The sequence below is a fragment of the Lethenteron reissneri genome, chromosome 14 (genome assembly GCF_015708825.2).
Source record: "Lethenteron reissneri isolate LAM-NWPU_2019-01 chromosome 14, ASM1570882v1, whole genome shotgun sequence".
NCBI classification, from domain to species: Eukaryota; Metazoa; Chordata; class Hyperoartia; order Petromyzontiformes; family Petromyzontidae; genus Lethenteron; species Lethenteron reissneri.
The window spans coordinates 5330841-5475019 of NC_083792.1; the positions used below are offsets into that span (position 1 = coordinate 5330841).

Sequence of the window (144179 nt, forward strand, 5' to 3'; positions counted from 1 at the left end):
ACCTAAGAGTGCATTCACCATGGAGATGGAGCAATGGAATCAGCCTATGTGCAGGTGATGAATTGAGTTTGCATCATAGGACTATGAAGGATGGCGATGGTTTGGATCAGCCTTCATCAATGGATTGAGCAAGCCTTCTGTTGATTATGATTATATGGTATATTACAACCCAAGCCTAGCTCGTATGTGAAGTAAATATTCATTTCTATAAAACGTTGTTGAAATTCTATAAAAGGATACTTTTAGTAGAGATTTTTGATGTGAACAAAGTGTTTAAACCTTTTTGAGCTTCAAGTTGACCGAGTGCCAAATTCCGGAAGGCTGACTCCAGGACACAATCTTGAATTGCAGGCAGGTGCGGCCTAAAATAGTTGGGCTCTCTATGTTGATCTCCATGGGACTTGGCACAAACAGTGGAAGCTGGATTATAAATTAGGAATTACAAACTCGTTGCCAACAACTTCGTTTTTAACTTGAAAACAACACATTTAACAAAAATACCTGCTCAAGTGCAAATGCGTGCATTTTAGTCTCTGTAGGAAGGAACATATGCAGTGATTTGTATTGATTATTTTCCCACGTCCATGGCTCAAGCTCACCCCATCTCATGGGATCCCTCTTCTTTCCTCGACAGTGTTCGTTCGGTGTCACTGTCGCGAATTGCAGGCTAACGCCACGCCCATAACGAATAATCGTCCTGTTGGTCTATAGAGGTGAAGTAACACACCAATGTAACACACCAGCATGCCACTGTACCTGAAGAAGGACGTTTATCATCGCCAGATTGCGAGAGATTGTGACAGCTTGGAGAGGCATTCATCCAGCAGTGAATTGACCATAGCTGAAGATGATTCTGCTCCGTTTCGAGGATTTTCCAATACAGTGGGATTGAATATTGCACTGAACATTGCACGTGGTTCATCGTAACAACATACATTTCACCTTCAGCTTTTCGTCCAGTTCACCTTCACAAAGGCAAGCGAGCTATTATCGCGTGACTGTGAACACGACCCCCAAATAAGTGTTATTCTCCGACTAAAGTGCCAGCTTTGCTTTGGAGATATCAGCTACTTGTGCATGAAAGGGAGGGTTGCGTAACTGTGCACCTGTGCGAATCCGACTCTTTTGTTCGTTCACGATATCCCCGCCGTCCCCCTTCAGTTCTCAGGACGCGTCACTCAGCTGGGAAAAAAGCTGAACGCAAGGCGTGCGCGCAAAACAAACCCGACGAGTCTTTTTGCGGCCACAATTCAGAAATATTGCGACAAAATGTACTAGATTTGCGCCTCTGTTTCTTAAACCGGTGTAGCGTACGTTGCTTGTTGGAGGGGAATGTAAAAAATGCGTGCGATCATCGCTTGCGTGTTTGTTTATATGCTGGTGGGGGCTGTCATCACCTGTGCGCAGTTATGCCGTAAAAAAAAAAGGTTCAAGCGAAACTGTGCGGCCGTAAACGTTTGCAAAAGAATACATTGGATAGGAATAATAATATAATAATGAAACGGGAGCATGGTCCAGGCCAAGCGTTGTCGGCGCACGATGACGCCGTGTATTTTTAGCCGTAGCGAGGTACGCGCCGCGCTCAAGAGAAAGCCGGCGTGGAAAGTGTCCTCTGGTGCCGCGGCAGCAGCTGTGTGTGTCTGTAAAGTCTAGGCAGCTGCCCGTAGGCAGTTCCATCATTTGCCCGTCCTTGTAAGGACATCGAAGATTGAAATATTGTTCCTCTTGGGTTTCTACGTGGCGTGGTCGAGCACCGCGCGCGCTCCGCAAAGATTTGCGAGTGTCACCGCTTCAAGTGTCCCTTCACCTCGATTTGAAGCTTTCGTGACTGCAGGGAATCCATAATCTTTGGCTCTTTCGGTAAAGTCACATAGGTAGAAGATAAAATAAATCACGATGTTTCGGGCGCAACACAAGCAAGCGTCCATCATCATCAGGTGCATGCTTTCCCACCTGATGATGGACGCTTTTTTTGCGCCCGAAACGTCGTGATTTATTTTCTACCTACGTGACTTTACCGAAAGAACCAAAGAGTATGTCCCTTCCACCATTTCCGTGCGCGCGTGAGTGTCCAGGCACGTGGCCGAGTTGACTCCGGTGGATTTGCTCGCTGCATCGTGGGCCAAAGCACCACCACACGCGTAAAGCATCCCGAACAATGACCCCGTGAGCTCAGCCCCCCCCCCCCCCCCCCCCTCGAGCGAGAATGACCGCATGCGCAAAGTATTTTAAATAAAATAGATTTGAATTGGCTTTCAAGCACCCGAGTGGCATTGTTGGCCCGAATTAGCCTGTTCACTGCAGTCTTCTGCTCGTGTGTTTTTTTTTTTGGAGTTGCGGAGTCGATGCGTAAATTTGATGGATACCCAGACAGTGAATGGGCGGTGGACAGGCGTGCAAATGCATAAGCCATGGTGATATTGACGTTCGGTTACCTCGATGAACGCACCCGTAATCTTAAATTAGTCGCTTGCTGTAGGTTACCCACTGTAAGGGCCGGCTAATGTGGACAATTTGGTCATGAGGCTGAGGCATCCTCGGCGTGGCTGTTTCGCCGTTGTACCCAGCATGAGCGATCAAATTACAAGCGCAAGATTCAATTTCTCCTCCGTCATTCCTCTGACGTCACAGTGAGAGTTGCTGACCGCGGTATTCCGAGGCATCGCGTGCACCGATCGTCACAATGCCAGTGGCTGAGAAACCGCGTGTGCCATCGTAAACAAGTGCATGCAAAGTGGCGTTTATACCCTGCGGGGGATCTGTCGTGTAGCGGGTTAGCGTGCTGTGCTTCGAAACTGGCAATCTGAGTTTGATTCCCGCTCACGGCCAACACCAGTGACGATTAGCTTAAACGGTCCTGGGCCTCCCCTGGGTCAGCTCAACTTCAAATGAGTACCTGGTGCGGTGTGTAAACATCGCCACTGGGGGAGACAAAGACCGTCGGGCGTGGTGCTGGCCACCCACCTCCTCGTGTGCCGTGCCGGCCTTTATAGGTGCTCGCTAATAGCATTTGCCCCAACAGTCTGTTAAGGTTATACGGGGGGTATTTGTCGTACCCTACAGAACGCTAAAGTGAACCCGCGCGTTATGCCCATTCTCGGATCCAGTGCGACTGGTATTGGCCAAAACACCGCAATGCTGAAAATGTACCTACAAAGTACTCAAATGGGATTACACACAGCACACTATCACCCCTCTACTGCAAAAAAAACTCGTCCGGAACCTTCTGAAGAAGAGTTGAGACTCGGTGAGGCGTTCCTGGGTAAACAAGTGCAGCAATCATGACAATTGACTGGGACTCAATCCTGGGTCACACTCCCTTCTCATCTCACCGTACCATCCCTCATATGCTATCCTCCCCAGCAATCGAGGCCTCCTGTCCAAGCCTTCAGTTCAACCTCACTTAATGGGAGTTCACTCCTCGACTGCTGTTCCCGTTCTGTCGCGTCTCTTTCCTCCAAACCATCCGCATTGATGAGACCCTATGCCTGTCAAAGTCCAGGCTCAATACTTCCCCCTCTTCCTATTATCTTCTGCATACTTCACTTACTTGTCTCATATCTTGTGGCGTGGTCACCTGTAGTTGCTCTATAAACCTTTATTGTCTTGTTGTAACTGGCCAAGTGGCTCAGCAGTAGAGCGAGCGGCTCGTAGTTGGAAGGTTGAGAGTTCTAAATCCTGGTTGAGGGTTGACTCATCCCACCATTTCTACTTGTTCGATACAATGAGTAGCACTCTGTGGGGAAGTCAGCAGTGGTGGTTATATTGATCGACTCGCCCCCGCCATAGGAATGTGAAATTGGTGCCACTGGCTCAGGACTATCAACAGATGAACACCACCTCGAAGCTCATTGAGCAACACATCACTTTTATTGTATTGTATATCGGTATTATCGAAGCTAATTTTACTAGTTTGTATTTATCATGATGAAAATGTGGTGCTTTAAAAGATATTGCTCACTTGGTATATCTAATTAAAGACATCTCACTATCTCCAGGTAACTTGCTTGTCAGCTTCGATGTAGTTTCTTTGTTTACCAAAGTTACTGTGCCTGACACCATTGCAATCATTGAAGATTTGGTCCAACAAGGACTGAATGCTGATGTACTGGCCCTGGTGATACACTGCCTCACCAACACTTACTTCACCTGGAATGGTACATTCTACATACAAGTTGAAGGTACCCCAATGGGTTCTCCCTTATCTCCAGTGGTAGTCAATGTTTTCATAGAAAATTTTGAGACAGATGCCATCCAGACATCCATCCTACGTCCTTCTTGTGGAAGAGATACGTAGATGACACGTTCGTCATCTGGCCACATGGCCTGCCAGCTCTGAACCAATTCTTCAACCACATCAAGTCCATACACCCAGCCATCAAATTCACCATGGAGGTGGAAAAGGATGGAAAGTTACCATTCTCGGATGATTTAATCGAAAAGAGACCAAATGGCTCATTGGGACACTCAGTCTACAGGAAAGCCACCCACACGGATGCCTATCTAAAACCTGACTCCCACCACCATCCAGCCCAGACAAATTCCCTCATAAAAAACTCTACACCATAGGGCTCGTTGCATTTCCGACCATTACCACCTAGTCAGTGAACTAGAGCACGTACACCAAGCCCTCAAGATGAATGGATATTCGGATAGCACAATCCGTAAAGCTGTCACCTTCCTGCCTCAGCAGTCCGCCTGCTGTTTGTTTCACCTGAAGACGATTGCTTGTGTTGCGATTGAAACGTCGTGATTTTTTTTGGTTTATTTTTCTATCTACGTGACTTTACCGAAAGACCCAAAGAGTATAGATATTGCAAGTTTGGCACGTAGCATTCTTCATCTGTTGTCCAGTTGTTGCGTAAGCAGTGTGTGATATACGAACTTACTCCTTGTTAAATTATAAATTAATACTTGTACCGCGACACACACAGCATCATTGGAACCTAGGTACAAGGACTTTTTCACTATGGTCTGTGACCTTAAGGAGAAGCCTCTGTCAAGGATTCCGTATATATACGCACTTGCTGTGACTTTGTGTTTTGGTGATAGGGTTACATCAATGTGAGGGCGCGCCCCAGAATAGAGTTGACATTTTCATTGGTATTGGACTGTTGGGGGACAGAAGGTTTCTTACTACACACTGTTACTAACACGACCCGCAGGTTATTCATTTCGTTACTGTGGAGCCAGGTACAGTTCACTTGTGAAACCAGTGACACGGGCTGGAATTTATTAGCCCCAGGCATTTCAGTTGGTGGCATGGCTACAGCAGGGGGCATGGAACAGAAAGGAATGGCTGTAAGCTGTTCTGAATGAAAACTATCCTGCATGGTGTCCCACTTCTATTATTTTTATTCCGTCATCATATTCTAACCGTACATTATACACTGGCTTACTACATAGAGTCGATGCTAGACGATCGTGGAGTTGTCTATTCTTGTTATTGTTATTACATTGAACCAATCGTGCTCAGTTGGGAAGGTCATACGCTGGTAACTTAATGCTGGCTAGCATTGGCACCATGGCTCGAACATGCTAAATATATCTGCCAGGTCCATAACTTCCACTGGCTTTCTCCTCCATGCGAGGAGACAGGTAAACGAGCACGAGGCTGAGTCACGGGGCGTCCCGTAAATACATCGGACTGCTGTGATGAGGGCTTGCCTGGCGGAGTGGGGAGGATGGTGTCGGGGCGGCCGGAGATTGAGTGGATGAGGGGATTGGGTTTTTGCCTTCCCCGTCAGTTGTGCCGCACATGCAAATGAGCAGGCCCCAACCTGTGGTGACATCGATTTGCCGGGATTGCGTAAGACCTATCGGCTGAGACCGTTGAATGCTCGCGCTTGTCCGGTGGCCTCATTTTGCAATTTCAGGTTTAAACTCAACACGTTGTACCAGAAAGCAGCCTACGTGATATATAATGTGCGTGTCTGAAATTTCGAAGCAGTCCTCTCAGGGTATTGGTTGCAGTGCCTTCACAAATGTAATTCTCCGTGGTTAATCACAAGCAGCTGCAAAGCTTCACATAAAGCAGTTGTTCCGTGAGTAGATAATGTCAATGTACAAAACACAATTTTGATTTGGGTTTATTGCAATTGTTTCTCTCCAGTTAACGCCAGGGCTGTGCATTGTGATTAATTCCGTAATGACTTTAATAAAGCTTCCTCATATTTTGGACACATTTAAAATTCGCCACACACTGTTTAAAATTAAATAACAAACATTCATTGCTAAAATGTTTCCTTGCTTATATTTTTAAGAACATGTTTTATCCTGACGAATTATATGTGGACCAAAAACTTAATACGTTTTCATAAAATTATAAATTGTTGGTAATGTCATCCTGCACTTTGTAGCATTTTTCTTGTTGCCGAAGTAATTCCAAATATTTCACGAGAAGCGATCCAAGGCTTTCACATTTCTTCTGGGCACCAATTGGTCTCAGCTGCACGAGATCATGAATATTGAGAGGGTGCTGTGCTGGGGTGACCAGGGTGACTGTGCACGACACATGGCCAATAAGCTGCTGGCTGTGCTGTGGCCAGCCATGATGTGACACTGATGTGTCGACTGGCGTGGAAGGGAGCGGCTGGGTCATACGAGTTGGCCTCTGTGGCAGTTAAATTTGAGTCATATTTGTGATTGCCCAAAACGAATAACTGAACTACTGCTACCTACAATCCCATTGCAAATGAGTGTACTGTAATACTAAATCTCCATGTGCTCTCATCTGGTTAAATAAATAGAACACGTATTGGATTGTGTATGGCTGTAAAACAATACAGAGGGCTTGGGGTATTTTGCCGGTCATGGTTGATCAAAGTTGAACTTTCAAATACAGTAACGATATCTTAATGCGCAGCATAACTGTGATATTGTGTTTCTGCAAATACGTGATGCAATTGCTGCACGACTCTCTGTGTCTCTCACTATTCAAACAGACCATTATATGCGACTGATTTTGACACGAATGTTTTCAAGGTTCAAAGTCATAAATTAGCTCTCAGAGACAGAGCCAGTGCAATGAGATACTTTGCGAGAACAAAGAATGTGTGGTGCGGTTTACTAATAGGAAAATATCGGCCGCGTAGCTTTAATGAGAACCATATGATTGTCGCACCTTACCTAGGCTGTCCCAGATTAAATGTTGCATGTTTCTATTATAAATCCAGACATAAGTGAGGAAGATTGTTCTATTTTGTTTATTTCGTTTGGATAGCGATTTGTTATTGCGTATGAGCTCCCGTTTTGAGTGAAGCAAGACAATTAATTATGCTTGCACTGTATGATATTAATGTCCTTATACAAATTCATACTCAAGGGTAAGCTTAGATATAAGGTTGGTTGCAAAATAGATATAAAGGGCCTTGGTGTGTATACCAGGCAGGGTACAGGACATCTGGGACAAACCGCCGTCCACATGTAACGTAAACTTGATTTGGATTTTCAGTTTTACCATGTCTGTTAGAATTACAGTTCTTATACGGTACGTCACCCGTCCATCCTAATGAACTGCTGATAGTCAGTCTTTGCATATGGTGTAACTAATTTGCTATTATTGTTGACAAATCTGACCTTTTTACCAATGTGTTCTTCGTCTCACGTCATGTCGCTTACCTTTAAAGTACACGAAAGAGTTTGGATTTTTTTTTCAGTAACTTATTTTCGAAAGATGTCAAAATAATGAAAGTGCAATACTTTCTGTAAATTATGTTTGTGAGCACAGCTTACCCTATTAATTAAATCTAGATGTTAAAATATCCGACCCTTCACATGTTCGCATGTACATCTCAGTTTCCATGGAGTCATAAGTGAGACATTGTGGATTTGTGGTGCAGTTGTTTTTTTCCTTCATCTTCCCTAATCAAGAGATAACGGATGTTGTCCGTTCGACGCGAATCGAAGACATCATCACGGTTCGTGCCACCGACATGACCAGGATCTGTGGCATTGGGCGTGCAGAGTCAATCGAGAAGCATAACGTGCCACTTGCCAAGCACTTAGGGCACATAAAATGCCCATAGCCGTAGGACATTTGCAGCAATTGCCTTTTAAAGCAAAGGGTATGCAAGCACAGTGTAAGCATACTTCCTTTAAGAGCATGTTGTTTTGCGTCAGTGTCATACAATGCGTTTTCCAGTGTTAGGGTTGACGATGAAATAATCTGATTGTGCTTGATTAATGTCTGAAATTGGAATGTACTGCACAGTCACAGGCTATTAAACATATCTGAATATTTGTTGGGTGCATTTAGTAACTGAGGACAGTTTTTGTATAATTTACATAATGGTGGCCCCATATATAATTTTTCAGATAAATAATTACCCTCATTAACTGTGATCTATTTTTAAACGTGCTTGCCTTTTTTGGTGTTCTTGAAATTCATCTAAATATAACCAAGTAAATCTGAATCAGATGCTGTTAAACTTGTTCTAAATGGAAGCACTCATGATCACAGCCTCTGTGTTGAACACTTTTTCTGCGTTCTCGAAAGGGCGCTCCTCGTCGGTTAGAGCCACACCAAGGCGCAATCCCGGTGTAGCAATGCCTCCTCATGTCCAGGTCGGGTATTGAACGCAATGGGACTTTTTCCTCAAGTTGCCTGAGTGGTCACTTTTATGCATTGCAACACAAACAGCATATGCGCATAAGCCGAGAGACATGTTTGCTTCTCTTTGTCCACCCAGTGATGTCACAGCAGACCAGCTGCAATGCACTAGACCAGGGGTCGGGAACCTTTTTGACTGGGAGAGCCATAAAAGCCAAATATTTCTAAATATATTGCATTGAGAGCCATATAGTATTTTTTACGTATAATAAATTAAATGTCTTACTTTTAATGCGACTTCTGGTGGTGCATGGTTTTGCTGATGGCCTTGTAGTCTGGTTCATACGTGGTGAGGTTGAGCTTCATGCAGGCGTGACCCGTGAAATTTATCTTCAAAACTAATTTCTGTTTACTTAAAAATGACACAGTATTATTAAGCAATATCACAAGTATTTTAAAATCAGTTCCAAACTGATTTTTTATTATTATTATTATTTTTTCAACTCAAAATTTTCTGGGAGCCATATGCCGTCACTGGAAGAGCCATATATGGCTCGCGAGCCATAGGTTCCCGACCGCTGCACTAGATCTTGGAGGTTGATAAGTGTTGAGACTGGTGAGTGCTTGGATGGGCGACCACCATACACAGGCTGTTTATAAGCTGCGTGGCGATGTGGTGAGCAGCAGAGGGCAGATTAACACGTTGGCTTTCGTGACCAATATCCACAATACAGCGTGTTTGAAAACGATGGACCCAATTTCAAAGCAGTATATATCACGATGGCAACATGTTACAATTACACAAAAAGTTACAAACGGTTTAATGAGTTATCACGTTTTACTAACCATTTTATAAATGCTCTATGTGCCCTCCACCTGCTGTACGGACAACATCGAGATGATGGTTGAATTCGTCCCAAATGCCTCTCAAAGTGGCTTCTTTCACTGGAGTCACCGCTGCCGTGATTCTGTTTTTGAGGTCATCCAGATTAGTCGCTAATGGAGTCACAAAAACACGGTCTTTGACGTATCACACAAGAAAAAGTCGCAGGGTGTGGTGATGTCTGGGGATCTTGGGGGCCAAGAGTGTAGCGCCAAGTCTTGGGGGGGTCCCGTGCGACCTATCCAACGTTGAGGCAGTGTTGTCTTGCGAATGACTGAGGCTAGGGGCTGTTTGTGCGCTGGGAGAGGCATCGAGCAGTAATCATTTGAAACTCTATGCCCTGCCCTCTCTATGCCCTGCCCTCTCTATGCCCCGCCCTTTCAAGTGGTAAGAATTTCATTCATGGGCGGTTCGTGGTTGCAGAGATATAGCGATTTCAAATCGGGTCCATCTTTTTAAAACACCATGTATAGTTTTTTTTTGTTAGATCGCGTAGATATAAATACGCCGTTAAAGCCACCACCGCCCGACACAGACAATTACTGTAGTAAGGTTTGTCACGTAAACAGAACATGCCAATTGGTTACTAGCAAGGCCGTAATTATAATATATATCCCCCCAATATTCAAATATGGTCAAAATGTCCCCCCCAATATATTGCTATAAAATAGATTTCTGTTAATATGATTGTGGTTATGGTTGTACTGTATTAATCCATAATCTCTGCCATTACATACAATGAAACAAGAAAAGGTCAAAAAGAAAAAACAGGAATGTAATACAATACACTATTAGACATTATTGTAAAAAATAATAAAAAGTCCATCCTATGTGTGAGTGCATTTTTTATATTTTAGGCAAGAAATTCGTTTTCAAATTTAGATATTTTTTTCTAGGTGGGGGGGGGGGGGGGGGGATTCCCAGACCCCCTGGAAGATTTGCCCCCCCCCCCCAATGTTGACTCCATGGCTACGGCCTTGGTTACTAGTACAGCACACCAGTGTGTTGGAGAGCAAATCCACAACAGTGCAGCAAATTCCGTTGCTCTGGCTATACTTTTGACCAGCATGGTGGATTATGGTTAAACGAAGCCCACGCACCGCGCATGACGTGCAGAGACCATGATCCAGCTGCATACAGAGCACACGTGTACCTCATATGCGCGCACCTTCTCTAAGGCTTCTCTATGTCACTGGAGGTTTAAGTATCGGTACATGTGCAAGTCCACCGCTAGCCAAAACACGTGCGAGTGTGTGTTTGCTATGCGCCTGTCGAGCCGCTTGCCTTGTGAGTTACGGGGTCAGTCTATCCCCCGATGGTGACATTCCTCATCACATGCGAGTGCTCTCATACCCCAGAGTTTGCATACTCGTTTGAACAGCAACATGGCTATATACTCTTTGGTTCTTTCGGTAAAGTCACGTATGTAGAAAAGATAATAGATCACGACGTTTCGATCGCAACGCAAGCAATCGTCATCAGGTGAGACAACCAGAGCAATAAAACTGCTGAAGCAGGCGTTGTGTTTCTTACTAAAGTGTTTAGCAGTGGTGGCCTCTCTCGCAAAACCAAGTGTTCATTTGAATTGAGCTGAATGAATGCATCAAACTAGCCGTAAGTATGGGTGCTTAGGCTATTTATATTGTTTGCTTGTGCGATATTGATCTTTACGATGAGGGGTCATGCGATATTTTTGTATTTATGTATTTAATACAAAAAGGTAAGGATTCCCCTATAGCTTGTAAGAGATTGTAGGGGCAAGTGCTGTTAGCGAGCACTTACGAATGCCGGCACGGCACACGAGGGGGTGGGTGGGTGAGCCTGTACCACGCCCGGCCGCCTTTGTCTCCCTAGTGGCGATTATTACTGCACACCGCCACCAGGTACTAATTTGAGGCTGAGTCGACCTAGGGGAGGCCCAGGATCGGTTCAGATTTTCGTCGCTGGTGAAACCACGGTGGCATCTAGATTTGAAGCTTTCGTGACTGCAATAACTCATACTCTTAGGTTTTTTCGGTAAAGTCACGTATCACTTGATACAGCAATTGTGCTGTGACGGTTCCACCTGAAGACGGAGGCTTGTGTTGCATCCGAAACGTCGTGATTTATTTAAATAGTTTTCTATTATTTTATTATTTAAATGTATTGTTTATTTTTTACTTACGTGACTTTACCGAAAAAAACCTAAGAGTACACGGTGGCATCAACAACTTTTGACCGCTATGACTTATTTTATCTTGATCTCACGTGAATAGCAAGAGCTCGTCCTCGGGGTTATTCAGCGTGGACACCGCTGGAGGGCGCAAGATGCCAGCCCGAGTAGTGATTGGCAAACGAGAAGGCGAGGCACCAGCTGATAAGCAAAACAAAGCACGTTTTTATTGCCAAAAAAAATAAGTTTCACCGTGTAAATTCGCACATTGTTTGAGCTTTAGGGATTACTGTAATTGGTGCCCGCGTCGGTTATCACCAGAGTTACACACACGTGGACAGGGATATATTTCATACACAAACGTAGCCTCCGTGGAACTCCAGTGATTTTAACCCTTTTAATTGTATCAACAACTCGCAATTCACGACTCAACGCCAACATTCAGCTTTGTGGACAAAGGTCTCGCATGCTTGGAAAAATCCACTGCAGTAGCCAGTAGTTGATGATTATTCGCATTTAGTGATTTAATCCAACGGTAGATGCATTATGGCCGCTGGCGATAATCAGTGTTTCAAAAGCGAGCAGCTTTAATCTTGAATCGTGATTAGCATAATTGATTCTAGATTTGAAGCTTTCGTGACTGCAAGGATTCATACTCAGGTTTTTTCGGTAAAGTCACGTAGGGAAAAATAAATAAATAATAATTTCATAAACATAATAGAAATAGTAATAGAAATAAAATAATAAATCACGACGTTTCGGAGGCAACACAAGTCTCCGTCATCAGGTGGGACCGTCACAGCCAGATTTACTGTATCAAGTGAGGCTAAATTCCTAGAGACAAGTTCTTAAATATAAGTTAAGGGGGAGGAGGGGGGAGGGGCTTATCTGAATGTGGTAGCCAATGAATGGAACGTGTTGGGGGGGTGGGCGGGGCTAAAAGAGAACAATAGGTGTACAAGATGTCGTTCAAACCACGTGTTGGTTGACAATCCAAACACAAAAAGGAGAGTACTGTTAAACGCGGGGGATGTCAACACTCGGTAAAGTAGAATACTACCTGTCAAATAAGATGGTCCAAATATGTGTAGTTAAAACTTTTTTGTATGGTTAATAACATTAATAACATTAACCATACAAAAGCATCATTGATCCCCAAACTTGGGAAATGTGACCGGAGCTTCTTTGGTAAACAAGCATAATAATAAGCTTATCTACTTTCTGGATGTTGGGTAGCTTGCCCACGATCTATCCTAATCTTCTCCATCGGTGGATCTAATGTGCGGGGCACGGTCACAAGTTAATTCGTACAATCATCACGGACGGTGTAAAAGGGCTGAAGACAAGTTGTGATTGGCAGTGTACAATTGGCTTAGTGGAAGACTTGAAGCTAATTCGGCAAATGAGGTATGTAAGGCTACGTTCAACGTACATCGAAAGGGGACATGAAACTACGAATACAAACTTTTAAATGGCGGTGAATTCTGTATCGCTTTCCTCCACGTGCCTCGGAAACGTTGAATGCCTTTTAAATGAATGTTGCGGCTGAGTAAGTACAGTACTTAATAAAGACGGACAGAGCTTATGCATCAACGCTTTCAACGTTGATTGGGAATTGAAAAAAAACGATACAAATGAGACGATAAACAATACAAAGAATGAAGCATTATCGAAGGAAATTGTGCCCTGGAATTGTGACAAATTATAAATTGTGGGGGACGGGGGGCAGAATTGGGTGATCCATTTCTAAATACTGTACCATTTTGATTTGTCATGGCTCCCTAAGTATTGTTACAGTGTTCGCTTTATCTTGAGCAAATGTATCAGCAGAGTGGTCAAAGTTTCAACAATTGCATTGCGATTGGTGGGAAACCTGTAGAGGATGTTCTTTTTCTCCATAGTTTTTTGATGGGGGTATCGAAAATGGACCACCGTGCAATAACGCACATTATGCAGAATGTGAAAAATGCCATTGGGGAGTTTGGAAAATTGTGTGCCGGCAAATTAAGTCAGCATGGCAGGACAGTATAATAGTCCTGCAATATCTGCCATACACATAAGGAAGCAGATGTATTGGCAGACTCAACACTCTTTCTTCTGCCAAATTTCACTATAGAAGGGAATTATGACGTTTAATACAGTGGTGAACAGTGCGTTTGGCTACCACACAGTATCTTAAGCACAAGCTTCAGTGGAAACATACATTCACGCAAAGCTTAGATTGTGTTTTTTTTAAAGCTGCATTTTACTTTGAAAGATGCAATATTATTCACGATCGAGTTCCAGAAATCATCATGGCCAATATCACTTGCAATTGCAACTCAATATTGCTTCCTCCTGCTAGATTCCCATCGTAACTGCAAAGTCGACACGCAATCTCCAAGGTCCAATGATCAGGTGTCATACCGTCATGCTGTGTGTATGTTGAACTTCTTTCACACCGTACATAGCCAACCGTGCTTTATCGGAGGTGCGGGCCTTTCCCGAAGGTCACTGACCTCAGGGACCACTGCAATGCCTCTGGGTGACCAGGCCTCCTTCCTGTACGTATCCCAACCATCACAACCTCCACGTCCTCCACGTCCTGGTTAAAGTAAGATGAGATTGAACACTTTTAAGTTTTAGTGTTCACACTGTTGAAATATATCTTTTATTGATTTAACTTTTATATCTTACAGCATTATCGTACGCGTTTCTTGTTATTTTGTGTGATGCATGTATTTACAATGTTTTATTTTCATTTTTATGTAATTCTGTAAAGCGCTTTGAGGTCACCTTTTCATGACAGAAGCAATACAAGATAAAGATTGATTGATATCTACATTTTGTTTTGTGAACTTCCAAATTGTTGACACTATCCTCATGTGATATGTTTACGAAGGTGTAAAGTTATCTTCTATTTGGTACTGTACCAGTCAAATGTTATGAATTAGTTTAGATTTAGCCATTGCCGATGCCCAATTTTGACATGAGTTAATGTTAATATCTCTCTTATAACTAAGACCTGTAGTTTTTTATTATCATGAATTAGCAATGCTCTGCTGCTATGTGCATTATTAAACTAGAGTGCCTTTTTCAGTACCCTTGGACAAAAGAGATGACATTTCTTTTTTCTATTTTAATGACAAAAAAATTTCAGATCTGATTTAATGTTCTCTAAGAATATTGGACATTTCTTTTTAGCAGGAGCATAATTTTTTTCACAGTAATTGAATTAAGTTTTGATGTAACATTGTCTTTGATGGTTTATAATTTTATGAGCAAAATTAACCAAATTAGAGGCTAAGGAATTTTATTTTCCTACAATTTATAATTCGCTTGGCATAGCTCAATTTACTTTTCTTTTCGAAAAAACTTACCTTTAATGACTTACTTTGGAAAATAATCTACCGGCAAAAATTATGTTGTTTGAATTTTTATAATGAAAGAAAATTACGTAAAAAAATGTAATTTGTTTATAAAGATGAGTGCAATCTCAAGGTCTTTTATTATTATTCTTATTATTATTCATAGGTCCTGGAAGTAGTTTCTTGTTATAAATTGCAGCACAACCTCCCGGCAGTTTGAAGAAACATGGAAAGCGTGCACGGCTGAGTTGCGGATGCTGTGACATGTGCGCCTAACTGAAGGTAGGTAAATGTTTAAATGAATGTAATTTCTATAACCCTAATAGTATCGTAATGTATTATAACGCACGGTTATTACAGTCATATAACGTAAACGGTCGATTAAAGTGTTATTACATTTTTTGCAAACAAAATATTTGCAAGGTAAGTTCCCCAAACAGTCATGTACTTGATATGGTGGTGCAGTTGTGTGCGCACTAACGGTGTAAACCTGGCGACCAGAGTTTGATTTCCTACCATGGCCAATATCAGTGGTGAGTCAGAATCAGAAAATGTATTTATACTGGAGGAATCCGAGGAGCTATGAAGCTTTTTTTCACAGATGTCCAGTCAGAGCGGGTAAGAATGTTACAACAACAAACAATACGAAAACATGACAGTACAATAAAGGTAAACAATTGCCCAAACACATACAAATAAAACAAAACCATCCTTATGCTATCACACAAAGCCCACAGAGGTATTAATTTATTTGGCAAAAGCGACCTGGCCACTAATGATAGCTCAACCAAAATGGCTTATCATTTTACATCTGAACCATTATCCAGCTGTGAATTGGCAATTGGTGGGACATTTTTTTTATACAGCAAATAAGCAATACAAATTTGATGTTTTAACCTAAAAAAAAATGTCATCTGAACCAGAGAAGTGAACCGCAGTCCTTCCCGTGCCGAGCAAGGCTGTTTAGTATGGGTTTAATATTTCATGCCTTGTGAGTCAACCAATTATCACAATTCAGGGTTACAAGTTCGTTCAAGACCTGTCTATTTTATTTACCATTGTGTTAATTTAGCAGCTTGTAGTGACTGCAGGATCACATAATCCTGTTACATGTCACATACAAATTCAAATGTTTTGATGATTACATAATTCTATGCATTTGTCGTGAGCTCAGATAATCGATAATCATCAATGCCTCTTTGAATTAGACCCGGGGTACAGTGTCTCAGATAAAGAAATTACGTTTTTTTATTGAAAGTGATTGAGGAGAGCACGCTCTGGAGATTGGCAGGCTCCCCATTTTAAAATTAGGATGCCATCTCGCCCTACAGCAGTATAGTGTGGTATGTGTGTTTAATAATTATTGACACTATTCACTTAAAGCAAAGGTCTATTTATACAGACAGAACATAATCTAATGTTATTTATAATGCTGGAGAGCCCTGGAATAACTTGGTGACGCACGAATGCGACTCTCGTTGAGAGTAGGTGGATTCAGTGGATGAAAACATATTTTTTTTGTTTGCTGCATGGCCAGCTCTGAGGAGGTAATATAGTACAATAAATATTACCAAAAGTGAATTTTAAAGTACTACTATGAGGATAGCTTGGGTTGCCTATAAAAACTAGGTGTTGTTTATAAAGTTTGTTTTAGGACGCCACTTTTGTTTAAAAAAGAAAAACCCAACAAATTCGCACATAAACCATCATAACCATCTCGGCCACTGTGCACACCGTGTAACTGAAGGCTCACCTGTTTGTAATCAAGTCTACATTCAGGCCTGCCTGCTCAAACACACGTTCGGTAGTGCTCATATCTCTTGGTTGGCTGCCTTGAACCAGCGGTGAAATTGGAGTGCATTTATTAATAGTTAATAGGTCACGATATCAGAACGCAGTGGTTTGCTTACATGAAGTATGTTCTGGGGTCTGCTATTGGATGGAATCAGTGGGAGCTCTGCTCATGAGTTGAGGGAACTTATCTGGACAGTGTTGGCTCATAGTGGATTGCCGTTGTGTACAAGAGCTAACTTTTATTCTCGCTCTGGTTAAAATGGTATTGGTTCATAGATTATTTCCATCTGACCGATTTACAGCATCCACTCACGTAATAATGTGAATTGCATATCAAAACACTGAACATTGAGAACTCGTGGGCAGCAGGGTGGTGCAGTGTTAATACTTGTGCCTCAGCAAGAAGGACCAGGGTTTATTCCTGACTTGGACACCTTCATGTGTGGAGTTTATATGATCTCCTCCTGTTCTGCATGGTTTTTCTCCACAAAATGGTATTGGTTCATAGATTATTTACACCTGGCCGATTTGCAGCATCCACTCACGTAATAATGTGAATTGCATATCTAAACACTGATCATTGCGAACTCGTGGGCAGCAGGGTGGTGCAGTGTTAATACTTGTGCCTCAGCAAGAAGGACCAGGGTTTATTCCTGACTTGGACACCTTCATGTGTGGAGTTTATATGATCTCCTCCTGTTCTGCATGGTTTTTCTCCACAGGCTAAAATAAACAAGCAATGTTAATGGTCGTCGTAAAGTCACGTAGAAGGGAAATAATACAATAATAAAAATAAAACATAATAAAATAAATTAAATCGAAATGTTAATGGTATTGGCCGAACATCCAAATGCTGAAATATTACCTGTAAATTGCTCATTTAGGATTCAGCCATTGCCACTAGAATATCGCTTCCAAAATAACACATTTACACAAAACACGCATCTCACCCTCATCAGAGACGTCCCTGTTGGGGTTGAAACCTCAATGCCTTTCCAGGGAGGCAAATACATTATCCCAAATTTTAATTGTTATGTCAAAATGCACGATTATAGTCAACTAGAAATAGTACGCTCCCCCAACACTGCAGGAATGGGCCAATACATTATCAAACATTTCTGCTTTAGAGCATCTAAGTGCAAAACTAAGGGACAGAGAGGAAGCTTTTTACCAAACATGGAACCCCCTTCACTACCTCTTCTCCAGTGGGTATTGATTGGTCAGAGCATTCATGAGGGCATTTAGGCCTACCCCCCTTTTCCACCCCCCCTATTTCTTCTCCGACAGGGGTATCAGAGCTTAGAAAGACACCAGGGGGTTGTAGAGTTTATTGAAACAGTTTATTGAAACGTGCGGTTTAGACAGGTTTCCATTGCACTGGATTGTGTTTGTTGCTGATGTAATGTGTTTGTTGCTGATGTCAGCTCCTTTCATATTCTCTGTGTTTGCCTGAATCGTTAATAAAATACTTTTGGAGAAAAAATAAGACAGTTAGCACATTATGTTCTGTAAAGTTATTGCCATCTTGCCGTGCTTTTCTGGAGGGGTTATTTCAATAATAATCTTTTGATAAAGACTAAGTTGGTAATGAGGTGGTCAGGTGGCCCAGACATCAGCGCACTGAGCCTGCACGACCGAGATTATAGGATCTAATCCAGGCAGCCGTTTGTGATTTTGGTTATGACCAAATGCACTTTCTCCAAATGTGTCGTTAGTGTTTCTGTGCAATGCTGAAATTAGCATTTTGACTTTGTTTTCAATACAGAGCAGATAGATAATAAGTAGCTTTTTAATATAATCAGCATCACTTCAAATGAATGGTGTTATCAACATTCTTAAGATGAAATACTGAGCGTGCTCTGTAATTTTAAGCATAATTTTCTTTCGGAAGGCCAGTGTGGGAGTGTGAAATAGGCTTCATTTAATTAAAAACAGCATTGATTTTTCTATTCCAAAGGCATAATACAAGGGTATGGAGTTGGAAGTAGGCTGCATAAACAATGTGTGGTGCATTGTTCAAGTTGTTCATGGCAAGCACGTTCATGCAGCGGTATTATATGTGCATGGCAAGCACGTTCATGCAGCGGTATTATATGTGCACGTGTCAGTGTGTTCTAGGAGAATCTTGCTTTCCCTTGTGGGTCACTATACAGTACTTAAATATTAACGAAGACTACAAGGTTTATGAAATGTACCGCACTATTCCAACAAATTGTGTGATATTTTTGGTATTTATGTTGTTGGGCAAGTGATAGTATTATTTTTTATTGTTATCAACAAACACAAGTATGTGTTTTATATAGTTTAAGATTTTGTTTTACTTTCCGATTGAGCTGTGTGAGGTGGCAAGGAGATGGCAGAACATAAACATGGATCCTTGGATCAGTGTGCGTGGTTATTTAAGTGTTGTCCGCTTCTGAAGCCAAACATTAATGTAACTGGCAAGACAATTTGATGCGGGACCCTCCTGACAAAGAGTCTTGAGACTGATGCTCTCCTGGGTAAAGGGAATTATTTGTATTGTAGTAACAAGCAAAGGCATATGGTGAAAGGAATCATTCAAATCTGTAAATGATGAGAAAACCCTTCACAGCCAATAATAGGCTGGAAACAAATTGATTTAACACACATTGATGTGCATTGCATGTACATGTTGTATTTTTGGAACCACCAACTCAAAAGCTTGAGAGAATGTGGCCAACCAACGACAGGCAGCAGCTGTGTCACTGCTGCCGCTTGTCCACATTCCTCAGTTGTTTAGTTGGTCGACATTGATAAAATTATCACACATGCAGTTCTTTTGAACTGGTGGTCTGCATAAGTTGAATAGAAACGTGTATACTTCATTTCTAAGGTGTAGAGATGATTATAGTCATGAACTTTGAGGTGCAAGTGGGATAGTATATTGTTGGCCGCGTGCATGGGTAAGCAACGACATTAACCATGGAGAGGAAGGGTGTCTTGAGCAAGGCACCCTCGACATGTTGTTTACCAGAGGGCTCCTTCTGGCCTTGTTCTGTGCTGCAAATCGAAACAACTTCTAGCAAATCACTGAAACATTTGTTTTGCAGTTTTAGGTGAGGTGAGGAAATGTGCAAAGGAGTGTTGGGGGCAGTTTACTATTGGCTATAGTGACACTATATTCTTGGTTCTTTCGGTAAAGTCACGTAGAATGGAAATAATAAAATAATAAAAATAAAGCTTTATAAAATAATTATTTGATCATGTTTTTATTATGTTTTATTTTTATTATTTTATTATTTCCATTCTACGTGACTTTACCGAAAGAACCCATTAGACAGACTACAGTGGGTTACTATATGGGAGGTGATTAAAGTGTAAGCATGAGGGGGATCGCATTGGAGATGTGTATGTGCCCCGTTGAATGGGCTGCTGGGTAAAGCATTGAAGGGTGTTAATTATTGAATATACTTTGAATCCTCCCAAAATCAGAGATTCTCTCTCGTTGCTTTCTTTTCACAATTTAGTGAATTAATCATCAAATTACTACAAACTAGTTATCAATAGATTCATTAACATAATTCTTACTATAGATGCAGCCATTGATATAATCTTTCAGACACTTGTCAAAACATTTACTTAATATTTTCTATATATATATACGCTGTTATTATATTTTCTGAATATTCATCATTACTGATGTGCAGGGTGGGTCTCTTTCCTGAGACTTGCTGTTACTTGAGTTTCCTTGTTGGTTTTATTGATCATCTTACGTTTTCCTCTCTGTATGCCATGAGGGGTGTAGCACGCAAGTGCAGGGGCTCATGCATTTTGCTCTGAACCCAATGACTTCGTACGCCTTTTGGCGTCATCTGGTCCAACACCAATGGAGACTAGGCTCTAAGAAAAGCTGTCTCGGGTGTGGACCAATCAACTTCAAGGACAGTGCATATCATTATCATCATCAGAGTTGTTTCTTTTTGTTTGCATTTTGACTGCTTGTGTTGTGGTTATTGCAAACATGATGCCTTGTATAAAGGTGTCAGTTTTTGTACCAGTTGAAAGTGTAAAAACCTATTACTACCCAATGACTTGAGTTTGGTTCCTGACCTCGCAGGCAATAATTAGGCAGCAGGTTGGCGCAGTGGTAACAATCATGCCTCGCAGCAAGAAGTACCTGGGTTCAACTTCCAACTCAGGCACTTTTCTGCGTGGTGTTTGTATGTTCTCCTCCTGTCTTGCATGGGTTTCCTCTGGATTCTCTGGTTTTATCCAAAAGGAAAAAAAAATATCTAACAGATATTGGGATTACACACAGCAGCAACACCACACGCTACTGCAAACAATTAGCAGAACCCTCCAGAATAATAGTCTTGAAACTCAGTGAGGCTTATTGGGGTAAACAAGCTTACATATAAAAACATAAAAAAGCAAGTGATTTTTGATCTAGTACAAAGCACCCCTTCACCATCACAACCCTATAAGTTATTTGGACATTTTCTATTCCATATGTGGGGAAGAATGCTCCAACAGCCCCAATGACAGGCATGGCAGGGGCAGGCCTTCATCCAGCAGTGGATTCACATAGGGATATACATTATCATATAGATTGTGTTATTATATGCAGGGAAACTTCCATGAGTCTCAAAACTTTTTCAGGAAGGTTCTGCCAAGTTTTCGCAGTAGGGGACGATGTTGCTATCAGTAATCCTAATTTAGTAATTAATCTTTCAGCATTGGTATGTTTGGCCAATACCACTTACATTGTATTATTTTTAATTTGCTATGGGAGGAAACTGGAAAACTCGGAGGAAACCCATGCAGAATATGGGAAGGACAATAAAAGCACCAGACAGAACGGTGCCCACATCCAGAATCGACACCAGGCCCTTACTATGAGGCACAAGTGTTACCACTGATGACCATGATGCTTGCGGGTGATTCTTTGTTTATCAACAGGGCTGCATCACCCTTCCACACACTCACATGCCATTCACCAGTTATGAATATCTGCTTTAACTACTGGTTGAAGGAATGAATAGTAGTTGGTTAGTGTTAAAGGCTAATTCTCAAAACATTAATCATATGTAATGACTCCATTATTCAACTAAGTACTATGCTTTTATCAAAAGCCATGCAGGACATTCGTGGTCTTTCGTTTAATGTATGGAAAAAGTCAAAAAGTGTCTGTACTCAGACATCAGAATCAGAATCTTTATTTATCCTGGAGAAATCCGATGAGCTATGAAGTTATTTTTCACTAAAGTCCAGTAAATAATCAGGTGTCCCTTGTGTCTTTTGACCATCCAAATCCAGTGGTCTGATTACATATTCCCCTGGCAGGTGCCAGTCAGTCACAAATTGGTTGCAAGTTTATCAGCTCTGGATGAACGACGGATTTGAGTTGACCCGCGACCAAGATTTAAATGCACAACGTTACTTGTATGAGATGAGTGCTTTTAACCACAGTACAAACCAGCCGGATAACCACAGTGGTAAAGGTAGAAGTGCAGCGCTGCAATTACTCGCTCACGCCACGGCAGGCAGAAGTTGCCTGTACGCAGCGGGAACACGAGAGACAGCCCCTCTGGAGTGTATTTTGGTCGACTCTTCCAGACTGGCCAGACATACCAGAGTACTGTAGAAGTAATCCACATAATATTTGAATGGCCCTCTGTGTTGAAAGTTGTACAGGGCGCAATACAGGAACGAGTGGGCGATTATCTCTTAACACCTGTTCTTGTGTAACGCGTGCAAACGTCAAAACAAAGTGAAAAATAATTCAGAATGGAGATTCACCAATGCACAGGCTGCTGCTATTGCTTGCGAATTTTCACAACGGAATTAATCAGTAAGATATCGCAGAATAATTTATTTAAATATATGCATAACTATATCATTCGATTTCTTTAAATAATTGTACTAGGCTCATTAATATAATTTGGCAGGGGTGCGTGTTCAATAAACGACATTGATTTATGCTCAAATTACTCCGTTGTAGGTTTATACGTCTTGAATGTTATTAGGGTTATAGTCCATCTTTTTAATTGGGATTTATTTTGCTTTAGTTTAATCCTGAATGAAAGCTCTATGCCTGACACAAAACATGAATTAAACTGTTATATTTACTACTGTTATAACATTTTAGTGGGGAAATTAGGATATTCCATAGTTCCAGTGTTTGCTACACAGCCTTGGTGCACCTTACGTGGAGTTGGTGTGATAAGCCAGTATTTTGTCTATGGATCCGTGTGCAAATAGATCACACTAGTGTATCGTGTTAATTATTTTCTTGCAATGGAACTACAGACCACAAGATGGCCTGCTTAGCATGAACATTCTAAACAAAAAAGAACATTTAATCAGTACATTTAAAAAAATAATATTGCAGTGGCAAATATGTTCTATTGCATATTTTATAGAAGAATAAAAAACGTGTTTTAGATTTTTGTTCAGAGGTTTTGCTTGTTTTTTTTTTATCGCACATCTCATTTTCACATTTGGTTAATATTGCAACCAGATTAAACCACTTACAACATAACATCTCCCAGTGTGCTGGCTAAGAAATTCCTTGAGAAAATAACATAAATATTTCATACGGTGTGTGTTTTTTCTTTGAGACCCACCGAGAGAATTGACTAAAATACAGAGTTTCATATTTGGGGATTTCTTTGCTCTGACTACTGTTATTTGAAACCGGATAGCTTTGTATGTGTTGTTGTCTGGTCTTGTGGAACAATATGTTTACTGGCTCCAGTAAGAATGATGCCAGGTAATTAAAGCACTGAGGTGGTTAAGTGCGTACAGTGACGGCTAATGCCTGTGTAATCTTCTTAGGGGAGTGAGTAGAAGATCTTTTTGAGACATTGATTCGTAGCCTCGTTGTTTACTAATATGCCTCTTTGAGATTTGGATCATTATTTACTCGCAGATATATCATACATTTAATAATCCTATAATGGTGTGTGTGCTGAAATAAATGCAATAGTAATGTATTTAAAAAAGAATAATTGTGAGGATATTTAAGATCGTGAAAATGAAACATAATTTTATTGAGATTTAAAACAAACGTCTTTTACGAATTGAATGCAAAATATAACTAATTGATTTGAGAATTAGGATTTGTAGAAAAAATATCCGTAGGCTATAAATATAGATACAGTTCATATGTGTTATTTTCAGAAAATGATCTGGCGTAAAGATCTAACATTCCTGTCAAAGTAGCTTTCATTTAAATTGCAAATTTGGCAAGCAAAGGCAGTATAAAGGCACATCTTAATTATTACAATATGCTAAAAACGATGAGTAAACATGTACTAATTAAAGCTTTGTGGGTAGTGGACTTTTTTTTCTCCCTTAAATTCATGAATGAAAAATGCCGTTTTTAAAACTCCCAACAAGTGCCAACTAAGTGTTTGGTAGGTTAAGGGATAAATTATTCATCTTGCCTCTCCTGTAGAACACAGCACTAAGCAGCACTCACACGCAGCTGGACTGACAGCCGTTCATGCAGATGATGCCTCCTTGGCCCCAGCAGCTGAACCCAGAGGTGGTGGCGGTGCCAACGCGAGAACACACTCGCAAAGCGCTACGTAACGCAGCGAGTTTGCACCGAAACGATTGCCATGACAATTATTGTTCCTGCAAGAAAAATCAAGCCGCATTAAATCAAATATCTAGCTTTTACTTGTTCACAATACATATTAAGCCATTGCAATTCTAATGCATTGTATTACTAATCGTACAAAACAATCCTTGGTAGATGAATGAGAATTAGAGCCAACAAGACATAAGTTTGCAATTACACACAACGATGTATTCTGTTGTCTGCGTGGCAAACTTTCCACACAATTATAAGCTTTAAATCAAGCTGCATAAAACTACCAGGGATGAGCGACAATCATTGATATTGATTTGGCACCTCTTAACGTGACTGTTGTCTCCTCCTGCTCCAACGCAGTTGGTAACATCAGTGCTGACATAAACTAAATAAATAAATAACCACCACTGGCTGGCAGCCAATATAGCGAGTAGCAATGGTAAAAACCCAAGCGCGACTTTAGGAGCAAAGTTTGATGCGTTTACCCACCGCCTGCCAAACAAACTGTGAGCACAGAAGCCACTTGCAGTGCCGCGGTGTGACGGCACCGGCAGTACACAAGTAAGGAGGTGTTGGTGGGTTAGAGACAGCCCCGCAATAGTTGAGACCTCTAAGCCACTGCCCCCGGAAGGAAGGGGGCTTGGAAACTACCAATCTTACATTAGGAGTAGCTGGATTTATAAGTGGCTGAATATTGATGTCGTAGCGAGAGGGAATTTTTTTTTTGTTTAACATTTTTTTGCGTGCGTATGTTGTATGCGTGCGTCGATCACAGACTTTGAGGGAGCATGGCAGGACCTTTCCCAAAAGTCTCGTCGTTGTCAAACCTACTGCAACAGGTGGAGGCGGCCACATCTCCCTCGAGCAGCCTGGGGGCACAGAGCCAGAGGCAGTGCCGCGAGGGCATCATGAACCCCGGGCCCTGCTCCGAGGCAGACCGGGGCTTCTGCATCAACAACAGGGACATGCCCATGGCGGCGTCATCATCGTCGTCCTTCAGCGAGGCACACGGCTACGAGTACTCCGGGGCCTCGCTCTACCAGCCACTGCCTCCCTCGTGCACAGAGTTTTCAATTGGAGCTCATCAACAACAACATCAGCATCACCAGCACCAGCATCAGCAGCACCACCACCAGCAGCAGCAGCCACAGCAGCAGCAGAATGGAGTTCTGGGCGAGGGGCAGAGTTCTCATCTCTCTTATCTTCCGCCCTCGACCGAGCTGCCCCAGTACGTGCCCTCCAGCCCCAGCGCGTCCTACAGCATGGAGCTCGGGGCAGGGCGTCCTCACGGCTACGACCCAGGGCCACAGAGCCTCTACAGGTAATACAGCAGCACTCAGCAGCAACTAGCCAACTTGCTTGCCCCGTACTTCGAGCGAGGCTAAAAATTCGCTCCCGAGCGGGCATGCGTTTGTTTCTTTGTCTTTGCGTGTTCGTCAGAGTAGGAGCCGTAGTGCTATAGGTAGCGTACTGCCCGATGAAACCGGCTGTCCGAGTTCTATTGCTGCTCACGGCCAAAACCATTGGAGAATTTGTCAACCCGTCCTGGGCCTCTCCCCTCCACCACCCAGGTGAATCAACCTTAAACGAGTAAACTGGTGCAGTAAACATCAGCTCTGGGGAGACAAAGCAGACCGTACGTTTTAGCCATACCATCCCTTCATGTCGGCCTTCGTAGGTGCTCGCTAACAGCACTTTTCCAAACAGCATGTGGAGGCTGCACGGGGGATCTTTTTCTTTTATGTTTTTACAAGTAGAAGTTTAAATGTTTTCAGTATCGATGTGGCTAGTATGTGTGTTCGTAGCTTAATCATGGTGATCAATGCACCTTAAAATATTACATTTCATCTTTAGTTGGTGATGTTTAGAGAGGATTATTTGTATTTTCTGCTACAGGATTTACAATTTAAATAAATTACCGTCCCTTAAGTTATTTTTTATAAATGTATATCTTGTTAATTTGTTATATTCACCAACCTGCACTGACTGGTGTGATAAGGTATGGTCAGACAACCCCAGCGAGCAACAAAATGTGGTGAGGTCGTCATCCAGCAGTGGATTGATGTACTGCCATTTATGAATCCTGTAATTTTTTGTAACTTTTAATTTTCTCTGGCTTAAATGTAGACTTTGGGTAGGCATGCCCTCTCATCCAGTGACATATTGTTATCTCATTTAAAACATTCTCAACCCTACATCAATCAAAACGTATCACTGAAATCACCATGGTCTTAAAGAATTATCAAACATTTTAATGTTAAAGTCTACCTTCCAAATTAGTTTTTGCCATGTGTTCATCTAAAACTATTTAGATAAACACATGGCAAAGACTTTGAACTGTTTGTATCAAGTGGTATGCATTGATTTTGCTATAGTCATTTGGAAATATTACCAAATGTTTAATTTATACGGTGACTGACAAACCGCAATGTGGCATTGTGTGTCTGTGCCTTCAAGGGCTCGCACACACAAACAGGTTCAGATACAACACCCGTGAAATTCACTGATACATTCATTATGATGATTATTATATATCATGGTGCAGTACCTAAGCATATATAGTATTTTGAACAATTTTTTATATGGGCATTATGCTCACACAAATATACCGACAGTGGAAATGATCACTTTTGATTGAATATTTAAAGATTGTAAACACACTCATACTCGTACACGTAGAACAGTAAAATATAAATTTGGAAATTAAGGAGTTTTAAAATGCTATCCCCCATGTCAAATGAGCACGAATATAAATTACCAATATGTAATAACTCATTCCGATCCATACGATTTCTGATGTCGTGATTCGGTCTCGTGGATGATTATGGTGAATATACAGATGAAAATTTTAATAAAAAGCCTGTCGCAATCCTGCCATTTACAGGTAATTATATGTTTTAAGATTATTTGTGTAATATAATATCTCACATATACGGTGGAACAACATTGCAAGTAAAATAGATGATGATGATCTCGTGTACGAAATGGTGTAATTCAGCAACAATATGAGGGTGGTTTTAGTCATTTGCAGTCTGGATACAGATACTATAATGGGAAAGGGGGAATGTACACAGCAGCATAAAAGTATATGCAAATATATGAATTAAGTTAATAGGTGAAATGACATGAGATTTAGCAGAATCAAAACTCAGCAATAAATACACTACATTAAACGGTGGAAAGGAGGTTTAAATATGAACCACAACGAAAAGAGTAATGGCTGCTTCCGTGAGAATAATGGTGGTTGTGAGGTAATGCAGTGGACAAAAGCAGGGAGAATGTAGAATTGTGGATGAGATGATACAATGAGCAGTGGTGAGGTGATGAAATATGCTACAGAGAGAGAAAACGTAAGAGTGATGATCAGAAAATATCTCATCAACTGGACAGATTCGGATAAATGCCTTGACTCTCGTTCTATACGTGTGAACGAGAACCATGAATGAAACCCTCTAGTTTTGAAGGGAGATTGATGTACTACTATATTTCATGTAGAAGATTTTTTGTAGATTTGACAGTGGAGTGGCTCATTTATCGGCAGAGACATTAGGTGTTACTAAGGTAGTCATAAAATGTTTTACAGAACTGACATTGTACAAATGCATTGGATAGCTGTTTATATATTTGATCAAGTTTGCGATTAACATTAAGGATCATTATAGAAGAGGCTGTCCAAGATATCCGGCCAGGTGGCTCAACGATAGAGTGGAGTGGCTCGCAAACGGGAGGCTGCGAGTTCAAGTCCTGGCTGGGGATTGACTCAGCTTGACTCAGCCCATCATCATTCTGGGGTCATTTAAACAAGTACCACATTGTGGGGAAGTCAACAGTGCTTGTCGTACCGTGAGACTGATATTTGCCATAGGAATGGGAAATTACACCACGTGCTTGGGACTGTAAACAGGAGACGAGCACCACCTTAATGCTCATTCGAGGTGGATATTATTCTGGAATGTTTTTATATTTGTCAAAGGAGACAATATACCAAGCTCTGCCAGATAATGCATTTTCAGGCATGAAATATCAAAGCCAAATCTTTAGAAGTGTCATTAATTGTGTACACATTCACACATCACTTGGCTGTGTGTATGCACGCGGGTCAAACATTCGTTAGGAAAACCCACAAGTGCGTTGATGCCCCAAGAGGTTTCGGATAAAAAAGGTGAAACTTTCCCAACAAATACAACACGAACAATCATGTCCTGCCATGCTGCCCAGTTTTCCACCAAAAGAGCCACCCACCTTCACGTGTAGCTGTCAAAGCGATACCACAGCCTGGCACACTGTGATCACTGTGACACATGAACAGCTTGCCAGTGTTGTTTTGAACGCTTTACATTCAAGCGCGAGCGTGGGGTGAACACGTGGACATTGCGTGGTGCTCACAAAGACGCACGCGTTCTTTGAAAGCTAAAAACATTGCATGTGAAAGTGCACAGTGTCCAAAATAGAGGAGAGAATAGGAGTTCATGTTGCTCAAGGTGGCCTTCATCCTACGAGGTTGGTGCTCACTCAGTGACCATTTTATCGTTCATGATTTACCCACATCTTGAGCATCTTTGTTGATTTTATTATGTGTTTTACAACGGATTATTCTGCATAGGTGAACCTTAAAATGGATCCAGCTTTAACTTAATGGAATTTTTTGGGAGATGAGACCTGCCATTTTGGGACTGTTTGATACCTAATTTTATTGAGATTTGTTAGACTTTTAACTTGCAATGACATGGCAATCTATGATATTATATTCATTTTAAAGACAGAAATGTCAATCTCAATAACAGCAGCATCAATCATTAGTTGTCATCATCACCAGCTATGAACAATCCACTGCTGGATGAAGACCTCCCCATGCCACGGCCACCCCTAATGATTCGGCCATGATACAATTCACCCAGCACTTCACATGAGTTGCATTCATTGTTCCATCTCCTCGGTCGCCATCCTTTTCTGGCAACTACTTCTCTATGATTAGTGTATCATGATAACTACAGTGAGTAAATGATTAATAGCTGAGAGTCTGGGTGGGTGAGGGTCTGGGTGGGTGAGAGTCTGGAGGGGTGAGAGTCTGGGTGGGTGAGAGTCTGGAGGGGTGAGAGTCTGGAGGGGTGAGAGTCTGGGTGGGTGAGAGTCTGGAGGGGTGAGAGTCTGGAGGGGTGAGAGTCTGGGTGGGTGAGAGTCTGGAGGGGTGAGAGTCTGGAGGGGTGAGAGTCTGGAGGGGTGAGAGTCTGGGTGGGTGAGAGTCTGGAGGGGTGAGAGTCTGGAGGGGTGAGAGTCTGGGTGGGTGAGAGTCTGGAGGGGTGAGAGTCTGGAGGGGTGAGAGTCTGGAGGGGTGAGAGTCTGGAGGGGTGAGAGTCTGGGTGGGTGAGAGTCTGGATGGGTGAGAGTCTGGGTGGGTGAGAGTCTGGGTGGGTGAGAGTCTGGAAGGGTGAGAGTCTGGAGGGGTGAGGGTCTGGGTGGGTGAGAGTCTGGGTGGGTGAGAGTCTGGAGGTGTGAGAGTCTGGGTGGGTGAGGGTCTGGGTGGGTGAGGGTCTGGGTGGGTGAGAGTCTGGACGGGTGAGAGTCTGGGTGGGTGAGAGTCTGGGTGGGTGAGAGTCTGGGACGGGTGAGAGTCTGAGGGGTGAGGGTCTGGGTGGGTGAGAGTCTGGGTGGGTGAGAGTCTGGAGGGGTGAGAGTCTGGGTGGGTGAGGGTCTGGGTGGGTGAGAGTCTGGATGGGTGAGGGTCTGGGTGGGTGAGAGTCTGGGTGGGTGAGGGTCTGGGGGGTGAGAGTCTGGAGGGGGTGAGAGTCCTGGATGGTGAGAGTCTGGATGGGTGAGGGTCTGGGTGGTGGAGAGTCTGGGTGGGTGAGGGTCTGGGTGGGTGAGAGTCTGGGTGGGTGAGAGTCTGGGTGGGTGAGGGTCTGGGTGGGTGAGGGTCTGGGTGGGTGAGAGTCTGGTGTGTGAGAGTCTGGGTGGGTGAGGAGTCTGGATGGGTGAGAGGTCTGGGTGGGGTGAGAGTCTGGGTGGTGAGGTCTGGGTGGGTGAGAGTCTGGGTGGGTGAGAGTCTGGGGGTGAAGTCTGTGGGTGAGAGGTCTGGGTGGGTGAGAGGTCTGGGTGGGTGAGAGTCTGGTGGGGTGAGGGTCTGGGTGGGTGAGAGTCTGGGTGGGTGAGAGTCTGGGTGGGTGAGGGTCTGGATGGGTGAGAGTCTGGATGGGTGAGTGTCTGGGTGGGTGAGAGTCTGGGTGGGTGAGGGTCTGGGTGGGTGAGGGTCTGGGTGGGTGAGAGTCTGGAGGGGTGAGAGTCTGGAGGGGTGAGAGTCTGGATGGGTGAGGGTCTGGGTGGGTGAGGGTCTGGGTGGGTGAGGGTCTGGGTGGGTGAGAGTCTGGATGGGTGAGAGTCTGGGTGGGTGAGAGTCTGGGTGGGTGAGGGTCTGGGTGGGTGAGGGTCTGGGTGGGTGAGAGTCTGGATGGGTGAGAGTCTGGGTGGGTGAGTGTCTGGGAGGGTGAGAGTCTGGGTGGGTGAGGGTCTGGGTGGGTGAGGGTCTGGGTGGGTGAGGGTCTGGGTGGGTGAGGGTCTGGGTGGGTGAGAGTCTGGAGGGGTGAGAGTCTGGAGGGGTGAGAGTCTGGATGGGTGAGGGTCTGGGTGGGTGAGGGTCTGGGTGGGTGAGGGTCTGGGTGGGTGAGGGTCTGGGTGGGTGAGGGTCTGGGTGGGTGAGGGTCTGGGTGGGTGAGAGTCTGGATGGGTGAGAGTCTGGGTGGGTGAGAGTCTGGGTGGGTGAGGGTCTGGGTGGGTGAGAGTCTGGGTGGGTGAGGGTCTGGGTGGGTGAGGGTCTGGGTGGGTGAGGGTCTGGGTGGGTGAGGGTCTGGGTGGGTGAGAGTCTGGATGGGTGAGTGTCTGGGTGGGTCAGAGTCTGGATGGGTGAGAGTCTGGGTGGGTGAGAGTCTGGGTGGGTGAGGGTCTGGGTGGGTGAGAGTCTGGGTGGGTGAGAGTCTGGGTGGGTGAGAGTCTGGGTGGGTGAGGGTCTGGGTGGGTGAGAGTCTGGGTGGGTGAGAGTCTGGGTGGGTGAGAGTCTGGGTGGGTGAGGGTCTGGGTGGGGTGAGAGTCTGGAGGGGTGAGAGTCTGGAGGGGTGAGAGTCTGGAGGGGTGAGAGTCTGGAGGGGTGAGAGTCTGGGTGGGTGAGGGTCTGGGTGGGTGAGAGTCTGGGTGGGTGAGAGTCTGGGTGGGTGAGAGTCTGGGTGGGTGAGGGTCTGGGTGGGGTGAGAGTCTGGAGGGGTGAGAGTCTGGAGGGGTGAGAGTCTGGAGGGGTGAGAGTCTGGAGGGGTGAGAGTCTGGAGGGGTGAGAGTCTGGGTGGGTGAGAGTCTGGAGGGGTGAGAGTCTGGAGGGGTGAGAGTCTGGGTGGGTGAGAGTCTGGGTGGGTGAGAGTCTGGATGGGTGAGGGTCTGGGTGGGGTGAGAGTCTGGAGGGGTGAGAGTCTGGGTGGGGTGAGAGTCTGGAGGGGTGAGAGTCTGGGTGGGGTGAGAGTCTGGGTGGGGTGAGAGTCTGGAGGGGTGAGGGTCTGGGTGGGGTGAGAGTCTGGAGGGGTGAGAGTCTGGGTGGGTGAGAGTCTGGAGGGGTGAGAGTCTGGATGGGTGAGAGTCTGGATGGGTGAGAGTCTGGGTGGGTGAGAGTCTGGATGGGTGAGAGTCTGGATGGGTGAGAGTCTGGATGGGTGAGAGTCTGGATGGGTGAGAGTCTGGGTGGGTGAGAGTCTGGATGGGTGAGAGTCTGGAGGGGTGAGAGTCTGGAGGGGTGAGAGTCTGGGTGGGTGAGAGTCTGGGTGGGTGAGAGTCTGGAGGGGTGAGAGTCTGGGTGGGTGAGAGTCTGGGGGGGTGAGAGTCTGGGTGGGTGAGAGTCTGGAGGGGTGAGAGTCTGGGTGGGTGAGAGTCTGGGTGGGTGAGAGTCTGGGTGGGTGAGAGTCTGGATGGGTGAGAGTCTGGGTGTGTGAGGGCCTTGAGCTGCTGCTTGACGGTGGATGGTGTTTGGATGCTGCGAATGTGCAGTGGGCGAGTACCTGACGATCGGTGCACCTACGGGAAAACGCTGTTCAGCTCGGACTATCCTGTTTCTGGGTACGATGAGAAGATTGTTGAACGTACTCTGTCGAACGTGGCGATTTGGTGTAGTTCGTGAAATGAGAAGGATGGAGAGATATGATGGAAGACCTTGAAAGATAACATGTATGTCAATTGAAACCCAGGACACCCTTACAACTCAGATGTTCTACCTCAAGGCATTTTCCTCGTTAATTATTTGGATAAATAACTATTTAAAAAGATGTGAAAATAATGGCAAGTAACGTTTTTTTGAAAGAAATTAAAATATTCACATTTTCAAATGGTGTAGGCACAAGAACAATGTATTTATATCTTGAGTTGTGGATGTAATTGGTGCCAGGGTTAAATGTTTGTTAATACAAAGCATTTTTCTAAGTATGTTTGAAGGACCCAATGTACTCTGCTGTGTTTCAGGAATGCATGCCTGTAACACACAAATCAAGCTACGCTCTTCCATTGCCTTTACATGATCCGTGATTCTTTTTTTAAATGAGAAAAGCATGCTCTTTGTAATGCTGTATCGTATTTCATAGCACGAGATCCATAGTCTGATGAAAACATGTTAACGAGCATTGAAAGTGGGTTTTTTCACGTTTGAGCAGAAATGTTTTATGTGGCCACGTGCATTAAGACATTTTGAGGTTTCAAGGCAGAATAAATCACATGTGACAATGCGCTATCAACAATTTCAGTGATCCATGTGCAGTTTTAGCGTTAGCGCCAGTTTGCCTTGTATGTGAAAGTTGGGCAACGAATGCGCAAAGTTCAATGTGGTGCGATTATATCACTGGCCTGCATGTTGAGCGATTGTGGGCTTAAGGCCATCAACAACCATCACCGGAAAACTGTGCGAACCAATCAGCGGGCGGGTTGTTGAACGTAAAGTCATAAAAGCTGTGGCAGATGTCAAAAGAAAGACACTCCGGGTCCAATGGCAGGCGTGAAAGAGGGATTGGGTACCTGTGCCTACGCACGGTGCTTGTCAAGTTTTTATTTTTCTCTGAGGTTTTATTTCTGTGGAAACTGCCGGGTGTGCCTGCGCTGCCTGTGATACGCGCAGCAAGTTGGCGGTGTCCATGCCAAGGCTTGCAGAAGGGCCGCGTCTTCCGTGGCGTGTGGTTTCCTGCCAATGCATGCCGACAGCGAGTTCTGGTGCGGTGCTCTTTCTCTCTCTCTCTCTCGCGCGTTTACCGTCCACTGTGGTGGCAGACATGAAGGGCTTGGTTTTGAGTTGTGGTATGAACGGAATATCCTCGCGATGTAATGTCTCGAGCGAGTTGCTTCGCCGAGTCGTGTTTGAGGACATTTTTAGGTTTGGATCTGTCCTGCGTTATAAAGGGACTATTTACAGCCTAGGCCGGAGGATCTGGCAGTGGTGGCGGATATGTGGCCAGAATTCAGGCTTGAGCTAAGAGGCCTAATTGTTCCGCCATGCTGTCTTTGTGTCTTAAGTATATATTTTGCTTGCTACAATTGCAATGTGCATTCAGTGTGTGTGTGTATATATTCTGTAGGAATTCATGGTCTGTACACCAATATATGTTTAAACTAATGGTGCTGTTTTTAAAAACGTTTCTTGCTGGTTTAACTAACAGATTAAACTAGTTGTAAGTTGATATTATACCATTTATAGATTCTGCTTATACAATTGTGAAGTGTGTGTTTATTTCACAAGTCAATAATTACTCTGTGAGTGACCGTACGTTTATGAATTAACGTACCAGTGTATGACAACTCACTTTCACCAGGAGAAGGCTTAAAGATGGTTTATCTCATCTAAAAGAGGCCTGCAAAAATATAACTATGGTACATAGGGTAAGTTCAGAGTTCTAATCTAATACTTTGGTTTGGGGTCAGAAACGCACGAATTATGCCTCATGTTTGTAAACGTTGAAATCGAAAGTTCGTTTGCAGTCACTTTACAGGAGATGGGGTGTGATGGTAAGTTTGTGTATGAATGCCCAGGTTGCTGCTGGGATCAAACTCGATGGAACCTCGCTAACTCACCTAGTGGTGAGCACACTCACCAGAGCACACTCACCGCTATTCTGTGCCATAGCGCTGTTCAGGTAGCTGTTTATTTTTGTATTTGTTAAACAGCATACAAACACGTTCTTGCAATTTTTCTTTGCTCGTTCTTAAAACATAATTGTAACAATATTTACAACAAAATTGCAGCAATAACATTTAATAATTAACCTGTGGAGCAAATAAAAAAAAATTGTATAGACACAGCATCTGAATGACCAAAAATCTAATTAAGCAATGACCAGAAGTTACAATAGGCCGACATACAATATACCTTACATCACTATTGTACCAACATAATATCGTGCACATTTTGCCTATGGGTGTAATTATATGGCAATATATTTCTTTTTGTTTTCATTATTTTTATATTGTGCTCATGCCAGCGGTTGCAATCCTACATTTGATATTCAGCAGCAAGGGCACCCTGGCTCTTGAAGGCGTCTCACCTCATCCCATCAGTAGCGGCCGCTTGATATGTTAAGACCAAATGAGATGCCAGGCAGTGCCCCTCTCCTATCGCAGGGCCTGCCGCTGACATCGTACGTTTTCCATGCGCGTGCATTCAAATGTATTTTGTATAACCAGGTAAACACTCAAGAGACAAGGATTAGTTTGTTGTCAGTCCCCCGCACCTGTGATTTGCACGGTTGCCTCTGTACGGTGCGAAAGAAGTTCAACCTCCATACATAGTCTCGTTTGCGAGAGTGATATGTGTGTCTTTGTGTGTGCGTGTGTGTGCTGCATTTGCGGGGGGCACAGGGGCGGTGTGGAGAGCAGCGCCCCCCCATACTGCGAGCAGCAGCAGCAGGTGGTGGGCGGCGGCGGCGGAGCCATGTCAGCCATGGGCTTGACGGAGCCGCGCCACGTCGGCTCCGGATCGCTACCCAGCAGCACCCGGCCCGAGCGCAGCACCCAGTTCTGTGCCGTGTGCAGCGACTATGCCTCGGGGTACCACTACGGCGTGTGGTCCTGCGAGGGCTGCAAAGCCTTCTTCAAGCGCAGCACGCAAGGTGGGGGGCGGTGGATGCTCGTAAAATATCGCCGGAGGAGCCTGGGGGAGTGTGGGCGTAGTTGGCGCTCTTGGGAGATGGTGCGGGCATGAGGTTTGTGGGAGTGGATCCGGGTTTTTCTAGGAGCCGACTGGAAAGCATCTTGTCCCAGGGAGGACAGGAACAAGCCGCGACACGCGGAATGTGGGACGGACGTTCCCACCCCTCGGCTGAGTCAATTAATTGGAAATCCGCATGGTACTAGTACAGGAAAATGCAGCATAAAGCCAATAAAGGTTTTTGGGCTGAATCGTCTACAATTATATTCGTTTATATTTTGTTATTATGCTTGTTTACCACAGAAAGCCTCACTGAGTCTCAATATTTCTTTTCAAATGGTCTGGTCAAGTTTTCTCAGGATGGGGCAATTGTCACTACGTGGAATCCCATCTGAGTAATTTGCTGGTAATTTTCAACATTGTGAGATTTGGCCAGTAGAAGCTACATTTTGTGTGCTTTCGCTATGGGAGGACACTGGAGAACCCTGAGAAAACCCATGTAGAACAGGGGGAGATCATACAAATTCCAAACAGGAAGGTGCCTGAGTCAACAATCAAACCCAAACCCTTCTTGCTGTAAGGCACGAGTGTTGCCACTGTAGCACCCTGCCGCAAAAATTGCTCGATCGTAAAAATATTGTATCATGTCGATAAATACTTTTGGGCTGAAATGTCCAGTGAGTTTTTACCACTGTATATTTAATTGCTTTTATGCAAACTATTGTTATTCAATTAAGAAGCCCTCTTGTAGTTATCACAACACAACAATAAAATCCACGTAATTTAAAACACTCGCAGTCGATTGTTTTCGCCATGTCTGTCATTGGAAGTTTGACAAAAACTTTTTGTGCTTTTCAGTAATTGCAATGTTGATGAAAACAGACCAAGCTTGTGTCGCTGTGCCAAAACTTGTTCTCATAAAAAACCCACGGCAGACTTTCAGAAGCGGCAAAATAAACAAGAGAAGTGTCTGGATGATAATGTCGTCATTGCTAGCCGCGATCAGGCCACTGGTGGATGGATGCGTCCCCAAACCCCATTACCATCTCTCATGACCGATGTAATCACCCAGCATCTGCGCAAGAGTTATTCCCTCTCTGCGTCTTATTAGTGGGCATGCTCACGCACTCTCGTGCTCAAATCTCAATGCATCCCTACACTTGACCGTTGCCATTATCCTGCCCAGATGTAAATGTAGTTGTTGAAAATCATCAAACAATTATGCTACTACATTGGCATGAGTGCATAAGCACAAATAAGCAAACAATCATCATGTTTATCATTAATACTACATTATAAACATATAGAATATATAACAGGCTGACATTTCCAGGAATGGTCTTTCGTCAGGAGAGTGAAAGGACTCTGCCCTTTCTCTATTTACATTTTAGTAGTAGAAGTACATTGAGGTTTCTTAAAAATAACTTTGAAGTTTAAATATGCATTGTTTTCCATGAACAGATAATCAAGAATAAACCAAATTTCCCTCAAACCGTCAAATAAAAGCAAATGGATATGAATCAATAGAGGCGGTCCTCTACTCAAGTCGGTTCGACTCGAGTCGATCCACATTTCCGGGCCGGTCGCTATTTTCGACCAATGTCATGACTCACGGTGGTCGGACCGCAATTATGGCACGACGCCGACCCAGGCGCTGACAAACAAACGGTACGTCGCCCAGTCTGTCATCCGCAAAAATGGCTAGTGAAAGGAAAGGCGAGTGCTCTCGCGATGGTGTTCAAAAGAAACGTGGCACGAAGGCCATTCAATCCTTGTTGGACCAAATCTTCAATTATTGCAATGGTATCGGACACATAAACTTTGGTGAACAAAGAGACTACATCGAAACTAACGAGCAAATCATCTAGGGACAGTGAGATGTCTTTAATTGACGATACCAGGTGAGCTGAGTTAAGAACAGAAGAGGTAGTCTTGCCAGTGAATGGCTGTAAGGTATCAGACAGTTTGTAGGTGGGTGAGCCAATGGTGGAGACGATGGGACGAAGGGGTGTACCTTCTTTATGGATTTTTGGTAAGCCATATAGTCTGGGTGGTCTAGCAGCAGAGGTTTTTAAGGAAAACCGTTTGGTCTGTTCAATGAATGAAGATGAATCAGTGATGATACTGTTCGTTTTTGTAACGAGGCTGTTGGTGGGATCTCTATTATTTTTTGTGTAGCTACCATCATTAAGTAGGTCCTGAATTTTGTTATTGTACACGTTTTTGTCCATGATGACCGTGGCATTGCCCTTGTTAGCTGAGAGGATTACGATATCTTCCCTCTTTTTAAATTAAGATAACTCAAAACACTCCTCCTTACTGATGTTGTTGACTGGTATCTTAGCGCTTTTGAGGGTTGCAGCGATTTCAGATCTTGCTGATGTACCAGCCCTGGTGAGATACTGCCTCACCAATACATACTTCACATGGGGTGGAACATTCTACAAACAAACTGAAGGCACCCTAACAGGTTCTCCCTTATCTCCGGTTGTGGCCAACATTTTCACGGAAACATTTAAGACGGACGCTATCCAGGCGTCTACTCTACGCCCGTCCTTGTGGAAGAGGTACGTGGATGACAGGTTTGTCATCTGGCCACATGGCCGACCCGCTCTGAAATAATTCCTCAACCACATCAATTCCATACGCCCAGCAATCAAATTCACCATGGAGGTAGAAAAGGATGGCATGCTACCTTTCTTGGATGTCTTAATCAAAAAGAGACCAGATGGCTCAATGAGCGATTCTGTCTACAGGAAAGTAACCCATACTAACACCTACCTAAAACCTGATCCCCACCACCATCCATCCCAGAAAAATTCCCTTATCAAATTACTACACCATAGAGCTCAATGTATCTCCGACCATGAACACCTAACCAGTGAACTCAAAAACGTACACCAAGCTCTCAAGGCGAATGAATATTCTGACTACACAATCCGCAAAGCCATCACCTCAACCGTGAGGAAGGAGCCATTTGAAGAGCCAATCAAAACCATCACCGTGCCTTACATAGCAGGGATAACCAAAAAGATTTCCAAAATCTTGAACAAACAAGATTCATGTCCGATTTAACACAGTGCATACAATTCGTGATCTGATCCCACCTGTGAAGGACAAGATTCCTGACATGCAATATCCCGGTGTCTACAAACTAAGCTGTATCTATGGCAGCAGTTACATTGGGGAAACTAAATGACATGTGATAATTGGTTCTTTACCCTTCTATCTGGCAACAAAACTGACACCTTTTTGCAAGGAGTCATGTTTGCATAGACCGCAATACCTGCAGTCATAAATACAAACAAAAGACATAACTCTGATAATGTGCACTGTCCTTGAAGTTGATTGGTCCACACCCGAGACAGCTTTCCTTCGAGCCTAGTCTCATATGGGTTGGACCAGATGACGCCAAAAGGCGCACCATCGTCATCTGGTCCAACCCATATGAGACTAGGCTCGAAGGAAAGCTGTCTCGGGTGTGGACCAATCAACTTCAAGGACAGTGCACATTATCAGAGTTATGTCTTTTGTTTGTATTTATGACTGCAGGTATTGCGGTCTATGCAAACATGACTCCTTGCAAAAAGGTGTCAGTTTTGTTGCCAGATAGAAGGGTAAAGAACCAATTATCATATTTTTACTGGCAAATGAGGTCCCCATAGTGTAAATGACATGTCTCGGACCGTGTTCGTGAACATAAGGCAGATCTGAAACACGGCAGGACCAATACCTCTGCCGTGGCTGATCATTGTTATAACGCAGTGGGCTCGCACGATATTGTTTTTTCCGAGACCAAGGTACTCTGCAAACCTTCGGGCTACCATCAAAGATTTGTCCATGAAGCCATCCAGATATATAAACACAGAGACAATTTCAACCGAGAAGATGGGTATAATTTATTAACCAAGCAAAGTCGTAACTTGCTGTGGTGCTTCCATTCTTCCCTGCCGTTTGGCTGTTATCTCCGACTCTCTGAGTTGCATTGCCCTGTTAGGTGCCTCTGCATTAACGGGTTGGGGTCTTACTAACATAGCCACCTCTTTTCCCTTAGCCTCGATGTATCGATGGTTCTAGCTGTGTGATGGGCTGTGTGTCTCACTGGCGCGACCACCGTTGCGGTGGTTCTCTTGCGTTGACACGCTTGCCTCTCATAGCGAAGTTGACAGCTCCGCAGCTTGTGTTACACATATACATGACATTAACTTGCTAATACCCGTAATCTCTCTGCCTAATCTCTCCCATCAACATAGTGCTAATCTCCAATTAACACTGCTGCTTATGCTAATCTCTCTCCCTAATCTCTCTCTCTAATCTGCCCCATTAACACAACTGACGTGCTTGCGTGCGGGGATGGAATTCCTTTCCAGCTCAGACCCCGCCTGCTTGTCCTTCGCCACATATATAACCTCTTGTTGTAACAGCTCTCTCGCTGTGTTCTTCCTAGTTCAGCAGTTCCACTGCTGGATTATTTTTTCCGCCTGAGGACGTCCGCTTGTGTTGCGATCGAAACGTCGTGATATATTATTTTTCATTTAATTTTTCTACCTACGTGACTTTACCGAAAGAACCAAAGAGTATGGATTCCTGCAGTCACGAAAGCTTCAAATCAGGAATAATAGAGTATATTACTCGCTCACATATCTTAACGACAAAGTCCTTGTCACTAACATTTGGCAGTTCACCAGCATTTGTCAAGTAAGCCTGACTGCTGATGAGACACTGTATGTTGAAACCCGTCCAGAGTTTGATTGCATTGAACCAATGCTGTTGAAATTATGCACCCCCAGGGACGCCATGTGGTTGATGGGAGGTGTAAAAACATGCTTTTATTTTTTAGGTTTCTTTTTTATGTCTTGGTTGCTGCCTACTTGCAAAACCGCACCTTCCAATCCTCCAGGCACATATAACACACTCCGTTGATCTACGGGAATGACAAGACTTGCCCAGCCCAGGATTGTTCATCTGACATTGGGGGGCGAGGGGGTGAGCCATACTTGAGTACAGTCCCAAAAAAATTCTGGAACACCCTGCTGTCGGCCACCGCAACGTGCTGGGTGTTTCTCAATTTCGGGGTCTGTGCAAGAGACACTTTATTCCGATTTTCCTTCACATAAAATAACCTATAATGCAAAATAAATAAATATTTTCTTAGTTTTTATTTTTCTTTACTATATCATGCTATATGTTGCGCATGGTTGCACTTTATTTTGTGCGTGGTTGCAATTTACTTGATTTATTGAGCCCTGTTCATCCATAAATTATTTATTGGCAAGTCTCCGCTATGCTTAGATAATTAATTTACCCCATTGTCAAATCTAAGAAACCTAAGACGTCCATCTAATTGCTTTTAACTATCCCAAAAACAAGAACTGATGACAAAGCCTTTGCCGTTGCCACATGAACGTTACGGAACAACCTTGTTTCCTCCCCTAACATCGTACATCTTCCTTAAAAAATATTCTGGCAAATGTGATTTGTACATTTGATTCTTAACAATGTATTGATAGTTACATTTTAATGTGCATTTTATTGAGGGACTGTGTTTTCTTGGTGTGGTCTGGGACTGTTTGTTCTGTTTTTATGCGTTTTCCAAGCATTGGGAATTAATGTACGAATGCAATCTGAACCGATACACTTTATTTATTTAAAGGGCACCACAGTAGGTGAGATGTTATCTTCCTTGCCTGGTATGTAGGAGGTCGGAGGTTTGATCCCAACCTTGACGTCTGCTGTATATTTGGAGTTTGCAAGTTCTCCCCGTGGTCGTGTGGATTTTTTCTCCGGGACCCTGTGGTTTTTCTCTCCACATTCAAAAACATGCATTTATATTATTTAGATGATAAAGCTGCTATAAATTTCCACATGGTAAGCCACTTTCTTGAGCGATCATTTGCGGCCAGGTCGCTCCTGAAAAAGATGCTAATATTTCAGTGGCTTTACCTGGAAAGAAAAAAAAGAGTAGTTTTATTTGTATATTTTTTAAACTGATTTGTTTACCTTTCCTGTACTTTGAACTCCTATTGTGTTTTTGTATTGTTATTCCACATATCTGCGTGGCTTTACCGCGTAGAATATGTATTCCTGCAGTCACGAAAGCTTTAAGTCAAGATTTGGTATTGTTGTAACGTTCTGACCGACCCCTACTGGACATCTGTGAAAAAGAGCTTTATAGCTCATCGGATTTTTCCAGTATAAATACAGATTCTGATTATGTAAGCCGCTGAGGTAGTGGTGGGTTTATTTTTTCATTCCTATTGCTGTATGCCCCCGATACCGTTCCCGTTATGCTGTAATGTGCACTGATCCCTACTGTATTGAGGGCGATATTAGCACGTAAAATAAATATTGATTACGTGGAAAAACAGATCTGGGGAGATATATTATATGCTTATTTTCTTTGCAACATAATTATGGAGGTGCTAACGGACGATGGACTTTTCGGTGGTGTCCAAAGTTCCAGAAACATCTCGGAGAACTAGGAGTGAATGGGGCACGCAGCCTGAAGAGAGGATAAGGGCATTATCCACACGTGGGGGAGAAGTTTTAGTATTATAGCCGTGGTGGAGACCAGTGGAGCGAGAGGTGTACGGAGAGCTGGAAGAAGAATGTTTTCTCAAAATTTTCTAAGGAAACGAAGGTTTGAGATAGGAGGGAAATTATCAGGGATATTGGGTGCAGTGTCAGATTTTTCAGGCTGCATGTGGCAGCAGCAGTAGCAGCAGCAGTAGCAGCAATATTGAGAGCTAATGAAATTGTACTGGGTGAGATAGATGCCTTGACAAAGTTAGTCATATCTGACGGGCAGGTTCGATAGGCAGTGAGGCATGTGCTCTGTTAAAGGCAGAGGGTTTAGGATGCTATTTGGAAGCATTTAAAAAATATAGCACATTACACTTGTTTGCATAACTTTTATGCTGTTGCAATAGCTTTTTATATACAATTTTAATTGAATTTGATTTACAAATACTTATGAATCGAACAATTTCTGTTAGAAAACCTACAGTCAATGCATTTTGTCCTCCAGACCCATACATGTTTTCTGTTTTTAATTGTTAAGTGTAAAGTACAGAGCATATTGTGAAATGAAGTCGGTGCCGAACATAAAACATTACATAAAGCAGTTTCTGAAGAGTAATAATTAAAAACATGATACCAATTAAACGCAGCAGTAGTTGGCCATTAAACTGGAATCATACGGAGGTGTGAGAGGGGGTGTTCGTAGCTTTCCAGGTCGCATACTTAACGTTCAGCGCATGTGTCCAGTGTCGAAGCGTTTTGCCGTGTGTGTGTTTTGTGTACGTCAGCACCATTGTGTTTGCGATTTGCACGCTGAAGCGCGCACTGGCCAGTGTCTGGCACATTTGTTCGTTTTGTTCCATTGTCACGCCAGTGAGGATAACAGAAGCAGCAGCAACAAAAATAATAATTATGATGATACAAATTAATTACCCAAGAAGGCCTCGTTGAGTCTCATGACTCTTTTCCAAGAGGGTGCTGCTACATGAGGATGTTTGGCCAATTTCATCAATAGGTGTTTGGCTTTGTGTGGAAGGAAACTGGAGTGGCAGGGGGAATCCCACCGTGTGGACGAGGTGGTGACACCAGAACTCGAGCTAATCCCTGTGATTGTTTACGCAACAGCATTAGGGAAGAGAACTGAGAACCATATTTTCAATTATAATATCTCTGTTTTGGAATTTGGGTTCGGGTCATATATAATCAAGTAATAAAACATAGCGGGAGACAAACGACTTTCATATTTTAGTGAAATGTATTTTAATTACGTTCATATTTAAGTATGAAAATACTATACTTTTTGTTTCAAAGTTGAGAGCAATATGAGTACGCAATGCACATTTACGAAATACAAATGTCCAGAGAGTAGCAGGATTTTTTTTGGAGTAGTTGGGTTACGTGGATGAAAAAAGTGATAATACAATAAATACTGTCTAGACCGGATTGCAAAGGGTTACGGTCAAACTAGTATGGCTTATCTCTACAACACATATGGGGTTACCAAGTTTTTCGAGGTTTGGGCGGACAGTTTATGTGGAAATTTACAAGTCTAATCCTTTTGTGGAAACCTCACAAATAACTCCGTTGACAGTGCGTGTTCTATACACTCAGGACGAGGGGGTGTGATGATTGCCACTGAGTACATATCGGGTACATGTAGTACTGTGTTCTACCTCGCAGCACTGGCAGAAAAAAAATATTCAGGCTTCGCGTGGCAATAATAAAGAAATAAAGTGCACCATTAGCGCTGATTTACCCACGCTGAAAGCGAGTGGCTTACGGTGCGGATTGAGGAGGAGGCGGCAGCGGCGGCTCAACTGCCCCTTGACAATGTGGAATTTCCACCATTGGCTCAGGGCTATGAACAGAAGATGAACATCTGCTTCAATGCTCTTTTGAGCAGCAAATCACGATAATGCATAGTCAGCTTTCGTGACCAATATTAATAACGTAAGTATTTTTTGGCGTTCGATCATCAGCGATTTGACTGGTTGTAATTTACGAGCGAAACGTCATACTCAAATTGTAAATGTTGTGGGTTAACTCTCCAACACACTGGTGTGCTGAAGTAGTAACTAATTGGCAAATTTTATTTACATAACAAACCTTACTAATTGACTGTTGGGTGGTGGTGGGTTAACGACACATTTATATTTACGTGATCTAACCCCAAAAAACCTTTATTATTAGAAAATCACTATGAACTCCACTTTCTGAGTCTTTTATAATCGCTGCACAATTGAAAAAATGTTTGATGCGACCAGTGTATATGTTATTGCTATTGTAATTTTTTGCGACCCAGGTCACTTTGCAAATTAAGCTATCTTGGTCTCATGAGTTCTCACTTCTTTAAGCAAAATTAATTTGAACCTGATTCTGTATTGCGACTATCACTTTGAAGTTGCAATTGCATTGACAGCAGAAGGGTTGTTGTAAGTGTGTACATTTTCTGCTTTCAGGACACAATGACTACATGTGCCCGGCCACCAACCAGTGCACCATCGACAGGAACCGTCGCAAGAGCTGTCAGGCTTGCCGCCTGCGTAAGTGCTACGAAGTGGGCATGGTCAAAGGTAAGGGCTGGGCCTAAATTTTTGGACCTTGAATGTGCATGCGTTTTGGTAGCTCCCATAGCAAATTCCTGGAACTTGCCCGTAAAAAAATCCACATGCTGTGTTTATCGTTGAGGTTTGTTTTGACCATACGTCACCACGCTGGTATGGTGGAGTGTGATCCTGCGGCTCCTAGAAAGTGAGGACAGCTTCAAACCATTTACTAAGCTATAATATTTATAATAATCATTTACAACCCTTTTCTACCACAACTGTATGACGGGCCTCCCCACGCCGTGCCAGTACAGTCGTTTGACCGTAACTCTACCATGCTGGTCACTACGGGTTGGTGAAGGGGGGTGCCTTAATGGTTTCAGATATCGCCACTGACGTTTATCATGGCTGGAAATTGAACTCAGGCCAGGGGGTTCACATCCCAGCCCTCTAACCACTGGGCCACCGCTCCAACGCATACCACATGTAGGAGCTGAAGTAATCAGTACTCGCAGACTTTATTACACGTGTAACGGATTCCGGAGACACTTGTAGAGGTAACTTCTTTATTACAATACAACACTCCAACCTTTCAACTCTCCAACAGTCCTCATACTCTGTTACAGCCTAGGTACACAGCCTAGCTACACAGCCTAGATACTCTAGATACTCTACTCTGGCTACGCTCGCCCTCACAAGGTCGTAGAGTCGGGAGTTCCAGAGTCCCACCACTGGCTCTCACAGCATCCCAGGGTCTTCAGATGGCTGGTCGTGGGTCTTGGGTCTTGAGTTACAACTGGGCCCCGATCGTCCAGGGAGCTCCGCTTATATGCCCAGTCCCCAACGAGGGGTGGGGCCGTGTGCGCCCCCAGATATCCCACAGAGCACACACAGCCCCCCCCTTTGGTGGCGCCAAGGGGATTAAGCACCTGGGAACTCAACGCCTGACGCCAAGGGGCTTAAGCGTCTGACCCGCCTGAGAACCCACGCCTGACGCCAAGGGGATTAAGCGTCTGGACTCGCCTGGGATCCCAGAGCCCCCAGCAGCCCCTCCCTTCTTATGTCACTACATTACCCCCCTCTACGTAGCCTCCAGCCGTCCCGGCTGTCAATAATTAGAAAGTTTAAATTAACGAAAGGGAGAGAGAGAAAAAAAAAATATGCTAGCCTCAACAGGAAAAGAAAAGAGAACAAGAAAGCAACCATAAAAACCGTAACCAACCTGTACAACTCTACACTATATACAAGCATCAATCAACAAAAAGGTGAAGCAATGACACATGAACAAACGACCCGCGGCACACCTAGCCCTCCTCGGGATCCGCATAGAAAACGGGGAATTAACAACAACAAATATACAGATTCCGACGCGTTGGATGCACAACCAACACCGGTAATCAAACCGAAATCACATAACCACCGCATGGATGGCAGGGATCCACACCACTCTGCCAGCCTCCCATCCGTCAGGTGGAGAGAAGGCGAAGACCAACATGTCGAGCATCCCTCTGCACACACTTATCCGGACGTCTGTCTACGTCCCGCACTTCAGGGCTGCTCCAGTATCTACATTTTTAAATATATATATAAAATTTACATGACACAACCAAAATAAATCTGCCTGCTCCTGTCCATAAATGGTGGCCGCACGCGCGAACCGCATCTCCAAGGCATCCCGTGCTTGCGTCCCAGCAGTCCTCAATGAGGACCACCACCGACATTACATGTCAACCGTTTGCACCCCCCGCCTTTCCAACGTGGCGTCTCCATCCTAAAACCGCGCAAATCATAAGTACACGAGTAATTTGAGTTGAAGCAATTTCATCCAATTTGTGATTACGGGTAACAAAAAACTAGAATTGTTTTGGACATCTTAGCAGAACAGTTTAAGAACGTAATGATGTGGTTTTTAACTGCACCCTATGAAACATGTTCTAGGAAGCACTGCAGCGATTAAACATTTTCCAAAGAATATATTCTGTCAGACAGCAGCAATAAAACTTTAATTATGGGCTAATATGAAAAACGCAGCCTAAAAACCTGCCTTAGAATTAAAAATATTTTAAAAGCCATATTTCTGTTCAAAATTCTTAATATATGACCGCTATTGATAATTTGGGCAATTCTGAGTATGCTGACAAGATTTTAGTCTAAACGAACAAGTTGTAGGAAGAAAATCAAATACATTTTCCATTATTACATTCTGATTACTTTGGCAAATGTGCAATGAACTGTCCAATTAGCAAGTTATCTTCCAATGTAAGGTTTATATTAAATTTCAGATAAGTGCTCAATTCCATCGTAAATATGGCTGGTTTGATGAGGTTGATTTTTTGTTTTTTAATGGCTTAGCAAGTCACGAACTGTGGAAGCCAGTGTAATAAAAAAATATTATTTATCTGTGATACATTGATAGAACAAAATGTCTTTACTTTATATACATAAACTTTCAAATAGTGATATATACGCAAATTGTATTTATATAGCATCCAGCGGCAACTGCATATCAAGACCACTTTTATAGTGGCATATTCTTTACAATTTGAAAAATAAGCCTCTGATGTTAGGTTCCATGAGCGCTTCCCGTATTGTGGCAGCGCAGGACTAGAATTCGCTTATGGACTCGACGAGTGGCCCCTTGGCAACGTTGCAAATTTTTTACACAGGTCGAGTTGGGGCCATTCGTGTTTGGGCGGCAGGGTGGCGTAGTGGTAACACTCGTGCCTCACAAAACAAGAAGGTCCTGGGTTCGCTTCCTGACTTGGGTATCTTCTGTGTGCAGTTTGTATGGTCTCCATCTACTCCTCATAGGTTTCCTCTGGGATCTCTGCTTTCATAAATTGTAACTGGTGTTGGCCGAACATTGCAATGCTGATACAATACCTGCAAATGACTCAATTCGGAATTACAGAGCAGCAATATCGCCCCTACTGCGAAAACTTGGCAGGACCTTTGTGGAAGAGAGTCTTGAGACTTGGTGAGGCTTCCTGAGTAAACAAGCAGAATAAAATGATAATGATCATTTATATTTGAGTTATACGCAGCCTTCATTAAAATAAAATTTTAAACTTTAATCGGGTACGACTTGGTGTGTGACTTTATCACCAGTTGTTGGTTAAGTCGCCCTGCTGCTGCTGTTGTTAGTCTGCTGTCGTTGCTTTGCAGTTTCACTGTTGCTATTGCTGTCATGCATGCCAGTGCTGCATCTTTACTACTGCTGCTGCTGCCACAGAAACCACTTGTTCAAGTTGCCATTGGTCGATACAGTCCCCAATTGGTTAGCATTACAGCTGCACTAACTGGTAACATTCACCATCATGTTATATTCCCAGTCCTGATTTGCTGATTGACGATTGTGATTATATGGTGGAAGTCACACACAGTAACAGCCAATTAAAGTTTAAAAATCAATATTAATTATTATTTTGGGCTGGAGCCAAAACTCTCCTTATGGGGTGGCCTGAATTACATATGGCAGACTATTGTCCAAATAGCGTTACATTCTATTAGGGCATGTGCTGTTAGCATACACCTATTAAGGCTGGCATGGCGCATTGACCGGTGGTTTGGTGATAGGCGGTGTGATGTTTTTACACACTGCACTTGGCTGAGTTGACCTAGGGAAAGCCCAGGATCGATTCAGATACCGCTCACCACTGATGATAGCAGTGGCTGGTAATCAAAGCTAGGTCATGGGATTTATAGGGCTGTGTAACAAACAGTTGGGCCACTGCTCATGTATTATATATGTGTAGTGAGCGACTTCCGAGACACATCGAGTAGAAGGCTTCTTATTTATTAAGAGCACACGGGGCGATACATTTCGTAAAGCAGCTACACATAGGCGGTCCTAACACGCAGCCCATCTCCGTCATGCGCTACGCAAGCTGTTCGACCAGCGTAGCGGCGGCGACGGAGCTGGTCTTGCAGAAGAACAGCCATGTGGTCGAAGACGAAGAGGTGACGACGAGCAGTGACGCAGCCAGGACCCAAGAACCGCAGAACAGCCCCGAACCTCTGGTTCCGTCCCCTTTATATCTGCTCGGCACGGCCAAGCTCCAACTCTGGCCACGCCCCCTTTCCAGAACCTTTTGGTTGGTTCCCGGAGCTTCTCGACTGACTCTGCCCTTCACCTTTACCCCATGCAGCCATTACCGTAATTACATCTTTAGGCCTGCAGGTGTCACTTTGTCATTACATATGTGTAGTGGGTACAAATGGAGAGAGAGACTTCTCTGGAGGCAACACTTTTATTATAACAATAACAAAAGCCCTAACACAAAAGGGTATTTGCCCCTTCCACCAGGTAAGCTAAGGAGGTAGTCTCTCCGGGCTAACGAGCCCTAATACAACTGGGGTGGCTATCGGAGACCGGACCCTGACTCGGGTCCGGGATCTTGTCTTGGGGCTTCTCTTTAGGGTGACGCCTTCAGGTCTTCAGGTGTACAACAGCAACTGGACCCGTTCAGGGGTCCGGCTTATATTGTCAGTCCCTGGGCTTTCTCCGCCCCTAGCCATGCCTCCCTTCTCGAGCCTTTGAGAGGGACCTGGTCCTGGTCTTGTGGTTCCCCAGCCCCCTCTTTGGGGGCCCCCAGGCTGGTACCTCCGGTCACCAGGCCTCCGGGTTCATACAGAGTGCCATGGCCCCCTGTGAACCCTTCCACCATACCTGGCACGTTTGCCCCCTATCCTCTGGAGGCTGACACTGCACGTTAAGTGCAATGCCATCCATCCTTGATATACACAGCCTGGCTCATGCATCATGCAGTGGCATCCCACGATGCCACTACATCACCCCCCCCCCCTCCGTAGCACTCAGCCGTCCCGACTGACAACTCCCCCCTGAAGCTCAGCCAGCCTGCAACAGCAACATAACGACAATATGTGCCTCAATAGCAACAAGAACACAACAAAACACAATCCCAACAATAAATACCCCAGCCCACCAATGTGCACTATTTACAAATATACATAGCGACCGGAAAAATGGCGGAAGTAGGGAGCGACAACATGGGGTAGAGGAATAATGAAAAGCGCGCGAAGTGCGCGTCCCCGTACCCCAACAACCACTGTTACCAACACTGTGTACCACCACTCGATATTGCGTGAGACACGCAATAAATGGTGTGGGGGTGTGTGTGACTGGGGGTCATAAGAAACGAAGAGTTTTGGACCGAGTTCTCGTGGCCGGGCCCCCGGGGGAGGTGGGTCCACTCACCTCAGAGGACCCGGGGGGGACTTGCAAGTGTGGCAGATCAGCCGGTTCCGCCCAGGAGCATCCGGCTGGGCAAAGGAGCTTCCGGCGTCCGGTGCCGGGGGAGCAGAAAATGGTGGCGACTGTTAGGGTTCTCAGTCGCGCGGCATCTGAGGATGAAGTTACTGGTTTCCGCTGAGGATGCACCTCAGCAGGCACACGCCGCAGCTCGTCGGACACATCACACACTCGGCCCCTGCATTGTGGAGGTGAGATGGGATCGCGCGGAGCAATGAAGGGCTTTAGGCGCGACGGATGAACGAACCAGCAACGGCGGCCCCAGCGAATTTGCACACATTGCGGACAGACAACACGAACGGTCACGACAGGCCCTCACCAGGGCTTGAGCAATTTCGGTGACGTTCCCACCGGAACTTGAGGGCAATGGAGCCATGCCTCCGCACCTGCACTCCACTCATGGCCAGAAGTACGTAGACCCCGTAGGCGTTCATTAGCTAATTAGCGTGAATTAGAATGCACCCTAGAAGCCTCCCATGCTTCCGACAGCTTCTGAATATTAAAGCGTACCGAATCGTAAATTTTGTATATAATTTTAGTTGGTGCGACTCGTAGTTAAAAATGTGATTGGGGGGTCGTGATCCCTGCCGTACATTAAGATGAACGGCGGATAGCCGGTGGACGCTTGAGGGGCCATACGATAAGCGGCCAACACGCCCGGAATAAGTAAATCCCAATCGAACTGAGATTCGCTAACATGGTGACTCAGCATTGCAGTGAGCGTTTGGTGGAGGCGCTCGACCATACCATTCGTTTGGGAGTGGTCTGGCGATGTTCGAATTTTCTGTGTGCCCAACAGGTCGCACACCTCCCGCAGTAATTTGGAGTAAAAATGTTTCCCTTGGTTCGTCAGTAGATGCTCGGGGGGCACCCTTATCCATGACGTAGCCATCCAGGAAGGTGTCAGTGATGGCAGCTGCCAACTGGTTGGGGAGCGGCCAAGCCATAGGCCAGAGTGAAAAATATTCGACTCCCACCAGTAAATATTTATTACCCCGCGGGGTGGCGGGAAAGGGATCCATGATATCCAGAGCGACAAGCTCATTGATGCGGGAGACACAAATAGACTGTTAGGGTGGATAACAGGAGCTTGGCCAGTTGATTCTGCCGCGCACATTGCACACAACCTCTCAGCAGGTCCGCCACGTCCCTAGCCATGCCCGGCCAGAAAACAGTCACGTTGGATTGTGGCGAGGGTTTTGTGCACGCCCAAGTGCAGAAGTTTTTCATGCATTTCCCACACATTCATCCCTCGCAGGGCTGTGGGCACAACAACAGCGTAACGGGGTGCACCCTCATCCCAGCACATTAATAGGCCATCCCGCAGGACCACCCGAGCCAAGCCACTACGGCCTTCATCTCCATCAGAGTGCACGACGCGGCAGCGCATCTTGACCAGGGAAGCGTCCTCCATCTGGAGACGTCACCATTCAGCATGCCGCGTGCCACAGGATTGTCTGTCACCTTCAATGGGGCCACCTCAGCTGACGCTGCAAGGGGCGGGACCGAATCGTCTACAGGCTGCTTTCAGCGCCCAGATCCAAAATGCAAGTACAGTCGGCGCGCAGCGGCAACCGAGACAGGGCATCAGCATTGGAGTCCTGGATACCCTTTCTGTATGGAACGGTAAATGAGAAGTCCTGGAGGACCTCAAGCCATCATGACAGTTGGCCGAATGGCTGGTCTACCCGCAGCGCATATTGCAGCGCAGTGTGGTCAGAGCGCACTGTGAAGTGCCGGCCATATAAATATGGATGGTACAGCCGCACAAAAAAAACAATTGGCAGGAGTTCGCGGCGCGTGACGCAGCAGTGGAGTTCGGCTGGGGAAAGTATCCTGCTACCATATGCGATGACACACTCCACCCCGTTGACAACCTGAGATAAAACTGCCCCAATGCTGGTGTCACTCGCGTCAGTATCGAGGATGAACGGAATAGTGAAATCGGGGTAACGGAAGGGAGGGGCGTTGACCAGGGCCTCGCGAAGTGCCAAAAACGAGGCCTCCTCTTCCCCCCAATTAAACTTTTGACCCTTGGCTTTCAGCGTGTGGAGGGGCTTCGCAGTGGTAGCAAACCCGGCAACAAAGCGGCGGTAGTAAGATGCGAAGCCGATGAAGCTCCGCACCTCCCCCACCGATGTGGGGGTAGGCCACGTCCGAACGCATGCCGTTTTCTCGGGGTCAGTGGAAACGCTGGATTTACTAAGAATGTGGCCGAGATACCGCACAGACGTTTGCAGCAGGTGGCATTTTTGGGGCTTAAATTTGAGATTTGCCGCCCGCATTTTGGCAAAAACAGTGCGCAACCGATCGAGGTGTTCATCGAACTTGCGGCTAAAGACGATGACATCATCGAGATATGAAACAGGAGGCCCACTGGAGTCCAGCTAAAACTAGCTCCATTAAACGTAAGAATGTCGCCGGCGCGGAGTGGAGTCCAATCGGGAGCCGGTTAAATTCAAAAAGGTCCTGCGGCGTGCGGAAAGCCGTCTTAGGCCTGGAATCTTCGTCCAATGGAAACTGCCAAAACCCGGACAGGAGGTCGAGCGTGGAAAAATACTGGGCGCCCGCTAGGGCATCCAGGGAATCGTCCATCCGGGGGAAAGGGTAAGGATCAGCCATCAAAATTTTGTTGAGTTTCCGAAAATCGACGCAAAAGCGCAAGCTGCCATCGTGCTTCTTAACGAGCATAATAGGGGCTCCCCACGGACTGGTAGATGGCGAAATAATGTTGGCGGCCAACATTTCATCAACCGTTTGTAACCCGGCATTCAGGACCTGAATGAACGGGTCCCTGTCAGCAGACACCAGGGTCTGTGCCCCCGCTAGATCCAGCCCCCTCACAGCTTTGTTAGAGGGACCCAAGAGGATTCCTCCCGCTGTTGCTGCTGGGTCAAGTGGCTTTCGCAAGCGCAGGGGAACGAGCATTTGCGCGCCTGGGGGAATCCGAACTGTTTGAGACGCAAGCGCCTGTACCGTGGTGTTCACCGTACACAAGTGGGTTGGGGAGGGCAGGAATGCAAACCGGCATTTTTCCCAAACGACGCTTCCCCAGGGCCCCATCCCACGATGCCACTGCATATGTATACACATTACTCATTGTATATATGTGTGTAAGTGTATGTTTGTGTAAGTTTTAAGAATACAAGGTGCATTAACTCCCATCCTAACCTGTGAAACATTGTCTGTGGCAATCGACATGTTAAACCGTTGTTCAAACTTGATTTGAAGCTTTCGTGACTGCAGGAATTACTCTTTGGTTATTTCGGTAAAGCTACGTAGAAATAAAATAAATTAAATAATAGAATACTTTTGTGTTTCGATTGCAACACAAACAACCGTCATCAGGTAGAACTAAATTTGAGAGAGAGACAAAACACAGACACGGAGATACACAGACAGACACACGCAGAGAGAGACAACACAGAGACACACAGAGAGACAGAACATAGACACACAGAGACCCAATTCCTCTGTGTCGAGGCCTTAAATAGAGAGAGAGGGGGGGGCAGAGAGAGAGGTGGGTCTGCTGGAGCATCTGCTGGAGCAGAGAAATTAGCATGTCAATGAAAGACCCAACAAGACTGGTACATTTTATAGAGAGTTGTGTGGAAATCCACCCCTAAGCGACCGAAGGAGAAAAAGAACGAAAGCTTCAAATCTAGAATGGACCTATGAGAGCCTGGTAAATTTTAGAGAGAGAAATAGGCAGTTTGAGAAAACAAAATCTAGAATTTTTTTGGAAATGTAATGCAATGCAACACAGAGAGTCGGCTAACACAGTTAATGCATAGCCTGGTTGACTACCATCTCCAAAGATAGCTAAAATTATAAATTAAGTGTGAAATTTGACAAACAGAGACACAGAGAGATGTGTGGAAATCCACCCCGAAAGAACCAAAGAGTAAACCGTTGTTGTTTGAGCGAGCCACCTCTCCCACCTCTTCTCAATGTGTTGTTTTGGCGCTCATGAAATAAGATGATAGTAAATCCCGCGGGGCCGCTTTTGAAATCCTTTTGGCGCAGTGCTCAAAGCCTCTGAAAAACAGTGAATGCCTCCTTCACTCGCACAGACGTGGCCTTGGAGTCCCTTCTTAGTCTCTTCAGCTTTTGAACATTGTTTTTTACAATGTGTATTTTTACCACATTAGAAAAAACATAAATTGACATTAACCCAAGGCATAAATTGATGTTGAAGGATATTGCAGTTTTTTTTTCGTGTTATTTCGCTGCTGCCTGCCTCGGGAGCTGATCAGACATTGGACGGCAGGGCAATATACACTTTGTATTGGAATTATGATGGCATTACCATTCCTTAAACGTGATACACTCTCCTCAAAGACTATACACGAATGCAGCCGCTGCCAAGTTTGATCCTTCTGCTCTCTGCTTATTTCCAGACACTAATTTACTTTGTTGTCCATCCCCCACACCTCCAATTAGCATGGTTGGCGAAGTACAGTGCGAAAAAAGTTCAACATAGGTCATTCTTCACATGCTTATACATATACACAAAGGCCTCCTGTGGAGCCTCATAGTTTATCGCCATTATTAAGATGCCATCAAGGATTGCCTTTGTCTCTCTAGTCTCCTCAGTGTTGATGTTAGGTCAGGGCCTACGTAGGTTCAGATTCCATTTGCCACTGATGTTATCCATGGCCAGGGATTGATCTAAAGTCATTGAGTTTGTATTGCAGCTCACAAGCACTGCACCACTGCTCCCCTGTCACACACACACCACACATTATGTACTGCATACATGTGTGATGAGACAACTTCCAAGACACGACTTGTAGAGGGTTTCTTATCTATTTCTTAATAATTAAGGTCTGGGATGGATGGTGGTGGGAGTCAGGTTTTTTAGGTAGGCGTTCGAATGGGTGGCTTTCCTGTACATAGTGTCCGATTGAGCCATCTGGTCTCTTTCGATTAAAATATCCAAGAATGGCAACTTGCCATCCTTTTCCACCTCCATGGTGAATTTTCTGGCTGGGTGTGTGGAATTGATGTGGTTGAAGAATTGGTTCAGAGCTGGTCGGTCGTGTGGCCAGATGACGAATGTGTCATCTACGTATCTCTTCCACAAGGACGGACGTAGAGTGGATGCCTGAATTGCATCTGTCTCCTGATGACGACCGCTTGTGTTGCGATCGAAACGTCGTAGTTTTTTGGTTATTTCTGTTATTTCTTTGAACCTATTTACGTGACTTTACCGAAAGACCCAAATAATATGAAGTCTTGCAGTCACGAAAGCTTTAAGTCAAGATTCATCATTATTATTATTACAATATAAAAAATAAAGTACATTAAATGATGCATGTGCTGCTTTTTAAAGATGTTTAATAGGTGTGTGGTTGGAATTTGGCAGGTCACCTTTGTTAATACTTCGGGTGTATTAACCATAAAATAGTATGCGTTGTTTGTGTCAAAGTGGACCTTAAAAAGCCTATGATATTATTTTAACAAGAGTAGGCCATTACGTGCCAATGTAATGGTCCAAGTTCGTTAACTATTGCAAAAAACGACGGCAAGACTCTCATGCATCAGAGTTGAGACTCAATGAAGCTTTCCTGCATTGACAAGTGTATTATAATGTAAATGCGTTGTTCTTTTCCGTTTCTCTGGGGAGGCGTTCGCAAGGACCGCAAAGGCTTTCGAGGGGTCAAGCACAAACGTCAGCGCCCCATCCCCCAGAAGAATGGGGGAGGCGTCGGCGGCCAAGATGTGAGCGTGACGAGGCCTCAGGGTGAGAGGCCCACTGGGCCGAGGGACCGGGAGAGCACCGTCACCTCACTTGAGGCTGACCAGGTGATCTCGGCTCTTCTGGAGGCTGAGCCACCCACCGTACTGTCCTCGTATGACCCCGACAAGCCTGTGACGGAGGCCTCGCTCATGGCTGCTCTCACCAGCCTGGCTGACCGAGAGCTCGTGCACATGATCACCTGGGCTAAGAAGATTCCAGGTGAGCCACGGGCAATGGTGCACAAACACTGGAAATGTAAGCGGTGGTGCATGCCTGCAATCCACTGCTTTGAAGGTGGCGTTCGATGTAAAACTTTGTAAACCCCCTGGGATGTGAGGTGGGCAGGAGATGACCGTATAGTAAGCGGGTTTGAAAACTCGTCTGTGCAGACGTTTCAGCGTTATTCAATCAATCACCTGTTGGAATTTCTCTGCGTGCTCCAGTTATCTCTCAGATAGTGTAACACTCAGTGATACAAAGTAGGTGAAGCCCACTAAAGGTTGCTCGTAATATAATTTCTCTCACCTTATTATAGTCAACATATTGTAAATCCAAGTGACCCATGCAAGGAAAAAAATACGTTTCAGATGTAACTGTATGTTAAGACATGCGAAACACTCAAAAACTCAGCATCCTTCTGAAACAGTCTCAAACCCTGTGAAGCACCTCTGGGTAGGTAAATATTGCATTACAGCAGAAATCATTATCTGTGATGCAATAATCCACAAATTCCTGTAATTGCTTTCGTACACTGCAGCACATTGTGCCTGATTGAGAATTATTTGCGAACTGCAAACCGCTATCTGTAGACCTGGGCAGAACTAACAGATCTACAGGAGTGGAGCTGCAGGGAAAATGCAGAGGTAAGCTTTACATACTTTTATATTTTAAATCTGAACAGACTAGCTGCGCTGATGTGATTTGTCTAGTATACAATAATTTGTAATTTTTCTGACTTTGAAATCAAGTCTCTAAATTTTAAGAAAAACTCCTCAAACATAGAACCTCATGGCAGATTTGCAGCATTTAGATTTTATAAAAAGTAATAACCTTATAATCTGCTATTTTTTAAATACATTTAGCTGTTAGTCACGTACCATGGTTTCCTTGTAGTCAGTGAATGTTGTGGAGTAATTGGGTGGGGTGGGTTTTTTGTCCAACAATCCAATGCATACTGCGTTGGCATGGACACGTTCTTTTGGATTATTCGGCGTAACCTCCGCGATGAACAACGGATGCACAATAATACATTTTCAGATATGGGTCACAGCAGAATGTGTATAGCACAATTATTGATTCATAAATATGGCAAGCGAAGGTAGGCTAGCGTGTATTTGTTAATTACATTTAATGACTTGAAGCTTTCGTGACTGCAGGAATTCATATGCTTTATTATTGTATCTGTTATTTAAACAGGAGATGAAACAAACCCATTGAGACGTATGGAACATCATTGCCTCTCTTGCAAGGGAAACCTGGGGAGTGCAGGTGGTGAAAATGCATTGAAGCCCATGGAATGAAGGGGCCCAAGCGCCGGGCAATGAAGAGGAGGAGGAGAAATTGGACAGGGGGCTCCATTTAAATCCTTACACCCAGGGCCATGCCAACCTCGCTACTGTGCCACTGCTTGTGCATGAGCAGCGACTTCTCCAGCAGCCTGAATGCTGTCGTTTATGCTGCAGCTGACACATGCTTGGGTTTCACGTTGTGTGGTGCTCTGTGGGTTCAGGAGTCGTCCAGTATCAATGTTGCTACCTGGTGGAATCTTGGCAATATTTTGAATTGGAAAAGTAAAGAAGCAGCGTGTTTGATATGTGCAGGAGTGGAGTTATAAACACAAATGTACTTTTCATATAAAAAGATGAGCTTGGTTTGTATGGTTTGTACATATGTTGAAGCAGTCATCAACAGTTCCGATTTTCATTGTTGTGCTTTTCAACTCAAGTTGAAAAAATTGATTCAATAGCACTCTGTCTGTAAAGTAGGGCTCAGGATAATTCTTGTAAAATTTGATGCAATATAAACAAACTTTAGTTTAATGTTGTTTTGTTATGAGGGATTTACCATATATGAAATCACGTTAAAGAGTCACGAAACTAATTTCAATATAATTCAAAAAGTGAAAGCGAATTTCCGTTCAGAATCAAACAAGTATGCGGTAGCACCCATCACCCGTGTACAACCCTGATCCTGTTTGATAACTCCACATTCATATGGCATGGATGAGCATGAACAATCACTGCTCATCATTAGCAGCCATTATCAATCCACTGCTGGATGAAGGCCTCCCCAAACCATCACTATCTCTCAATCCAGCAATGTGAAAATCCCAGGTCACTTCTCACAAATTAATGCTCATTTTAAGGATGCCAGTTGGCACCTAACTGGGATTTGAACTCGAAATCTCCTGGTGGTTAATTGCACATTTTTTTGGGATAATATTTACAGATTACATTTCTCGAGAAAAGAAATGTTCTAGACAGCTTGATGACTAAATTTGTTTTATTTATATATAAATAAAGTCTCACTGAGTTTCAAGACTCTTTCAGGAGGGTTTTGCTCAGTTTTTGTGAGGGGCGGTAATGATCACTTTATTCCCAATTAAGTAATTGGCGAGTATTTTTGGAAAATTTGGACCATAACACCAGCACACAATGTTGAACTTCCATTGTGCAGCAGACGCCTTGGATTTTGTGCTTAATAGTTCTGCAGTGTTAACCAGGGTGGCTTGCCAGTTGTAAATCGTGAAGCAATGCAACAAGTGGTGGACATGCTGATGCTCCTGCTGCTATTACCAATGATGTGAATAGATTCTTATACCATGTAAACCACTCATGGGAATTGAAATGCAGTGTATATTTGTAGAGAGCCATGCCATATGGCCAAGTAAATGTATTCTAGCCCCTCAATGTGGGGATTAAGCACAATTTAATCAGATTTATTATTTAATTGCATATGCTCTTTTAAAGTAGTTGATTGATGTTAAAAGGCAAATATTGTAGTATCTCTAGATAATTCTAGTTGCTGTAAAGTTGTATTTGTAGGTTGGAGAAAACCCAAAGAAAACACGTGTTTTTGTCCATAACAACACGTCAATTATTATCATACAGTTACATATTAAGCTGGGATATCAACTTACAAGTTGATGAAAATAACAAGACAGACGGACAACTAACGCCATTGTTTTGCAGTGTGACAAAAGTATTTGAGCGTTGACTTCTCACCAAATATTTTTGCTCCACAGCAGCAGGAGAGGCCATCCTCACTGTGCGGCCCAGCGTTAACAAGAAAGCCTCGTGCTGTTTTGGACAGACATGTCAGTCGTGACGGCCCAGATTTACAAGATACCAAGTTTATGCCAGGATATGTCATGGGGAGTGTCACCTGTTGGCTGCACTACTGGGAGTTGGCTTGTGTCCGGCACTGTAAATGGCAGAGGAAGTACAGTACACTGTGCTCACATCAAGACGCGAGCTGTGCGGGTCAGCCATAGCTACAGCTGCTGCACTTGCATCCTGTGTTTAGTGACGGGAGCCCGCATGTGTTGCTACAGCAGTTGGGCAGTGATGCAGAGTGTGGTCTGCATTTGTGCACTTTTAAATACAACATTATTATTGTTGTTTTTATGATTGCGCTTGTTTATCAAGGAAGGCCTCACTGAGCCTCAATACTCTTTTTAGGGAGGGTCCTACCAAGTCTTTAGAATTGTGGGCAATATGCTATGTTTAATCAAAATTGGGTAATTTGTTATGTAATTTGTTTAGTTTTGGGATGTTTGGCCAATATCATTTTATTTGTGTTTTTTTTTTGTTATGGGAGAAAACCAGAGAACATGGAGGACACCCATGCAGAACAAGGAGAGAAGATACAAATTTTACACAGAAAAGCACCTATGTCTGTAATCAAACCCACGTGTGGAAGCCTACGTGTTGAACAAGGGTTACCTATGCACCACTCTGCCAAACCCATGACACCAAAGTGTACGCAGTAGGCTTTGATTTGATTTGCATCAATCCTCAAAAGTATGATAGGCATTGCACAGAGATTACAGAGTAATGCATAAATAACAATAGTAACATTCCCTGTATTAACCCAGGAAAGCCTCACTGACTCTCAAGACTCTTACTCAGGAGGAAATTGCATTGGGATGCCTCTTCAAATCTGTTAAAGAGGGTTTGGCATGGGAAGAAGTACGCAGAGAAAACCCATGCCACGCAAGGTGGAAACACTCGAAGCTCGATGTTGATGGCTTTAAAAATACAATTTCTGTAATGCAACCTCCTGGCCAACTCGTCGTCCAAGCATACAGTAACCTGATGTTCACCTCTCCTATCCAGTGCTCACCAGGCTCAAAGCTGCTTCGTTTCTGATATACAAATAGGAAAGTAAATTGTCTGTGTTATTTTGACACACGTTGATCTGCAGAAATGAATTCGGGTTCAGGTTTAAAAGGGCTTATTTTTCTGACAGTAATGTATGTTTTATTGATATTAAGTACATCTTTATTTTATACATCATTGGCCATGATGACCTCTTGACCCTAACCTTGAGTGTTTTTCATTCATTGTAATATTTGTAATCATCGTCATAATAAGCAGCAACATATCAAATGTCCATTGATTGGCTGAAGGTCTGGAATGGTTTCTACAATCGAATTAAGTACAGAACATTATTTTTTCGTATATTTTCACTACAAAGTGTCTGTACATGTTCTAATACGTTCAACTAATTTGGTGTAAAGTGAGAGTTGTTTGGTATCTGCCAAGCAAGATGCGACCTTTAGCACAGATTTGTGCTGAGCCCGTAAAATGAGCCAAAGGTCTTAAAAGAGTATGACCAACCTGCCTTTCCATGCCAAAACATATTATTGTCCAAAAATATCATGCTTTCTCTCTTGTGTTTTGCTCAACCATCCTGTGTGTGGGCCAAAAAAATGAGGGGTTTTAAATGCCATGGAAATTTAACAAGGACTCTCCATGCAAAGCCAACATGCAGAAATATGTGTATCAAAATTTGTATGAATGAGGGTAGGAAAAATAACACACGTGCAGACCCAAACCTATTGCATGATTTGTCAGGGTGAGTCATTGATGAACACTAGGCTAAGGCTTTTCGTTGAAATGGTGTATTTTAAGGGAGACCTGAGCAATTTTAAAATCAATTCTGTACAGCACACAATCAAAATACAAAGTACACATCAGAGTTGAAATGTACAAAGATGAGGAATTACTTATATATTATTAACACAAGGTTAATATTGATTAATTATGTTTAAAAATATGATTTAATCCACAACTACAAGCATTTGAAATATATTCCAAAAACACATGTCCAAATTAAGAATGAAAAGACAAAATTGTGCCTCTGTTCCAGTGACTTACAACATCGCTGTAGGCAGTCGATGATAAGCGTGGGTGCAACGTGCCTCTACAAATCATTTCAGTTTTAAGGCCCGCAACACACGGACCGGATCACGTGTGTAACAGTCGATGTTTTTCATGTTACATGAAAAAAACCCGTCACAAATGATACAAACGAGTTGGTTAAAGTTAGGCAAATTACTTGTTGATTGTGGCAATCAAAATGCCATTGGAGCAAATCATCATATCACTAGTAAATAGTAAGTAGCATTGGGTCGTTATGCTTTCTATATCTTGTTCTGAAATGTGTTGACCATCCTGTGTGTGTATATGCAGTCGCCTCTGCCTTAAATGGATACGTGGGTGCGGTGTGTAAATATCAGCACTGGGGAGATAAAGAAGGCCGGGCGTGGTGTTGGCCATCCACCCCCTCGTGTTCCGTGCCGGCCTTCATAGCTGCCACTCACTAACAGCACTTGCCCCAACAGTCTGTTAAAGGCTATATGGTGGAGCTTTGTCTTTGTGTGCAGTCGATGGCACAGACGTTCTATAGTTGCGTCATTAAATATTTCATGATGTTTTCTTTGCCCGGCCACACTCTCGGCTAATTGGCAGAAGTGTTGGTCATCTTAAGTTTTGCTTTCGTATTTTTTGCTGAAGTGTAATAATGTACTCGTGCTAAAGTATTTTGCATAGAGCTTAGACCTGCGTGCTATAGAAGTTGTGCATTAGCGCAGCCAACCACATTGTGCTGAATGTGCTGTTCTGCAGCAGCAGTTCAGATTACAAAGTTCAAGATGGGGTCCTGTTAATATTGATATCGCAAGTACAATATTGGTTTATCAAAAAAATCTGCAGCTTTTTTGATAAATTATTGTTTTCTGTTTTCCTCTTTTTTATTCACATTAATACGTGCATTTGAAAACACTGCAATTCATGCAACATGCTTAAATATGCAATGTTTAGGTATACAAGTACATGCTTATTTTCAATAAATGTGATATGGTTTCTGTAGTTGTGGAGTAGCTGCTTTAGTAACTGTCAGCTCTGCGTGCGTGTGTGACTGAATAATGGCCTTTGAACAGAGCCACCTCACGGCTAATTGGGATCCTATGCAGATGTGGGAAGGGTGCCCTGGACACGCGGCAATAGACAGTGAGATACACGTGGAGAGAGAGATAGACAGAGACAGACATGGAGAGAGGAGAGACACACATACAAAGCAACAGAGACATGGAGAGAGTTGGCATAGAGACATTTGGGATCCATAAAGTTGCGGCCCTTTGCGGGTACACAAATAATACCAATACTTTCATTTATATTGTGTCCATAAGGTAAAAATTAGTCGATTGGTTTTAGCCTAGATAACCCCCTAATGGCAGCTGTCCCTGGGTAGTACACAGCAACTACCAGCATGCAAATGTTCATTAGTCTGCCAGTAGGTGGTAATTATTGCTATCACAATTGAGTAATGGAACCTATTTTGCATACGAGTAAAGGCACCACTGCTTCTCCCATACTATGACTACTTCCTCGGGTCCACCTCTACCATCCGCGCTTCATATTATCCGTGCGCTATAGATATTCAATGTGATAATTCAGTGAGTCATGCACCACGAAGGGAACCTCTGATACAGCACTGGAGGCAAGGGTTTGTGGAACGTACAGATTTGTGAAACTCAAAAACTCAAAGACCCAGGTCGCCGGGAGATAGCAATATTGTAAGAGGATTAAATCCATCTTTGTGGAGCTTTCATTGTTATTTTCTCGTGTGTGAGTTTTCTCTGAGTACTGTGGTTTAAATCCACACATAGCAAAATACTCTTGAATGGAATTGGCCCAATATCTCAATGTAGCTGGATCCTGAAAAAGAGCTGAAAGATTCGGTGAAGCTTTCCTGCATAATTGTAATCAGAGCTGTATCGGAGGCGGCAGAAGGCAGCAGTCAGTGGCTCTGGATGAAGAGGAAAGACCCCAGCTGGGCCCCGAAATGAGAGGCCCAGGAGGTATGTGGTCAACAATGCTTGACTCAGGGAGGAGGACGCCCCTGCCATGCATAGTCCCATGGGATGTTGGCTATCAACAACAAGGCAACTCCTATGACTAATTGGGAATGGGACGCAAGCGTAGGATTGATCACCCTGTCGCTGGCCGCCTTTGGGGAGGGTGTATAGTGTGAAAGGCCGAAACACCCTAGGAACCAAAGGTACACTACTGACGATGTGCTCCCCAAATTTCACCAGGCTCACTGTTCATGAACTCTTGGAAGTGCTTGCACAAAGGATAGTAACATCTCATCCTGTGTTCTTGGAATCAGTTCCTTCATTTTATCCATCATTGTTTATTTCAAAGCTATGGCATGCTGCTTTAAAAGTCTGGGTAATGCTTGAAGTATGATGGAAATAATCCCACAATATTTACTTCTATCCCCTCCCCCCCATACCACCGTCACCTCCTTCCTCCCGACACCCCTACCCAGCCCGAGGGCAGTAATGAAGGATTACAACCGCATAACAATACAAGTTTTAGTTATTTGGCTATGAATCAACAAATGCCATTGAAGGTATTTTTAAGAAAAATCCTGTGCCAAAAAAAATCTCTCTGATATGACGACTGCTCGACTGCTTGGATTTAGGCTTTAGAGACTGAATTGTCCATGTTCAAGAATTAAAACACCATTGGGCAATTATTTTAATTACTCCGGTTTACAGATGCCGCTAAGATATCAATTTTAAAACATAACTCTCAGCTTCCTGCACAAAGCAAATATTCACTAAGATGAAATGCTTTTAATCAGAGGGCACTCAATAAACTTGGGCAGTTCGGAAAGTGGTACATAGGCTAAAGCCCGTAAACCAAAATCAAAAGCATTGCCAAGTTTTGTGCAACAGAAGTGTTTTATGTCCGTGGTTCTTGAATGCATCATAAACTCCTGAATTCCATATTAGCTCAGTGATCGCATTCTTTGCAGTAGGCACCTGGTGTCCCTTGAAGCTGTTGTCTGGCAACTTGAAGAGCTGGATGTTAACTGTAAACATCTACAATCATCACTGGGCTAGTGTGAGGTCGAGCAATGGTGCCATAGATAAATATAATCTGCCATGTCTATGTCTTTAGCTGATCCCAGTTATGAAGGGAGACATTCGTGACAATTTCACTCACTAGTATTATTCCCATATTAATGCTGGTTTATCCAGGAAAGTTTCAATACTTTTTCAGGAGGGTCCTTGCCAAGTTTGATCAGAATGGGGAGATGTTGCTTCTGTGTGTAATCCAAAATAGGGAACATTGCAGGTATATTTCGATTTAAAGCTTTCGTGACTGCAGGGATCAGGTCTTCACCTGAGGACGGCTGCTTGCGTTGTGGCCGAAACGTCGTGAGAATTATTTTATTATGTTTAATTTTTATTATTTTATTACTTCCCTTCTACGTGACTTGACCGAAAGAACCAAGAAGATTGCAGGTATATTTTTAGCATTGGGATGTATGGCCAATACCTGTTACATTGTTTGTTTTTTGATTGCTATGGGAGGAAACTGGAGGGTGCAGAGAAAGCCCATGCAGAACAGAGGGAAAACATCCACACTCCATACAAAAGTGGCCGAGTCAGGAATCTAAATCAGGGCTTTCTTGCTATGAGGCACGAAGGTTACCATTGTGTCACCCTGTCGCCCAAATTGAACCTGTAAAATACAATACAGACAACACAGAGAGGATTGCATAGATTTAACCTATCATTCAAATCTCTGGTTTTTTTTCTATTTGAGAATGGTGAGCAGGATTTATAACAGACTGTGTTGGAATTGGTCAACTGGCATGAAAAAAACTAAATCACCACAATGATCTTGAACACTACCTTATAACAGAAAAAATATACTTAATAATTTGATGTTCAGTTATTCGCCCTTCTTCAGAACAGCGCAGAAATTTGGAATGGCTTCACAGTAAATGTTTCTACTGTAACCTTTTCAACCATATTATATTTATTATGTGTTAACGATAAATATGGTGATTTTTTAAAAATATATATTAGTTCTAATATGCGTCCAATATAATAATGTCCAGTGTGACCTTCCATTGATGTTCAATTGTGAAGCATTTTTTCATTGTTAATACAGAATGCCATATGTGCATCACACCAGTATATATAGAACAAACACAGGGCTGTTTGCATGCTGTGGTGATTTGTTTATTGCATTCAGGGTGCTGACATTTTGAATCATCCTACATAATACGACACTCATACACACATTGTGTACATAATATAACCTTTGTGCAGTTTTCCTGTATGTTGCGAGGCTGTTTGAACTCCATATGAGCGTGGTAATGCCGCACTGTGCTTGGCCAATTCATGACAAAACATGAGTGCCCTTTGCGACTGTGTTGACTGTGCATTTGTTAACAGACGGGGAGACACCGATCATGTAAAATATATACGCTAAGTACACACAAAAGTGACCCAACCAAATTTTGGCGTCCGCTGAGGTTGAAACGACCCAGCCTTCGGGGTTGGGACACCACGACTTGGCCATCACGGAGCTCGGAGCTAGGAGCCCTGTGTCCATGTGCCCACTGCTGGGCAGGGGCACATTGGGCCTGCACTTGCTTTGGCCACCTCCATGCTTTTCATGGAATACACGTAACCTTCAGCCTATGTCATCATCAAGAATGTAAAAAAAGATTTCATGTTTCAGCTACCGATGTAACATTGTATTGCTCATCCTATCGACCCACTTGCGAACGAGCGTAAGCATTCGCCATGAGCACCATATGAGTACCTGTACTCATTACCATCATAATCATTCACTCTTTTGTTTCCATTATTTGCGTAATTTTCTAACCCCCAATAACATTTTATTAACGATAAGTCAAATAATGTTTAAACAGCATATGATGCTGTTCAAAGTAAATACTTTGTGTGCAACATACATTATGAACAAATACATTTATCAATTTAACACGTAGTAGGCTTTCGCGACCAATATTATCCATAATAGAGGATTTTGGGTTAGATCACGTAAATATAAATGTGTCGTTAAACCCGCCACCACCCGACACAGCCAATTAGTAAGGTTTGTCATGTAAACAGAACGTGCCAATTACTTACTAGTACAGCACACCGGTGTGTAGGAGAGTAAACCCACAACATTTACAATTTGAGTATAATGTTTCGCCAGTAATTACAACTGGCAAAATCAGGTGACAGCTAAAGTGTGATGATGCTAGTTGTAATTACTGGCGAAACATCATACTCGAATTGTAAATGTTGTGAGTTTACACTCCAATACACCAGTGTGCTTTACTGGATGCGAATTGGCATGTTTTATTTACGTGACAAACCTTACTAACTGTCTTTGTTGGGTGGTGGCGGGTTTAACGAGGCATTTACATTTACGCAATGTAACCTAAAAAACTATGTTATGGATATACATTTTAGCTATTTCATTTTTGTAGAAAGCTCTTATTTTAAATTTCCACTTTTTACATGGTCAGCACAGCTGCACAGGCTGAGTATTCCTGTGGAGTTTCAATTGTTGATGAATGCTGCTTTACTTTTTCGCCTATGTAATACATTTTGCAAAAACATTTTTGACTTGGAAAATTATTAGCATTTGGCTTAGTTTGTGGAGTGTTGCGCTCAGTATAAATCACTCCCAACGGGGCGCAAACATGAGATTTTTACACGACGTTTTTCTTTTTTGATCTGTCTCCCCCTCGAAGATCAGAAGTGCCACTGTCATCATGAACACAGTCGGATGTGTCACCGAGTTAGGTTACAAAGTTGCGGAAAGCAATCATGTTATGCATGCCCTGTTGTGTTCCTCTTGAGCCTTGTAATATTTGAAGAACAAAAAAATGCCGACTTTGTGAAAATGTACTTTAACTGGCTCAGTTGTAGGTATTATTTTTCTCATTTTTTTCTTCTTCATTTTCACTCTTTCCACCTGTCTGACACCACCATCCCTGGCAGGATTCACGGCCATCGGGCTGAGTGACCAGGTGCAGCTGCTGGAGTGCTGCTGGCTGGAGATCTTAATCGTGGGGCTCATCTGGAGGTCTATCGATCGCCCTGGTCAGCTCCACTTTGCTCCAAACCTCATCCTAGGAAGGTACGTGAGACTCGGAGGATCTGATAATTGGTTTTTTACCCTTCTATCTGGCAACAAAACTGACATCTTTTTTTTACAAGGAGTCATGTTTGCATAGACCACAATACCTGCAGTCATAATGCAAACAAAAAACATAACTCTGATAATGTATGCACTGTCCTTGAAGTTGATTGGTCCACACCCGAGACAGCTTTCCTTAGAGCCTAGTCTCACATGGTTTGGACCAGATGATGCCAAAAGGCGCAATCAGGAGGATTGTTCGGTGGCCGCGTAGCCCAGGGAACATTGCACACAGCATCTTCGCGAATTTTGTTTTAACGTCTTTAGTATTTTTTCAAGATGTTATCCTGGTTTTTCTGACAGCACCATGTCTGTGATGAACTCTCACAGAGCATGCAACCCTCAATGTTAGAGAATGGTCTGCAAAAGCAGATGTCACAGAACTACTTCCAAGTTCCCTTGAAGTGACCTTTTATCCACACGACGGGACACCACTTTTCCACCTGTCTTGTTACAATGAGAAAAGTTCACGAATATTTTTAATTACCAGGGCAGTAATTTAGCCAATTTGAGTGAAAAACCCAATTTAATATGATGGGTTTTTGTCTGATCATTGACCGGGTTAAGATCGTGAGCTCACCACACTTGAGAACTCTGTTTGATCACAGGTGACTGGCCAGATTCAAACCCAGCGTCTCAGCAGTGCCAGCTCAATGCTCTGACCTCTGAGCCACTGGGCCACGTTGTTTCTCTTATTTTGGTGCAATTTATGTATTTGCTTCTTCACTTTTAACCCTACTTGGTAGTGGAGTTTTTATTTGCTTGGTAGTAACTGTATATAGAATTTGGTCCTCATATAATTAATGTACAGAATAATGGGATACAATTAGTATGAATTACGCGATATAAAATTACGTTATTATTGTTAATATGTTAAAGATTGAATTCTCACAACTGCCTGGAAACATTTCTGCTGAATTATCAGAGCACGCTATTTGCTACAGCATGGCAAATGAAACAACCTGAGTTGGCATTCACTTACAAGTTGTAGACATATGTATATCCTGTCACAGGCCAAAATAAAATGTTACTAATTACCATCAACAAAATCGATACAATTTTCGAAAATCTTAGTCATGTGCAAAAGCCAAAATTATTATTACTCACAATGGGCTTTCACCTGGGTCATGGGTCGGCAACCTACGGCTCCGGAGCCGCATGCGGCTTTTTACGGGCTGCTTCTTGACGATATGTACGTATGTACAGTATGTACTCAGATGCATTGCGGCTCTTGAAATACTGAATTTTGTACCGAATTGGAAAGAAATGGCTCTTCTTGTTATTTTGGTTGCCGACCCCTGACCTGGGTCAACAAGTCACGCTCAATTGTGTTAAGGTCAAGTCCAGACTCAAGACATTAGTTCTCACCTCTGTTTATGACTGTCTCTTCACTTTTGAGTTCCAGGCAGCAGCACCTTAGTGTACGCGATCTACCCCCTTGTCTCTTCCCTCTGTTTGTGCAGCATCTTGAGAAGTAACATATTACATTTGAAAATTAAAGTTACCCTTGAAATTATACAATTTTTATATATATTTTAATGATGAAGAAATTTGCTCTGAGCATTATTTTTGTTTTTCTTGGGAAAATTAACTGAAACATCTGTAAGCTTGAGTGTGGGAGTTCTGCTTGCTGACCCTTTCAGTGATCTCATCTAAGTTGGACCTAATGGTCTGAGTTAGCAGCTCCGATTAGCGTCCAGCAATGTTAAAATAAAACACAAATAAAATTGGAAACCTGGAAATAAATGGCTCGTGATCATGAATCTAATTATTTGGTGACACTGCGTTGGCAGTGATGCACATTATGCAACACAAACCCAACACTTTCGTCAATATCATGGGGGCACTAAGAAGGGTAAACATATAATTGGCGACGTTATTGGGCAATGCTATGTTAAATCATTAAGACGTGCGGTCATAAATTATAACCTCAATGTTAAATTAACACTTTTCCGTGAAAACACACACCTACTTATCTCTAAACAGTGAGTAAATGTCCAAGATATTATTTCAAACATGTATAAGATAAACGTTTCAATATCACGTTGTGATAAGCACATGGTGATGGGCTGGATAACAGATCAGCTGCATACAAGAAAATTGCTCTTAAACTTAATTGCCTCCAGTCTTCATTGTCAGCGGCTGAAATAACAAATTGTAAGTCTGTGATGGGCTTAGAGTGAGGTGTGAGGCAGCTCTGGCACCCATCACGCTGTGTCTCCCCCAGCAGTCCTCTGAAATTGCCCTTGATGGCTGTCTTTAGGGCCGTTTTGTGCCTGCAGTGCAGTTCCATGTTGGTGATGCTAATTGTCCCAAGTCCACAACATTTCGATTTGAACACATTTTTGTTAGCCTGTGTATCCACCCTTATTAAACATTAAGGCAAGTTTTAACACATATATATTTACATAGTAAATTGTGTGTGTTTTATTAAGTAAATTTTGTAACAAAATGCAATCCGCACAGCCAGTGCATCATAAAGAGGCTGTTTTGCTAACTTTTTTTTTATTGCAACCTCCTTTTGGAGAACTGCTGTTTTGTAGAGAACACATGCAGTGTATGCAGGACAATCTTAATTAGCCCTGAAAAATTGCAAAGGGACTAACATGTTTAGTGTGGGTCAGTAAATGTGTCTACGTTGGGATCATTAGGAGTATTATGAAATAGATGGACAAGCGATCAAGAAAACAATAAATGTGGCGTTAAAAACCGCCACCACCCGACACAGCCAACTAGTAAGTGTTGTCATGTAAGCAGAAAGTGCCAATTCGTCACTAGTACAGCACACCGGTGTGTTGGAGAGCCAAGCCACAACATTTACAATCTGAGTATGACATTTCACCAATAATTACAACTATCTTCATCAGGCGACAGCCAGATTTGTGGAGAAGTCTAACTGTTTAATTCCTTATATAACGACACATTTATATATTTACGCGATCTAACCCAAAAAAACCTCTTATGGGTGATATTGATCGCGAAAACCTACGTGTTAAATTGCGAAAATCAAACGTGTGTGAGCAAAGCTGGCAGGGCAAGCTACGCCATGGCCAGTTTAGTAAACCTGTGAATAAACCTGTCAAGGTCAAGAGGTCATAATAGCGAGAGTTGCTGAACTCACCACACCTCACCATCGCTTCCTCTCTCTTGCTAGAGTCTGCAGTTGGTGTAAAGTCGACACCTGACCCACATGGTCTGCTCTCAGTCTCATCATCATCACCACCACCGCCACCACTGTCTGGCTTTTGATCCTCACCGTTGATTTATAACTCCAGCACCAATCTCAGCAACCGGTTTTCCATCAGGCACAGATGTGTTCCATACATTGCAATCCTGGTTATATTTAAAATACTTTACTGCCATGTTGTATTATGGACGTCCAAGTTGCTAACCCTATGTTATATAAAATCCATGGCATCCTCCGCATGCACCACCTGTATTGAATAGGCAGTAGTTTTATTGTCTAGCTCTCTGACCTATGCAGTTATGGTGCACAATACGTTTGTCCTGCTCATATTTACCTTGATTCAACTTTGCATCCTTCTCGGTGAAGTTCTGCAATCATTTATTTTCAATTATTTTCACTGATTTTGGAATTGACCGTCATCATCAAATCTGAGAGGGATATTATTTTCTCCAAAAGGTTTAAGCATTAATTTCTCCAATCTAACTTTCATAACATATGTTCCAATGTTGCTGTAAATAACTATGGTGAGAGCATATCTCCCTGCCTGCATCCTCCACTGTTTTGTATTTTGTTACATGCAAGCTCACTGTCGTTACATCTTTATAAATGGTTTTGATAATGGTTGTATATGTTTTTTTTAATTGAAGTGCTTTATGAGTTTGTGTATGGGACTGTAATTCCAATGGGTATTTTCGTCTCTTAAAGGGTCACAGTGATTGTTGGAAGGGAAACAAAGCGGAGGAAATCAAATCAGATGTAGAATATTACGTCAAATGTTTCAACTATAATCCACATGATAGTCGGAGTGCTCGCTGCGATGCCAGATTACACCTAGCAGATGAACCAAGCTCCACATTTAAATAGAAATCGGAGGTGGTTGTGTTTTTAAAAGCAATGTTCCAACACTGCCCATGTATGGAGGGGCGGAGGACAGGGTGTAACTGGCGCTCATTAGCGACGGAGCAAGCAGCGGAGCTGACGTGGGAGCGCAGGAGACAGGCGGAGGCTGCGGGTCACAGTTTGACGTGCGCATTGGCAAACGGCCACAAATTGTTCAACGTCCACAAAGGGAGAAAGGGAACCCAGCCACCCACCCAGCAACCCACCCACCCAGAAACCCACACAGCTACCCAGCCACCCACCAAGCCACCCACTCAGCTACCCACCCAGCCACCCACGCAGCCATCCACCAAGCCACCCAACCAGCCACCCACCCAGCCATCCACCCAGCTACCCACCCAGCAACACACCCACCCAGCCAGCCTCCAACCCACCCAGCCATCCACCCAGCCACCCACCCAGCAAACCACCCACCCAGCCACCAACCCACCCAGCCATCCACCCAACTACCCACCCAGCAACCCACCCACCCAGCCAGCCACCAACCCACCCAGCCATCCACCCAGCCACCCACCCAGCAACCCACCCACCCAGCCACCAACCCACCCAGCCATCCACCCAGCTACCCACCCAGCAACCCACCCACCCAGCCAGCCACCAACCCACCCAGCCATCCACCCAGCCACCCACCCAGCGACCCACCCACCCATAAACCCACACAGCTACCCAGCCACCCGCCAAGCCACCCACTCAGCTACCCACCCAGCCACCCACCCAGCCACCCAACCAGCCACCCACCCAGCCACCCACGCAGCCATCCACCAAGCCACCCAACCAGCCACCCACCCAGCCATCCACCCAGCTACCCACCCAGCAACCCACCCAGCCAGCCACCAACCCACCCAGCCATCCACCCAGCCACCCACCCAGCAACCCAAAACGCAGTGGCCCTTCTCATCGAATAAGTGCTTGAACTTATTTCTCTGCAATATACTCAACTTAATGGCAGTCACCATGGAAATGACGTATTTGACCGAGGGGCGCTCTGTATCCTTTGGGCCGTAGGTTCCATTGTGGGGGGATTTCTGGAGATGTTTTTGAGAATCGCTTGTATGGCTCTGGATATGCTCACATTTCTTAGTGAAATGGGCCCTGCTGGCTGCAATTGGGCATGGAATTGATGGTCTCTGAAAAGTATTGTACGGCTGTTTTTTTGCTGTTTAATTAAGCAGTGGCACCCATTGTTAGACGAACCGCAGATGTTCTCTGGTGTAGGTAATGGGGGCACCGTGCCCCTATGCTATGCTATCATGCTATGCACTTTCATGTCCCTTGCATTACCTCTGTGTTCGTGGCCTTTTGTGCTGCCGCTGTTTGTTCTGTCCTGTTACCGTCATCTATTTTTCCGCCACTGAGCGCTAAAATGTCCTATCATTACCATCATCATCACGGACCACGGTGTGAACCCATTTGTAACAAGTTTTCTAATGACGGGGCCTGGTGAACTAATTTAACCGTGTGCAAAACTTATTATTGTACATGGTAATAATTGATCGATAACACAATTTTTGTGATCTCCATGACTTGCAAATTATAACAATGTGACAAGTTTCTGAAACCCCCCGATGTGAATGTCCACCTAGCAGCATTGCCGTGTTCACCACAGTCGATCGGCAGTCGGGTAAAGTGTCGGTGCACCCACCTCTTCCAACACGTTAGATCAACGTATGTGAGTCGACCAAGTAAGCTCTAGAGTTTGCCCAAGCGGAGACCATTTCACCAGCACTGGCATAATCAAGCAATTGCAGGGCCACACCTTTAACTAAACTAACTACCTATTATGGTAGACTAATATGATTTTTTACATTTTCTCCAAAACGAGGGTATGTTTAATCTTGATTTGAAGCTTTCGTGACTGCAGGAATCCATACTCTTTGGTTCTTTCGGTAAAGTCACGGAGGTAGAACAAATAACACTGGTCAACACACTTTTTCTGGCATAAGGTATTCCAACGGTTTTAAGGTAATTTTGGGGTGCTGATTGCAAATCTGGCATCAGTTTTTGTCTATCACATCAGGTTTTTAAAATATCAAATATTACATTTTCAATAAAAACTGCAGAAGAAAAATATTAAATAAATGTGGATATCTACATAAATGATATTATTAACACACTATCCTAAAAATACAGCACCATATTTTAACACTAAAGCAGTCACTGACTCGCAACAACTTGCAATCATAAGTGACAGAGTTTATTTCGGGTAAAATCAATGAAAATGGGGTATGCCGATAGCATAAAATGAGATATGATAGAGCAAATCTGAGATCAGATTTGGAATAAGCACCCTGAAATTAGTCTAAAACAGCTGCAAAAGTCCAGGCGAGAAAAAAAAGTTTTTTTTTTGTTGACCGGTGTAATAGATCACGACGTTTCGATCGCAACGCCTGATGACGATTGCTTGCATTGCGATCAAAACGTCGTGATCTATTATTTGTTCTACCTACGTGACTTTACCGAAAGAACCAAAGAGTAGGGTATGTTTGTGTGTGCAATGGTTTTGGAATATTAAATATTTTGGACGTAAATCACCAAAACTATGGCAGTTATCATTGCAGGTGCTGCATCTTAAATGCTTATCAAGTCCCAGGTTTTTCTGCAGGAGACTCCAGGAAAAAAGCACAGAAAACATAATCTCCAGATTGAAAATTGTGGGAAAAAATTAAATTGAAATCGTCCCTACGAACCTGCATATCGCTAGATTCACATGCCCCATAGGATGTAAGAAAACTGCATGTGTGTGTGTGTGTGGTTGTATGAAGTAACCAGTGGAATTACTACTGAAAAGTGTGAGTAGTAAGGTCTGTTCTGACACTCTGCAATCGTCCGGCCGACATTTATCTATTCATTCAACAAGAAGATAACAGGCATTACTCAAAAATACTCGGAGCATTCACGAGCCATCATTTGTTGGTCTAAGGCCTCCCTAAGCTATTTTCATCCTTCACAATCATGCAGCTTCACAATCTGTGTAGTACATCCTGTGCAAGAGCTGACTTCATTGCTCTGTCTCTGCATTGGGTGTCATTTCATTGGGTCCCATCACAGTGAGTTCCATCTCAGCGGGTCCCATCGCAGCGGGTGCCATCTCCAGTGGGTGTCATCTCAGCGGGTGTCATCTCAGGATTATTTTATCCTTGTCGGTAGTGTTGACCAACAGCCATCACCCTCTGTGGGTGACGGTGTGTCCTGATCACTGTTTTGAGTGGTTCATATCATATCTGTCACCTGCATTTACCCTCTGATCCAATCTAACAAGACTAGGGGCGTAATGTGTTACACTCTTTTAGTATAACTGGAAATTGGAAAGATTAATTATTCACGTGGCATTTAAAGACGCATCGATTTTTAGTTAAAATCAAAACTTGGGTATAGATATATGCATTGAGTATTGCAAGCAAGAATCAATTAGGAATGACTGCGACAAATTATATGTATGTAATGTGCTAATGTAAAACCTAAAGGCTACGACTGGGCCATGCATTGCTGTGCCACACTTAAACATCTTGGTTACAAGTGTTGCTTCACACTCAGCGGAAGATGTAGAATGTGACACTTGGGTTAAACTGTGACACCAGCAGTGGCAGTCAGAGGAGACATGTCTTGTTGGGTCAACAAAGAAAACGTATCTTTCATCAGAGCCTAAGTTACAAGATTACCGGTCAACGTTAATAGATTTTACCATTTGGAGTCATTCTGAGACATGCATGGTAGTAATGGATGCAGCATACAGGTAAATTTGGATTGGCTGAATTGTGAAAGTTATTTATAATGAAAAGTTGAAATGAATTGATAATTCCCAATGTTAGTTAACATTATATAACAATGTAACATAAGTTCGATTAATATATCTGTGAAGTAAGGTTTTGCATTGTGTTATTTGCATTAATATATCATCTTATATTCTGTAGTATAAACTTCATGATTTTTTTTTCTAAACTTCATGAAGGTTTTTTTATTATTCAAACGTATTAAAGCTTCATATCCATGCTTGTTTTACTAGAGTCGATGAGCAATGTAAACTGAAAAGTAATTCATTTTGCTCTCCCGGCATGGCAGTTGAAACAATGGTGCAAGTTTCTTAAATCTTCCTCGTCTGTTCCACCCAGCAGGACAAATGGGTTCACCGCAGTCGATTGGCAGGTCACGTGTGTGGTGGGGTAAAGTGTGGCTACTCCCACCTCCTTCAATATGCCAGAGAGCTCTCTGGAGCCCCCTCTTGGAGGCCCTTCCACCAACAGCAGAGGTCGCAACCGGGTACCCGATTACCCGTACCCTACCCGATACCTGGCTACCCGTACCCGGCCGGGTACGGGTACGGGTAACCGTTTGCGACCCTGGTGGGGCCGGGTACGGGTAGGCCATGAGTCACTGTTGAGTAACCGTTTGTCACTCATTTCCCAACGTCTTGTCTCTTCTCACAATTCAAGTTCCTAGAATCAACCTACCCGCGCCTGCAACATGGCTTCATCCCAGAGGTCGCAATCAGGTGCCCGATACCCGTACCCTACCCGTACCCGGCCGGGTACGGGTAGGGTACGGGTACGGCCGGGTACAGGTACCCATTTGCGACCGGGTACGGGTAAGGAATCAAAACCCGTTTGCGACCTCTGACCAACAGTGGCGAGCATTGGCCCCTTCACCTTATGGGGCCGTCCATAAATGACGTCACGCGATTTTTTACGATTTTTGCCCCCCCCCCCCCCCCCTTCGTCACACGGCGTCACAAAAAGTCAGACCCCTCTTCAAATATGACGTGACAAAGCTCTGCCCGACCCCCCCCCCCCCCAAAATATATAAAACATGCTTCAAATCGCTTTAAACTATTGTCATTGTAGTGTGTATTTAATGTGGCGCTGCACTCTGATGTTGTAGGAGAAAACATTTATTTAAAAGTCTATTTCATTAAGTAGAACGTGTTGTCTATATTTATTTAAAGTTGCGAAATTTGATGTTACGTCACATTTCTCAAACCCCCCCCCTCGTCACACATCGTCACAAATGTCTGACCCCTCCCCCCCCTAGGTGCGTGACGTCATTTATGGACGGCCCCTTATGCACTTCCTTTACTTTATTCGGCATAGGTATGAAATGCATCAATTAAGATCCACTATTATTCTCAAGATACACACGCCAAATTGTGCATGTGAGAATCATTTATGTTCGTAAATATGTTTGTACGACATGCTGAAATGCACCAGAATGCACTTTTTTAGTCTTTAATTGAATCGCGACCCTTAATTGTGACAATAAAATTGTGATGGTGGAGAATCATTACAGGCATGTCTTTCAGAGCTAAGAGGCGTATCCGATTAATTATAAGATACATTTTCTCTTAAAGGCCGATATGCAAAAGTGAATATTTGCAATTCACAATCCATTAGCCACCCTTTTACTTTAACAGTCTTTGAAACACTCCATTAGTGTGTTCTTTAACACCTATGTCCCAGACACGGCGTTTTGCCACGATTTTAGAAATATAAAACCGTGTGTGGCTCTGGGCTTTAATGGAGGAGTTCGCAGGAGGGTGTGAGGTTTCATCCAGAGCCCAGAGACCCACCCCTCCTCTTTGCTCTCTGGGAGTGCCGATGCGGCATCACCGAAGGCGGTGGGGACCCTGCTTGGAGATTGAGGGATCATCAGACGATCATTCTTAGAGCTGGGCTCTGGATGAAAACAAATACGAATTTTCTCGAGGTGTATTGACAGGCCAATGCCTACCCTCCGCACTCCCCACCCCGAGTCCGGCGATCAGAGGTCGCAAACGGGTTTTGATTCCTTACCCGTACCCGGCCGCACCAGGGTCGCAAACGGGTACCCGTACCCGGCCGGGTACGGGTAGCCGGGTATCGGGTAGGGTACGGGTATCGGGTACCCGATTGCGGCCTCTGCCGGCGATGCAATGATTTGTTGTGATGCAGGGTAACGGTTTGATTTAGGAACGGATTTGTTTGAACGTGACGGTGGGTGTACTGGTCGCTTGTGGCTGTAGGTGTTACTGTACATACTGCAAGTACACATCTATAAACATCGATTCTTACACACGCCATCTGATGCTCGTGTCGTAAATGTATGCATCGTTCTAGATTTGAAGATTTCGTGACTGCAAGGATCCATACTCTTTGGTTTTTTCGGTAAAGTCACGTAGGTGAAGACAAAATAAAATAAAAATAAAACAACTAAATTAAATCACGACGTTTCGGAAGCAACACTAGCATCGTTATAACTTATCTCTATTTACTTGTCCTGTCGTAAAGTCTTGATGCCTTCAAATCTGGTATAACATTTTCATGATCTTGAGACGATTGTACAGGGACCACTTGATAACACGAGATTTAATTTCAAGGTCAGAGATATTGTTGTCATATTCTCAATTGTCAGTTAAATGTCACAGGTGTTTTATTGATTGTAATGGTATATCAATGATTTAATAGAAATGTACATTACTTGAATGAGTAGCAATGGATGACGTCGCCATTGTGTGTTAACTTTCATGTGCATTGCTCTTTATTTCGTTTTTGTTCATCATATTCCCTCCCATGTTGCTGACATTTGTTGTGCTATATTTGTTTGAAACTACAGTATAATAGCATATGTGATGGTATACAGCAGGTTGTGGGTTAAACCCTGACCCTGACACCTGTATATTTGGAGTTTGCATATTCTACCTGTGGTCACGTGGATTATTCTGCGGCTCCTGCGGTTTTTTTCCCTCCGCATTTAGAAACATACAATTTAGAGTATTTGGCTGCTATACATTTCCACGTGATAAGCCACCTTTGTTGCCAGGTGGTTTCTTCAAAATTCATATATAGCTCAGTGGGCCTTACCTGGTAAAATAAAAATAGTTTATACTTTAATTTAGATCGAGTGTTTCTGAGCATTTGTAATAGTGTAACTTTAGGAATGCCCGATGTTATAACTCTTGTTTTCTCGTAGTTACGAGAAATCCTATCTGATGCTGGAAGTCGTTTTGTACTCTGATACCGGGAAAACAGTAAAACTGTTGTGGGAGCATGAATTGTTTCAGGGATCAACAGCTGGTGGTCATTGATTTAACTCAGCCAGGCGCTTCTCACCCTCAGGAGCAAATAGCAAATAAGTGCCAATAACGTTACGAGCCCGATCGAAGTTGAGTTTGTTTTCAAGCCGATATAGGCTCTTAGGCCTTCCTCTTGGTCACCTGACTCGTGGATACCGCTTCGATGCCCGTCTCGGCAAATCGGCCCTCCGGCCCCATGCTGCAACGCACATCCTAACCCAGGGCAACCATCACATACTCTTAGTTCTTTCGGTAAAGTCACGTAGGTAAAAAATCTGTATCACTTGATACAGATTTTTTTGCTGTGACAGTTTCACCTGAAGACAGAAGCTTGTGTTGCCTCCGAAACGTCGTGATTTTATTGTTTTTATTTTTTATTAATTTTAATTTCATTTTTTACCTACGTGACTTTACCGAAAGAACTAAGAGTATGAATCCTTGCAGTCACGAAAGCTTCAAATCTAGAATCAACCGTCACATCTCCAGCACTCACCTGCCGCGTTTTCCTCCAGACTTCTGCGTCGTTTCTCCTGTCTGACAACCACAATCGCAGCATCCGTTCCCGCTGCCAGAAACTTGTTTGAGTTCCTTAGTGTACAGTCGAGCTGTCTGACCCACGCAACGATGCAAGTAGCACTCCTGCTGTTCAAATATCCAGCCGGGATAAAAGTATACATAAATAGGGCTCAGTTCTGGAGTCTGGTCATATGCTGTCAATATGAACATTTCCTGTAACTAAATTACAAAACAGATGTTAAATGATTTTTGCTCAACGTCAGTTACCTCGGCAACCTTTCTAAAAGGATGAAAACGTTTAATGGACTCTCACCTGGTCATATAAAATATATTAATATTTCATTGGAATCCCTGGGGGGTGCTGACATAATTTTTTTTCTTTCTGCAAAACAAATGGTTATCCGTGTAGTCTTTGCAGTTATGTGCCATCTGCGTCGAGGCTGATGGATGGGGCCACAGCTGCCTTGTGTTTATGACCTCAGCTTTTCAGGAGAGCATCTTGAAACCCCATATTGTCACTCGAGCGCAGGGGGAATTTGATTACCTTTAACATAATTTGATGTCACAATGAACAGACTGAAAACAATTTTCTCAGTGAGGGTCCTTGATGCTGGCAAGGAAAGCATTAATGAGCCGCTCATGTTGAAGTGTCATGCAGATTTGCGGTGCGATGGGTCTATTTATTTCTTGCAAAGCCTGCATACTGAACAGAGTTCTCATGTTTGTGGAGTAGTATTAGAAGTAGTATTGTGGAGTAGCATGAGGAGTGGTATTAGGAGTGGTATTAGGAGTGGTATTAGGAGTGGTATTAGGAGTGGTATTAGGAGTGGTAATAGGAGTGGTATTAGGAGTGGTATTAGGAGTGGTATTAGGAGTGGTATTAGGAGTGGTATTAGGAGTGGTATTAGGAGTGGTATTAGGAGTGGTATTAGGAGTGGTATTAGGAGTATTATTGTGGATTATTATTTTAGAATAGTATTAGGGCTAAGTATTAGGAGTATTATGCAGTGCAAAATGTTAGAGGTTCAGTTCACAGCCAAAGAGGCATCTGCACATCTACAAAGCTTTTGTGTTCCAATTAATTAAACATCCCTCGTTTGTGCTCATGATGAAGGTAATTAAATTACATTTTTGTTTAATTTATTTTCTTCCACATCTGAAGAGTGACAGCTTCAGTTCAATGAAGGAACCTACATTCGTTCTGTTGAGCCAGGTAAACAGTTGGATCGATCCGGTCTTCTTCAAAGCAGTTGTCAAATACCCTTTTGTACGAACTATCCCCACATCACTTCCCGCGTGAGAGCTGGAGAGAGTGCTGCATCGCAGGATCGTGAAGGGTGGCGGTGACTTTGGGAGACCTTCATCCAGCAGTGGATTGATATTGGCTGATAATAATTGTTATTAGTATCAATGTGTAAGTGAGAGGCATTAGATGCAAATGAGAAAATAAAAACAAGACAAAAACAATCATCAATATTTGTATGGATGTACTCTTTTGCACCGTACATAGCCAACTGTGCTAATTGGAGGTGCGGGGAATGACAACAAATTAAACACAACAGATCGAACCACGATTTTGAATCGCGTTGTAGACGGGGTGGGTGGGTGATGGTAAATCTAAAGTACATTGAATTGATGAGAACTCAGCTGCTTATCATCTGTACATGCACATATTTGGAGCACAACACTTTTTATTTTAGGTTTTTGATTATTAACATGGCAGAGAATTGTGCCGGAGACTCGTAGTGGTTGGGGAAGAGTGCTTTGTGTGGTACAATGAGCTGTAGGGCAGCGAAAGAGAGTACGAGTGAACGGGATGGAATGGGTGGTGAGGGACATCCACACAAAACCCATTCGTATGAGCTCAAGGATGCCCTCCAATGTTCATGGGGGAAAAAAGAGGAAATTCACAGGCAGAGGAATGTACAATATTGAGTTTTTTGGAAGTTCTTCTGTTGTGGCCTTGCTCAGCACAGTTTGTGAGATCAAGCTGTTGTGGAATGAGAGCGAGTGAGCTCTGACACTTGTGAACTATGTTCTGTAATTGCAGCGCATTATGCACAGGCACCCAAATAGCTCTTAAACACACGATGGCTCTGAATGGGCAATTTAGACGCTTAGGATTGACATCATCGGAACCGTTATTATTTCCGGAATGAGAAATGGCTTCAAATGACACACACATTAACTTCTCCAGCTTCAGTTGCAAGCAGAGAATGCGAGCAGGTCAGGCATCTGTTTTTCTTCTTCGTACTTTAACGTGTCTCTTTTTTCACCCATTATATCTATCTGTTCTCGCGGCTTCAGAGATACTAACAGCATCTCTATTATGTACTATGCTCCTGGCACTTACTTCTTAAGCTGAAAAGTTGAGTAATTGCTCACACTCTATCTTACCCTGTAAAGAGCAGCATGGAATGGCAGTTTCCCTTCACTGCAGATAAAGTGCACGTGCGCTGCAGAAGTGATCCATGGACTGCAACGAGGCTTGAACCTCTTAGAGTCTCAGCTCAGTTTCGGCTCTCCAGAGCCAGTGCGTGTTACTATCCGTGTGCAAAATATACTTTAGAATTAGGATGTCATCTCGACACGCAAAGCATACTGAGCTTCCTGTTAGGTTTTTCAGCTGAAGACATTTTCACGTATATATATATGAGCATTCATAGGGCGAATGCAGAACATGTTTTTATTTACGCTGAGTTACTGAGCACAGGCCCAAAGGCTCAACACGTCTATCAGCCAGCAACAAACAGCACTGTCAAAGTTTTAATAGACAATAGTATAAACATTCTTCTGGAATCGAGCAGGTTATTATTGTAAAAGTTTGGGAATAAGACAATCAGAGGAAATCCAAAGTGGCGTAGTGCAAGGGAGAAGCAGAAAGATACGTGTTGTGAACTAGTGTGGTGGTGGTTTAACACAGCATAGAGAAGACGAATCAATTAATCTGGTACACCGAGTTTTCAGCTCATGGAATTGGAGATTATGCCCTAGAATCGTGATGTCATCTTGACATGCAAAGCATGCTGAGTTTTTACGTTTTCTGATTTTTAAGACGTCTTTTCACGTATTTATTTAGACATTAGCATTCATATGGTTTGTGAGGTGAATGCAAGAAGTATTAACGGAGCAAGGATTTGAGAGAGCGTATTTTGTACTGTAAAAAAATTACAGCAACAGCAAGCCAAACACAGAAGCGCATTGCTCAGAACAATGAACAAAATGTTAGGTGGCTAAAGGCAGCAAGTTGGCAGTGCGGAGGACACGGATGGTGCGTATGACGGTCTCCCACTTTGTTAACCTACGACAATTAGGGTGGGTTATTGACCTCCCATCAGGAGGCCTTGCCATTCTGGATGGCCTCAATGCGCACATATCAGATATAAAGAGCAGCATATGCCTAACAGGTTTGACTGCTGATGGGACTCTGGAAGTTCAAATTGGTCCGGTGTTTGTTGATGAAACAAATGTTGTTAGAAAAATATGGCTGTAAAAGCCAAAGGCCGTTGGCCTAAAAGGCTGTTTTACCTTTTATGTGTAGAGAAGGAATTTTGTTTTTGTGTTTTCATCCACACAAGTGCCCCATTATTGTACTACCAGAGCATCCAACCATATCACTCAGAATGTGTTGTAGGATTCGGCTGTGAGTGGCCAAGGAGATGGCAGTACAGAAATAGATTATTGATCTTATTGTGTGGATAGATTTTCTCCTGGCTTATGAAGTCAACCCCTCATTGATGGCATTGGCCAAATATCCGAATGCAGGATCCTCACGAAGAAGACTTGAGACTCGGCGAGGTTTTATAAAATTAATAACGGTTCCTTAGAAAAGTGACCTCAAATAACATTTGAATATAGGGGTGGGATGCCCCAGTATATCTGCTTTCTAATCACAATCCAGTGGCAATATTCTTCTTCCACGCGTTTGTCCCACTCATGTTGGATTTGCTGTCCTTGCCAACCTTCTCCACGCTGCCCTGTCCTGCGCCATCTTTCCACTCCTCGGGCTACCATGTCCATTCGTACCACATTGCCCCATCTCTTCGTCCGCCTTACTCTTGATCTCTTTTCTTCCACTTGCATCACTTGCACCTTCTGACCCACGTAATTTTGCTGTTATCTCTCCACGTGACCAAACCACACCAGCCTTTTGTCTCTCATCTTCTCTGTGATTTCTACCACCTTGAGTCTTCCTCTCACTTATTCATTTCTCACCCCCCTGTTCTTCCTTGGCTTGAAAGTTCTCCGACACTCCACAGCTGCTTCGCACATGCATATTCCCCTCCTTCATATATATCCTGGATCAGCCGGACATATAAATCAGGAATACCTCTTTTTCTCATACACCACCAGATGAGCTCTCTAGGTACCCTGTCGTACGCTTTCTCTAGATCAATAAACACCATATGCAGGTCCCGTTTCTTCTCTCTAAACAATACTGTCAGTGCAAAGATTTAATCCATTAATAACCTTCCCTATCTGAATCCAAACTGACTCAGCAATTTCGATTTAAAGCTTTCGTGACTGCAGGGATTCATATTATTGTTTTTTTCATATTATTTCCCTTCTAGGTGACTTTACCGAAAGAACCAATAATATGACTCACCAATGTCAACTAGCTTCCTCAGTCTTCTTTCTATGATCCTTTCCCAGAGTTTCATGGTGTGACTCATCAATGCTATTCCTCTGTAGCTCCCACACTCTTGTGCATCACCTTTCCCTTTAAAGATGGGAACAGAGCCAGCAGGTGGCATCATGTCATTACACTTGTATTATATCAAAACACAAATAGTATTTCATATCAAGGTCGAGAATACGTGGTGTGGAGGTGTGGTCAAGCAATGCCGTCTACAGTAGCTATTGTTACACTTTTGAGCTTCGTGAGTGTGAATTTAATTATTTCTATATTTATAATGTATAACTATAATTCTGCTTATTATCCTCGGACCAGCTCACTGAGTCTCAAGACTATTTCTATGATTTTCCCAATTCAGTAATTTGGTGTTTGAACATCTTAACACCTGTTTAATTGCCAAAAAGGGTAGAACCTATTCTTATTTTTCATTTGTAGAGCAATTAATTAAACATTTTTGGAAAATTTAGACCGTGACCCCTGCATGCAATGGCTCTGATACGAAAATAACCCGAGCAAATGTGCGGGACCCGAAATGTCCGGCACATTGTTTGGAGGAGCTGCTGTGTTTCTCTGGGTGGTATCTGGCTACAACCACATTTGCGAATGTTATTTGTAACTTTAATTCTTACCCGTGTATCGATAGTTCAATTGCTGACCGCCCCTATGGGACATCTGTGAAAAAGAGCTTCATAGCTCATTGGATTCCTCTTGAAGTTCTTCTGAAAGATTTTTGCGAGGATGAGGCGGTTGTAGTAAGCGTGCCCGTGTGCATGCGTGTCCGGCAGGGAAGACGCGCGCAATGTGGAGGGCATGCTGGACATGTTCGACATGCTGCTCGTCACCGTGAGCCGCTTCCGTGAGCTGCATCTCCGCCGGGAGGAATACGTCTGCCTCAAGGCCATGATCCTCCTCAACTCGGGTGAGTCGAGCTGTCGAGTGTGCAGGCGGTGAAACTGCATGAGGACCCACGTGCCAGGAAGGGGGAGCGTGCACTCTCGTGTTTGGCTGAGGGCCCTGGCAGTGCCGGCTTTAGGCGAGGCAACAACATGGCCCGGCGGAAACGTGTTCGCCGCTTGTTGCAGGGGTTAGTGGTTTAAATCCGGCAAGCTGCCCTAGGTAATACTGCGATAGTGTATTAAGCATAAAATACGCGCTGTCTGCTTCAAAGTGGATGTTTAAAATCACGTGAATTCATTCTAAATGAGTAGGTCATTGTTTGCAGGCGTCAGGGTACAAATGTTAAGAATGATCTTCACATAACTGAATTGGGATGTTCGCATAGTTCCTTGATAAGATCAGTGTGAGTACAAAATGTAATCAATATTATTTATAACTATTATTATTCTAGAAGGAACGTAGCTCTCGTAGTGGCAGATGGTTAGGAATTTGGAAGACGGCTGCAATGTCAAGTTCTGATAGTCACGTGGTCTCCTAACAGGACACCAAGACACCTACACAAACTCTGCCCCACAGAGTTTGTGTACGTGCCCCGATTAAACAATGTCATGTCACAGGGTTGGATGCCAGAGGATGTAGATGTGCGGGGTGAACTGCACACACTGGAGATGGTTTGAGAGAGGAAGTCCTGCTCGAGGAAGCTCTAAAATGGAGGATGTTGGGGGTGGAAGGTCAAACGCTGCTTGGCAACTTAAAGAAAGGAGAGATTTATTGTTGAAATTACGGGGAAAATATAAATATCAATGAAGGAGACTTGAGCCAAGAACCTGCCCTTGGGCAGAGAACTGAAGAGATTAATCAGTTATAGAGTAATATTTTATTGTACCTATATATAGAATTATGACGGTACATCGCATCCTAAAATATAATTGGAAAAGTGAACGAAATTGTATTAACAAACCACAGCTTTGCCATTTCCAGAAAATTCAACGATGCTCAGTTTACACAACTCAAGGCACCCCATAAAGTTTGTCATGGCGGTGGAGTCGTGGGGTATGGGGCCCACAGACTAGACCAGTGGGGCTCACAGACTAGATCAGTGGGGCTCACAGACTAGACCAGTGGGGCTCACAGACTAGACCAGTGGGGCTCACAGACTAGATCAGTGGGGCTCACAGACTAGACCAGTGGGGCTCACAGACTAGACCAGTGGGGCTCACAGACTAGATCAGTGGGGCTCACAGACTAGACCAGTGGGGCTCACAGACTAGACCAGTGGGGCTCACAGACTAGATCAGTGGGGCTCACAGACTAGATCAGTGGGGCTCACAGACTAGATCAGTGGGGCTCACAGACTAGACCAGTGGGGCTCACAGACTAGATCAGTGGGGCTCACAGACTAGATCAGTGGGGCTCACAGACTAGATCAGTGGGGCTCACAGACTAGACCAGTGGGGCTCACAGACTAGACCAGTGGGGCTCACAGACTAGACCAGTGGGGCTCACAGACTAGACCAGTGGGGCTCACAGACTAGACCAGTGGGGCTCACAGACTAGATCAGTGGGGCTCACAGACTAGATCAGTGGGGCTCACATACTAGATCAGTGGGGCTCACAGACTAGACCAGTGGGGCTCACAGACTAGATCAGTGGGGCTCACAGACTAGATCAGTGGGGCTCACAGACTAGACCAGTGGGGCTCACAGACTAGATCAGTGGGGCTCACAGACTAGACCAGTGGGGCTCACAGACTAGACCAGTGGGGCTCACAGACTAGACCAGTGGGGCTCACAGACTAGATCAGTGGGGCTCACAGACTAGATCAGTGGGGCTCACAGACTCGATCAGTGGGGCTCACAGACTAGACCAGTTGGGCTCACAGACTAGATCAGTGGGGCTCACAGACTAGATCAGTGGGGCTCACAGACTAGACCAGTGGGGCTCACAGACTAGACCAGTGGGGCTCACAGACTAGACCAGTGGGGCTCACAGACTAGACCAGTGGGGCTCACAGACTAGACCAGTGGGGCTCACAGACTAGATCAGTGGGGCTCACAGACTAGACCAGTGGGGCTCACAGACTAGACCAGTGGGGCTCACAGACTAGATCAGTGGGGCTGACAGACTAGACCAGTGGGGCTCACAGACTAGACCAGTGGGGCTCACAGACTAGACCAGTGGGGCTCACAGACTAGATCAGTGGGGCTCACAGACTCGATCAGTGGGGCTCACAGACTAGACCAGTGGGGCTCACAGACTAGATCAGTGGGGCTCACAGACTAGATCAGTGGGGCTCACAGACTAGACCAGTGGGGCTCACAGACTAGACCAGTGGGGCTCACAGACTAGACCAGAGGGGCTCACAGACTAGACCAGTGGGGCTCACAGACTAGACCAGTGGGGCTCACAGACTAGATCAGTGGGGCTCACAGACTAGATCAGTGGGGCTCACAGACTAGATCAGTGGGGCTCACAGACTAGACCAGTGGGGCTCACAGACTAGACCAGTGGGGCTCACAGACTAGACCAGTGGGGCTCACAGACTAGACCAGTGGGGCTCACAGACTAGACCAGTGGGGCTCACAGACTAGACCAGTGGGGCTCACAGACTAGATCAGTGGGGCTCACAGACTAGACCAGTGGGGCTCACAGACTAGACCAGTGGGGCTCACAGACTAGACCAGTGGGGCTCACAGACTAGACCAGTGGGGCTCACAGACTAGACCAGTGGGGCTCACAGACTAGACCAGTGGGGCTCACAGACTAGACCAGTGGGGCTCACAGACTAGATCAGTGGGGCTCACAGACTAGATCAGTGGGGCTCACAGACTAGACCAGTGGGGCTCACAGACTAGATCAGTGGGGCTCACAGACTAGACCAGTGGGGCTCACAGACTAGACCAGTGGGGCTCACAGACTAGACCAGTGGGGCTCACAGACTAGACCAGTGGGGCTCACAGACTAGACCAGTGGGGCTCACAGACTAGACCAGTGGGGCTCACAGACTAGATCAGTGGGGCTCACAGACTAGATCAGTGGGGCTCACAGACTAGACCAGTGGGGCTCACAGACTAGACCAGTGGGGCTCACAGACTAGATCAGTGGGGCTCACAGACTAGACCAGTGGGGCTCACAGACTAGACCAGTGGGGCTCACAGACTAGATCAGTGGGGCTCACAGACTAGACCAGTGGGGCTCACAGACTAGACCAGTGGGGCTCACAGACTAGATCAGTGGGGCTCACAGACTAGACCAGTGGGGCTCACAGACTAGACCAGTGGGGCTCACAGACTAGATCAGTGGGGCTCACAGACTAGATCAGTGGGGCTCACAGACTAGATCAGTGGGGCTCACAGACTAGATCAGTGGGGCTCACAGACTAGACCAGTGGGGCTCACAGACTAGATCAGTGGGGCTCACAGACTAGATCAGTGGGGCTCACAGACTAGACCAGTGGGGCTCACAGACTAGACCAGTGGGGCTCACAGACTAGACCAGTGGGGCTCACAGACTAGACCAGTGGCATTCCACCCCCATGAGGGTCCAACCGAGAGGCATCGTGCATGTATGTGTAATGTAGCTCTCAGAGACACCGTCTTGTTTAGTTATATGTATATTTATTATGAATAAAGTCCGCCGACTCACTGATAACTTAACGAGCAACCGCGAGTGACTATATACACTTGGGTAACTTAGACAACTCTATTCTGAGACAACATAACTCTAGCCTTCCAAGACTACACGGTGCCAACTCCAGGATAATGAAGACGACCCACTCCATGGTGATGACGGCGACGGCAGTTCCCCCACAACAGCAGCCCAGAGCCCCGGTTCATGGCCGGCTTTTATCCCCCTCACGACCTGGCCACGCCCCTATTCCCGAACCCTCTCTCACCGCACCTGGCCCTGTCTGTCTCTGCCCTTATTACAATTTACGACTGTTAGGTCCCTTGCTTCCCCTCACTCGACCCTGTTAAAGCTTGTCGCATCAATCATTATTAGCGCCCACTTAGGTCCCACATTACCCGAACGTGACCCTGTCTGTTCTGTTACGTTAATTATTAACCATAGCCACGGGGAGCCATACTGTCCCTACATCACCCTGTACTGTCCTTATACAGTGATACCTCGGTTCACGAACTTAATTCGTGAAATGACTCTGGTCGTGAACCGAATTGGTTGTGAACCGAGGCACATTTTCCCATAGGGTTCAATGTAAATCCGGTTAATCCGTTCTGACCTTTTTTTTGAGAGACCACATTATCATTCATGAGATTTAACACTCTGTTCGTGACAGCTATGTTGGGGTGGTGCTTTTCAAAAAAATCATGGCACTCATTCCATTTTTGCATAATGGATTTTTCAAGGAGAGATCGTTTCGAGGGGCTGTGGTCAACGCTGACAAAAATACGTGGAAAAAAATCCATCGCTCGGGGTTTTTTTATTTTTAGGTGAAGAGGGATGACTGTCACAGCTGGCGCATGTGTGCCTCTCCGCTCATTCCGGGGTGCGCGCGCGTGCGTGCGCGTGCGTGCGTCCGTGCGTGCGCGCGCGCGTGTAGCCTGCGCGTGAAGGGCAGAAGAGGCGGGCGCACCACGTGTCGGCTGATTTTGCATTGCTCGCTCCCGTTACAATAAATCACGACCATGTGACAGCCTGGAATTAGCATAAAAATGGGCGCGGCTCCTGTTCGTGAACCGAAGCGGAGTTCGTGAACCGAAGCATATTTTTATGAAATTTTCTGGTCGTGAACCGAGTTGTTCATGAACCGAAGCGTTCGTGAACCGAGGTATCACTGTATATGTAATCCCTCTGGATGACCAAAGCCTCACGTATCCAGTGGGAGGATGTGGGATGATGTTGCGCTAATAATAATTATTCATGATTTTAATTATCGGTGAATTTGTCAATCCACTCTTGAATGGAGGCCTCATGGGGGCTTGGGGGGCAGGGGTGTTGTTTAATCACACTTCACCATGCTCGTCATACAAGTTCAAGGGCAGGAGACCAGGACCTGCTAAGTTATCACTCACCAGTAATGTCAGCTATTGTCAGGTTTCAAACTCAGGTTGCCAGGTTCATGAAACGGTGCTTAGTTACTCTAATTCTGGGGGTGACACGGACAGTCCGGGAATTGGCATTTGCGTTTGGGGTGGCAGGAATTGATTTGTTTATGACATCTGCCACCACTATTGTATTGAACTTCATCACGGTATATTGCACAAGTCTGATAGTTCTGAGCTGACGGATGAACATGTCCGGGTTTGGTCTTCGGTGGTAAAGGCGGTCGATGGTGGCGGTGGCTCCCGAGTGTCGACAAACTCGGAGGAACTTGGCTGGCACCATGGCTGCTTTCCTTCAACCGGCAGTTATCGTGTAAACTGTACATGCACTGTATTGGCACCGGGCTGCAAGGCCAGTTCAAGGCTTTGTGGGAAGCGGTTGAGAGAGAGCGATAATGACAAGAACGCCAGTAAGAAGAGTTCTCATGCCTACTCTGCGCCTTTGATTTATGCCACAGCTTGGAATGTTGCTTGTGTAAAACATCGCTAATCTTCTTCTTGGTTCTTTCGGTAAAGTCACGTAGAAGGGAAGTAATAAAATAATAAAAATAAAACATAATAAAATAATTCTCACGACGTTTCGGCCACAACGCAAGCAGCCGTCCTTTCACCTGAGGACGGCTGCTTGCGTTGTGGCCGAAACGTCGTGAGAATTATTTTATTATGTTTTATTTTTATTATTTTATTACTTCCCTTCTACGTGACTTTACCGAAAGAACCAAGAAGATGAATCCCTGCAGTCACGAAAGCTTTAAATCGAAATCGCTAATCTTGATTTGCCACTTGACTTTCTCTGCACTGGCAGTTAAAAGTTTAACACAAGGGAAGCCTTAGTTCTACATTTAGATATTTTCGTCAATGTCTTTTGGTTGTTTCATATTTCTGTTGATTTTGATTGGTTACATTTAAAAAATAAATACGCATGTTTAATTACCATGAATGTTTATGTACGGTACTTGCATCTATGTATCTATCTCTTCTGTATGAGTATCGGTTTTGTCTTCATATATGTACATGCTTATCAGCATTTTTGTACAATTATGTATACATATGTGTAAGTATACCTCCAATTATTACCTTTCATCACTTTAGTTCATTGACCTGTCTTAAGCCTATTATATATCTCTTTAATAGTGGTCAAGCAAATATGTGAGGCCAAATTTCGATTTAAAGCTTTCGTGACTGCAGGGATTCATATTCTTGGTTCTTTCGGTAAAGTCACGTAGAAGGGAAATAATAAAATAAGAATAATTAAATTCCCTTCTACGTGACTTTACCGAAAGAACCAAGAATATGTGAGCTCAATTCAACATATATTAAAGTGTATGCATACATATTGCCAGCTATGAAATATGGCTCATAGAGAAAATGAAAAACTGAAAAGTATGCTAAGTGTCATGAAGGGATGCATGCTTGGGCTTACACTGAGGGACAGGTAGATGACTTGATTTGGGGAACAAATGTAACACTTACATAAATTATTTCCAATGTTCACATTCATTGCTCCTACATTAAAATGAATAACCATGCAAATGTTTTGGCCTTTTATTAATCATGGAGGCTTCCTCATACCATGTCATTCATGGAAGTTATTTGACCATACTTCACCAAGCTGGTCAGTGCGGGTTGGTGAAAGGCGTAAGATGTACAGATAATACTCACCACTGATGTTAGCCATGGCGGGAAATCGAAGTTAGGTCACCGAGTTCATGGCACAGTGCACTAACCACTGTACTACCACTCCCCCCATGTGATAATGTGGTGGAATTTCAAACTTGGCACTATGTTTTATTTCAGTTCTTTAAAGAGTTAGCTTTCAACGCAGATGCCTTCTGTATTCCAAATGCATTGCAAATGTTCACCAACCCGCAATGGCCATCGTTGTGAATTATGCTAAAAACAGCCCCTATGAATAACATGGTCACTGTAACGATTCCTTTTAATTCGATGAATCATCATGATTCATGTTTGTGATGCCATTCAAGAAGAAATAGCTTTTTTTAAACATTCTGGTAAATTAGCGGCCTCTAGTGGCTGGAGCAGAAATGTGAACACATTACAGACATCATGTACAAACTAAATCCTAATGCAAACCACCAATAGTCAATATCACGGCTTGATTAATGAAAACTTTGCTACGTCGTGGACAGCAGGAGGGAGTGCAGCAAAATCCGCTGTTGTACTGCACTTCTACGCTTACATTTACATGCTCCCCACCTTTACCAACGCGCCCTGATCAGCGTGATGAAGCTGTGTCAAATGATACCGGCGACCCACTTGGAGTGAGGGTGCCCTCATCCAGCAGTGGATTGACAAACAGGCAGTGCGTGTGCATCATAATGCCAATAACCAACCAGAGACCACTTTCCGACAAGGTTTTATCATTATCTAACTGGACTTACTTAACTGCCATTTAACTCCACAATGCAGTGGATAGCTGAGCCAGTCCCAAGCCTGGATAAAAAGGAGGAGGATTGGGCGAAAGGGCGGTGCTGAGACTTCGGGCGTAAAGAGAAAAAAAAAAGGAATCCATTCATTGCACATGACGACCACAGATGAAGGATACCGGCTCGGATGTCGTCCAGATCAACAAAGTCCGCGTCCCCAATCGAGTAACCAGGATTGGGTCGAAAAATTAGCGACCGGAAAGCAGCAGCAGCTATGACACCGTCAGGAACCAAAGCAGCTAAATTCGGAAACAACAAAGAGGCTGAGATATCACTTTTCACCGATGTAAGCTATGGCCAGTTAAGGAAGTCCAAGTAGATGCACGAAAGAAATGTACAGTCTTTCATCTTTTTTCCAAAGCTCTTGTAACTTTGCTCAAGTTAAAACGAGAGTTCATTCTTACCTTTTACTTCTTTGGTAGTGCTGTTTCTTACAGGCCACTGTTTTGGGCCATTGGGCATGTGCTCGGCAGCTGTGTTAAAAAACATATATACACTGATATACACAGACATCATTCCTTACAGATAGTATCCATGGTGTGCGATCAAACTCAGGTTATTAAATATACATTTAAAAAAGTCTGTGTTCATTTCCATAACTGATATTCTATGAAATTGAAGTGGTCTTGAAGACAGACACACTAAATCAACCTTTAAATATAGCCCGGGTTTCTACGGATTTCTGCTTCGTGCTGACAACTGCTCTCTCCTGCAGGCGTGTTTTTCTGCCTCTCCAATTCTGCCAGGGAGCAGACGAATGTGCAGCTCATCCAGCAGATCCTCGAGAAGGTGATGGACGCCCTGGGCAGCACCATCGGCCACATTGAGGCGTCCCCGCTGCAACACTCGCGCCGCCTCTCCCAGCTACTCCTGCTGCTTTCGCAGATCCGACACATTAGGTCAGACGTGCGTGCGGATATCCTCCTTGCCTCTCCCGTGTCTCTGAGATATGCAGAGTATGCACGACAATGGTGATGTCATCTTGACCTGCTTGACTAGTATTTATCAAGTGTCCGCTCCTGGTTTTTTTTTTAAGTGCGTGAGCTTCAAAGGAGCCACCACCATAGCAATGTGGAATTTACACCACTGGCTCAGGGCTGTAAACAAAAGATGGGCACCCCCTTGATGCTCATTTGAGGAGGTGATCACTTGGAATTTAATTTTATGAAGCCTATGTTTTGGGGGCTTTGAGATATATTACTGATTACGATGTCGACAATGTGTTTGGCCAATTTTGATATATATTTGTGTTTTTCAAAATTTTTTATATTGTTCGGTGGATTTCATGCTAAAACGAATATCCAGTATCCATTATTTAACTAGAAGATGACAATACAGGCCCACTGAGGCACAGGAAACATTGCCTCTTGCAAGGGTGGGCCAGCGTTTGACACTTGCACACACTGACTTTGCAATGTGTGTGTTGTTTACAGCAACAAGGGCATCGAGCATCTCAACAGCATGAAGCGTAAGAATGTGATCCCGCTGTACGACCTGCTCCTTGAGCTGCTGGACGCTCACAGCCTGCAGAATACTGGCTTACGGACGTCGCCCCCACCGCAAGATTTCAGGGCAACATCCAATGGGGACGGCGACGTGGCTGCGCAGCCGGGCGAGCAGGAGTACCAACCGTACGTTGCCGCGGATTTCAAGGCCTTCCACCAGCCCGAGTCGCGGGAGTTCCGGACGCATGCGGATAGGCCGTACCTTGGCGGTGGCCACGCCAACAGAGGGTCCGTCGCGACCGTCACAGAGCCTGAAGTTAGGCCGCAGCACGAGAGGGAGTTCAGGGTGCATACCCAGCGAGGATTCAGAGATCACGTGGAGAGGGAATTCATAACTCTGGGCAAAAGTACCGGCGCGTCGTCAGAGGCGGGAGGCCCCGTCACTTTCACGAGCAAGTCATTGATGTTTTAGTTAAGCGATTCAGAGCGTCTGTTTTCATGGGTGCAGAATTCCATTGTGGATAAATATTATCGTTGTTACCTCTGGATGGTGCGTGTCCATTGATGATTAATTGCAACGGGGGCATGTTATTTTTACAACCGGATTGCACAATCTGTGGAACGTCATTGTGAATCAAACGAGTGACCTTTGCACTCCACAAGTTTGCGGTGGCCATGGTGTGGCCGGTCATAAGAAGGCATGAGACTACGTGACGTGGCGACGATATCTACGGGCAAGCAGCGGTGCAGATTCTCCAAGTGCAACTCACGCGCTCGTGCTGGGCTGTGTTGTTCTGTCGATGGATCCGTGATCCGTGTTCCGTGGGCTCTAGAGATACCAGAATCAGAATAAGGTGGTCTGGTGATGGGACTTGGCACTACTTTCCAGTATTTATATCCAAATTTGAGAAAGTAATATTTTCAGCCAGAAAATACACATGCCATCGTATTTTATAATTTATTTTTACCTGGAATCTTTAATTAACTAAAACCAAACGTTTTTATTTGTATCTGATTATGAATGTACCATTGAATTAAATTATCTGCTGGCTTCTGTTTATTTTTTATTCAGATTATTAACAATGTGTACATTTGGACATTGTTAACCATCTGAACAGGCATTACATATAAAAAAAAAATTCACTGATTGTTTTTATATTCATGGGCTGGATATGATATTAAAACAAAAAGGCTGCACATATATATAGTATGTAAAAGTTGTTCATAAATGGCTATAAATTATTTTAATCAAGCACCAAATCACCCATTATAATAATAATGACAACTTTCGTCGCAACTTAATATGGCAAGTCATATCAAGAGCGCTGATCGATTTCATGAGATCTCAGAAGCTAAGCAGAGTTGAGCTTGCATATTGCATGGATGGATGACCACGGTACACAAACAGGTCTGAGACAATGTTGGCATGACACCTGCTGGGTGAAGAGCACGTCGGGTGACACTCGCCAACAGGACAGTTGTCTGAAAAATAAGTCATGGAGTTAAGCCAGCAATAGAGGTCGCCTGCATTTGTGATGGCCTGACGAGAATTAGAAATGCCCAAACATTCGGTGTGGGGCGATGCGCAGTCTTGATAGCAGGATTCTCAACACCCGTGTGAGCATGAGAGATTTTGGGATCCGGTTTGGATATAAGTCCTGGTACTCGCTATGTACTGCATGTGGCGTTCTGCCACACACATTGTTTACTTCAATCACACTTACTATATTAATGCTGTATTAATATTATCGTAATTATATTTTTTATTGTGGATTTTGCAGACTTTGTTAAAGTGCGGGACGTGAGTTGGCGCTGACTGAGCTATGACAATCAAAACGAGAGCACAGTGGGATGCTGCTTTGTGGACTCTTCATTTCCATTGCCATGAAAGTTCCTGAAACTTTCACCCTTGAGTTATGACTAGGAAATCATGTCGAAGCAGGGCATGTCATGGCCCTGGCATGTCTAGTAAAATTGTCAAGATTGCGTTAGTGTCTTCTGTAGATAGGAAATTAAAAGCAGTGACTGACTCTGTGACACTCTTGATCTGCACTATTGGACATCAGCCAGGGACATGCGTGATGCCGGACAAGATATAAAGTCTCTGGACTTTTCATGAGCAGGTCTTTAAGTTGGGTTCGTGATTGAAATAGCTATTCAGAAAACATAGTTGTATTAAAATACATGATTGTGGTTACACGTTGTGTTTGAGTGAAAAATGTTGCTCATTATCACTACAGTGTTGACTTTATGCCATACTTTTATATGGGATTGAAATTAATGCAGTGATTGTAATGGCCTTGTTCAGTGCGACGATAGTTTAGTGTATCTGTGGTGTATATTGTAGATCTGTGTTTCAGTAGTTGCAACCCGACACGACATTTTTATGAAAAAATGAGAATAGGTTTTACCCTTTCTGGCAATAAAAACAGGTGTTAAGATATTTAAACACCAAATATAAACCTTTTGCAAGCAATCAAGTCTGCATTAACCACGCGTGCTCGTGGTGAACATGCAAACAAACATGCTTTGATAATAAATGCATTGTCTTTGAAACTGATTAGTCTACATCACCGACGAGGGTAAAACCTATTCTTACTTTTTCATACTTTGATACTGACAAAAAGTCCCCATTTTGTAGCTTCTCACCCGGAGCTATAAATGCTCTGATAGTGGCATTGTCTTTGTGCTGTTCACCATTCGGCGTTCTCTGGTCTGACACTGGTGAGACTAGCCCAGCGGTCGGGAACCTATGGCTCGCGAGCCATATATGGCTCTTCCGGTGACGGCATATGGCTCCCAGACAATTTTGAGTTGAAAAAAATAAAAAAATAAAAAAATAAAAAATAAAATCAGTTTGAAACTGATTTTAAAATACTTGTGATATTGCTTAATAATACTGTGTCATTTTTAAGTAAACAAATTAGTTTTGAAGATAACATTTCTCGGGTCACGGGTCCCGTGACCAGAAGTCACATTAAAAGTAAGACACATTTAATTTATTATACGTTAAAAATACTATATGGCTCTCAATGAAATATATTTAGAAATATTTGGCTTTTATGGCTCTCCCAGTCAAAAAGGTTCCCGACCCCTGGACTAGGCCCTAAATAAGGCTCCTGTCTCTGGTGTAGGCCAAACCGTTTCAAACACAATGCCATATAGTATGTTTGCATGTTCACCACAAGTATGTGTGGTTAATGCGAAATTGATTCCTTGCTAAAGGTTTCTATCTGGTGTTTGAACATCTTAAAACCTGTTTTATTGCCATAAAGGGTAAAACCGAATGCTATTTTTTCATACTTTGATACTGCCAAAAAGGTCCCATTTTATACCACATTATTATTTTGCATTGCCATTTACGTTGAGCCTATTTTTATAATATGAACTCTATTACAAGTAATTGGGCATGCCTACTTCTGCAAAAGCCACACAAAGGTACCATAAATAAACTAATCCATGCAGCGATCAGCATCGTCTGACATGAGAGCACTCTACCTATAAGGGGCGATGTTTATTTTGAGAAGTGTGGAGATGCAAGTCATAGCAGTCCTGTCTCATTCTCTGTAACGTGATTGTTTTATAGAATTATAATTTATATTTACTGTTATCAAGAAACTCAACTTTATTTAAGAAATCATTTATGTGTTTGTGTCTGTGTAAGCTGACAATTTTCGGAATTTAATTGCAGAATTACATCTCATTCAAATGACCTACACGGTTTCACAAGGATATTGTGAAATTGTATTGAGCATATTTTGTCTTTGGTGTAACTAATGCATGAAGTTCTTATTAAGGGAACTAAAGGTCCGTCCTTGCATCTGTCCACGGATATTTTGTTATTTCATAAAAACTGAATGTCTCTAAACTAATCGCTGCAAATCTTACCATACCAATTACTAATTCCCAGATGAGTATTCTTGTTATTGATCCATCATATGTATGTAGTTATCTACATGTAACATATGTCTTTTTTAAGTTTTAAAATAATGAAATATAAATGGATATACATATCAATGAATTATATTGCATGCCAGCTTAGAACCCTCAGTAGTAGATCAGTGTGCTGCACTGGTGTGGTTGCCATACTGGAGTGCAATCCAGAGGTCACCGGATTGATCTCGCAGCGCGACATATTGAAACATTTTATACGTTTCTTAAATCCTCCTACCTCTGTCCACCCAGCAGTATAAATGGGTACTCCGTAGTTGATTGGCAGGTCGTGTGTGGCGGGGTAAAATGCGGGTACCTCCACCTCATCCAAGACATCTGGCCAGCGTGGAAGAGCAGGGCAAAAACACCCTCGAGAGAAGGGCTCTCCAGATCTGCCCCTAGTGGAGGCCCTTCTGCCAGCAGGGGTGTGAGCAAGCAATTGCAGGGCTGCACCTTTACTTTGTTGATGGTAAGATCACAAATGGCAAGAGTACTCTGTAGGTTATGGTAACAAAATGCTTTCTAAAGAGTCTTTATTTTTTGAAAGGCGGATAGATCACATTTCTGTCGGCATGTGATTGAATTCGTGAGTGTGTGCGTTTGCGTGCCTTCATGCATGCTTATTGCTTCGTAGCCCACCCTCTAACAGAATATAGGCTGCTTGATGATTCGTTTTGGTTCCTAGGTGAGGCCAAGTGATGATCCGGCCAAACTTGTGTTAAACCCCTCCACCACCTGACAAAGGCAAATCAATCTAATTGTCACGCGGTGCACAAGGGTTTTACGTGTCGGTCGTTGTTGCAGCTCACCGGTAAAGTTAAGACAATTCTCCAAACAAATTTAGCAATTAGATGTACAATGTTTAATTGGAAGTTGCATAAAATATCAGGACAAGATCCAGCAAGGATAAAAATTATGTAGTACTTCCTGGATTTTTTAAAATATTAATTGGTAATTTAGTTTGCATTAATTTTCCAGTGAGCTGAAACAAAATAGGTACATTGAAGGCTTGCATGCCTGGTGGAGGGTCTCAATGAGACAAATTTGGTCAGCTCATTCGGTGGCCTAACGAAAAAAAATTCGAATCATAATGTAGGCTGCGAGAGCTGACATGTTAGAAACTACCTTCATTGACCGGCATGCCAGCTTGTAAATGTCGGACTGTTTCCTTACATACATTGTATGTAAATTGCAATGCAATGCTTTTCCTACGTTCACAAGTTTTGTGTTTGACACCGCGGTGTGTGGATGGGCAGCTCTCAAGCCTCTGTATAAATAATTGCGTATGACAATCAAATGTATTACTGTTAGTATATTACTTGGCATTATAAATGCACCATGTTTTTACTATGATTTCAACATTTTCATACTTTTACTTCCTAGTAAGCATACCAAATTGATACGATCGCACCGGCCATAACACCTCCGATTATCACAGCTGGCTACGTACGGTGCAAAAGAAGTTCAACAAACATACATTTTGTTTTTATTTCCCTGTTGGCAACTTGAAATTGCGTAATACTCTAGTACCGCTACACCAATCGGTGAGCGGAGCCTCCTTTTTGTCGGTTGCGGTCACGCGTTGTACGGGCAGCACGATGAGCCCTGGTCTCGTAAGCTGTACCGGGGCCGCACGCCCCAAGCGTTCACGCGAACTCGCTGTGGGTTCACTCCGCTGTGGTTCCGCTGTTTCACTTTGGAAGCTTGTGCGCTGTGCGTTGAGAACCCTTGTCGGATGTGCAATACCCACAGCTGCAGTGGCCACCCGATAATCCCACGAGCCTCCCTTCGAGTCGTTGTTGATCAACGTGTAGGGGTCAATGCACGTAAATGGGCATCCATATATCAGTCTTAAGGTTTTTAATTGAAGAGCAAATGTTTTTGTTACAATGTTTTCTTTAAGAAACTGTGCTGGATTCAGTGGTGGTCCAATCATAGCACCCACCTGCTCCTCATTTGGAGTTGATGCTATGGCTGGTGATTTTACAGACTGCACGAGGTATGATTTGCTGCTCAGAGTGAGAGAGAGAGCTCATGTGTTGGCTCTGAGGGGGCAGCATCATCTTGTCTCTACCCCAGGCGAAGGTCTGCAAGTTTGGTGCTGGTCACAATTGCACTAAAGCAGAGTGGGATTGCACCATCGTTGGCCAGCGATTGTGTTTTCTGAGCACTCACAAATATAAAGAAGCCATGGGTAAATCCGATCGCAGCATTTCAGTTCTGTACCGTTGGCTCGCATTGGCGATGCCCCCACGGGTCTGCTGGAACACTTTCAGTCCAAGACTGCCCTCCTGTGGCCATGTACTGTTGTCAAAACCCATTGCCTCGGTGTAGGATGCCACAAGGTTCCAGGCAATGGTCGACAACATCTTCCTGTTGCTTCTTCATGATCCGTCTTCATGGCTACTACTCAGTCCCCATCCATCCAATCCATTCATCATCATCATCATAATGTGCTCTCATTAATTTTCCTTTCACTCAATTCAAGCATCACACATTCATCTGTACTATTGCTAATTATCTGTAAAGCGCCTTAGGCAAGGCGCTATTTAAATTACGATAAGATACATCAAATCCTTTTCTCAAAGATCGCGAAAAACCATCGCGATATCAAACCTCGGTCACACAAATTGCGGGTGTGTAAAGTGCGGTTTAGTGTTTTCTCGCGTTGCGCACAACAGCAGGTCTCTCTGTGAGAAGGTGGCCGCTTCGTGCCGGGGTCGGCTCCTCGGACGGGAGGGACTGGTCGGCCCTGTGTCGTGATGTGCACTCGCTTGCAAGTTGTTGTTATTTACCTTTGAAATTGTATTTTTTTTAGTGAAAAAAAAAAAAACTGGACAGCTGAAATGCGGTACATTCCACGATAAACCACGCGTTTTGTGACGAAGCTGTAAATGTGTCTCAATGAAAGTGAAATTTTTATTGTACAGGCATTGTAAGTCATTTGTATTGATTCAAAATATTTTATTTTTTATTATGCTCTAGTTATCTACTCTTCGTGAACGTGTTTGGCAATTAGCGTATCTTTGTAAACATGTTTGAAATAATGACTGATGTATACATATCGAATTGGAAGTGTGTTTGTTCGTGGCACTTGATGTTGTTCCGTTGTGTCGTTTGATAGCACTTTTGTACTGTGACCTACGCCGTCTGCACTGAGCTCCGCAAAGCTTCTGTCTACATGGCGCGCTTGTCTTTATTGCAGTGGCAACCCCGATGAGCTACAAAGTATTGCTATTATTAACTGTTTTATCAGTTTATATCCACACATAAAATATGTTACAGTCAACAATTGTCGTTTTCTATCCCTTGTGCTGATTCTGAATTCAATCGTAGGATTCTATGATGCTGTGGAACTCTCCAATCTTTTTTTGTGCTGTACCACGTGTCTTTGGATACGGTTTGCTGGGAGCTTTTTTTGTTTCAGAAGAAGCTCCCAGCACGTGGAGTAAAACGTCGGACATCATTCCGAACGACATGCAATTACGACCCGAACACACGTGGGAGATCCGGCCGATATGAAGGGTTTTTTTGTGCTTGTCAGCTCGGCACACTTTTCGCACTTGGTTCCAGGAGGATGAAAGAGAACCTCATCGACAACCCACTCCCAGCACAAACACTCGGCACGGTGTCTAACTAACTGGAGGAGATGGATGCGTGGGGGTGCGCAGGGCTTGGCGATGCTGCCTCTGTGCACCGATGTCTTGCAAGTGGCCTTGTATCCCAGTACTGTACGTTATTTACAAGAGCGAGGGCTTGCAGACTTGGCATCCATCGCAAAACATCATTAGGCAGCTTCACTGCACCACGGACCAGCCTTCTCCAACATACGGGGGGGGGGGATACAACAAATACGCCTCTTACGCCAGCATTGCTTGAAGCCCAAAGGCAACGGAGGGCCCTAACATTCCACTTTTACGGAGACACAATAAAGCGAATTTACAAATAATCAGTGTCATTTAATCAGCGTCAATTAGCGAGTGAGTATATGGATGTGGATAATTACGTTTTGCCAAGCATAGTACGTTCGGGGAATACGGTAATGAATGCTAACATGTCCAATATTTAAAGCTGCTTGGGTTTTTAAAATATACCTCAAAAGGGCAAAAAATGCAGTTCCACATTGACGATTCACAGCTGTTTTAATGAGAGAACCAATCGCTCATTAAAGCCGAATTGGCCATAACATCCTAATCCTGCGAGATCCTGAAAAAGAGTCTTGGGACTCGGTGTAGTGTTTCTGTATAAATGAATTACATAGTTATTTTCATTAACAAAAATAATAAATTACAGCCCTTTGTAAATCCACTTCTGGGTGAATGCCTTCCCAAGTCATGCCAGTTAATCAATTTGATTTACCATACTTCACCACGCTGGCCATTGTGGGTTAATGATGTTGGGTGCTCAAGACCGGTTCACATATCACTCGCCACTTTGTCGTGGCCGGAATCAAACTCAGGTTGGTAGCTAAATAGCCTAGTACACTAACCACTGTACCAGTGCATCACCCGTATGAATATCTTGTAATACAATAGAAATCCTGTATATTTTATTAAAATTGGTATCAGCTATACAAGGTGTTCATTCTTTAGTTTTATGCCTTTAACAGTTATGAGCTTTGCTTGGGGTTTAGCCCGACAGTTCTCTTTGCTGACAACGTGTCGTTTCGTGAGCGTTCTGGGTTTCCCTGTTTGATTTATGGCTTTGACTGTTACAGTTTCGCCTCGTCAAGAGCACGCTATCCGTTAATGATCACGAGCAGTTGAACATTATGGAATGTTAATTGCAGCATTGACATAAGACCCTATGCAAATCACAGTTATTGAAAACCACTGCAGTCGGTATTTTTTTTGGATCTGAGACAGCATCGTCAACAATCTGTGGGATTTTAGTCGAATCTGTCTGTGCGTTCCATGGAGTTATTCTCTTGGTATATTTGACTAAAGCAGTTAAACGTTTAGTCCGACACTGCTAGTCATTCGTTGTTGGTGTTAGGAGCGCACGTCCCCCCCCCAGAGTGATTAAATCAGCCAATCAGTCAACTGGACACATCTTTATACACATACATAATTACCCAATTACCAATATTAGTCTTCCTCAGTGCACTGCAGAAACAAATCACGTCACCAGATTATTTAAGTCTGCGTCTTCATTCAGACACGTTGATGTATTCTCGTCCTAGTGATGTCTTGCTCTCTCGTGGGTGGTAGCCAGCCTCAAGCTTGATTTTCATCCACTCACAGTCATCGTTGACAAATATTTCTGTCGCGAACGTTGTTAACAAATTGACACTTGACCAAGTGTCTTGGGCGGTTTGAGAAAAAAAAATATCCTCGTCTCGTTCTTTGAGCAGGTTTCGCAACTCGTGCATGCCAAGCTTTACGAGGTTATGCATGCAGTCTATAACGGACATACTACAAAGGGCCCAGTTTTACGTCCCGTGCCCTTGAGAGTGCCACAGTGATATTCGTGTCATTGTCGAGCGCGTGGGGTCTAGACCGTCCATGCCATGGTTCACACTACAGCCGGCCGTAACATGGCATCCAAAGTCTGACTCATCTCCATTGATATTCAAAGAGTAGATCAGGATGGTAGGCTGAGGGTTTAAGAACACGTAAAATTATTATTTGAAATATAGGTTCGACATTAAACACTCCACGTGCATGTGCTGTGCTCATGCAAGCGTGGCTGTTGTGCAGCAGCGATGTTAGCATCACCACATGTTCTGGCTGTATTGATTTTCCAAGCTGTTTTTTGTATATTCAATGTTCTTAGCTGCTGAGTTTAATCTCTCTACCCTGGGTTTTTTCTCCCTGCCCCACCTTGTTATCGAGTGAGCAATTTTACAGCACAGTGTGTTTGGAACGCCGTGTTACGCAACTGAATCGATGCAATTCCGAGAATCGTGAATGATGTCAGGACATGCTGTGCTGTGTCCGTGTTAGCTTTATGACGCATGCCTGCCCTCTGCTGAAAGTGCTCCAGCAAATCATCTTCTAATAACATTGTTATTATTACGACGAGTCTCAACGTCATCATCGGCATTGTTTCAACTTTGGTTTTAAATGCACTCGAAATGAACGTGGCGCACGTGGCCCTGTGCGAACACAAAATTCCAAACGTGGGATAATTATAGTAATGTGTAGCCCGTATGGCTGTAATGTAAATTAACCACAAATATAATTGTGAATGAAAGTGATAATGGCCATGGATTGGGCCCATAGGGTCATTGAGTGCACAGTAGGCCACACCACCAGTAGAGTAAACAATTGAGGGTACAGGGCACCGATTCAGATTCGGGTGGACGCTGTACAGGGGTTGAGCAGTGAGGTGGTGTGAATTGGGGTTGATTGCTGTGCATCTGGTCATAATTACAGATGCCAAATGCTCCTCAGAAGAACACTTTGAAAGAAAGAGTTGCAGTCACACAATCCTCTGGTGTCCCTTGGTGGTGGAGACATCTGATTCTCAGAAGGAGGGCAAAACACAACGCAGAGTATCCACTCAGCGCCTCCGAACTCATCTACTAATGTTTTTTTTGTACTTATTAACCGGCCTGTCCCCTCGTAACGAACACGGGAGGAGAGGGATAGTGCGGGCCGGTTGCAAATGCCAACCAAACTTAGCAACAACTGAAAATGAGTAACAAATCGTAGCAATCAAATGTGTGGGAAGATATGTAAATTTGCAATGCACTACATGGGCTCGGTGTTTCAGTGGTTATAGTGGTAAGTCTTGGGTGGGAGTCGATTTCGCCCATCACCCTCCTCCAGGGCAGAGCCCGCGTCCCCAAAGGCCGCTTCAGCTCCGCCCAAGTTCATGGTCCTTGGCCCGCATACGACGACATCGCTGCTGGGCCCCCATCCTTGGGGAGTTGGAGCCAGGCCTGCTCCAGGGTAGATTAAAATGAATGTCATTTTGTGGGGAAGTGAACAGCAATTGTCATAAAAGTAGACTTGCCCCAGCCATATAAATGTTGAGTTTCAACTACTGCTCTGGTCTGTAAAGAGAAGATTACAATTTCACAGTCATTTAAGGAAAGAGGTATTTGACTTTTGTATTTAAATGGCGACAGCAGTTTCTGCAACAGAGTAGTCGACCTGGCAGGTGATGTGTTGGTCTTGTGTTAACAGATAAGGCAGTGGAATCCGGGCGATTTTGTGTGTGTGTGGAGTGCATGCCCCTGAAAACTAGGCCTTGTATTAGTTCTGGCCTTTGTGCTGCTAGTGTGGGGAAACATGTGCCAATGATAGAGACCACAGCTTCCCAGAGTAAGCACGGCATTGCTTCCTCTGGGCTGGCGTAAGTGTTGTGTTCAGTGCCTTACTACTGCGTGTAGCTCCCAAAAGAGCAGTGCAAGAAATCGAGTCGGAGAGTTGATCCGTTTGTGTACAGCTATGGAATTCATTCAGCAAAATGTGTACAATTTCCTATGTTGTGAATAGACCGCTCTTTTGCAGTATGTTTTAATTTCAAACCCAACAACAAAAATAAATTAAATCACGACGTTTCGGAAGCAACACAGCAACACAAGCGTCCAAAACGTCGTGAATTAATTTATTTTCATTTTTTTTTATACCTACGTGACTTTACCGAAAGAACCAAAGAGTATGGATCATTGCAGTTACGAAAACTTCAGATCTAGATCCAACAATAAAGGTAAGCCTTTTTCATCATCAAATTAAACACAACAGTTTTAATGTGTCAATTAATTCCCAGCGTTGTGGAGAATATAAATAACAAAACGAATACATTTGCAGCGTGCCTTCTTCCCATAGGCGTCTCTCCACATAAACAAATAAGGTTGTTTACACATCCTATCAGCCACACGGCCTTCTGGGACACTCGTAATTTGTGTTGTGTATTATATTTTCATCAATCTAGGACCCATTTCATGATTTCAAACACGGATGGGCATGACAGTTCACCCAGCATTTGTTTAAGCAAGTCTGAATTCTGATGAGGCGCTGAATGTCAAAAAGCGGTCCAGAGTTTGGGGGCCGTCCATAAATGACGTCACGCACCTGGGGGGGGGGGGGTTCAGACATTTGTGACGATGTGTGACGAGGGGGGGGGGGGGTGAGAAATGTGACGTCACATCAAATTTCGCTACTTTAAATAAATATAGACAACACGTTTTTTTTTTTCTCCTACAACATCAGAGTGCAGCGCCACATTAAATACGCACTACAATGGCAATGGTTTAAAGCGATTTGAAGCATGTTTTATTTGGGGGGGGGGCAGAGCTTTGTGACGTCATATTTGAGGGGGGGTCTGACTCTTTGTGACGCCGTGTGACGAGGGGGGGGGGGGGTCAAAAATCGTCCAAAATCGCGTGACGTCATTTATGGACGGCCGCTTGCTTGTAAAAACCAATGATGCTGACATGCACTCCAGGAAGGCTGTGTGGGTGATGAAATGTTTAATAAAATGCCTTTATTTTTGAACATGGGAAACAAATATGGGAAGGATGCTTATCATGTATGTAGGTATTTTGTTTGTAATGTGACTGAATTTCAATATCGGTTCATGTGGGCAGGTTGAAAAAGCATTTTCCATACACGTATAGCGTTCTAAAAATGAGCATGAAGAGACAGGGGGCAGATGATTGAACCTTTGGACCATTTCCCACTTTTATGCCAAAGCTGAAAATCAGAACGACACCACAGATTGCGATTTGCCATGGTATAGCAAGCCCCACATGCACCCCCTTCATTTAAAAAAATGTGCAGATGTTCAGATTATGTGTGAGTAACCGCTTGTGAGTGCTTGTGTATCTGTGAAAATCGTCACATAAAATAGGAGACAACTAAGTGCTAAGTTCATCAGAAAATAACTTCACTGGATGTACTGATTTATACCTGCGGTGTGAAGACAGGTGAAATCGATAAATAGGTACTGCAAAATAACCAACTTTTCTCACATGTTTTGATCACAGGCCCAAAGGCCCACAATGTCACGCGGACAGCAACTAACAGCATACAGTCGTAAAAGGTAAGAACACGTTTCTTAAATTGAGCTTGGGACAGAAGGTGGGACGGATTTCCAAAGTGGAGCAGTGTGAGGAACGAAGGGTAAAGAAAAGTGTTGTGACGTGCAGTGTGGTGAGTGGGTGGGTGAGTGGGTGGGTGTGTTGTGAGCTGCAGTGTGGTGAGTGGGTGGGTGAGTGGGTGGGTGAGTGTGTTGTGAGCTGCAGTGTGGTGAGTGGGTGGGTGGGTGAGTGGGTGTGTTGTGAGCTGCAGTGTGGTGAGTGGGTGGGTGAGTGGGTGGGTGAGTGTGTTGTGAGCTGCAGTGTGGTGAGTGGGTGGGTGGGTGAGTGGGTGGATGAGTGTGTTTGTGAGCTGCAGTGTGGTGAGTGGGTGGGTGAGTGGGTGGGTGAGTGAGTGTGTTGTGAGCTGCAGTGTGGTGAGTGGGTGGGTGGGTGAGTGGGTGGATGAGTGTGTTTGTGAGCTGCAGTGTGGTGAGTGGGTGGGTGAGTGGGTGGGTGGGTGAGTGTGTTGTGAGCTGCAGTGTGGTGAGTGGGTGGGTGGGTGAGTGGGTGAATGAGTGTGTTTGTGAGCTGCAGTGTGGTGAGTGGGTGGGTGAGTTGGTGGGTGAGTGAGTGGGTGAGTGTGTTGTGAGCTGCAGTGTGGTGAGTGGGTGGGTGGGTGGGTGAGTGGGTGGATGAGTGTGTTTGTGAGCTGCAGTGTGGTGAGTGGGTGGGTGAGTGGGTGGGTGAGTGTGTTGTGAGTTGCAGTGTGGTGAGTAAGTGAGTGGGTGTGTTGTGAGCTGCAGTGTGGTGAGGGGGTGGGTGAGTGAGTGGGTGGGTGAGTGAGTGGGTGAGTGTGTTGTGAGCTGCAGTGTGGCGAGTGGGTGGGTGAGTGAGTGGGTGAGTGGTTGGGTGGGTGAGTGGGTAAGTGTGTTGTGAGTTGCAGTGTGGTGAGTGGGTGGGTGAGTGAGTGGGTGAGTGGTTGGGTGGGTGAGTGGGTAAGTGTGTTGTGAGTTGCAGTGTGGCGAGTGGGTGGGTGAGTGAGTGGGTGAGTGGTTGGGTGGGTGAGTGGGTAAGTGTGTTGTGAGTTGCAGTGTGGTGAGTGGGTGGGTGAGTGAGTGGGTGAGCGAGTGGGTGAGTGTGTTGTGACGTGCAGTGTGGTGAGTGGGTGGGTGAGTGTGTTGTGAGCTGCAGTGTGGTGAGTGGGTGGGTGAGTGTTTGTGAGCTGCAGTTTGGTGAGTGGGTGGGTGAGTGGGTGGGTGAGTGGGTGGGTGGGTGAGTGGGTGAGTGTGTTGTTGGCTGCGGTTTGGTGAGTGGGTGGGTGAGTGGGTGGATGAGTGTGTTCTTGGCTGCGGTGTGGTGAGTGGGTGAGTGAGTGGGTGAGTGTGTTGTGAGCTGCAGTGTGGTGAGTGGGTGGGTGAGTGGGTGTGTGAGTGTGTTGTGAGCTGCAGTGTGGTGAGTGGGTGAGTGAGTGGGTGAGTGTGTTGTGAGCTGCAGTGTGGTGAGTGGATGGGTGAGTGGGTGTGTGAGTGTGTTGTGAGCTGCAGTGGGGTGAGTGGGTGGGTGAGTGGATGTGTGAGTGTGTTGTGAGCTGCAGTGTGGTGAGTAAGTGGGTGTGTGAGTGTGTTGTGATCTGCAGTGTGGTGAGTGGGTGAGTGAGCTGGGTGTGTGAGTGTGTTGTGAGATGCAGTGGGGTGAGTGGGTGAGTGTGTTGTGAGCTGCAGGGTGGTGAGTGGGTGGGTGAGTGAGCTGCAGTGGGGTGAGTGGGTGAGTGTGTTTGTAAGCTGCAGTGTGGCGGTAGAACACCGGGTGGATGAGATAAAATAGTCCTCCACACGGGTGAAAGAATCAAGGAGTGAAATTCACGGGAAACGGTCACCATGGCAGTAGCGATAGCAGAGTGCGAGGTGACTGACCACCGGTTAGTGGTTAGCCAGTAACTGGAGTGAATGGGTGAGTGCTGAATGATCAATCACCCCGACTGCTTAGTTTAACACGTAGGCATTCGCGACTAATATTATGAAGTTAATTTAGGTAAAAAGTGGGTTGGTTGATCATGGTAAATATCAAATATAACCAGCCGGTGATTGTGTTAAACCAATCCTTTTTTTGCAGGAATGCAAATTATTTAAATAAAAACACTTCAAAAGCAATTCCGTAATAATGTGACCTTGGTTTTGCATATTTATGAAGCGCTTTGAGTCGAGTAATGATAGCACTGGTCATTGACTTTCAACGTGCACATAAACAGTGCAATCTTGATCTTTACGGTATTTGAGCAACATCCGCGTGCTAAAGTGGTGTGACGTGGTGGGCCCTGTATATTGCAAGTCACTTCGAGTTTATCATCAACATCATCAGCCATGAACACGAACAGCCGGATGATGATCTCACCAAGCCGTTGTCAGCTCGATGCTGCTGCGAAGTTACATTTCAGCTCGTGCCTGCACACCAGCTGATTCCATTGCCCCATCCCAGTGTTGGACTTCCTTTCGGGCAAGTTTCCTCCCTTGGCTGCCACTCTATCTTTAGTCTCGTTCAGTGGTCATGTGTGAAATAAAAAATTATGTTAGGCAGGAACGTTGATGAAGTTCATGATTCTCTTTTTTCTTTTTTTACCTCGCTGTGACTGTTAGTGCCACGCGTGGCTGCAGGAGTACCATGGCTGACGTGAATCCATTGCTTGACCATCGTAAAAATCTTGGTTGGGACAAGGTACCTGAATCCATTAAGTATCAACAACAACATTTAATCGCGCATACTATTAAATGATGAAATGTCGTTGGTGAGCTAAAACTGAACACGTGCATCAATGACACTGGGACCTTTAAAGGAAATAAAACCCAAGAGGCGTCGTTTGGGGCATTGCCACAAATATATTTCAGATTTTCCTTTTAAAGTGTTCAGTTTTTGTCGTGTGTAATTGTGCACATTAACTTGTAAGCTAAGGTTGAACATGATTGAATGGCAAACATCCTAAGCTATAATTAACTTGTAACTAAAAACATTTGCAATTAAGCTAAAGTATGAATCCATTATTTATTTCCATCACGCACATTGTATATACGGTACAAGGATCATGATGCCCACATACTCAAGGAAGGCATATTCTTAACAATCTCTAACGTATGACAAATGGAAGACACTTTAACTCTTCCTCAGGCAAATTGAAGGAATTATGAACTTTGTGTGGCAAATTAGATTTTAAGATTGTTCATCACGATTGCACGCGTAGCCAGTGTCTTGCATTATGCATTTTTTATTTCTATAATTTAAGCGTTTATGTGGTAGATGGGCAACGGAAAAGAAATCTGTTTTAATGGAAGAAATATCAATTTTAGTAGCAGATGATGATTTAAAATAGTTCTTTGTTGTGGCATGCGCGGCGAGTTTTGAAGCGGACAATCTGCATCAGGCCGAGAGCTCTGCTCGCAGTGCTCATTGCTGGTGGTCATTCTATTTGTTTTCTGGCCTGCGCTTCTCTCTTGTGATGGATTTGTCATCATATTACACTTTTTGGCTCGCATACTTTTTTAATTGTCACGATTGATTTGTATCTGTAGCTTAAAATGTACTTTGCAGCTTCTGGCTTCATCAGGAGAAGACCTAATATTAACTTTTATGGCCAATGAGGATCTAAGTGGCTGAGAGAAAGAGTACAACAAGAAGCTTATTGTGTTGTGAAGGTGTTTCCATGTTTACGGCGCAATAAGCTGCGAGCTGCAATTCTCGTGCATTTCTACCGCAGTGACACCCGTCGGTGTTGAACCGCCCATACGGAAACAACGACTATCCTCCCATCGCAATCGGAGAACGTGGTCAGACTGCGAGGTCACCGGAGCCTGCCGGCCGGACCATGGGTCGCTACTCGGGGAGGTCGTGCCGGCTGATCTGCATGCTGTGCTTGACGTCGGTCTTCTTCGTCACGGAGCTCGTGAGCGGCTACGTGGGAAACTCGCTGGCTCTCGTGGCCGACTCGTTCAACATGCTGTCGGACGCCCTCTCGCTCACCTCGGGCCTCGCGTCGGCGAGGCTGGCGCGATGGCCTGCCACTTCGAGGCACACCTACGGGCTGGTGCGCGGCGAGGTGGTGAGCGCCCTGGCCACTGCCTCGTTCCTCGTGGCGCTGTCCCTATCAGTGGCGGTGCAGGCGCTCAAGGCCCTGTCCCAACCGGACGTCATCGACAACCCCAAGCTGGTGCTCATCGTCGGGGCGCTGGGGCTCTCGGTGAACTTGACGGGCTTGATGCTCTTCCAAGATTGCTTCTCGTGCAGCCGGCTGTGCGCGAGGTTCAACGCCGCAGAGGTTACCGACGATCGCAAGCCGAGAACGGGTGACAAGTCAACGGAAATATATTCCACGCTTTTCATCGTTAAACGCTTACACGTACTCATGTTAATAACATTCAAGAAGGCCTTACTTAATCTTCACACAATTTTCAGCAGCATCCTGCATTGAGATGTTTGGACAATTTCACTTAAGAGTGTCTTGTGTGTTGGAGGGAACCAGGGTAGCCGGACAAAACCCTCGTGGATGATGGGACAATACTGAAAGGTCTGTACAAATGGATTCAATAATTGATTTGTAGTGTGTGTACTGCCATGTGGCGGCCTCAGCTCGTGTGATTGAAAGTTTCACAACTTTGCGAAGCACCCAAAGTGCTGGAGTGCAGGCGCTTAGCTCCTAACCCTCTAACCTTCCCCCGACACCCACGACACGTCTTATACAACTATTACTATAATCACCCACTACAAGTGTTATATAACTATTACTGTATTCATACAACTATTACTATAATCATGTTACTCATAACGCATCAGCTGAAAGATCATTGATGCTGACATTGAGTAGGGCTGAATGTGTGACATATGAAGATGGCCGGTTGCTTAATGCAGCTTAAGTGAAGAAAAATAATTGCACTGATTTATCGATGAAACGAGAGATAAATTTACTCTTTGCTTCTTTCGGAACAGTCACGTAGAAAGAAAATAAATTAAATAATACGACGTTTCGATCGCAACACAAGCAACCGTCATCAGGTAGAAAACAAACCTAGTGAACTTAGAAATGTAACGCAATACAACACAGAGAGCCGGCCAACGCAACAGTCAGCACCTCACCTGGTTGATTACGTTCTTCCAAAGATTGCTAAATGAGTCGATGTTGTGTCTTTCTCTCTGTGTCTCTGTGTTGTCTCTCTCTCTGCTTGTGTGTCTGTCTGTGTGTCCCCGTGTCTGTGTTTTGTCTCTCTCTCAAATTTAGCAATCTTTGGAAGAACGTAATCAACCAGGTGAGGTGCTGACTGTTGTGTTGGCCGACTCTCTGTGTTGTAAGTTCACTAGGTTTGTTTTCTACATGATGATGGTTGCTTATGTTGTGATCAAAACGTCATATTATTAAAACAAATTATTTATACGTGACTTTACTGAAAGGACCAAAGAGTTATTCCTGCAGTCACGAAAGCTTCAAATCAAGTTTGAGAGATAAATTTAACTTCACTTCTTTTATCCAACCAGAGGAACGACTAATTTTCACATCAGGAAAGTATAGGCTGTGGTACGTGTGCAAAACTTGAATATAAAGTGAACATTTGGCTACATAACAATTCTCACGCAAGTTTAATACCTATGCTTAATATTTATAATTTGAAACTCTCTCATTCACAGGAGAAGAAGAAATGGGAGCCTCCGTTAAAAGGTCCAAAGAAAATGCCATTAATATCCGAGGTAATTGAACCATGCATCTGAATGCCAGAGTTCTGGCATTCTTAGTCTCATTTCCAAGCTGAATTAGGACACATTTTACGATGTCAATCTCTTGCTTAATGGTAAAGTAAATATACATCTATTTGCTTCCTGTATATACAGACGGGGTTGACCAACGGTGCAGTGCTTTGCGTGGACAGCGAGTTCTATAATTGGCTACAGCTAACGTCAGTGGCGAACGGTATCTGAACCCGTTCTGGACACTCCCTCCATCAGCCCACACTGACCGGGCTCTCATTTCTGTCATTCGGAAAACCCATCGCCACTGAAACATCAGTGCAGGTGACGAACAGAGAATTAACAGCATGCAACGACGTGCATTGTGTGTGTAAAAGTTATTGTCCTCGGCCAGACCACCGGCTCAAAAGAACTGAATGCCAAGAAATGTGACAAATTGAGCTGCCGGTGTGGATCGGGCCGGAGCTTGCGTACGCATGGTGCACACGTCCCCGACACAGTGAAGTGCAGTCCGATAGCTCCCACGACGCGCGTGACACGGTGAGGCCGTCGTCCAGCAGCGGAGTGACGCGAGCGGCCCATGTGGGTTGTCGTCGTCACCCAGGGGTGCTGCTCCACACGCTGGGGGATGCGCTCGGCTCCGTCACCGTGGTCATCACCGCCATCGTCTTCAACGTGAGGCCCATAACCAGCAAGGAGCAGTGCAACTGGCAGTGCTACATCGACCCAGCCCTCACCATCGCCATGACCCTCATCATCATCACCTCCGCGGTGCGTCTCATACGGGAGGCGGCCGTGATTCTGCTGCAGATCGTGCCTCCGGACATTCTCATCAAGGATATCGGTGAGCGTTTCTCTTCTCTCGCATGAAGCCGGCCCAGCGGCAGAGTGAGCGAGTGGCTTGCAGCAAAAAGAGAACAATTTTGTCGAAAAGTCAGCAGTGGTTCTGTGTTTAGACTAGCACCCGGAGATCGCTTTCACGTTTTGATTCGGCTGCTTGCTGAGACCCTTATCCATGCCATCATCTCATGCCAACTCAACTACTGCAACTCTCTCACCCCTCCACTCCCCTCCACACACTATCCTACCTCTCGCCTCTCATCTCACTCCACTCCCCTCCACGAACTCTCCTGCCTCTCTATTCATCTCGCTCCCCTCAACGCACTCTCTGCTCCAGCAACTCAGGATTCCTGTTGAAACTCCCAGTCAAGCATTGCTCCATGGTGAACAATGGCAATAGCTGTGGATTGATCGTGGCCAATTATGGCGGTGAAGGTAGTGATACTGGAGAAAAGCCAAGCAGATGAATGGTGCTTGTACCTGCGTTGGTTTTAACCAAGGGGGCCGTCCATAAATGACGTCACGCACCTTGGGGGGGGGGGGGTCAGATATTTTTTGACGATGTGTGACGAGGGGGGGGGGGGTTTAGAAATGTGACGTCACATCAAAATGCGCAACTTTAAATAAATATAGACAACACGTTCTACTTAATTAAATACACTTTTTGATAAAAAAAAATTATCCTACAACATCAGAGTGCAGCGCCACATTAAATAAGTACTACAATGACAATAGTTTAAAGCGACGTGAAGCATGTTTAATTTTGGAGGGGAGGGCAGACCTTTGTGACGTCATATTTGAGGTGTGGGTCTGACTTTTTGTGACGCCATGTGACGATGGGGGGGGGGGGGGTCAAAAATCGTCCAAAATCGCGTGACGTCATTTATGGACGGCCCCAAGGGCCTTCACTTCAGTGGCCCTGTGGGCGGGCACGCGGCACGCCATGCCGCAGACATGCTCCCAGCCGCGCCATCACGGCGTACATTTGCGTGTTTAACTAATCGATAATTGCTGCGTAGGTTGTCTTGGTTGTGCTGCTGTGTAGCTCTGCCATGTTTTATTCAGGTTGTACAGAATATTCATCTTCTTGGTTCTTTCGGTAAAGTCACGTAGAAGGGAAGTAATAAAATAATAAAAATAAAACATAATTAAATAATTCTCACGACGTTTCGGCCACAACGCAAGCAGCCGTCCTCAGGTGAAAACCAGGTCTGTCGGGGAGACAGCGTCTGAATGAAACAGCACACGAGCTTGGAGCATATATAAAAGCTGGGTTATGAGGGGGGGAAAGGGCGCTTTGACAAAAGAATTTGCATATGTACAGAATATTGTTCAGCGTGGTGTCTGACATTTCACTCCATATGGTGCTTCGAAGCTTCTTCAGGAACTCATCACTTCCTATAGACCCTATCCTGCTCTACGCATTTAGGAGCTTCTCCAGGAAGTCCATTCTAAGATCCTTAAGCTGTCAGCTCATGGAGCGAAACGTGGAGTGAACACGAAGGAACATAAACCATCACACAAAATCCGGTCATCCTCTCAGCGGCTTTTGGATAACTATCAAACAAAGAAGGTTACTGCATCGCGCACTGTCAGATGTGTTTCTGCGGCCGTCTGGAATGCTCTTCCGATATTGGGAAGCCGCTGGAGCTATGCACTTTTAAATGTAGATATAAAACGAATTTCTTTCGAACTGACTTTTGTTTTTTGTTTTTTTTGTCCTTCCCCTGCACCGCCGAATAGCATGGTTGGCTACGTACGGTGTGAAAGACTTTCAATATACATACAAAAATCGAACATTGTGCCAAACAACACACCTCACAACTCACACATGGGGTGGCCAACTTTTCCACTGTAGACCAAACCTGGACATAATCTCAGTCAGCCGAGGTCTATTATCAAAACAGTGAAGTAAACTGGATAGATCTTCTTGGTTCTTTCGGTAAAGTCACGTAGAATGGAAGTAATAAAATAATAAAAATAAAACATAATAAAATATGTTTTCTTTTTATACGTGACTTTACCGAAAGAATAAAGAAGATGAATCCCTGCAGTCACGAAAGCTTTAAATAGAAAACTGGATAGAGTTCAACATAATGCCGTTTCCATGACTCGGTACAAATCAATTGCTGCTGCCACCCAAACACACATGCCAATTCCTGAGACAAACCCGGAGAGGTGAAAATCCAAACGCAAATCGATGCGCGATGTCAGTTATTCACTTCCTCGTTCATTCGATCTGGCACGTGTATGTGTGTGCGTCTTTGTTTTTTTGGATGGGGGTTGCAGAGCAGAAGCTGAGTGGGATTCCAGGCGTCCAATCCATCCACCGCCTGCATGTCTGGCGGCTGACGGCCGGCCGGGACGTGGCCAGCGTTCACATCAAGTGCGCGGGGATGTCCGACTACGCCACGGCAGGCCTCCACATCCACGACCTGCTGCAGCTGGAGGGCATCGACGACATCACCGTGCAGCCCGAGTTTGCGCTGCCGCGTCACGGCGACTGCGAGTTTCCCTTCCCCGTGGCGGACGACTGCAATGAACGGGGGGCCTGCAGCGTGCCCGAGAAGGACGAGTGGAGCGCCGCGACCCCGGTCACTGAGAAGGCCGGAGGCGAGCGGCTTGGGGTCACGCAGAATGGAGCGGACGCACAATGTGGAGTGCACGTCGTCACGAGGAGCTCCAGGTTGTGATTAGTTGCTTGAATGAGCAGAAAGAGTTTTTTTTTGTAAATGGGTTTGTCTCTCTGTCATTTTCATTATTGTCAGAGCTGGCCTCAGCATACGTGGCGCCGAGGGCAGACAACAATTGTAGTCGAGCCAATTGGCGCCCCTCACGGCGCTGTGCCCGGGTCATCCATCCACAAGGTCGGCCCTCTCATAAAGTTGATTGAGGGCCAGCTTGGTTGAAGTGAGGTCTGTTTTACTGTTTTGCTGCCTTGCCACTGGCTGCTGAGTGATACTAGAATTCGTGACTTTTATGAGAGCAGGCAATTGTAAAACAATTGGACCTTGCTAGCGCCACCTCGCTTGAGAGGATGAGATCCCCCATCCATGTCTCTGCCACCCAGTGACTCCGCAGTCAAATCGCTAACCAGTTGCCTGCAACCTATGGGTTGAATGCAGTTAAAAAGTGTGGGACAAATGGCTGAGTCTCAGAAAAAAGACAACCACGTCCTTCTCCTTCATCGTGTGATGCCTTTGATGGAGGCTGCGTTTCTGCCACTTGTGTTTCAAAGCCGATGTCCACACGCCACTACGTTGATTGAGTTGATGTTCTCACGCTTGGGTGACCACTTTCAGTGGGTTCATATCAGGGAGGGGGCATTTTTGACCCATGGTGACCAGGGATGGGGGGTTGTTTATTCTTAATCCTTAACAAGGTTGCAAAACTGTATAATTGTTACAGTAATATCCATAATGAAAAATTGTAAATATTTTTTTATATTTTGGCTAATTTAAGTGGCACTCTGGAGATATACAGTACATTATGTACGTATTACAATAAACAACCAAGGTTCTCAAGAAATATTAAGAACCTTCAATTGTATTATCTTGCGAAGAAATATATATATTTTTAAAGGATTTCGTTGGAATCAACTTCACACTTAACAGCTGTGATGTAACACTGTACAGGACATCTCTAAATTGCAGCCATACACATTGTTACATATCAAATGTCAAATAAAAGATTGATACATTATTGAGGCGCATCGATTCATCTAGATGATTCCTGAAACTCATGACGCATGCATCGAATCGCGTCGCGTTCGTGTTATGGGGTTCCTTGTCACTGCAGCCCAGAGGTCGCAAACGAGTTTTGATTCCTTACCCGTACCCGGCCGCACCAAGGTCGCAAACGGGTACTCGTACCCGGCCGTACCCGTACCCTACCCGTACCCGGCCGGGTATCGGGTAGGGTACGGGTATCGGGTACCTGATTGTGACCTCTGGGATGAAGCCATGTTGCAGGCGCGGGTGGGTTGATTCTAGGAACTTGAATTGTGAGAAGAGACAAGACGTTGGGAAATGAGTGAAAAACAGTTACTCATCAGTGACTCACGGCCTACCCGTACCCGGCCGCACCAGGGTCGCAAACGGCTACCCGTACCCAGCCGGGTACCCAGCCGGGTACGGGTAGCCGAGTATCGGGTAGGGTACGGGTATCGGGTACCCGGTTGCGACCTCTGCTGCAGCCACGAGAGGCGCCACCATTGATCACGACGAAGATAAAGAATAGCGTCGTGACGTTGAATCGTGACGATTAATGAAAAAATGTACAGCTCTATGACAATGCACGGCTGGATGAAGGCCTCTCCACCCCGTCGGCCACGAGGGTTGATTGGCCATACTTCAGCACGCTGGTAAGTGCGGGTTGCTGAATTGGTGACCCCAGCACGGGTTCAACACATTACTGATGTTGGCCGTGATCGGGAATCAAACCCAGATGGCCGGGTTGATGTCGCAGACCGCGAACAACTTGAGCCACCGCCCCACTTCTTCAAATAGATCGGGTGATTTTAGAATTCAGGGGTCAGCATCTTGCGTCTGCTCCGCCACCATAATCTCGCCGTGCTTCAAGGAGGGCGTTCGCTGCCTTGCGTCGTTTTTTTGGGAAATCCGATTCAAAGTCTGGCGAGACAGCTGTTGATCAGTTGCATTGCGCCTCCTACCGGCGGGTCCTCTTGCAGCCACATCACATCCACGCCATCGTGACTCACGCCCGGGCGGTGACAGCAGCGATCGTTGGGGCACGCGTCTGTACGGGGTGGGGAGGGGGCTCCTCATCCAGCAGTGGATTGACAAAGGGCTGTACATATATCAAAGAAAAAATAACAACATGTTGTTTCTCTTTGGTTCTTTCGGTAAAGTCACGTATAAAGATAAAATAATAAATTAAATACTAGCATACGACGTTTCGATTGCAACACAAGCAATCATCATCAGGTATAAATGAAATAGAAACACAAATCTAGATGATGATTGCTTGTGTTGCAATCGAAACGTCGTATGCTATTATTTAATTTATTATTTTATCTTTATACGTGACTTTACCGAAAGAACCAAAGAGTATTTTGTTATTTCTTTGAACCTATCTACGTGACTTTACCGAAAGACCCAGAGAAAAATGAAAGACCCAAAGAATATGAATTCCTGCAGTCACGAAAGCTTTAAGGGTTGTACATTATTGATGTTATTTTCATGAAAATTACTTCCAGATTTATTAAGGTTACACGGAGAGAGTATCGCATTGATCATGGCTGATTATGACAGCAATCACGATCGGAGATGCAATTGTAGTTCATACCAAACAATGGTGCGTAAGAGAATAACAAAACACGCAATCTCTTCAAACTGCAATGTTGACAACATTTGAATTTGCCTCGTGCCACATCGTGGATGATCTCGCCATGAGCTATCAGAAGCTAAGCAGTGTTGAGCCTGGTGAGTGCTCTGTGAGTGTTACCCCTTCAGATGTGTCGTGGCTAATCTCCAGTTTCTCTGTTTTCCTCCCACATGCGAAACTCTCACTCATGGAACTGACCAAAATCCCAGCGTAGGACATTACTGAATAATAGGTTTGATACTCGAGACTTTCCTGTGTAAATGTCATTATAATATTTATTAAACTTAGGTAATCGAACGTGTGCTCAAAACACAATAATATCACCACGGAAGTTACAGAGCTATAAAGAAGGAGCAACAATCAATGGACAAAAGCAGTGAACGGTCACTCAAGATAAGGTGAGGGTTTGTATTGATCACTAAAACACAGAGCCAGGACGCGTTCATCCAGCAGTGGTTGTAAAACTGTCAACTCATTCATCAACTTACAGTGCCGGCCCTCTTGTATAGAAAACACAGGACATGTCTGAAACTCGCCGAACACTGCGCATGGAACAATGCATTTTTTTGACCTCCACAAAGTTAACCCACCTTGGGATATTAGCAGTACCGCGCAGGGCGTCCAATAATCTACGCACACACCCTGCTACACTTGGTCGACAAATCGTTCCCAAAATAGCCTCTACATTTTTTATATATTATAGGGACTACCATTACCCAATGAAACATCGCTATAGTTGGTAAATACAAAGTGGACCTGTAAGACCAATGGCCACCAATGTACATGTTCAGCTCTTTTTTTGTGAATCCGCTGTTGGATGACGGCTTCCTCACTCTGCACGGGTCGTGGCGGTACTTTGACCATACTTCACCACGCCGGTCAGTGCAGGTGGTACTGGTTGGAACCTCCTGGTTACCACCAGCCCACAGGGGATTATTGTGTCCGTCCATCCGTTGTGCAGGGAGGGGCTGGGTGGGGAGGGAGGGGCTTGGTGGGGAGGGGAGGGTGGGGAGGGGCTGGGTGGGGAGGGTGGGGAGGGGCTGGGTGGGGAGGGTGGGGCTGGGTGGGAGGGGTGGGGCTGGGTGGGGAGGGGCTGGTCACCCCGTGGTGCCCTTATAAAACTCAACGTTTAACCTACTCACGCCGGCTTGTGCCCGCCCTCACAGTCGGGCATATTTACGGAATACACCACGCCGTCGTTGACCCTGGCCATTGACCGAGCAACCCAACATTCCTACCAGCTCCCTCCGCAGGAATGTGTTTTAAGCAGGGAGATTAAACATGGGACCGTAGTACAGTATAACAATGGGGTTTTCCGAACTGCCCTCTGGCTGACAATGCAGCCTATGACCAAATCAGCCAGAATGCGGCCGAACGCATTGTTTTCAACATGAAACATTTCACCTGGATTGTATGTACGTTTAACTTTTTTCGCACCATACGTAACCAACCGTGCTAATCGGAGGTGCGGATAAACTGAAAGTTATTCTTTTAAACTATAAACTATGTTTATTTTATACGATAAAATAAAGTTGCATCTAACGGAAAACCCCAGGTTGTCAAGCGACACATGCAGAGCGAACACGAATGACACAGTTCTTGGAAGTTAAGCAGGTTCAAGCCTGGATAGTGCTCGGAAGGTGACATAGGTGGTATAGGCTGCTGTCAGGGCCTGCTTTGTGCATGTTCATTCATTATTAGTTGCTTTAAAAAAATCGACTAATATTCGTGACACACCCCAGACAGGCAAGAAATTGTAAAACGACTTTGTGCCACTCGTAAAGTCATAAATGACCCTCTGAAGCTCACGTTTGCGTTGGTTCCCACCTCCTACATCGTTCTAACGCCACACGTGCCAGTAAACACCCTCTTAGACGCAGAGATTTAAAAAATTCCAACCCAGAAAAAACTGAGCCCAGTCCAGGTTTCACATGGACAGCGCTGCTGCTGCTTCTGCTGCTGCTTCTGCTTTTGCTGCTGCTGCTCCTGCTGCTGCTTCTGCTGCTGCTTCTGCTGCTGCTGCTCCTGCTGCTGCTCCTGCTGTTGCTCCTGCTGCTGCTGCTTCTGCTGCTGCTGCTTCTGCTGCTGCTGCTCCTGCTGCTGCTCCTGCTGCTGCTGCTCCTGCTGCTGCTGCTCCTGCTGCTGCTTCTGCTGCTGCTTCTGCTGCTCTGAGTGTCGAGGAGTGGGGCCAAGGCGCGTGGACGTGGATGCTCGTGCTCCTCACCGTGTGACCCGCTTTGTTCTTCTGCGCTGGCGGAGCCGATTACGTTTACCGACCGCGGTCCGTGGCTGCGTAATGGCTCGTGCTCGGTGACCTCGGTCAGCCCACCGCGTGCGTGTGCTTGCGGTTGGTGGCCGGTGGGTGAGGCGACTGACAGAGTGGCAGCCAAGGGTGGATTGAGCGATGAGACTCAATAGTGGTCGAATGAATCGTAGAGCCCCGATATGAAAATTGCAGGACCTGACTGTTTTGCGTGTGGCGATCGAACGACATGTTCTGGTCGAGTATGGTGCCGAGGCTCTTTAGATGAGTAGAAAACTGAATCCTGAAGTCCGCGACCGCCACACCTGATCCTGCCAACAAATGTTTCCGCAAAAATGTTTTCGTTTCAGGTCTACGTAACAGTTAGTGGCGATGTGAATGGTGACACGTGCAGGATGTATCTCTCTTCCTGGTACTCTCCTCAAAGTTGTGACAATACCTTTGTAGTTTTCGTAATGGTATGGCGGTGGTGGTGGTGATTATAATGGTATTCACCGATGAAGATGTGTAGTTGATAAATATGTGTATTTTCGATGTCTTATGTAACGTAGTTGTCTTTGGCTTTGACTTCAATTGTCTTCATTCTCGTACTTGAGGTTATTGCTTTCGTCATTTCGGTGACCGAGGTCGTCACTCTTGTAAATGAGACTATCCCCATACAGACCAGCCGCCCCTGCTGCCAGAGGAATGTTTTATTTCATTAAGCGGAAAGACCAAATTTTATTTGTGTGAAAGCTTCAGATGACAGATTGAGCTCTCTCCTTGTTTCTCCCTCTAGGCTCACAGACCGACAAGATATCTGCCCAACCCAGCCATGAATCCTCTGCAACGGCAAGACCACCAACATTCACGTCAATTTCACCAGCGGTGAGCAGCGCACAGAACCACGCACACTTTTTTTTTCTACGGAGCCAATTGGCTACTGATCGACCAATGCCCAAACGTACATCTGTCCAACGGTGCATTCGTAGACACTTCACATTTGCTGATGCAAACTACGAAACCCCCAAACGACCTGTACCAGATCCTCTTACCAGTACTGTTGCCTTGATTTGTCTAGTTGTCAGGCAAACTTTGATGTGCTATATTTTTTAAAGCATTTTTATCATGAATTATTATATAGTTAAACTAGCTGTACTACCCGGCTTCGCCCGGGACTTGTATCCACCACGGCCGGCCGCCTTTGTCTCCCCAGTGGCGATGTTAATACGCCACAGCAGTTACTCGTTTGAGGCAGAGTCGACCTAGGGGAGGTTCAAATAATGGTCACCGGTGGTGGCCGTGAGCGGGAATGGAACTGGGTTTGCCGGGTTGGTAGCGCAGCGTAGCGTTAAGCACTACACCCACCGATCCTCACACACCACACACGCACAGACACACACACAGACACACACACAGACACACGCAGACACACACAGACAGACACACACACACACAGACACACAGACAGCACGCTAAGCAGTACACTACCGCTCCCCACACACCACACACGCACACACACAGACACACACACAGACACACACAGACACAGACAGCACGCTAAGCACTACACTACCGCTCCCCCTACACAACACACGCGCGCGCGTCCATAGGTACACATACACGCGCTTGCTGCAGACACACACGACTTTCAGGGAGCGGCAATGCTGCGCAAGGAACGCCTTAGACCTGCAACACATTTGTGTAATGCGCGCGTAAACACACAAACACATACAAACACATACACAATACACACACACATACATGCAGACACACAGACACACACATAACACACATACATACACACACATACATACACAGAAACACATACACACATACATAGACACACACATACATACACACAAACACATGCACACGCGTACATACACACATACATACAGACACGCAGACATACACATAAAGACATACAAAAAAACGCACATACATACACACACATACACACAAACACATACACACACATACATACACACATACATACAGACACACAGACATACACATAAACACATACACACATAGACATGACCCGGCTTCGCCCGGGACTTGGATCCACGATGCCCGGCCGCCTTTGTCTCCCCAGTGACGATGTTCACACACGACAGCCGTTACGCGTTTGAGGCTGAGTCGACCTAGGGGAGGCCCAGGTCCGTTTCAAATAATCGTCAGCGGTGGTGGGCGTGAGTTGGAATCGAACTGGGGGCGCTCAACCAGCTTAATGACTATTTGTACAAAGAACATATAAAGAATCGATTATAATAAGCAGGCAACAGTCCACATTATAGACTGTCAGTACACGCACTCAGCTTCATAAGCAGGCTAGAGTGTACATGATAGAGTGGCAGTACGCTCACCGAGCTTAATAAGCAGGCTACAGTCTACATGATAGACTGGCAGTACGCTGACCCAGCTTAATGACTATTTGTACAGTGAACATTTAAGTAATCGATTGTTGGCGCGTTGGGTTTAAAAGTAATATTAATTGCACACATTGTGGTGGGGGTGGAGTGAAGAGTACGAAAAACTTTGATGAATTTACCTCAGAGTGGCGTGGTGGGTGTCGAGGCCTAGTAGCGTGCAGAGCCTGCGGCCTCGCCAAAATTGAGCACCTGGCAGAGGCAGGGTACGGGTGGCGTTCCTTCCCCCCCCCCCTCAGCGCACCAACAATACTGTGTAATGGCTATTATTTAATTATTTACGGAGCCTATGAAAGTGGTGAAGGCGTGGCTAGCCGTTGGCAGGGGCAACCGCCGTCCAATGAAAGTGCAGCCCTTAGCGAAGGCGTCGCTAGCCGTTGCCAGGTCCAATGAAAGCGGCGAAGGCGTCGCTAGCCGTTGGCAGGGGCAACCGGCGTCCAATGAAAGTGCGTATGGTCCGGAGACACACAGACACACAGACAGACAGATAGACAGACAGATTCGCGATTTTATATATATAGATTGCATATCATTGTGTTTAGGTTACATACATTATAGGGCGTCTACGTGTAAGTTGGTGCATTACGGTGTAGTGCGCATGTACACAACACACCGAATGTGTGTGTCCATGTACATTTTGCGCACGTGTGTATTCTTGTGTGTTCGTGGGGGAGTGGCGGTGCAGTGGTTATGCTACTGCTTTTCGAACTTGGCGACCCGAGTTTTGTTTCCCGACCATGATTAACATCAGTGGCGAATGAAATCAGAACTTGGTCTTGAGCCTCTTCTAGATCAGCTCAGCATTAAATTAGTGCCTGGTGCATTGTGTAAACATCAGCAGTGAGGGGACAAAAGTGGCAGGGTGTGGTGTTGGTCACACCACCCGCTCACGTACAATTCCGTCCTTAACAGCTGAGAACAGAACTTGCCCGAACAGTCAATGCGGGCCCATGTGAAAATGTTTTTGTACCGTTGAATCCAATATATATACTGGAAATCTGTGAAAAAGAGCTTTATAGCTCATCGGATTCCTCCAGTATAGCTAACGATTCTGACATATAAGTAGGCTCCCTCAATGGGTTGGCTTGTCAGCTTGCATTCACCGCCAGGCAAAAGGCAGTTTGTACTATTTGCTGAGTGGATAACCGTGCTACCGTCATACAGGTCCATATTGTCTCTTGAGATTCCCACAGTCCAGGTTTGCATATCTGATGTGGCACATGTTTTGAAAAATCCAATACAGTCATACCTCGGTATACGACCGCTTTGGAATACGTCGAATTTGGTATACGTCGTGTTTTGACGATAAAAAAATGTCTTGGGATACGACGCACTTGCTAGAACTTGTATGGGTCAGGATGAGTCACCGCGTCTACTCCGTTCACGACTCCTCTCAGCAAGGTAAAGTGATGTTACATTTAAATTTCATTTCAATTTGTTTAAATTTATTTACGCATTTATTTTAATTTACGTATGCATTTTAGTAATAGGTAGTGTCTAAATAATTGTATACACCCCCATTAATGTATAATATGCCATATCAAATATAATATCTTATACTCTGGAACGGATTATTTCCTTTCCAATTATATTTCTTATGGGAAAAAATCGTTTGGTATACGACCATTTTCGGTGTAAGTCCTACCTTCTGGAACGAATTAACGACGTATACCGAGGTTCCACTGTATGACGAGGAAGCTGTGATTGTTATTACGTACAAAGGCCAGGCACTGTTGATTTTTATTATACGATTCCTATATGATATAATATAATGTTTCTGGATATTTTCATGAAAACATTTGTTTTAGAGTTCATCAAATGTATGCAATGTAAGCCTGAGGGTGATACTACCATGGAGATGGAGCCATGAAATCAGCTCACTATCATCACGTGCTCGATGGATTGTTGTCTTCCAGGACCGTGAGAGACGTGACGACTTAGGGAGGCCTCCACACGGCCGTGGGTTGATTGTAGCTGCCGTTGATGATGATGAGGATGATGTTATGTAAGAACAATACGATAACAGGTCTCGGCAGTTTTGCTTAGTTTATGCTGTTTGTTACTGGTAGGAACCTCCTAGTTACACCAGCCCACAGGGGATTATTGCCTCCGTCGTGCAGGGAGGGGCTGGGTGGGGAGGGGAGCGTGGGGAGGGGCTGGGTGGGGAGGGGAGGGTGGGGAGGGGCTGGGTGGGGAGGGTGGGGAGGGGCTGGGTGGGGAGGGGTGGGGAGGGGCTGGGTGGGGAGGGGCTGGGTGGGGGGTGGGAGGGGTGGGGCTGGGTGGGGAGGGGCTGGTCACCCCGTGGTGCCCTTATAAAACTCAACGTTTAACCTACTCACGCCGGCTTGTGCCCGCCCTCACAGTGGGGCCATTGACCGAGCAACCCAACGTTCCTACCAGCTCCCTCCGGAGGAATGTGTTTAAACCAGGGGTCAGCAACCTGCGGCTCTGGAGCCGCATGCTGCTCTTTAAGGACCGCTTCTTTATGTTATTCATTCACGACCACCGTCTCGTTTTTACATTGTGCCTCTTGAAATACTGAGGGGGTTTTTTTTTACCGAATTTGTGGCTCTTGAAATACTGAGTTGTTTTTTTACCGAATTTGTGGCTCTTCTTGTTATTTTGGTTTCCGACTCCTGGTTGAAACCATTGTTGAAACGCGTGCATTCCAACAGCGACCGCGTGCTCTTCGACGTAACGACGTTTCCTCAGAGAACACGCCACAAAAGACTCGTGTTGTGACGTGTCCTTAATGTTTCACACGGGCTGCTTCGCACACTTTTTGCCCAAAGCAGTTTTTAGAGTTCCGTATGGGGAGGTTTTCCAGTGTCCATTGGCTTCAATAAATACGAACTCACTCACCCCTCCACTATCCTCCTTGCACCGCCCAGATTTTGGCTGGCAGGGTGCCTTGCCACCTCGCCAGCTCCCGGCTCGTGCCGTTCGTGTTGGGGCGAGTGAAGTTCGTTGCTGGCCGTGACTTCTCAAGTACGGTGGGGCAGTCCGACATTCGAATCGCGCGTAGCCGTGGCCGGCGCGTGTTGGATGTCGTTAACCCCGAGAGCGCCGATGCATTTCCTGGACAAAACGAATCGGTCGTTTTAAACGTCAGAGTGATTTGCTGCTGAAATCAGCGTTGACGTTGTATTCGTCTGTCAACGGCCCTGGGTTAGTGTTGGTCTGTTGGAAATTCAACATTCAGATTGTATGGGCGAGTATATTCACGTGACAATATAGGTCGACTTCCGCATAAATTGGTACCAATTTTATCGACCCCCGAAGGATGATGGGCTAAGTCTACCCCCAGGCAAGGCTGAAGCTGCTGCTCACCTTCCCCTTGCGAGCTGCTCGCTCGAGCGATGGGCCACCTGGTGGGTTACCAAAGCTATTGCAGCAGTTTTCAATGATACATAACATTGTAACAAAAACATTTTGGTTCCTGGGGTAGTAAGTGTTGTTTCCTAATTGCTTATGCCTCAAAAGTACAGAGAATGGCTATTGTTCCCCAAAAACTTTGCTTTTGTGACCAGGATAGTGATATTTAGAAATTTACCTATTTTCAATGAAAAAACGGGCGAATTTGTGTCTTTTCGTTCACAAATAGTATAAAAAAGCAATATATGAATCAAAATTTACATTTATTTATACTAAAGGAATACAAAATTACTACAAAAGATTTAGACACCAAGGCGCACTATACCACAGGCGGGACTGGCCACAGCGGACCGAGTTCTGTGTGGGGAGGAACAACGTCAAGTGGGAGCCACTGGTGGACCCCTGGAAGGTGCTGAAACAATTTGTCAGAGCTGTAGATAAGGAGTCGGCAGCCTTCAAGTACCTTCAAGACTTCTTCCCTAAGCTGTCTGAGGCAAAGGTCAAAGCCGGTGTCTTCGTCAGACCACAGATAAAGAAGATCCTGGACTGCAATGAATTCCCCAAGAAGCTCACTAGTAAGAAGAAAGCGGCTTGGAACAGCTTTTTCGCAGTGGTTCGAAACTACAAGGTCGAAATCTATGTTGAGCTGGTTGAGACTTTGGTGAAGAACTACGGCACAATGGGCTGTAGGATGTCCCTCAAAGTGCATGTCGTTGATGTTCATCTTGATACATTCAAGGAGAATATGGGAGCGTACACGGAGGAGCAAGGCGAGTACTTCCACCAGGATATACTGGACTTTGAATGCCGCTACCAAGGACAGTATAACGAGAATATGATGGGAGACTACATTTGGGGGCTGATTCGTGAAAGTGATTTACAGTATAATCGTAAATCTGGAAAAACTACTCACTTCTAAATATTTTGTAGCCATTTTTGTATTACTTTAATATAAATAGATGTGAATATTGATTCATATGTTTTTTCTTCTGACTTTATGTGAACGAAAATACACAAATTCGCCCGTTTTCTCATTGAAAATAGATACATTTCAAAATATCACTTTCCTGGTCACAAAAGCAAAGTTTGTGGGGAATAATAGCCATTTTCGATACTTTTTAAGCATAAGCAATTACGAAATAACACTACCCAGGAACAAAAATTGTGTTAAATAGTGTAATTGATTGTTGGCAGTCTATTTTGGCTGTGTAGTCTTAATATTGCAATTAGTGATGCATTATTTAGCACCGTTTAATTGAATTGAACGTTTAATTAGCGACAACTTCAGCAATCGTCCACCCATGGTTTAACACAGCTTACATTATATCATAAAAATGCACTTGCTAAATCATTTTTGCGATGGAATAGCAATGTGAATAAACGGATACTTTTATTACAATTCATGCTCAACGTTGAGGACAGGAGGCCCAGTGGTAGAGCGAATGGCTCACAGTCAAAATGTTGCAGGTTCAAATCCTGTTTGGGGAGTGACTCAGCCCATCATACCTCCGTGGTCGATACAATGTTTTACCACTTTGTAGGGGAGTCAACAGCGATTATTTGAACAGACCACCATAGGAATCTGGGACTTCTGCCAATGGCTCAGGGCTGCAAACTGGAGATGACCTCCTACCTTATAGCTCATTTTAGCATGAAATCACTGTGACGCATTCAGGAGAAAACCGGGGGCATGGCCTTTGCCCTATTCATTGATAGTTCGGCCGCTCCGCTGTGCTGTGGGCTGGGCAGCGCCGATCTTCGTGCTCTATGCTGCGCTGCAGGAGTGGTGAGCAGCACGGTGACCGCGGTGGTGCACAGCATCGTGGCGGGCTTCCCCGTGCACTTCTCCATCCCACAGAGCGACGGGTGCAGGTCGGGCATCGCCTGCCAGCTCGCCGTGGGCCAAGGCTACAGCTACGACGCCAGGGTGCGCCCGTCAAGAGCAGCTACCCCAACGTATGTCGCCATTGATCATTTATCATCATCAATAATGATCAATCCACTGCTGGATGAAGTTCTCACCCAAGCCACCGCTCACGATATTACGATGCGACAATTCATCACATGAACTGATTTCATTGCTCCATCTCACTTGGGTAGTCCTTTCCTCGGCTGCTACTCCGCTATTATTCCTGACCATTGTCCATGACTCCTTATAGCGACGTGTGCAGCCCATTATGTGTGATGTCACGTCACCATATCGCACATCATGCAGGCCACCTCTGCTCCCGATGATATCATTGCATGTGATTACATCACACTGTGCGGTTTGGAACGTAACATTATTATCGCTAGTTAAACACTTCCAAGAACAAAGGCGTGTTGGATAGTGCAATAGAATCCATGCACGTGCATGATTTAGCTTCCTGGTTTATGTTTTCAGGTATAAAAAATGCCACACGTAACTTTGTATTTTTTTTCCTGGATGATGAATTGTCAAATTAAATACGGTGTATGTTTTTTGTGAAGTTAAGTAAATGCAGGGTGTTTATTTTGCTAATATGCTAGGAAAAGTATTTTGCTGTTAGTAAAAACAGGTTTTTGCTGTTTAAGCAAGTGTGCAAACTTTAAGTAAATGTAAATTACAGAAATGTAAATTACGTCTGCGTTTGTTTTATGACTATACCGTATTGGCTTTGAGATCAACTTGGGTCTGGTGAGTTAGGGCAGGACAATTTACGTATCAAATGTTTTTAACCGCACCTTTATTCAATTCTCCCACTGTCCAATTGAACGGTAAGCAATTGAACGGTAGGCAATCGCTGGGTGGTTGATTAAAGTGGACGTGCATTGATCGTCTGTCTTTGGCGAGGCGCAGATCAAGCTTGTGGTGAAGTGGCAACTGAAAGACGACAACGGAAAAGATTTGTTCTGCTTCAAGTTGCCCGTGAAAATTGGCCGTTGTGACTTGTGAGCCTTGCCCTGGAGCAGGGACCTCGCCATCGCGTCGCGTCCTTTGGAGATTGGTAACGGGCTATTACTGTGACTGATTGGTAACGTGGCATTACCGAAAGTTCAAGTTCAAGTTCATTTATTAGGTATAGCCCTGTGAGCCATTCGGCTCTTGAATCGGGTGCAACCGCAACAAACAAAAAACAAAAACATGAACAAAAAAACATCTTAAAGTGAATATGTGACTGAGTGCAAACAGAAAATCCAAGAAAAGACAGCAAAATATTGCAGAAAAAAACACCGTACACCAACGCAGTGTGCAAAACTCCCAGTGGGATGGGTTTAGACATGGAGCTTGGAGCTACACTTTTAGGCTTGGGTCCTGGGCAGTACAACAGCAGGTTTAAGTTATGTTATTTAGAAACCAGACGCCACGGTGGCATGACTGCTGGCCTTTAAATACAAGGTCACTGCAGTGATGTCGCCCAGATCGTGCCTAAAAGCCACTTTACAGTTGTCATCAATGAAAACGAAGCTCTAAACTCAGTCAGTGGTTCCTTAACTTCTGAACCCACTGACCACTGTCAACTCTCTGAAACATTTTTGTGGACTACCAATCACCAATAACATTTATTTCCAAAATTAAAATGACTCTAAATCATAGAATCTGCAGCAGTTCCACGAACTGCTTCCCATGGCCTTGCTGGACCACATGTTTGGAGCCACTGCGATACGGAATGTGGCTAGAAGACAAAAACGATTTGTTTTTCTGGATGTTGTGTTTCTTTACCAGTCTAAAACTGTATTCCATTATAGAGCCTGCAGTGCCATGGTTATTGCATGCATTTTTATTTAATAAAGTTTTAATTATCAGTTTGCTGCACTGTATTTTGACCCTTATTTTATGGTCAAAACTATTCCAAGGAGCATGCATTTGTATGCATTCAATTATTATGTTGGTGTTAAATGAGCCCTCTGTGGGTTAGGGAAGCAATCTCAGACCTAGTGAAGTGGGTATGATTCAGCCACAAGATGTCTCACTCAAAATCCACACAGCTCTGCCGCTTTCAACATTTACATTTCTGAGACAACATGTGTTGTGATAAGCCTGCGGTAATTCAAGAAGAGCGTTGTGTTATTGTGCGTACGCAAGCAGTTATAGGAATTACACCAATAAAAGTATGACCTTGATTTTGGCAAAAATAATACTCGCAGCATATGTCACATGCTCTGGTTGTATATTATATGCGGGTAATGGTCTATTGTGCCAGAGAGCCCAGTTGGCAGTCACTGCCAGCGTCTGTCACAAATTGTTGGAACATTTGTACTGACATGATGTGGCCTAATGATGTGGCCTTGTAAATTGCCTAATCCTTTCGAGTAATATTTAGACTGCACATTTTAAGAATTTTGCGACTCTCAATGTTGTAGGAATATTACATTTTACTCGTATTGTTTGGTGGTGTGAAAAATAAATCCATCGTAAAAAATATTTGTGCCAAAAGTTGAGATTCAAATCAATGTAAACAATTGTCTTTTCTCAATCTACTGTATAGCCTTGTGCTAACATAGCACAATGTACACACAGACCATTTATTAAATGTATAAATATTTGCATTCAATCATCACACTTTATATTTATGAGATTGCCAAACAATTTAGAAATGTAATACAATAAAATAACTAGAGTAGCTTGCATATGCTAAACCACGTCATGCGTTGCTCTGAAAGAGAAACATCCAACATGCTGAGAGCTAAAATTACTTGTGCAGATTTTGAAATTGTGAAATAATCAATGTAATAAATGACGTCTGCCGGAGGGAGAATGCATTTTGGAGAGCCGGGCTTTAGAAAGGATTCCATTTTCAGCACTGAAGCCACCTTCAGCTTGGTGGAACTAATGCACGGGCAGCCTAATGTGTGGGCCACGGGCCCCAAGCACCACAGCTTCTCTGGGCCCGGCGAGAGAATAAAAGCCAGAACGTGCCGTGTGATCCGACTGTTGCGTGTGTTGTGCTTTGGCAGGGTGGGTGGTTTAATGGTGCCTTTCCTATGCTGTTAGAAATAATCGATTTGCCTGGAGCTGCAGTAAAATTTCACAAAAATGAAAGCTGAACATGCTGCACTTGGGCATTCGGAGAAAAAGTCGAGTACAGGCACAATTTGTTAACATTCGTGGGTTTGTTCAGTGGGATGTAATGCAGACTTTTCTCTTTTGGATGTTATTGTTTTTTCAAGTATTTTTTTCCATCGAGCCCATAATAGTATTATTACTACGCGTGCTTATCCAGGAAAGCCTCACTCGGTCTTACCTCTTCTTCAGAAGGGGCCTGCTAAGTTTTTGCAGTAGGTGGACAACGATCACTGTGTTTCTCAAGCGATTTCAAGTAATGCTTCAAATTAGGGAAATTTTACCTACGATGTAGACACACAGTGCTTTAATCTTATTCTCGTGATTTCACGGGATCTTCAATATCCACTGCGAAGCACGCATTGTATGGCTAATAAGCAGCACAGTGTTTAACCAGGGCAGCCTGCCAGATTCAAACTGCGAACTTATGTACCAATCTGTAAATGTGCTTCCGCTGAGCCACATCACCACCCCTACGACTGAGCAGAGCACTCCTACTATCGGAGTTCCATACCCGAGATTGATTCAACGGACATATAGAAATGTCATGATCACAACCTCTGTGGAAGCATTTTGAGGGCCACTGCATAACTTAGCGAGGTTCTATTCTACTCAATCTCTATTTACACTCTGCTGAGTGTGGTCAAATCAAGTGCATACATTGATAGAGAATACACTTGGATTTTGTCTGTGCCCTCATCGTCAACCAGGTCAAAGCTCGCAAAATTGTCAACTCGATGCCCACTACCATCTTTTAACTTGGGTAACTCGATTTTAGTCGTAGTCCATTCAAGCAGCAAACCCCGCTTTCTCGTAGCTGTTGGCCAAGCAGGGACCGGCCAATCCGACAGGGATTCAAAAAGACCCCCAAATGAAACACCGTGGGAAAAACCCAAGAAAGTGAGGCAGAAACCCAATACACCGAGGCACAGAAACGTACCAGTCACGCAGCAGGCCACGTTGAGGTCCATTCGTAGAGAAACGAGGGGTGGCAGAGCTGCAAGAGGCTTATGTTTCGCACTTCGTGAACACCTCCCTCCCTCACCAATAGTAGATAATCATAATACTAATTTTATATAGTTGTTTTTAGTTCCCCCACTGTTTTCTAATAGAAAGCCTGAGAGTAAAAGACAAAACTTTTGGAACCAACCGTCACATCAGACCTGAACCGTCGGCAGCCACTGCCGATGAGACACTGCAATAAATATGGCTGAGTGCGTGATTGTCGGGCAAACAACAACAAACGTGGGCATGCATTTCACAGCCAGGAGACGCTCAAGACCAGTGGCGGCTCCTGCAAAATCTCTCAGGGGGGGCAAATGTCTGGATGATTGATAAGGATAAGGTCCACCCATGCAATGGATAAATTAACAGCTTAAGCATCTAAAGGCAACTTCACTTCTTCAATATTAATGAAAAATAAAGTGACTCTTACAATACATCTTGTTTGTTTCTATACTCACTATTATTACAATCCACTCCGTTTCTTTTATTAAAGATTCCACTAGGTGGCGACAAATAATATTGTTGACTGAAACGTGCTTACGTATGATGACGTAAGCACGTTAGTGCGAGCCCTCCCGGAAGCCATAGAGAATGCATTGGAGCGCCCGCCGTACGAAAAAAAACATCTTTGAATGTAAGTCTATGGGAACACTCTGGGCGATTGTCAGCCAGAGTGAAATCGCCCAAAAAGAGGCGGTACTCCACAGAACGTGACATGACGCTGATTGGACTATATCCAGAGGCACAGTGACGGCTCGCGTAACTTTGTGGTTCAATGACATTGGTGGTGCGTCGCCCAATCGCCCTAATGAAGAAACCGCCCCTGCTCAAGACTGTGAGACACCGCGAGTCTCACGGCTACTAGTGATTGAGACTTGACGTGTGAGCGTTTACTCCAACACCGGGCGCATTCGGCCGTGGGCAAGTCGGCAGCCATCTGGCATTGTGCCTATTGATCGAGTAGCTCCATTTATTCCCTGCATGTTTTATTAAATAGAAACAATAAAGTTGACGCCTATTAATTTCCGGTGCGCTCACGTGAATTCACCCACCACACGCATTATGCACGCGATTGATTTTGGCCCGTGTGGGGTATTTGCTTTGAGTGTCACGATGCCAGCAAACCGTGACAATTAACTGGCATGTGTCAGGATGAGGCGATGTGTGCAGGCACGACCACTGTGCGATGCATTATTCATAGCGGGGCATCGTGGCGGTTAGAACCCTGCACTGACTCCTCCCTGAGAATCTCGCGCGAAAGGGCAGTGGATCTCAACTGGGAGGATGGAGTGTGGTTAAGCATGGGGGATCACTGGGTCATCGCTTGCATTTCTACTTTCTCGAAACTGTAAATTATATTTTCCATTGATGTGACCTCCAAATTCACATTTGTCCATCACCGCATGTGTATAATTCCGTGCTCCATTCTGCATACAGTCTTAACTCTGACCTGTTATGTATGAGAGTTATGTCATTAATTGCCTATTCATTATTTTACTCACCCATGCATAAAAGGACATCTTGGTCTCCTGACATTAAGAAGCATATGCACTTAGAGACCCGAAAATGTTATGAAGCGTTTGCTGTAATGGAGACTGAAATCCAGTGTCGCGCTTTTTTAAAAAGGCCAATGTAAATATAACAGAACCGCCTTGGGGCTTAATCACAACAGCAGATGCAAACCTGAGCATGCAGGGACGTTATTTATGATGTAATTATTTCATATTTCGAGCACAAGCTATCCTCACGTATAATTACCACCCTAGCCATAGGTCAACAAAGGACGGTGGCGAACGCGTGTCAGCCGAAAATGCCGCGTAACGCGTGAATCCCAGAACACCAGACACTTAGATAACTTACAATAAAATTTGCAGTCTTACAAAAGTGAAGAAAAAAAAAACAAAATGGCAATTGACACAATGATCAAAACCATCTGCCCATTAAACACATTGTATCCATTTGCCTGGTAGTTGTGTCGTGCAGGATGACCTTGTGATGTGTTGAAAAATGTCAACTTGAGTCTTCAGAACCTTTGCGCGTGTTCATTCTACTGGTGTGGGGAAAACCCACAGGATCCAGCGCGATTGCCTAACTGTGCACAGTGGACTGTGGACTTTCTCCCATCGAATTACGTTGGCATTTCCCGTTGGCCACTGGTCTGGCTCCCAAAAGACACAATCCAGAGAGCAGAGTCTGGTTTTTGTGAGCGTGTGTCCACGCTGGCGTTTGCTTTAAAACTCAGCTCGCATATCCAAGCATTCGCTTGCTTTTGAAGGGCAAGAGCACTTATTTCACCCAATCGTATGACAACATTCATTTAAATTCCAAAGCCGGCCATTGTGAATGAAAAGCTGAGGTGACACGAGATTACTTGGTGGGAGAGGCTCTGGCCCACAGCCTCAGCCTACAATGGGCCCTTGGATAGAGAGTTGTCCAAAGTGCATCACTCTCTGTAAGTGTCGAACATTCCAAAGCAAATGTACCGAAATGTCGAAGAGGAGAGTACAGCAATCAGTTGCATTAAGAAATGTATCCACGTTTAATCCTGGATAACATATTGTGGCACTGTATGCCAGACAGTTCAACAGTTTTTAGGTAATTTATTAATTTATTTTACCTGGACAAACTATAATCATAGGGGGTTTCCTCTTTTTTTCTCCTTTTTTTTCTGGCAACAAAACTGAAACCTTTTTACAAGGATTCATGTCTGCATTAACCACAATACTTGCAGTCAAAATGCAAAAAAAAACACTATGATAATATATGCATTGTCCTTAGTGTGGACCAATCAGTTTCAAGGACAATGCCAATTATTTTGTTTACATTTTGACTGCAAGTATTGTGGTTAATGCAGACATGAATCCTTGTAAAATGTTTCAGTTTTGTTGCCAGAAAAAAAGGGGAAAACCCCTATTATTATATTTTGGTACTGGCAAAGGAGGTCTAATGCTGGACAAACTATTTAGATGGAGGAACAATCTCGTTTGAAACATTGTCGAGGGTGTCACCTGGCACATGCAAAACTCACGTGTAAAACACATGTTGTGGTATTTTAGAGAATTTAATTTTTATTAACTCATAAATATTGTTTCATTTGATAGCAGCTTGAGACATTGTAAATGAGCCACTTTCTGCCCTCCATTGATATGGCAGTTTTACCAACAATAGATTTTGATCTGACAATGAATTATGCCCTCTATTAAAGTTGATATGAGAGTGATCAGTAAGTATGATTTTAATTCAAATTAAAGCCGCAGTCAATGAAAATGTACAGGGCGTATTGATATTCATCTCTGCATGTATACCCAATATGTTATGTGTGTGGATATGTGTGATCCTTTTAATGATGATTGGTAATGGTGTGACCCCATGCTGTTAGCTGGTTGACACTGTAAATTGCATGAAGCATCAGAGCATTGTCATCTAACAAGGTGCTAAGTAAGCGAATAAAAACCTAGTTAATTAGATAAGGAAACCCCACAAAATAGGTGTTATCGGTCTGGTTGTACAGAAAAACTATCCGCATATATTTAATCAGGCATTGAGGCGGCTGGTTTAATTACAACAGTAATTACTCGTGACGGCAAGGCCCTATACGAGTGACTGGAAATCGTTTGCTTTTACTGCCAACTTTTACATTCTCAGACAATAAGCTGCCCATTTGTTTATGTTGAGGATTAATCATTTCTGTTCAATGCTATTGATTGGCATTGTTAATTACTGTGAGACAGAGGACATACATTTGGAATACGTTCGGTAATGCCCTGGAACGAGCCCTCGACAAACACGGTACAGAAAGTTGGTCTATTTATGTTTTCTTTAGCTTTGAAAATGGCCAAACGACATTAAACCAGTGAATGTTATTAGCTGTTCTATTACTAGTGTAGCTTACATTTTTGGTAGCTAAGCCAATTATATTATTATTGTTGTATATAACATGACTGGGTGGATGAAACACGTGATATTTTCTTGGCTAAATCATCACTGAAGGGTGTGGAAGTAGGATTTGTGCATTGTCAATTGTGCTTTCACCACCAAGTTAGTACTAACTTCACCATGGGAGACAAGTTAAATTTACCCGAGTTGCGACTTGTACATCCAATATCTTATGCGTATTTTTAAACATAAGCAAAACATTGATGTGCATAACACTTAATTGGTGTTAATTGATTGTGTATTGGTAAAATGTGAGTAACTGAAGGTGCAATACCGGTTCCACTACATTGATTTTAACGAACCCAGACGGAGGCAGGTGTACACACAATGGCATCACAAGAACACCTGCGTTTTCCCCTTCACACAATAACTACAATCGTGACAGAATTGAGATGAGATTTAACCCGCGTTGTCAGTGTGTCCGGGCAACTGCGCATCTGCCCAAAAAAAAAACATCCCCATCCCAAAGAGCTTAGGGAATCCTGCCAAAATTGCCGAGGCCCAACATTAAATCAATGGAGTTCTTCGATCTACAAAAAGACAGCACGCTGACATTGGTGAGTCAACCCGAATGAAAGACTGCAACGCCGGCTCGTCCCATTCCTGAGCAAGATTTATCAGCTCTGGCCTGGCCTTCGCGCGAGCTCCGGTGGTTCGCCGTGAAGAGGCTCTCTGCAAACGGCTGCCGAACGCGCACGAACGCGGGCAGCTGCGGCAGCGGCCGTGACTGTCTCCACGGACCAGGCCGCCGTGCGCTTGAGCCGTTTTGAATGCGCCACGACGGTGTCGGAAACGCTGAACCGCAGACACGGCTCTGAATGTGCCGCTCCGTGACATATCCTCCGCTCCTATGAATGGTTGTGCCAGTGAAAAATTGTTTATTTTTTATGAAAATTTCTGATGGCCATGCAAAAAATGTCGCAGTAATGGGTGTAAGCATTTCGATTTAAAGCTTTCGTGACTGCAGGGATTCATCTTCTTGGTTCTTTCGGTAAAGTCACGTAGAATGGAAATAATAAAATAATAAAAATAAAACATAAAATAATTCTCACGACGTTTCGGCCACAGACTCTGTCTCCTCGACAGACCTGCTCTCCACCTGAGGACGGCTGCTTACGTTGTGGCCGAAACGTCGTGAGAATTATTTCATTATGTTTTATTACTTTATTATTTCCATTCTACGTGACTTTACCGAAAGAACCAAGAAGAAGGGTTTAGGCATGTTGAACTTCTTTCGCACCGTACGTAGCCAACCGTGCTAATCGGAGGTGCGGGGGAAGGACAACAAACTAAACACAAACATCACTTCTAAAGAAATTAGTTTTCAATATAGATTTAAAAGTGTATAGCTCCAGTGGCTTCCTAATATCGCAAGTGTTCCAAACGACCACAGAAGCGCATCTGAAAGCGCGCGATGCAGTGACCGTCTCTATTCGATGGTCAGCCAAAAGCCACTGCGAGAATGACCGGAGTTTACATTATAGTTTATGCTCCTTGACGAGATCAACAAGGGATTGTGCATATAATTGTAATGGGTATGCTTAAGACTCTGCCTATTCACAATAATTGCATATAATTGTTCGTGTGTGTCTTCACTGTGTTTACTTTTTTTCTGAAACCACCGGAGAAGAACAAGCGGCTAAAACAATGTATGTTAGTTCAAGTTCAAGTTCATTTATTAGGTATAGCCCTGTGAGCCATTCGACTCTTGAATCGGGTGCAACCGCAAAAAAACAGAAAACAAAAACATGAACAAGAAAACAATGGATGTTGTTCAATTCATGCAAACGGAGAGTAGCTGCTGGTGGTAATGTCATTGCCGATTGCAGTGGGAGGTGCTTCTCGTTGCCTCTGTAATTCTGATTGCTGCTTGACCGACCAAACAGCAAAGCCTGGTTGGGGATCGACTCAGACCATCATCTCGCCGGGGTCAATGAAATCGGTACCACCTTAAATTTCGATTTAAAGTTTTCGTGACTGCACGGATTCATCTTCTTGGTTCTTTCGGTAAAGTCACGTAGAAGGGAAATTATAAAATAATAAAAATAAAGCAATAAAATTCTCACGACGTTTCAATTGCAACACAAGCAATCATTTCCCTTCTACGTGACTTTACCGAAAGAACCAAACATATAAAACGTGCATGTGACGAGACAGGCTCAAAATCTGCTTGGCTTTTGAGGTCTGATGGGATTAGGAGCATTCCATTCCAGATGTTCAAGCAGCCGTCCTCAGGTGAAGAACAGGTCTGTCGGAAAGACAGTGTCTGAATGACGCTGTCTTTCCGACAGATCTGTTCTTCACCTGAGGACGGCTGCTTGCGTTGTGGCCGAAACGTCGTGAGAATTATTTTATTATGTTTTATTTTTATTATTTTATTATTTCCCTTCTACGTGACTTTACCGAAAGAACCAAGAAGACGCTACCACCTTGTGAGGAAGTCAACAGTGACCGCCACATGAATAGACTCTCCCCACAATAACGATATGGCAGTTTTTCCACCGCTGCCTCCGCGATGTAAACATGAGATGAACACCGTGTCAATTAAGCAAGGAAGAACTCTGTTTACGTTGTCTTTGCAATTAGAGCCACAGTGTTTCTCTTGGAGCACGGAGTGAACCCGGCTGCATCCGTGCATCCAATTGACGTGCGCAACAAATCGCTTTAACCTTTAATAATTGTGGCTGAATACCATTTTAAATAAGGAATAAGAGCTAAACATCAAGTGAGATGCCGAGATAAAGTGTTTTCAACATTTCGCTAGCTACATGACCCCCTTTTACCAAATAATTTACTGTGAATGTATTGATTTTTAACAGCACGCGACCATATCGCATGGCCTCGATAGAGCTGTACAAATGGGTGTGGGGTAGTGGATGAGGCTGCATGGGTCGCTGTTTTCCTGTTGGGCTTGCGGACCAGGTCAAGCATAAAGCAACACGACCTCAGCTCCTGGCCACACTCTTAATTGCGCTATTTCGCAAATTGGGTGGCTGTAGAGCTTTAATATTGGTGTACTAGACTCACACTGACCAGCTGGTGAAGTATGGTCTCATACTCTTAGTTTTTCGGTAAAGTCACGTAGGTAAAAAATGAAATTTAAATTAATAAAAATCAAATAATAAAAATCACGACGTTTCGGAGGCAACACAAGTCTCCGTCATCAGGTGGGACCATCACAGCCAGCAAATCTGGCTGTGACGGTCCCACCTGTGACTGATCCCACTTGATGACAGAGACTTGTGTTGCTTCCGAAACGTCGTGATTTTTATTATTTTATTTTTATTAATTTAAATTTTATTTTTTACCTACGTGACTTTACCGAAAAAACTAAGAGTATGAATCCTTGCAGTCACGAAAGCTTCAAATCTAGAATTTAAGTATGGTCTCCCCACTACCCGCACGGCATGGGGAAACTCTCATTCAACGATGGGTTGAGAATTGTCTCGACGTGTATGCATATATAATCTACTTGTAGAAATGTGGTTTGATTATTTTTGTATTTTTGTATTTTTGTATGACCATTTGCACACTCATACGATGAACGGGGCATCTGAATGCGATTTCTCACAGTTGTGTTTAGAACACGGGGAAGTGATCCAAACTGAACGAGCTCAGCGCACGCTCAATTGCAATTCTCTCTTGCCCGTTCGCTGTCTGGGAACGGGAAGTGATGCGTGCCCCGAGACATCATCTCAGCCTGAAGAGACCACTCGCCTTTCCCGGTCTCGAATTATAAATGAATGAATGAACGAATGCAATGAATGAGTTAATGCAGTACAGTAGTTCAAGTAAACAACATATACGGCCCTGAGTCAATTCATTGCTGGGTTGGTGAAGGGGGTGGCGAAGCCTGATTCAGATATCTCTCGCCACTGATGTGAGCCGTGTTCAGGAACTAACCACTTGCCCCACCACCCACGCCAGTATTTCTATATTTACAAAGGAGTATTAAATGGTCCTTATCTCCTTTCGGAATACTGACCCCATTGGTGGCCATTTCCATGTTCCTATGGCAAGGGCAGTACTATAATGGCATAGCTAATCACTCATTCGGAGGAAGAAGTGATTTGCGCAGTGCACTTTGACTCATGCCATCTGAGTTAAATTCTCGATCACGGTGAACATTGGTGGTGAGTGATATATTAATCTGACCTGGGCACTCCTTTACGAACCAAAAATGACCATATTGGTGAAGTATGGTCAAACAACGTCATGACTGACACGGCGTGGAGAGGCCTCCTTTGCATTGACACATATTTGAAAATGATTACTCCAGATATAATTGCTTCTAACTTCTAATGCGATTCTCAAAGTACACGCCCTGGTAATGGATTTGAACTCGCAACTTTTGCACTCTCCACCGCGTGATCTCCATGGCACAATGGGCTGCACGATGCCAACTGTCCGGCAATTTTTCGCGTTCCCTGCAGCGTGCCATCTCCATCCTCCTCCTGCCCCGCCAACTCTTGCCTGCATGTCATCACATCACCTCGCCGACACCCCGCATCATCCCCGAGCATCCGTCTCGCCTCCCCATCTCTGCGCGCACAGGGAGGAGGGAGGGCGGAGGGGTGGTGGATGCTCGGGAGAAGGCGGGGTGGGAGAGCATGAACCATCTGAATAATTGATGGTTCCCCAAGGTGACACGCGTGGCTAAGCCGCGCCGGGGTGCGCGGCGCGTTTGTGGAAGCTCACTCGCATTTGTTGTTTGCTCGCTTTGTGCTTTCGCGAGTGCTTGACCGCACCGAGGGATGGCGTATCCTCTGGCCCTCTAGATTCAATTTCTTGATTTTGATTTTGCGTGTTGTGTGTGCGTTTGGTCTCGGGTTTCCGCGCATCGTTTGTTTTGCCGGTTTGTTTTGGGTGGGTTCTGTCTTGGTCGTGGCGGCGGCGGCGGCTCGGCGCAGCGGAGATGATGCGCCCGATGGAGTCAGCGCCACGCCGCTGCCAGGGCCGCGCAGGCGGCTGCCGGAGGTCCCGCACCCAGCGCGTCGGACACTGCTGCTGATCGCGGCGAGGCGCAACAGCCGCGGACGCCCCATGCCGCTGGGACCTGGCGGACGAGTTGACGCATCCAGGAGCCTCTTCCCTCGCAGCCCAGCCAGTAAGCGGGGAGATGCTGCAGGAGGAAGTAGGGGCTCGGTGTCTTCCTCGCTGTGCGCAAGGGACGGATAACTTTGCCGCGACCACGCGCGCTGAGAGCGCGTTGTCTCCGATGTGCGTGTATCAGTGTGTGTGTTAGTACGTCTGTGTTTGTGTGTTAGTACGTCTGTGTTTGGACGTCTGTGTTTGTGCGCCTGTGTGCTTCTACATGTGTGCGTAACGCTGTGCCGCTGCGATACGAACTCGGGAGACCTGAGTTTGATTCCCGCTCAACGACCAACACCAGTGATGATTATCTGAACCTGGCCTGGGTCTCCCCTAGATCGACTCAACCTCAACTGAGTACCTGGTGCCGTGTATAAATTTCGTCACTGGGGAGAAAAAGGCGGCCGGACGTGGTGCTGACCACCCACCCACCCTCTCGTGTGCCGTTCCTGCTCGCTAACAGCACTTGCCCCGCGAGTCTCTTCAGGCTATAGGGGGGGGGTATGAGGTCTATGTATGCGAGCCAGTTTAAAGTACTGCTATTTTAACGGCCTGCAGTTCAGAAAGAAAGTGAAATACTCGAGTGAACAATCACAACGCGCGTGCTGTTGCTTGTCTGGCACGAGTGTCGTCTTCTTGTGTGTCTGGGCGTGGCTCTGCCCATAGCAACTCCTGCGCTGGTGCGTCGTGTCAATAGGCGCTCGCTAACAGCACTTGCCCAAGAGCCTGTGTAGGAGACGCAGGAGATCTTTGTTGTTGTTAATTGAACTTTTAATTTATTTAAAGGTGTCCGTTAAGAAAAGTTGATGTTTTCATCGAATCCTTACAAACTCCCCGTGTCTTAGCTCACGGGGTGTTTCCTTCACTCTTTTGCCATCTCTGATGCAAAGTGTCCAACATTCATGCCTCTGCGTGTAAACGTTGCCGCCTCTGAAGCAGTGGTTCTTAACCTTTACTGCAGCCTTGCACCCCTTTGATTCTCAATCGTACATTTTTTAAAATGATATTAATGAATACACCGGTTTGATGAAACAAAGTCGTTGTACTTACATGCCCGTGGTTAATGTGTTTCGATGATTTACCTTAAAAAAAAATCTGGCCGTGTTTCGCACCTCCCAGGGGGTGCGTGCACCCCAGATTAAGAACCACTGATCTAAAGTGATTGAGATGTGAGCGCACTTCAGATCAAACCCCACGCTCTAGTTGCGAACCGAGAACCACAATAGCTCCGCATGAAACAAAGTATCTTTCAACACACCCCCCATCGGCCACACGATGTTCTAGGGGTACATTTTTCAGCAGCGTTGTTTTTTTTTTACGTAAGAAAGCGTTGGACCCGTTTCAATATTCAGCGTCTCATCAGCAGAGGCACCCAGCCAGAGCGCGTTCGCCGCTTCTGTTGCAGGGATCCCGGTTGGATGCCAGAGGTTTCCCTGGTCACTCGCGCCCCGTGTATTCACTGCTTCACAGTGGACGCCGCTAAAGGTGCCCTCACGTCGCTCGCGAGAGGCCTTTGTGTGCTGGCGTCATGTGGTCTGCATTCGTCAACATTCGAACGATTACGCGCAAAATTACTCAATTGGGATTGCATATCTCTCGCGATCATCGCCGCCTCCTGCCAAAACTTGGCAGGACCCCCCCCTCCCTCCGTGACCAAGTCATGAGACTCGGCGAGGCTTTCCTGGATAAACACGTGTAATTATACTAGTGTAATTAAACAAGTGCAATTACAGTGTACGAGTTTAATTAAACAAGTGTAACGATTAGAGTCACGTTTGCTTAAACTTGCGTTTAGTTGATTTTGCTGCAATACATATCCACATGATAAGCCATTTCTTTGAGCTATCATTTGTGGCCAGGTCGCTTCTGAATAAGAAGCTAATGGCTGGGTGGGCTTTACCTGGTGAGGTAACGCTCTCACGTGCCACTCCTGGACATCTGTGAAAAAGACCTTCATAGCGCATTGGATTCCTCCAGTATAAATATTCAGATTTTAAACCAACGCTGGTAAGCTGCCAGATATTTAAAAGCAAAGGCCCTATCGGCATCAACATTACATAACCCGGCGTGCAGTTGCGTGCAGTGTGGTAGAGGCGTCTATGCCACTCTGGAACCAACTCTGTGCACACGTTTGAGCTTTGAGCCCTTAAGATAATTACTATTTATTGTATTTCAATGGCCCAGAGACAATTATTTGCACGAAACATATTTTGTAGCCTTTGAGAACACGTTTCAATGTCGTCGGTGTTGTTTGACCATACTTCACCATGCTGGCCAGTGCAGGTGGGTGACGGTGGGGAGCATAGACGGTGTGGTATGTAGTATGGTACAACACAACGATGGATTTCGTTGTTCTGCCCTCGACTGACAGTGCAGCTCCCTGCTGCAGCCCGCAACAGCTGTTCCACACGTGGAGGGTCACCCATCGTAGCAGGATCGTGAGACTAAACTCGATGTTTTAACGTCTAACAACACGTCATCATGGGTTATTGACCATCCACGACCATGCATTGAGGTTTTTATTTATACTTTATTTATTGTTTGCGTTGTCGTTGGGAAGTAAAGCTCTTGCCAGTAATATCTAATAACATTGTAACAACAAGCCGGACTGCTGGTGGATTACTAAATATCTATCGAAATTGGTCGGGAGATAAATTGTTAAAATAAATGCTGGTCGATAATGGTTGGTATTGAAGACCGATAGGACAAGGCATGATAGCATGCATATAAATAATGTTTTTGCGGAGATGTAAAAACAAAATGAATGTATTTATACATTATTTATTTAGATTGCAGGCGTATGTGATGCAGCTTATATATATCTGGTGTATACTCATGGTGTAAGCTGAAAAGCACATGTCTGTTTAGATTAGCGCTTATATAATTATACAAATTATACATTTGCAATCATCTTAATCCCCTGCTGGATGAACGTCTCGCCACTGCGTGTCAGTCATAGAAGTTGTTTGACTAAACATCACTGCATTTGTCAATGTGGGTTGGTGAAGGGGGGTGGCAGTAAAGGTTTATTCATAAAATATCTGTGCCATCTGCTTCAGAGTGGACGTTAAATATCCCGT

The 144179-nt window shown here is 44.6% G+C and overlaps 3 protein-coding genes across 3 annotated transcripts in view; all 3 read left to right on the plus strand.

Moving 5' to 3' along the window:
* The first annotated feature begins 25037 nt into the window (after nt 1–25037).
* On the plus strand, nt 25038–93870 carry LOC133342284 (estrogen receptor beta-like). Its single transcript, XM_061551354.1, is given in 8 exon segments — nt 25038–25609; nt 35152–35402; nt 44419–44532; nt 55407–55739; nt 66853–66991; nt 84118–84251; nt 92455–92638; nt 93173–93870. Coding segments are annotated over 8 exon segments (2211 nt in total). The 3' UTR covers nt 93657–93870.
* A 15927-nt stretch (nt 93871–109797) lies between these two features.
* On the plus strand, nt 109798–116351 carry LOC133342297 (calcium/manganese antiporter SLC30A10-like). The gene is made up of 4 exons (XM_061551374.1): nt 109798–110419; nt 111753–111812; nt 112414–112653; nt 114939–116351. The coding sequence occupies exons 1-4, from the start codon at nt 109942–109944 to the stop codon at nt 115340–115342; spliced, it is 1182 nt and encodes a 393-aa protein (XP_061407358.1). The 5' UTR covers nt 109798–109941; the 3' UTR covers nt 115343–116351.
* Nucleotides 116352–120790: 4439 nt separating this feature from the next.
* Nucleotides 120791–144179, plus strand: part of LOC133342314 (disabled homolog 2-interacting protein-like) — a 50270-nt gene continuing 26881 nt past the window's right edge. Inside the window, exons 1-3 of the mRNA XM_061551402.1 lie at nt 120791–121125; nt 127903–127971; nt 140919–141167. Of these exons, the coding sequence (XP_061407386.1) occupies nt 121073–121125; nt 127903–127971; nt 140919–141167 (371 nt within the window). The 5' untranslated portion in view covers nt 120791–121072. The remainder of the gene's footprint in view (nt 121126–127902; nt 127972–140918; nt 141168–144179) is intronic.

What these genes read in the sequence shown, in the direction of transcription:
- LOC133342297 (XM_061551374.1), top strand. Translation starts at nt 109,942, where the DNA reads ATGGGTCGCTACTCGGGGAGGTCGTGCCGGCTGATCTGCATGCTGTGC. An exon ending in AAATGCCATTAATATCCGAG is followed by an intron (nt 111,813 to 112,413) that starts GTAATTGAACCA and finishes GTCGTCACCCAG; the next exon opens with GGGTGCTGCTCCACACGCTG. An exon ending in CATTCTCATCAAGGATATCG is followed by an intron (nt 112,654 to 114,938) that starts GTGAGCGTTTCT and finishes TGGGGGTTGCAG; the next exon opens with AGCAGAAGCTGAGTGGGATT.